This window comes from Aplidium turbinatum, chromosome 18, assembly GCF_918807975.1.
Source record: "Aplidium turbinatum chromosome 18, kaAplTurb1.1, whole genome shotgun sequence".
Taxonomy (NCBI): domain Eukaryota; kingdom Metazoa; phylum Chordata; class Ascidiacea; order Aplousobranchia; family Polyclinidae; genus Aplidium; species Aplidium turbinatum.
This window is the reverse complement of record NC_137489.1, coordinates 11,730,844-11,868,435: the sequence shown is the minus strand read 5'-3', so window position 1 is coordinate 11,868,435 and position 137,592 is coordinate 11,730,844. Positions and strand designations below refer to the sequence as shown.

The following is a 137,592-nucleotide window of genomic DNA, read 5'->3' as shown; positions in this document are numbered from 1 at the left end:
GGTCGAGCATTTTCAGGGGTTGTCGAACATTTTCAGGGGTTGTCAGGCATTGTAGAGTATAGCTACTTTCAGGCATTGTCGATAATTTCCAGGCATTGTCTAGGATTTCCAGGCATTGTCGCTCAATATCAGTGGTTGGCAGGTTTGGTAGTCATTATGGAACATTTTCAGGCATTGTCGAACATTTTCAGGGGTTGTGGAGCATTTTCAGGGGTTGTCAAGCATTGCAGAGTAGCTACTTTCAGGCATTGTCTAGGATTTCCAGGCATTGTCGATCATTATCAGTGGTTGACAGGTTTGTTAGGCATTATAGAACATTTTCAGGCATTGTCGAACATTTTCAGGGGTTGTCGAGCATTTTCAGGGGTTGTCAGGCATTGTGGAGTAGCTACTTTCAGGGATTGTTGGGAATTTCCAGGCATTGTCGATCATTATCAGTGGTTGACGGGTTTGTTAGGCATTATAGAAAATTTTCAGGCATTGTCGAACATTTTCAGGGGTTGTCGAGCATTTTCAGGGGTTGTCAGGCATTGTGGAGTAGCTACTTTCAGGGATTGTTGGGAATTTCCAGGCATTGTCCAGGATTTCCAGGCATTGTCGATCATTATCAGTGGTTGACGGGTTTGTTAGGCATTATGGAACATTATCAGGCATTGTCGAACATTTTCAGGGGATGTCGAGCATTTTCAGGGGTTGTCAGGCATTGTAGATCGAGCAGCTACTTTCAGGCATTGTCTAGGATTTCCAGGCATTGTCGATCATTATCAGTGGTTGACAGGTTTGTTAGGCATTATAGAACATTTTCAGGCATTGTCGAACATTTTCAGGGGATGTCGAGCATTTTCAGGGGTCGTCAGGCATTGTAGAGTAGCTACTTTCAGGCATTGTCTAGGATTTCCAGGCATTGTCAATCATTATCAGTGGTTGACAGGTTTGTTAGGCATTATAGAACATTTTCAGGCATTGTCGAACATTTTCAGGGGTTGCCGAGCATTTTCAGGGGTTGTCAGGCATTGTAGATCGAGTAGCTACTTTCAGGCATTGTTGGGAATTTCCAGGCATTGTCAATCATTATGAATAGTTGACAGGCTTGTTGTTAGGCATTGTCAGAAATTTTCAAGCATTGTCGAACATTTTTAAGTGTCAGGGGTTCTCAGACATTGTAAAGTACCTTAGATTCTTTCTGGCAGGCATTGTCGGCAGTGGCGTAGCTAGGGAATGTGCCGCCAGGGGCGAATTCAGGTTTTGCCGCCCCTTCAAGAAAAAGCATGCAAAACCAGCCCGGATTTAAGGGGGCAGAGGGTGCAGGTACCCTGGACCCCCCGAATTTTAAAGGGCCTCCATACGTGAAAAAAGTGTGATTTTGTGTTATTTTTTTTTTAGATTTGTAGTTTCTGAAAAATGCTGTGCAGTGGTGAATTAATGCTACTGTAGACGTCGAGGGGGTGTTTCGCGAAAATTTTTTTGAACGGGGCCCTCCGATCTAAAAGTGCCCCGGGCCCCCCATCAGCTAAATCCGGCCCTGTGTGGAAATGAAATGCGTTTTTTTATCAGATTATAATCAAAATCAAAAATCGTCGTCTGAAAGTGCCGCCCCCAGACGTGCCGCTGGGGCGGTCCGCCCTTCCCCCCCCCCTGAAAATGTTCGACCATCCCTGAAAATGTTCGACAATGCCTGAAAATGTTCTATAATGACTAAAAAATCTGTCAACCACTGATAATGATCGACAATGCCTGGAAATTCCCAACAATGCCTGAAAGTAGCTACTCTACAATGCCTGACAACCCCTGAAAATGCTCGACAACCCCTGAAAATGTTCGACAATGTCTGATAATGTTCTATAATGCCTAACAAACCTGTCAACCACTGATAATGATCGACAATGCCTGGAAATCCTAGACAATGCCTGAAAGTAGCTACTCTACAATGCCTGACAACCCCTGAAAATGCTCGACATCCCCTGAAAATGTTCGACAATGCCTGATAATGTTCCATAATGCCTAACAAACCCGTCAACCACTGATAATGATCGACAATGCCTGGAAATCCTAGACAATGCCTGAAAGTAGCTACTCTGCAATGCTTGACAACCCCTGAAAATGCTCCACAACCCCTGAAAATGTTCGACAATGCCTGAAAATGTTCCATAATGACTACCAAACCTGCCAACCACTGATATTGAGCGACAATGCCTGGAAATCCTAGACAATGCCTGGAAATTATCGACAATGCCTGAAAGTAGCTACTCTACAATGCCTGACAACCCCTCAAAATGCTCGACAACCCCTGAATATGTTTGATAATGCCTGAAAATGTTCGACAATGCCTCACAAGCCTGTCAACCACTGATAATGATCGACAATGCCTGGAAATCCTAGACAATGCCTGAAAGTAGCTACTCTGCAATGCTTGACAACCCCTGAAAATGCTCCACAACCCCTGAAAATGTTCGACAATGCCTGAAAATGTTCCATAATGACTACCAAACCTGCCAACCACTGATATTGAGCGACAATGCCTGGAAATCCTAGACAATGCCTGGAAATTATCGACAATGCCTGAAAGTAGCTACTCTACAATGCCTGACAACCCCTCAAAATGCTCGACAACCCCTGAATATGTTTGATAATGCCTGAAAATGTTCGACAATGCCTCACAAGCCTGTCAACCACTGATAATGATCGACAATGCCTGGAAATTCCCAACAATTCCTGAAAGTAGTTAGACTACTCTACAATACCTGACATCCCCTGAAAATGCTTGACAACCCCTGAAAATGCTCCACAACCCCCCAAAAAGCTGACAATGCCTGACAATACCTGATAATGCCCGACAATGCCTACAATGCCTGACAATGGGTATTTAGAGGTACCGGTTGAATAGGCTTTCACGATTGGTTGTGCTAACAAAGATGGCGGCGGGCAAACTCGAGTGGTGCCATCGCGGTGTTTGGAGCGTGAATGGGAATGAGCCTTCTATTCTAGACTCTAGATAGCCATGTCAAACATGGTATGGGCAACGGACATGCTGCAATTATGTAATTAAAAGGCAGCTTCGATGAAGATACGTTGATAGGATGACAAAACTCACCAAAATAATGTAGACATTGCAAGGACAATAAAATGGATTGGAAACCCAAGGACTAGGGTAAAGCCCTTTTCAAACCTATTAGAAAAATATTTGTTTTTAAAGAAATACTTAAGAATCATGCAGTATCACAGCAACCATATGGTCAAAATCTAAACATTGCATGACTAGCCGAAAACGTTCGCTTATTGTTTTTTGTAATGTTAACTGTAGTGTTGTTGCTGAGTTATGCCTGCTTATTGTTACAAAAAGAAGAAAACAAAAGACCTTTCTGAGAAAATATTTTTGTAACGTGTCGGACAAAACAACGAGCAAACACACTAGCAAATCGGACGCCCATTGCGCTTCTTTCATTTAATTTAAGTGAAGGAATATAATCAAACACAAAAGAATCGTTCGCTCAGACTTATTATATGGTAATTACTAGGGCAACCAAAAGTCAATAAAGTCAACATTTTTCAGCCGTGTTTAAAGTTTATAAGACGTCCATAAACTAAATTTCAGGCTGACACGAAGAGAGGTTTCGAAGTTATTAAGTAAAAAAAAGGTCGAATTTCATGGTTAGGTCAAAATTTTCTTTTAACATAGTTTTTCTTCTCTCTATTGATATTTTATTAAAGCTACACAGATACTGATTTTTTGTTGCAATTTCTGTTGCTATTCTGACGTAATGATCCATTCGTTGCAATTTCTGAGGTAATAATCTTGTTTCGCCCACTACTGACGATAGAATATTAAGTAGGCTAGGCGTGGAAGGCAGGTAACGTGGTCTTTGTTCTTGGTTAGATGAATGCTCAAACCACTATACATAGGCTATAGCAGTGCTACTCAAACGCCGGTACGCGTACCGGTGCCGGTACGCGAGCACTTGGCTGCTGGTACGCGGTCAGTTAGGAGAAATTGTAAATTGACTAATTTGTTTTGTGTTGATCAGAATGTCTATATAATAATTTTTAGGCAACGATAATGTTCAATCTGCTTTCCCAGCTATAGACTGTTTGGTGGCCCGCTACTACGATGATTTCCAGTTATGTCACAAAGAAATGTTATTTCGTAATTGTCATCCATTATTTCAACAAAGTATCGCAATGTTCGATGCGAGATGATGATCCTTTTTGTGTGTTTGTGCTGTGTCCACGTGCTTGACTATACCTGCAGCGTCCAGTAACGAGTAGAGAAGTGAGAGGCTCAACCGATCGGCCACACTCTGACTTCAAAATATCAGATGATTGGAGTGAGTTGAGCATGTTTTTACATAGATTTGTTAAAGCTATAAACCTTGTTCTTCTTTAGAAAGTGAGTTAGCTGTTAGCCCATATTAGCCTATAAAAAGTATGTAGGCCATAGTTTCAGCTAAGTTTTACAAATGGCAAAGCGTGGTCCTATGGACAAATATATGAAACGGAGACAATCAGTTTCAGACCTACATGATGATTCTGATTCAAACGAAAGTAATGCTGGAAGCACTGAGGTGTTGACTGTAAAAAGAAATCGTTCAACATTTGTTCGAAAGTATGATCCATCGTATTTTCGTTATTATGAATGGCCTTAACACTTCAATGCAAGGAAAGAATGTTTCACTTTTTGCAACAGCAGATAAAATTGACGGCATGCAACGAAAGCTGAAAGCATGGAAGATTCTAGTCTCTAACAATTGTTACGACATGTTTCCTAAGTTAGCTACTGTTATTGGCGATGCTGGAGACAATTTGGACGTAAAATGTGTTCAAGATACTGCCACAGAACATTTGTCAAATTTGGTGGAACGTATTCAACATTATTTTCCGGAACAAAAGATCCACGAAGACGAAATGAATGGATTCGAAACCCATTTGCACCAACTGTAAACGTAGAAGAGTTAAATATAAGTGTCGATTTAAAGATAAATTATTGATCTATCTGCTGACGAAGGTTTGCGAAAATCTTTTGAATCAAACTCCCTTGCAAGCTTCTGGGTCAAAATTAAAGCAGAATATCCGAGACTGTGTACCATAGCTATTAAAACACTGCTTTCATTCCCTTCTACATATCTATGTGAAGCCGGCTTTTTTACCATTAGCTGTAGGAAAAACACAGAAACGCGTTGGATATCCATGCTCCTCTTCGAGTAGCATTGTCTTCCATTGAACCGCAATTGGATAAGCTGGTTGCAAATAAGCAAGCGCACACTTCGCATCAAACTTCGAAAGACCATTAATAAAAGTGTTTTTACTTGTTTTTTTTTTGTGTATTTGTTACAAAAGTAACAATGGCTTTGCTCTTGTCTTTTTTTTGCAAATTGACCGGGACGCCAAGTGATGGAAGGTGCTCAGCCGGTACACGGCATAAAAAAGTTTGAGTAGCACTGGGCTATAGCATTGAGTTTTAGCTTCCTGATGTTCTCAAATTTGTCTTTAGCTAGCCTATAATTATGCCTAAGGTTAAATAATCAAATTCTTCTAAAGTTCGTAGTACACTGCTTGATTACACTTCTGAGTTTACCTCAACACCTAAAGGTGAATGACAAGACAGGAACTTCAAAGTGTCTTTGGCGATAATGTGAAACATTAAAAACACTCCATATTTATCTTTTGCAGTTTTTCGAGCCTACTTTCATTACCTGTTCGTTAGCTGTGGTGTCGTTGAGTCTTCCACATTTTTCTTTTATTTCATTAGAAAAAGAAGATATCCTTACCTAACGGTTTGATTTCTAATATGTTTTGTATTTCACATTTGTGTTGCAAACGCAAAAAGTTATTGGTCAAAATTTGTAAATTATAAAGTCAAACTTTCAAGTTTTTAGGGCCAAAAATTGGTTGCCCTAGTAATTAATGTACTGTAAGAAGCGATTTCTGAAGTCAAACTAAAAAATGCAACCAACCATCAAATAATTTACATTTCAAGTTGTGCCTTTAAGGAAATATTAAAATGTTTTCGACTTAATTCTGCATTTCCAAAAAATAGTAGGCTATCTGGATTTCGTGAAAATTTAATTGATTTTGATCTTGTGTGATTTTCGAGTTAGACGAGCCATGGCCCCCTTTAGTGTCTGGCCTGATTTGTCACATTTTCTTTGAAAACATTAACAGTCTGAGTTGCTGGCAAAACGTGGCAGTTTTCTTGAAAAGATAGCCATTGCTGAGGGAAAGTTAAAAGCAGTTGATTGATTAAGAGTTCATGTGTTATTGTAACTTTGAGTTAACTAAAGATGCTACAAACATGATTTATTTGTCACTGCCTGTTAACCAATACTCAACTGGCTATTTAGTAAGATTTTTCTTTAATGTAGCCCAGCCAAGTCCACAGTTTAAACCACTGAAAATGGGTCTGTTATCTTTTTGCAGCTGCTTAGTTGATAGTTAAAACTGAATAGGACCTAGGCAGTTGAACAGGCATGTGTCAGAATAGGTTAGGTCCATACCGCAGTTCAGTTTTTTTTTTTTTATTTCAATCTACAACCAAACAACAACTTGATCCTTGGCTATGTTTAACAGCACATTAGGCCTACAGCTGTTAGCAATCACACTTTAGATGAAGAATTTTGCTGTTATAATTAGGCTTTTAAAAACATTTTTGAAAGTTGTAGTTTTGTATTTAATTATTTGTGTCCTTTCTTGTAAAGCTTTATTCATCAAAAAAATATGGCAACATTATTGAAAAGATGGCTTGTGAAAAAAAGGTAGCCACTTTAACAAGTCGAAATTCTGCCACTGAAATTGACTACAATGCAACCGCCAACCAATCAGAACGTGTTATAAGAGGCTACCGTCCAATTGTGACCTTTCTAGCACTCATCCAGAGAGTTAATGCTTGTTTTGAACTTTATTTGGTAATTACAGAAGAAAAAGAGCAATAGCAGTAGTGAGAATCGAACACGCGTCAATGAAATGACTACTTTTTATCCCTAACCCTAACCCCTAAGCCAACCAGCTGACAAAAAATCCATCACTTAATTTGCTTTCTATGATCTTCTTTTCGCCATTTTTTACGTCACTTAAACCGTAGCTTATGATTGGTTGGCGATTGCATTTCTAATCAATTTCAGTGGCAGAATTTCGACTTGTTAAAGTGGCTATCTGAAAAAAAGTTATAGACAACTGATGTGTTGTTGTAACTTTGAGTTAACTGGACACACAACAAGCCCAATTTATTTACTCAACTGACTATTTGAAGAAAGCTTAGTTTAGTGTTACCTAGCCAAGTCTAGCAGTTGAATGGTAGGCTAGTGGGTGCACTTTCTCGATATCAGTTTCTAACTTAATGGTTCAAACTAAAAAGTAGCTAGGTAATTCAACAGGGATGCAACCTAGTTCGTACTCTGAACAGTTCGTACCCTGAAAATATCGAGAGAAAAAATTAAAAAAAGCGGAAGTCGCTGATCGCAGTTTCCGCAAACATTTTAAAATTTTTACCCTGAAAAGATCGAGAGAAAGATAGCACAAAGCCGAAGTCGCTGATCGCAGTTTCCGCTAACCCTAACCGTAATCCTTACCCTAACGCTAACCCTCGCTCATCGCAGTTTCCGCAAACATAATTCCGCAGTTTCCGCTAACTCTACCCTCGAGTTTGTTTGCGGAAACTCCGATCAGCGACTTCGGCTTTGTGCTATTAAGTTCCATGCTTAATACGTTTGTAATTTAACATGACCGGTAGTTTGAAATAACTCAGCAAAGAATAAGAATGGTTACCAAGTGTGTTGTTTTGGGATGAAAATCAGGGTATGATAATTAATCAGAACGAAAAAATATCTGGCTTCTCATTTCCATTTAATAAGCCTGATTTGTTGGAAAAGTGGGTGAAATTTGTTAACCGTGCAGACTGGAAACCATCTAAGTCTTCCATTATTTGTGTACAACATTTCAAAGAAGAACTTTTCACTCAAGGAGAGCGGAATACATTGAAGTGGAAAATACAACCAGTTCCAACAATACATACTCAAAGTATCCTGAAGAGACCTTCAACCATACCAAGTATCACTTTGCCACGAAAGGCCCCCAAAGTAAGAGTTTATCGAAATGATGAATTAGAAAAATTTCAGAATGTGGATATAATTAAAGGTTTTGCTGATTTGGGCCCAAAAAATGGCCCGGCTGGTTATCATTGTCATAAAGCCGATGATTACATTGTTTATTACAATTTGGTATTTCAAACAGAAAGTGGTTTTCCACCAATTAGAGAAGCCATCAGAGTTGACAATAACTTAAATGTGAAACTTCAAGTATGTAGTATGCCAGTGCCTCTGCCATCATGGTTTGTTAATGGAAGAAATGCTCAACTTACCAGGTATGTTGGCAAATTTTCCTGCGTATCTGGCTGACTGTTGTGAAAATGAAAATAAAATTATTTCGGAAATGAACAAATTGCAACACTATTCTGCGAAAAGACGTGCACCATACTCAGCTGAGATGATTCGATTTGCTCTTTTAATTCGATACACTTCCGGACAAGCATACAGATTGCTATCAGAAATTCTTCCATTACCATCGATGTCTTTGCTACGCAAGCTCAGAAAAGGCAATGTAGATTCCTTAAAAGCAGTCAAACTTCTGTTGGAAACTGAGCAGATTTCGAAAGATGTAGTAATGATGGTTGATGAAATGTACCTTCAAAAATGTGTGAGTTTTCTGGTGGAAATTGTGTTGGAAGTAATGATGATGGCGTTTTGTACAAAGGGATAATGGCTTTTATGATCCAAGGATTAAAACAATCTGTCCCGGTTGTAGTGAAAGCGTGTCCAGAGACCACTGTTAAGGGTGAATGACTTGCTAGAGAAATGGCAGATTGCATAGAACAACTTTCTTTGCAAGGTTTCAATGTTCGTGCGGTTGTCACTGACAACCATAGGCCTACTAGTAATGTTAGTGCATTTCGAATTTTACAAACTATGTATCATTCAAACGATGTCCATTTCATTGAACATCCACAAAGCAGTACCAAGACATATTTGTTTTTTGATAATGTGCATTTAGTAAAAAATATAAGGAACAACCTACTAAATGGTAGAAAATTTGTATTTCCTCCATTTTCGTTTGGTGTTGGTGATTTGGCAAAAACTACTTCAGATGGAGGATACGTTGCATGGTATGACTTGCATCACATTTATAAAGAAGACGAAAAACTATCATCCAACTTGAAAAAAGCCCACAGGGTGTCCTACAAAGTTTTAAATCCCTACAATAACAAGCAAAATGTTTCTCTAGCTCTTGCTGTATTTTCAGAAACAACAGTCGCTGCAACGAAGTGTTATTTGCCTGACAGAGATGATGCAGCTAGCTTTCTGAAACTCATTAATATGTGGTGGACCACAGTTAATTCTAAAACACGTTTTTGCCCGAATAAGCTGGGAAATGGAATGATTCCTGACGACGGAAAGATTGACTTTTAGTTTTCCTTATCTGATTGGCTGGAGGCTTGGATATCATCATCCCATTCTTTGTGCCTCTCCAAGCAGACCAGTGATGCTTTAATTTGCACATTGCGTGCACAAGGAAGCTTGTGTAGGGATCTTTTTGAAGTAGGTTATCAGTTCATTCTTACAGCAAAATTTCAATCCGATCGACTAGAACGACGTTTTTCACAGTATCGCCAGATGAGTGGAGGACATTTTCTTGTTAGCTTACGAGAAATTTTGCAGAGTGAAGACACTTTGTTATGTCGATCATTGTTGAAGCGAAGCATAAATTTTTGGAAAGAAGGTTTAATGAAAGATCCGCCTAATCCAGAGAAGTTTATGGAACTCTTGATTTGTGAAGATTGCGATGTGGACACTGTGGCACTTTCACCAGAGAGCGAGGATGTAGGATTTACCATTGCTGGATACATTGCAAAGAAGTTAAAGAAACGACTTTCCTGTGAGGAGTGTAATGAAAATGCAACAAGCGAATCAACTGATTGTCCATATTTTCTCCATTTATCACGTGGTGGGTTAACATCTCCCTCTTCTTCTTTCTCTGAATTTGTGTGCAAAGGTTTTGCTTTGTTGGACCTCCATGACAATTTCATTCATCGCCAACCTTTTATTTCTACTCGTGAGGCTGCTTTGTGTATGCTACGGTACCACTTGAATGATATTCAAGTTCTCTGCGACTCTCACCATCAGCAAGGTATAGAAATCACCTTGAAAATGCTGGTCAACATCTTCTATAACAACAAACAAAAGCTTGTTAACGACTCGGTTGTGAAAGATACTGTCACTGCGTTCAAGAGAAGGCAACGAGAAAAGCAGACTTAAACATTGTTGTTATAAGTACGAGTTTTTGTCACTGCGTTCAAGAGAAGGCAACGAGAAAAGCAGACTTAAACATTGTTGTTGTAAGTACGAGTTTTTTTAACTTGACTTGTGGTTTAACGGTAGTAGTTTAGCCTACTCATGTGCCATAGTAAAAAGTTATGCGGTAGCTGAAACATGAGGATTTAGTTTAAGTATTGATTTGATTTTTTACAGATTCGATGTCATTTGCACTCTCCAGAATATTGTGCTGCAGGCAGGTAGAATGTGGCTACTGGCGAAGGTCCTGCCGTAACAAAAAACCTAGTGACCGCATAAGGTTGCCTCTTGGCGCGGTTGGAAAACCTTGTAAGCTGCAAGAAGCTTTATTATTTACATTCTGATCTGTAACAGAAATGTTATAATACTCCAAACTGAGGTATTGTGCAGTTCTTCACAGAGGTAAGGCAAAACATTACCCAATCTGGCACTAGTTAGTGTCGAAACGGCATTATTTAGACAATTTGAGTCAGCCTGTTAATAAAATTCCTCAAAATGTGACAAATCTGGCCATATATCTACAGTGGGCTATGGACGAGCTCAAAGAACTGGGGTCGAACCGACTCAACCGTCTGCAAGTTAACCACAAAAACAGCTGACAAGAAATAGTTAAATATTTCTTAAACACAGGTCAAAAATGCTTACAGTAATTGTTTTGCGTTGACGTAACATTAACATGTCGAGCAATTTTGATTCTAAGATTGATTTTTTTACATTGTCAGCTTTGATAATGAGGATTTTCATGATGTTATTGTGCGTATGGTATCAAAAAAGAATACTACGCATGCAAATTGTTCTGTGATACTTGCTGATGTTATGATCAGGGCTGTGAGGTCGGCGAAAAATGTACGACTCTGACTTCTCTTTTCATATCTGGCCGACTCCGACTTCAGTGTTGCCAAATTTTTTTAATTTTTTTTTATGCATTTCTTTAAAATTTAGTTTTACTTTAAGTTGTGAGCGAAATTGAAATTGTTAAATATATGTGAAAGTTGTTTTTAATATACATATGAAAGCTGTTAGCTGTTAATGTTAAATATACAACTATTTAGCGATAAGTTGTTTCATTATACAATATGTGCTTGAGCAACGCATTTCAAGGACTGCTCTCCATTCATCGGCACCTAGTGGATGGAATAATTCCCCGGCAACAACACTTCAACAACAACAATCGGAAACTTCACTCTCTCAATCTTGGTAACCGACCCTGCGTCAAAAGCTTCTATAAGTATGCGAAACTACTAGGCATAACATATGAGAAGCTATGTCCGTCCGAGGTTAAAGATTGAACACCAACCAACTTACAGTGACATATTCAAACAGCTTCAAAAATATTAAAGCGTTGGAACTGTCTGCAGGACTATTGTATAACTAACTTTATAAATTAGTTATAAAGTGAGTTATTACTTAACCATAGTTTTCTGTTTTAATGACGTTGAAAAAGGCATCTAGTCTGTCGGCTCCTATGCTTTGTAAAACAACTTAAGATTACATTACAAAACACCTATCAGCGTCGCGTGTAATATAAGTTCTCATCTACAACGTTGCACATTAACATGTAAATAAGTACATAATCTTGGCTGCCATGGTGATTAGGCTTATATAATGGAAGGAATAGTTAAATAAACAGTGTGGTTCTTGTCTGCCTGGTTTGCAACCACATCAACACCCACGGTAAAGCTCATGTTTGAGCTTTTGAAGAACACTTCCGTTGTTCCAACATACATCTTGTTGAGCATTGCCAGCAGCTGCAGCCTGCAGCTTAGGTAGAATTGTTCAGTTCAGAGCTACATTAAGCAGAAGAGAAATTTTTCGTAATGTGGTCATGAGCTGGTTGTGAATTTCATTTACAGCTTGTCGTTATTGGAAACGTTTTTAAGTCGTTGTCGTCGTCGGAAGAGCCAAGGGGCTTGGTAAGGATGTGTTTTATTGTCTAAATTTTTGGTTCACATTCTAACATTGGATTGTGAGCCATCTTCCATTTGAACGGATTGTTTTACTTTTTTAACTTATAGCTTGCTCTGTTTAAGCAGCACCATTCTTTCCTTCCAATGGCGGAAGCTTGTTGAAGGCTTTCTAGCTCGCTACTGTACTGAAGACATTGAGAACGGTGAAAAGTATCGCATTAGACGTGGCAATCATTGTTTTAAGAAATGTTTTCGTTGGTAGAGCATGCCACGATGAATTAATGAGTCGTTTGAAGACAGTTTAATCTGGTGTGTATTATCGTATTGGGTGATTGTATTGCTTTGTATTGATTGCGTTGTTACATTGTTTGCAACAATATTCTAAAGGGGGGTATGTCACAATCAATATGCGTAGCTCCGCGGTAGACTCCATTATTGTTCTAAAATAGATTAACTATTTTGTTGTGTAATTCTTATTGAGTTGTTATTATCGAACTTTGTCCTGAAGTAACCTTTAGTTACGCAATCTTTTATTGCGAAAACTTGCTTCTAGAAGATTTTGTGTCGTGCGATTCTCGAAACGTCTTTAAGTTGTTGACCAAAAGAATAAGTTCTTATTATGTAATATTACCCTAGTCTCTGGAAGCTTCTGGTCAAGCATACCTGTTATAAACAGCCACGTGATTTGAGTTGTGTTTAGAGTTGTGTATTATAGGGATTAAAAGTTGTAACAAAAAATATGTTCAAGACGATTGTAGAGTTCTAGCCAATATTGAATAGATTGTGAAAGTGGTAGTTATTGCCACTTGTAAAGTAGTTGTTACAAGTAGTAGTATATATCTGTTTTTTTAAAATCGACGACGTTTGCTGTTCAAAATTTGATTTATTTACATGCTGGAACTGGCGAAACATTCGTCAGTTTAAGGATTTCATCTATCATCTCACAAATATAACTATTCGATCATTGATCGGACTGTTTAACGTTTGATATCCTAATAAACTACGACATCAATCTTTCCAAAGTCTCTTTACATGTAAAAGATAGAAACAATAGTGACAGTTAGCTATCATTTGCCAAGACCAAAAAAAAGCACGCAGCTCTACAATAACATAGCAGTTTACCAGTCTTAAAAAATCTTAATGCAAGCATTTCCGTGATGCTTCAAGCGAAATTCTTAGGCGTAAAACAATTTCGAACTGCACAGTTTTGAATAAAAGCTTGGCATGGACTTCTTTACGTTTAGCATCAAAAGAAGTAGTTATTCTCAGGAAAAAGTTAACTTACAAGAAACAAATATGTTAGTTTTAAGTTTGGTTTACTGGGTGAAAATAAACACCAGATTAATAATATTTTCTTCGATTGCATAGCCGAGTGGTGAGAGCTTTGATACAGCACTCGAAAGGACACCGGTTCGACACCGCTCAACAGTATGCTGCTTCGTCTTTAGCAGGACACTTAAAAGGCATGCCTGAAGGTGAATACGAAAATTGGTTTCTTTGCTTTTTTGTCTTCAATCTAAATCTTCAATTACCGGGCGTAAGACTAGACACAACATTTTTTTTAAATATGAATGATGAATGAAGTTTTTCACTTCACAATTAAAGTGACCGAAATGAAAAAAATTCCTAAGAATAGAGTAAGACAATTTAAGTATACAACTCAAAAATATGCACGGTTCTTTAAAATGAGCATATTAGTATTTTCTAAGACATTAAATGCTACTTGAAAATAAGCACAAATATAAGCAATAAAAATGGAATGGCAACCCTGCATATAATGCTGGAGTAGTATTTGTAAAATCGCTTTTAGGTCATTGTTCAGTTCAAACCGACCAAACGCAAGTTTATTCCAACCTTATTGCTGTAGATTGAGTAGAACTACGGTGCAAGTACAATTAGCAATGAGTGTGAAATCTTGATGTTTTGCATTAATGTATGGATGCCTTCGTACATGCCTCGTTGTTTATTACTTTTATTTTTTATAAAACAAGGGTAAAAGAAATATTTGTCAATCTTTTAGTTACTAAAACTCAATCTCCTGTCTCGGACAATATGAGACGTTGGTTTGTTTCTAAGATTTATGGCGCAAATAAAAGCTACTGGCAAGTTACATGCCCAAGAATGACACAGTTATAGAAACATCAACTTACCACTTTCTTCATCTTCGTGACTATTTCAATAATTAGTTTTTTAACCCTAACAGGCATGCCAAACTTTTTTTTTCGTGATTTACATAAGCTAAGTCACTAGTGACCCATCACATTCTTTTCCAATACAATACACAAAACTCAAATATCCTTCTTCTTCTTCAATTGCCTTGCCTGAACCAGGCATCGACGGCCTCAGATGAGTAATTATACCAAGTATTCCGATTATATGTTGCATGGATGATTGTTTCTGTCTTGTCGTTAAATTGTTTCAGATGTGTTTGTCTCTGTCTGCCAGGTGCTCGCTTTCCAAAAATTTTACCAGTTAAAAAGAGATGCTCCAGTTTTTGTTTTCTTATTACATGGCTGAGAAATTTATATTGTCTGGTTTTCATACTTTTTAACAGAGTTCTGGTTTGGTTCACTTGGTGTAAAACTTCTGTATTTGTTTTCTTTGCCAGCCATGAAATGCGTTGCATTCTGCGAAAACACCACATTTTAAAAGCATTAATTTTTTCACCCATTTTTGTTGAGATATTCCAGGTTTCAGAGTTGTAATGAAAAACAGGATTTTGAGCTCTGTTTCGTCTCTTGCATCCCAATTTACCATAGTACCGAGGTATTTGAATTTTTGAACCTGTTTAAGAATTGTTCCATTAACTGATAAATTACAAATAGGAGTTTCGGCTGCTTTTTTTTTTGTTATGACCGGTGTTTCTGTTTTCTTTTTATTTAATTCCATGCCAAATATCTTGCTTTTCGTACACACAATATCAAAGATGTTCTGCAGTTTTACGTCCGAGTCGGCTATCAGAACGGTGTCGTCAGCATATCGTATGTGGTTAATGTTGTTTCCTCCAATACTAATACCTCTTTCATCTTCAATATGTCTTAAAATTATTTCGCTGTATAATAAGAAAAGGTCGGGTGATAGCACACAACCTTGTCTTACTCCTTTTTGAATGGGCGTGTAGTCATTGCAGTCATCATTAATCCTGATAGCAGCTGATTGTTCGTAATATAAATTTTGAATGATTCTTAGATCTTTGTCGTCAATTCCAATTCGGTTGAGCATGCATAACATTTCATTGTGAAAATGTGACAAATATCCTACATGTTGCAAATATGCATATTGTTATGTATTCCTTTGACTGTAGTAAGCAGGAAAGTGTTAATCTCAAACGAAATTTTGGCACTCACAGATCAAACAAGCGTGGTTATCACAAAAATAAAAATAAGAAAACTAGCTTGCAACTATAGCTATTACACTTTTAGTAAATCAGTGCTTTTACACACTATCTCTGCAACTGTAACATTTGATCAGTGCTGCTGTGATCGCTGCAAACTCATTTGGAGCAATGTGTGCAGCAAAAGCTCACCCTATCTATTGACCAATCACAAAAGTAACATCTCTTCCTCTTGGAAAGCTTTTATATGGTCCTACAATGCAGACTCTGCAGGTGCAATATGATGCTGAAAGCGTAAACCACATTATTCCATTGCCTCCACGACTGGTCCAACCATGATTAACAGACTAACTAACGACAATAGTCTAACCACGACTAATAGAAGACTTGTTTTAGCTAGTAGCATATAACAGCTAAGCAGTATCTAACCGATATAGGCCTAAGCCAAGAAATGAATGTTTTCTCTCTGCAACAGCTGCAGTTTGAGACTGCTTTAAAACTGGAAGCTAAGCCGTGTACTGAAATACTGTAAGTCAAGATATAATGTAAAAAAAATATCATTCACATTTTTTTGAGTTCACTCAACTCCACACGCCACAACCACTTTGCTGGTCGAAAACAGCTAAGGCGCCAGTAGAGGAGTGTAGTAGTAGTAAGGAAAACGAAGACGAAGTAGGAAAACCTCAATAAAGTAAAAATTGTTATTTAATTTTTTTTTCGCGGAGACGGTGGTTTTCTATAGAGAAAAAACTACTTTTTCCGCGGAAAAAAAGAGCAACTTATACTTTATTGAGGTTGTAGGCTAACTCAGCATGCGGGGTTGAACTGAATGTGGAAAATAAAATGAAGAGATTGCTGTGGAATGTCCCTGTTGAAATTTTGTTGTAAAGCAATACAGTAGCGACGGAAACTTACGCTCGTGCTTTTTTGGAATAATGCTTTTGTATAATGCTTAATGCTTCACTTGTGTCTTTTGATGTGGGAAAATTTCAACCAGCATTACTTTTTAGGTCAAGCTTATTCTAATCGTAAAATCATCGTAATCCGAAGTAATACACATTGCTCTATCCAACTAGTCAAATTAAATTAACCTATTTTAGTCTTCATACAAATATGAGCTGATATGTCCCTTGTATACGCCTACTTTTCTTTGGTAAGGTGGAGTGGAGAAACCGCAGAAGGATTTTCGACATTTGTCTGAAAGACTATGTGGTGACACTTTACAAGACTAGACAAAACCTAAGTTAGTTGAACTCGGCACCATTACTCCGAGTAGGTCCATCACAAAGTAGAACGAATTCGGCACAATTAGCAAAGCGACAGTGCTGTATTTTTCGAGCAGAAAATGTGATATTTATCTTGCTTTAAATTTTTTTATCACTTACTTTCTATTTTGTGATCGCAGGCAGTAGCTGTTTTCTTAACGCATCCCGTAGCCAAAGCTAGTTTGTTTACAAATTGGTAAAGTTCAACATAATGTATACCATAGAAGACATAGTTAAGAAATTACAAAGATCCATAAAGCTTCCAGCTACCAAAATTCAACCTTCAGCTTGCAATCTGGAAGATGCTAATGACTTACAGCTGAGCGAAAAAGTTGCAAGATGTTTGGATAAGCTCAAAGCGTCAGGCAATAAGTTCTTGTTTAAAGAGTTTCATCTAGAAAGAGCATATGAAATAGGAAACATCACTGGAAACGAATTACTTCGGTCGATGATTGGAATTTTGAATAATCTCAATGATTGTGAGAAAGGCAAATATATCAAGTTCACAATTGAAAGGAATTCTATTGCGGCCATTATGAAATTTTCAAGTTCTCACATTGAAATAACGACCTTAATAGACCAACAAACCGATAGCGAGAGATTTCTTTTCTCTAAACTATTTGATGATGACAGCGTTAAAAAAAATCAAAATGACCCTACATGCAAATATCATCCTCACTTTATTAAACAAGATAAAATAGACGAACTCCGAACAGACTTGCTAAAGGTTTGGAAATGTTTTTTGAAAGAAAAAATATCCCAATTTCCTGATCCCAATTTTCGAAACGCATTTTTTGGAGCTTTATTTGAAATAGCTCGAACAAATGCAAACAGAGACTCCAAGTACGATTGCTTCCAGAAGGTTCCCGTTGCATCTTGCGTTCAGCTTGCTTTCAAAACGAACCAGTCTGGACGTTTGCAAAAAGTATTTGGAGAACACAATTTGGACGCCAAATCACAAAATCGGGAATTTTTTGAACAATTTCAAGCAGAGAACAACAGAGATCCAACCACAGATGAAATTTCTGAAAATTGTATTAAATGGAAAGCTAGTTTGCGAATGGCAGCAGTTAAAGATATCTTAACAAAGTACGTCTAGATTTAACTGAATGTGTTGTTGTAGAACAATTTTATGTTTTAGGGGTAGCTATTGAAAACAAGTTATTTAACTTTACTAATCAACGATCCTTGAAATCCGTATGTGTTTCAGCGCTATTCCAAAAGACGGTGAAAGACTGTGGGCAGAAGAAAAAGTCCACAAAATTATCAAGGAGATTCGACAAACTTATGAAATTGAAGATGATCAGTTACTCCACCAAGAAGTTGGATATTAGAACAATAATAATTAACCTACATTTGCGAGAATATTGGAGGAAAAATGAATATATGGAAAAATGAATATGTCTCTTGCTGGGCCTTAAATAATCTAGACGCTTCACTGGGACTAATATGATTGAGTAGCTTTGGTCTCCGGCTAAATATTATGTTGTTTAAATGTATTTTTATGAAAGCGTAGACCTATCAAGTTCAAAAATCCAAAAATTTCTGACTCAGACAATTGTTTATTTGTCGAAATACTGCTACAACTATGTAAGTCCAGACAATGCATTGTTTTTTTATTTTATTTGGTGTTAACGGCCTACTATATCTTGTGTAGGTCAGACCAGTACAAACATTGAGTCGCCAATTTAAAAAAAGAGGCTGCTCTTTTCATATCGTTCATAGTTAGTACACTGAAATCTGAATACAACAAATTTTACTGTCACTTGGCCTCACGCATAAAACCAAAAAAGTCTCAATTGGCCTTCAAACTTACTTGTGCTCAGAGCTCCTTAAAACTTTTTACGTCAGTAATGACTTTCTATGAATAATCTTTACAAAACATGACTTACTTTAAGATTTCACCACAAAAATAAAATTCTGATACTTCTCCAAAAAGTGAGATGCTGGTATTTGATTCGTTCATTGTCTGTTGCCATTATCCCAGACAGCAAAATCCGTCATTTTTGCATTGATTCAACGTCAGACGTTAAAAATGGCGGATTTTGTTGTCTGTAATAGCCCTGCAGGCTAAGCGATCGACTATGTGAATCAAGAAACTGCAGATCGAAGAACGACAGTTCGATTCTAGTGGCTCTCGAGCAATGCACTTATTCAATTATTATTGCACACAGCAAAGTATCCCAAGTGGGGGTACCTTGACAAAGATAACCACAAGGATTTTCAGTGCCTCCATTAAGTAGCTTCAATAAGAATACAAGCAATAGGTTGTAGTTTCTGCTACTGTACATTTTTCTGCTACTGTACATTGGAATGAATGTGGAGCTATGCAGAGATAAACTTGATTGATTGAGTTTTGATTTTCTTCATACAGTGGCACCTATAGTGAATGAAATTACTTACAGACAACAACGCTTCAACCACTTGTGGAAATTTAACTCTGTGCACACGTTTGTGATGCTTTGTTATGTTAGTGATGTATTATATTAGTGTAGTCTGTTTTAGCAATGTACTATAAACTATGTTTTGATACTCAGTCTAACTTGCATGCATTTTTATATAGCCTATTTTGAGAAGGAAATAGTGATGAAGGAAAAAAAATTCCCATTATCCAAACTTTGTAAAATTTTCCATTATATGACTAAAATCTTACGAGCTTACTTTTTGCTATAACCCTTTGTAAGTTTATCTTTTCCTGTCAAAACTTGTAACTTTATGAATTATAGATTGTTTAAACGTTATCTTGCACAATTCAAACGTGTATGATTTAAAATCATCAAAAATACATATAAAAATGAATCAATTGTAGCATAATCGTGAACAAGCAATTATATATTATTATATACTTATACATTGTATGCAAATAATGATATACATTTGAAAGCGTAGTAAATGTTTGCATAACGCTGTAATATAGACAACATTAATGTTCTAGATTCTAGAGTTAGAAAATCGAAATTGCTTACATGGTTGATTGATTTATAATTTTAACGTGAGTTGGTTATCTTGTTGCGTTTTATAGTGTTTTATTTTGACGCATTTATAGATGGTGTAAATGTATTCAATAAAGTTTTTAATCAAAAATTTCTTGATTTCCGTTTGGCAAGAGTAATATTATTTCCAGTAACTTAAAATGAAAACAAAAAACGATATACGCAGGAATTCGGGATGGAGTGGTTAAGAGGACTTTGCGTATCACGAATCATATTTATTATACAAAAAAGGAAAGTTTGAACTTTGAAGTAAAATTAATTTAATGCGCAGCTGTAGCCTACTTCATAACTTGGCTGAGTTGAAGGAAGTTGCAAGGAATCGAGAGTCATGAAAACAAATTGATCAAAGAGGGATCGAGGTTCGAGAGTCGGAACTGACAGAACGGATGAAAAGAAGTTTTTCAATAAAACAATCCTACTCTGGCACAATTTTACTCTGATATTGCATTTTGGAGATGTTGTTTTGAGTTTGATAATACTCATATAATTTGCAACTAATCTCGCATATGCATTCGTACCCTTATGGCCCGCGGGCAGCAGTGTGGCATGCCAGAGATTTTTGTGCGGCCCACTAGTCATTTTCACTTTGAAGGATATATTTGAACATGTTAATTTGGCATTAAAAAACTTTATTGTTGACTTTAATGTTGACAGAACAAAAATTAATTCAATTACAACAGATAGTGCTCTTAATCTAATTGGTAAGAATAATGGATTTATTGCTTTATTCAAACAATCTGTCGACCATAAAATACTAACCTACCATTGCTTGATTCATCAACAACAATTACGTGCCCAAAAATTAAATATGAAACATTTGACGACTGATATTGTTAAATTTAAAGTAGTTAATTTCATCAGATCGCGGGGTTTGTATCATCGAGAATTCAAAGCATACTTGGACCAAGTTGGCAGTGAATACGAAGACGTTGTGTACTTTTCTAAAGTCCTATGGCTCAGTAGAGCAGCCACGTTAAAAAGATTTCAATTATTGTTACCCGAAATAAAACAGTTCAAGGAGAAAAAGAAATAAAATGTGAACTTTATAGAAATTGAAGAATGGTTGAATGATTTGTCTTTCTTAGTTGACATCACAGAAATGCTAGCTGAGCTCAATTTGCATTTACAAGGGAAAGGTCAGTTGTGTAGTTCAATGTTCGAGCGAATAAGTAGCTTTACCAGGAAATTAAAACTTTTCATAGCACAACTGAAAGCTGGCGAAATTGTACATTTTCGTAGTCTATCTGAATGAGCTCAAGACTGTTCTGTAAACTATGAAAAGTTGCTAAGTTATGTCAAGATTTGCATGAAGAATTTACAGTCAGAATTTCTGACTTCAAAAAGATTGAAATTGAATTAGAATTATTCAGTGACCCATTTTCATTTCAGTGTAATAAAGTGCCACCCGAATTCCAACTTGAACTGATTGAACTGCAAAGTCGAGAAAGTTTGAAAATTTTCCACAGAGAACACACTCTTCCTTTATTTTATAAAGAATTATATTCATGTAATGAATTTAATAAATCAGTTAATTTGTCCAGAAAATTATTGTGCATGTGCTGGGGCAGCACATATTGTTGCGAGCAGTTATTTTTATCTATGAAAAACATCACAATTTTGGTAAAAAGGTTACTTTCTTCAACCACAGACATATACACTACAACCAAGCAACCACACGGCATTTAACATAATCCATTAAAATTGAACATAAACTATAAGCTACAAACGTTTTCGACCATACACACGTTAGCTCTTATCAAGTAACAAAAAAATAACTGCTTATCATATCTACAATGAAAATGAATAACTGATCTTGCTTGGTTGTACATGTCTGTGGTTAAAAACATCACAACTGCAAAAAGAAACAGACTGACCGACAAACACTTAGCAAACATCCTAAGAATCAAGACAACGTCCTTTAATGCAAATGTTGATAACCTCTTAGCTGGAAAACAATGCCAAAAATCTCATTGACTTTGTATTGCAGAAATAAATTTTTGTTTCTTTCTATGTGTGTTATTTATTCCTATTTTCAAAGATGAAATGGATGGTTTTTAATTGTTTTTTATGTACTAATTTTACTTGAAATTTAATAGGTTCTGCAACCTATTGAATTATTTCAAGTGACAATGCGGCCCACTATAATAAAAGGTTGGACATCCCTGGATTAATCAATTGAGATAATAAAAGGCAATCGCCGTCTAGCGGAAATCGATTGACTATAAAACGTAAAGAGGAGCATTGAAGAGCAGATAAAGTTTGAAATATGCTACGAGTGAGCTGATTTAATTTGTTTGACATATTGGAATCATCAGTACTTCCATATGGTCAATCCTGTTAGTTCTAATTGAAAATAATGCACCAAATGAAATACGTGGTATAGCAGCACTGGACGAAGCTACGTTGATCTGACATTCCACTACTTAGTTTAGTTTTGAACAATCTATTTCACACAAACGAAGGATTGCAGATACCAAAGCAGCTTCATTCCAACGATGGTAACAAATAATGTAATACTGTACATACTCGTTTTTTTAATATCTATAGACCGTGTCTCGTTCTAGCTAGAGTAAAGCAGGGATAATTTGCTTGCTAAGCAGCTGATTTCGAAATGGAACAAAATGTTTCCATTGTTTTTGTTTCTCACAGTCCGAGTGATCAGACCGAAAACTGCGACCGAAACGTACATTTTCTTCGCCGTTCTATGTTTCCGTCCATTTTGCTGTTGCTCATATTCCTCCACCGTAAGCTTTTGATTTTGATGAAATAAACACATTGACACCGTCAAACTGTGCGAAGCATAGCCTATAACCCTATACCAGTTGACAGAGGCAGACCAGATTTATTTACATTTTTTTTCATTTTTTGTTATGCAAGAAAAGATTTAGGTTATACATCAAAAAAGTGCTTCGATTTACTTTTTGTGCGATAAAAAAAAAATTCATACTAATAGCAAAATAATAAATTGCTATTTCAAGCAGTAATGGATGTAGAAAAAAAGTTTTGGCGGGTATGAAAATATCAACAGTGAAAAAATTTCAACCAAAATAATGAACAGTGTAAACCTATGTAAACCTCACACCGGCAAGAAAATTTCACCAATACCATTTTTAAAACTCTCCCATTTATTACACGCTTCCGCGCCGTTATATCATTGAAGGGTGCCTTAAAAAGTCTCCAATCGCTCTTCAGCTGGTATTTTCTTGGCAGAATTTGTTCAATATTTGTCCAACAATAACTGGCAACTTTCCCAATTGCATTTTTTCAATCGTCCGTAAAATTTCCCAAATTGGAAACAAAGTTGTCCATCTGACAACGCTATTCCAATAATAAATTGACGTCTTTTGCAATAAATCTAGACAAAGAAAACTAGATTTGATGCTGTTGTATATGGGATGGCGTAGCAAATAAGGCGTACGCTTTCCAATCATGTAATTCTGGTTCGACTCCCGGCTTAAGCTGGTTGTTCAAAAACACCGCTACCCAGGTTGTAATAAATTGGGTGCGCGACTGCGCGTAGTTGCTGAAGGAAAGGCGGCCGAGAGCAAGGATCTGGCCACTCTACTCCCATTAGTGCCCAAGGCTTAGTATATCGAAAACTTTATAATAATAACTTACTTTTGTTTTACATCATAATGGACGACCTTTATCTCGATGCCTATTGACATAGTGTTGCAATTGTGTTTCATGTTATGTGGCTGGTTACATGATCAGGCTGTTGAAGGAATCTCTTAGAAATCGAAGTTCCATGTCTCTTCCTAGCAACCATGTTATGATATCAGATAAAAATAAAACCGTTGTGCTGTTTTGACAAGCGACAGTGTTTTCAGTACACTCGTGAACTAAGGTTGTGGTTGTTACAGAAATATGTCATTTTATTAAAAATAAACAAAAATTCAATTCAATTCAATTTATTTTTCTTTGTCGGAAAACAACAGCAATGATAAAGTTACAAATAGTGAACGGGAACAAAACCAACAAAAGGAAAATTGTACGTACAAAAGGTGGCAAAACCACAGAAGTTTGAAACGTGCGTGCGATGTAGATTTAAAGGTTACGTACACGAAAGTAAATTAAGCACGGCCACCAAACCTAACAGTTTAAAGTAGATGAATTAGTTGGAAGAACCAGTTGGCTCCACATACCTAAAGCAACTGGAGGTGTGCCAGTTGATGAAACCATGCGGGGTCGACTGAACCTTACAACCAATATAAAAAAGAAAAACCAATAACACGAGCATTTAAGAATAAACAATGAACATACGGCATATTATTACATATCATGGCCACCTAAAGATACGGCCTGATTTGTCACATTTTGCAGAAATTTCCAGGTTTTTCTAACTTTGGGCGAACGTTTAAGTAAATTTTTCTAAAAATTATATTTTTACGCTTTCTTTATTCTTTTCCCCAGATGACACAATAGGTTTTAACATTCTCACATGTTGAAAAACAAAGAAATTTTGATTTTGTAAATTTTAGTCAGACTGTTAACTTTCAATAACAGTCTGATTTTGCGTTTTTCAACTTACTTTTTCTCATTTGCTACTGCTTCCCCAAGGCAACAAAAAAGTTTTATGTCATTAGGAAACCGCAAAAAGTAAAAACATCTCAAAAAATGTCAGTCAAGCACTTGCAGTAGCTGTAATCAAAATCTGCAAAGTGTGACAAATCAGGCCGCATCTCCAGGTGGCCATGTACATATTAAACATATTACATATTATATACATATTAAACATATTACATATTATATACATATTAAACATATTATTTACATATACAAAATACTATGTACAGTGCATCGTTTTAAGTAAAATGAAGTGTTCGCAGCAACGACAGTGGTGTGATGTTGAATAGGAATTAATAACTGATGGGTACAGGAATTTAGATTAATTAACTTATTATTTGAGCATGATATTAAACTGATGATCATGAATGATGAAAAATGTAGTGAAGATGATATGAAAATGGTCTAGATGGCATGCTGGTGACTTCGGTATCGGAGCGGGATGGAGTTTCTTTGGAGTTTTTTGAAATGAATTTCCAACCAAACTTCTGGAGAGTGATACAGCTTCATTGTTGAAGTACTCTTGTCAAACAAATCTACACAACAAAGTAACAGAGAGTTATAAGTTTCTGTGAACAAGTACTATAGCGAAATCGATTCTTATTTAATAAATAACACTAAGAGGTTAGATTGTTGTGCAAATGCCAGCATTTGATGAATGCAAAATAGCAGTAACAAGTATATTATACGTAGTTCGGCTAATTAAAGGCGTATTGCATTGGTAACATATTAGCATCTAATAGCAGTCTATTGAAATTGAACAGTTTTAGGTGGTGATGGCAGATGTACAACAGTGACAGCTGTAATAAGCTAAGCAGATACTAGGTGTCAAACAGTAGTACTTGAAAGATTAAATGTACAAAAGTGGTATCTATTACACAATGAACGTATGCTAATCGGTTTGATTTTTTGTTTGCAGATGGGTTTTCAGCTTGCTGCTGAATAATGAAAAGGTTTCGATTTCAGTAATGTGTTTAGGGAGATCGTTCCAGACTTTAACTCCACTAAATTGGATGGATTGTTGGGTTAACTTTTTCGAGTAATAGGGGAGAAAAAATCGATTGCTACTTCTAGTTGATATGTGATGCAAGTTGCTGTTAAGTTGAAATAGTGAGTTAAAGTTTTTAGGCAGTTGATTATGTTTCAGTTTAAACATAAATTTGCCAGTTTCGATGGTATAAAGGTTATCAATTGTGAAAAAACTGTCGACATTGTATTGTGGTTCATGCTTAGTGATCATTTTTATGACTTTGTTGCAAATTTTGTGCAGTTTGTTTACAATGGTAACATGACCATGCTTCCAAGCACTAATGCAATATCTTAGATTGCTTTCAATAAGTGAATGATAGAGAGAAATCAAGTTCGTGGTGTTTAAGTAAGGTTTAATCTTGCAGATTATTCCGAAATTTCGTCGCACTTTTTGTAGCAAGTGAATCATATGAGATTTCCATGACAAATTTTCATTCAGTAAAATGCCTAGGAAACTAACAGTGTTAAGACGTTCAATGGGTTGATTGTACACAGATGTATGGGTGAAGTTAAAACACTTTGTATTATTATTATATTAAAATGGAAAGTCAGCCCATGCAATATAGATTAGTGCTGAGCATATAAGCCTACAACATGTGTAACAAGACAATCATTTCAGAATTTAAAAATGTACATTGAAGTAAAACAAGCTATAGGAATACAAACTTAGCGCACAAAAACATATAAAGTTTATTTACAAACGCACAGATAATGTGCAAGTTTTTGCAGCTTCTTGAGTAAACAAACTTCGATTGAAGTCAAAGTAAAACATATGACGGATTTTAATCTGGAATATAATCCAACAACCAATAGCCTACACAATATTTTTGCAGTTTTTATACAGCGTAAAAATGATTTATTTTACTTTGTGCGAAATTGACGTATTTACAGCGTTGGACTTTTAAATTAATTTTTATTCATTTTCCTTGTTATTCGAAACGATTATGACGTAACAAGAAGATTGGTCCGTGTTTTTCAACTGCTCGAAACGAAAGCAAACTCCTACTTTGTAGCCCCACGCGTCCAACCCTGTCCAACCCACAAGGATAATATGATTAGATATCGCATTTGAATAACTTTAAGCGACGCCCACTTAAAAATATAACCTGATCGGTATTGTTGGTTATATTTGTAGCCTATGTTGATAACTTTCGCGGACCACCAGTTGGTGACCCCTATACCATATTGTGACATTGTTGTATAAATAGGACAATGCACTTTTCTTTTAATTCTACAAAGATTCTTTTTGTAAGTAGTTTATGTCATCATAGGTGGTTTTGTGTTTCTTGGAGTTTTCAAAGACTATTTTGTTTGAATCTGCATGCGCAAGAGTAATGTGTACCATTGAAGAAGTAATCACCAAACTTCAAGAGTCGATAAAGTTCACAGCAGCTCAAGTTAACTATTTACCTCAGCATCTTGAAGATGTTGACGACTCACTCAAACAAAAAATAACGACACGTTTCAACACGCTCAAAGAAAGAGGCAATAGATTTCCATTTAGAATGCTTCAGTTGATACAAGTTTATGAAATAGGAAACAAAACTGGAAATGAGTTACTTCAATTTATGATTGGAATTTTGAACAATGACCAAATCCGCCAAGTGGGAAAATATATTAGATTTACTGTTGACGAAAACCCAGTGGTAGGAATTACGGTTTTCTCACTTTCATGGACTGAAATAACAACTTTGAGCATTCAAGAAAACGAAAGCGACAGATATCTTTACAGTAAATTATTTGATGATGACATAGTTAATGACAAACGACACGATCCAGCAAACTACAATCACACCTATTGTTCCAAAGAACAAATATACAACCATCGAGCAAAGTTGCCAGATTTATGGAAACGTTTTTTGAAGGAAAAGATAAATCAATCTCCTGATCTCCATTTTCGAAACGCATTTTTGGGAGTTTTGTTTGAACTCGCTCGAACAAATGAAATCCAACATCCGAAGTATGCTAGTTTTTCTCCAATGCCTGTAGCGGCATGCGTTGAGCTTGCAATAAAGACGAATCAGTCTGGACGCTTGCAAAAGATTTTTGGAGAAGGCAGTGTGGACCTTGAGTCACGCAAGAAAGAATCCATTGAACAATTAAAAAAAGAAAACAACACGAACCCAAGCGAAAAAGACATTCTTGAAAATTTTCTTAAAAGGAAAGCTGCAACGCGGGTTATGGCTGTCAAAGAAATCATATCCAAGTAGGTTTTTATGTTTAAGTTCTGAAATTATCTAGAGGCAACAGTCGTTTTGCAGGCAATTGGCAAACACTTATGATTATCAATAGTTGTTCCGGCGGGTCAATTGCCCTCTTGATCAGAATTTAAATTGTGATGAAAATTTGTTGACATTGAATTTGCGTTGTTTCTGTGTTCTGCGTGACGTGGCTTGCCTGGCTGCAAAGAGATTTCACAACTGATTATCGCCTTTTGCTGCGTGCCGGGAGCCGTTGTTTCTGGACACAATTTGCCTGCCTTTGTGTTGAGTTTCATTTCATTATCGAAAAAAGCAAGCTAGAGAAATGAATGTGTATCACGGATTTAAGTTGTCGTGTTAAAGTAAAGCCAATGTAAGTTTATACAAAATCAAGTTTTTATCCCAACTCGCTAACTCAATAAATCAAAAAACAACAAGAAACAATTGCAAGTATGATTGAGGCAGACCGAGGAGGGATTGTAGGTAGGCAGTGAGCACCTACTCTTGTAACCAATAGTATTTAACAATTACATGTGGTAACCATGATTTGGCTTTATAAAACTTAAAATGAATAACAACACTACGGTACAATTCAAAGTTACCACCACACCAGCTAAACCAACACCTTCACTACACTCTGCACAAACTGAAACTGCGAACAGAAACGTAATTTTGCCTACAGCTAACAATAATGGAATTGACAAGTCGGCTTCAGGCACTGGCTTTTGGCATCAGAGCACTTGTTCTATTACAGCTCCTCCTCCCACACAAGTTGAACAACACCTTAAAGTGGAATAACAAAAAGAACATTTCGAAATAAAAATTATAATTGAAAACCGTCGCCATCGATGCAAGCCAGAACCTGCTTGGAAAGCGGTGTAAATATTAAAAAGATGCTGTGAGGTGTGGTCACACCAAGTAATTTAGAGCAGGGGTTCCCAACCGGGGGTACTTGTACCCTTTGGGTGTACGAGATTGAACATCAAGGGGTACAGAGATCCTTGGGCCACAGAGCAGCTTTTCATATAGATTTCACAGTACAGTTTTGTTTTAGAATTGTAAATGGTATTATCGTATGCCATTACGGTCTTTGCTTTGAAAAAAAACACACGATTATTTACAAATAATTGTTGTTATTTAGTAGGCTAAGAAGCCCTATTGTCCCATAACAATGTGTTTTTTCACTAGTTGCTGCTGAAAATGGAAACCTTGCTAATTTTCCTTGTCTTGATCAAATTGCAAATAACTCTTTGCTGCAAAATGTCAAAAATGAAATTATTTCCCATTTAAAGATGCTGGTTGATTCTTTCGATGGTTACTGTTTTGCTGGTGAATGGAATTATTTCCAGCATTGGATTATAATATAAATCCATTTCTTTTTGATTTAACAAAATTGAACATCATTGAAATGAAAAGCTGCCGAAAATTGAAACTGCTATTTGACAAATCAAAATTAGAAGATTTTTGGTGCGTTGCTATGAAGCCTTCCCAAGTCTTGCTATGGAAGCCATGACAGTGTTAATCTTCTCAACTTATTACTGTGAAAGTGGCTTTTTGACCATGATGTATATCAAGAATAAGTACAGAAATCGTCTGCAACTGGAAGATGATTTCGTGTTGCCTTGAGTAAAATCGAACCATCGTTTGAGCGAATTTTATCAATGAAGCAGCAACAAATATCTCACTGAGAAGTGACAAACAAATTGACTAACATTTAATTTCTTTTGGCAATTTTTGTGTGAAATATTGGTTTAACGTTTAATTGAGCTATAAAAGCAATTTAATTCAGCAACATACACCTGAAAAATTCAATCAAAAATTTTTGGGGGTACGAAGAATGTTCTGACCTGACAAAGGGGTACGAACAGCAAAAAAAGTTGGGAACCCTTGATTTAGAGGCTGCGTCAACGTATGATCGTGGTTTCTGGATAGTAAGATATCTATTCCCGCGATTGGTAAATGTTAATTGCGATGGATTTCCAAGAAAGCAAGCAAATGTAGGCTATTTGCCACTGTTGACTGGACAATAGTGACTTTTTCAGCATCTCGCTACATAATATTTACTCAAATATTATCTACATTAAATTAACGCAAATTAAGGTAAACGTTGCAGTTATTTATAGTTACTAATTTCACCAGGCAACCAGCAGTTATTTATCTTTAGTGATCAGTGATCCCTGGTATATGTATTTTAGCGCCATTCCACAAGACGATGAAGGAATGTTTGCTGAGGAAGAAGTCAACAAAACCATCCGCGAAATTCAACAAACTTACGAGATTTAAGATAATTGTTTACTCCAGGGGTGTGCAACGTGCGGCCCGCGGGCCAAATGCGGCCCGCGAAGAAAAATTTTGCGGCCCGCAAAGATGTGCCAATTTTGAATTGTGTGTGGCCCGCGAAATGTGTTTATAATTTAGTTTAGTCTGGTAGGCTACGGGTGAACAATTCATTGTGGAGTGGATTATTATAGATTTCTCACCTTCTGTTAACCATTTTAGAAATCTCCCACCAGCCACCGCTAATCCATTGTGGTTAACTATTTGGAACGTAAAAATGTATGGTCACATAAAAGGCTTTATGAACAAATTACGACTTTGGAAAGCTCACATACAGATAGGAAATCTTTTCCACTTTCCAACTTTGAGAGACTATGGAATGCATCTTGCGAAGAAAACTAAATTTGAAAAATTGTTGTATGAACTTTTGGCTCGATCGTTTCAAGGACTTCAAATTTCATGAATATTTGTTTGATATATTCTCTTCTCTATTCGACACAGACATAGACAAAGCACCAGCTGATATCCAACTTGAACTGATTGAACTTCAAGAGAAAACGGATTTGAAAGCAAAGTAGCCTATTTAGAAATGAATCTTGGCGAGTTTTACCGAAAACATCTCAACCAAGATGACTTTCCACATTTGAAAAAATCCATTTCTTCAAAAATGGCTCTTTTTGGCTCAACGTATTTGTGCGAATAATTTTTTTTCTAAAATGGGCGTCATGAAATCTTCCTAACGATCGGTTGTGACAGACGAACACTTGGAAAATGGACTTCAAATTGCGAGCACTTCCATTAACGTAAATTTGGAAAAAGCCGTCGGGAAAAGAAGCCAGCTGCAAACTTCTCACTGAACACGTTTAAAGTTAATGTGACAATAAATTTGAATAGCAGTTTTCTTCAGAAATTTATGCGTCTTAACCATGACTTAAATATTTCTGCAAGCAGATAAACCCTAATAATGCCATAAGAATAACATGAATAACAAACAAACTACTTCTTTGTGCCTGCAACTAAGCTTACTAGAAATCATATGTTAAATAAACGTGCGGCCCACGGTTTCACCCAGTTATTCATATTTAGCCCTCCTGTAATAAAGGTTGCACACCCCTGGTCTACTCTATCAAGAAGTTGGATAATAATTAAACAATAATAACCTACATTTGTGAGAATATTGGTCAGACAGAATTATTTACTTGCTTGATTCAAATTTGCATAATTGCACGGTTGTAAGTTTCCAGGATTTATCGACTAATGTTAACGCTAGAACTACCATACGGTCAATTGATCGGCAGAACATTCTTTTGCGATATTTTCCGCAAATGAGCATATATTCGGCTGATATTGCGGCTCATCCTCGAGTTAGATATGAACTATACGTGGCTCGTCTTTTTTGCTGTGTGCAATTTAAAATTGGTTTTTCGCACCTTGCCTATCTGTACATACCACATCGTGTGATCCTTTATAATTCTTAAATATGTTAAATCTGATTACGTTACTTGGCTTCGTATGCTTATGGTTTTATCTTTTGTAATTGTAAAATAAAAACGAAATTAGGCCACTCACGTTTAATTCCTTTGGTAACGTTGGATTGAAACGCGGAGAAGTAGGCTACTGTAAGATTGGTGCAGGCTGCAGCCCTATGGTTTTCTTTGTCATGTGCTAAAAATTAAAATACAACCCGTAAGACATTTTACTTAAGCATTTTAGATATTTTATTGACGTGTATTTTGTCAAAGAAATGTTAATGAACAACAAAAAATGTTCCATTATCTAAACTTTGTAAAAATTTTCTTTGTACTGTATTACCAAAATCTTATGAGCCTACTTTTTGCTATAACCCTTTGTGAGTTTAGCCTTTTCCTCTCAAAACTTGTAACTTTATGAATTATAGATTGTTTAAATTCCAATGTCTATGATTTAAAATCATCTAAAATACATATTAAACAAATGAATCAATTATAACATAATCGTAAACAATCAATCAAAAATTATGCAGATATGAAAGCGTAGTGATTGTTTGCATAACGCTGTTATATAGGCCTAGATAAAATTAATGTTCTAGAATTCGAAAATCGAAACTGCTTGCATGGTTGATTGATTTATAACTTCAACGTGAGTTGATTATCATACTGGGTTCTTTAGAGTTTTATTTTAAGAATGTGTAGATGAGGTAAATGTATTCAATAAAGTTTTTAATCATAAAGTTTCGTGATTTGCGTTTTGCAAGAGTAAAATTATTGCCAGTAATTTAAAATGAAAAAAAAAAACGATATACGCAGCAATTTGGGATGGAGTAGCTAAGAAGACTTTGCGTATCACGAATCATATTTTATTTATTATACAAAAAACAAAAGTTTGAGCTTTAAAGCAAAATTAATTTACTGCGCAGCTGTAGTCTACTTCATAGCTTGGCTGAGTTCAAGGAAGTTGCAAGGACTCGAAAGTCATGAAAACAAATTCATCAAAATAGAATCGAGATTCGAGAGTCGAAACTGACTGAACGGATGAAAAAAAGTTTCTCAATAAAACAATCCTACTCTGGCACAATTTTACTCTGATATTGCATTATTGAAACATTGTTTTGAGTTTGATAATACTCATCTACTTGGAAAGTGATCTCGCATGTACAATTTGTGCATTCATACCTTATGCCAGGTGAATAAATGGAGCAGTAGGATGATAACAAAATTAATAACCTTTTTACACCAATTGATCGCAAAAATTTGGCGCCACTTCGGTCAGTCATTTCCGTTATCTAAGTTCGTTTCGCACACACCCGTGATGGCTGACGTTCATACACGTCATAATAATAGTAAGGTGGCAAAGACGAACAGATCACCAATAGATGTAGTAAAGGTAAATATCGCCCTCCAGCGGAACCCTAATCACTACAAAACGTCAAAAGAAGAGCAGTAAAGAGCAGATAGAGTTGAAATATGTGACGAGTATTAAGCTGATGGATTGGCAAATTGACATATTGACATTGCCTATACTTTCGCTTGGTCAATCCTGTTAGTTCTAAGTCAAGTCGTCAATTTATTTTGGTTCAACAGCGCCATATATTAACTTAACAAACAAGCAGAGTAAATGTAATTGTCAAAACAATGCATTGTACAACATTGTACTAACTGAAAATAATCCACTAAATGAACTGCATGGTATAGCAGCACTGGCGAAGCTACTCCAATCTGACTTTCCACTACTTGTCTTAAGTTTTGAACAATTTGTTTCACACGAAAGAAGGATTGCAGATACCAAAGCAGCAGCGTCATTTCTGCGATGGTCACAAATGTATTGTACTACACATGAGAAACATGAGATTCCAAATTCTGCTGGTCAATGAAATGTGATTAAGTGAGCAAAGCGAGCAAGAATATTTTGCAAAAAGAGAAACGTGCCCCCTGGATGCACTACTGGTTTCAAAGGGTTGAGAACAATGCTGCCACAGCAATTTTGGAAAAAGCACAAGATTTAAGAAAAAAAAGCACAAGATTTGGATACAAAAGCACAAGATTGCAAAATTGAACCTTTGCGACCCATTTTGTGCCAATTTGAAGAATAACATGACTCTGAAATCAACAGTTTAGAGAAGATGCATGCTTACTAAATCACTGTTCTCTTTCAGTTCGTGATCTTTAATTCAATATCACACAGTGGCGTAGCCAAGGGGGGGTTTTGGGGGTTACAACCCCCCCTTTGGCACGCGTGTGACGTCACGATATTGAGAATGGTGCTTTCAGTCTAAAAAAATTGCCTAATTTTAAATAAAATTGCATTAAAAGAGCAATTTTTGCCAATACCAAACATCTCAGACAGGAATTAGTAACAAGAAAACATAGAGACTTAGCTTTATTTCCGAAAAATGCCGAAGAAAACATGATCTTATCATTTTGCTATGCCACCAGACACCACCATTTTACAGGAATATTCGTAACCACATTTGTGTTGAAAATGCTCTCAGAATGCACCAAATTCAAAGTAATTTTTCAAAATTTTCTGGGGGAGGCCCCCCAGACCCCCCGCCGCTGGGTCGTCAACCCCCCCCCCTTTCAAAATTCCTGGCTACGCTACTGAATCACACATCTTACAAAGGCGACACATCGATCAGCTTTGTCTTCTTGTATCGAACTTTTAAAATCAAGATCATTCAATCATTGACGATTAAAAGGCTGTTTATACCACTTTTTTGTTTTGGGACTTCACTTGATGAATGATTGTCATTATTTGATGCTGAATGCTGATGTACACTGTACAGTAGCCTACTCTTTTCGCTGCTCTTGTTATCTAGCAAGACAACCTCTGAGTCTGGCGACGAGCACATATCGTACTCTCTTCAGATCAAGATGTTCGCGCCAGCAATGAAAAATAAATTGAATTGAAATTGAATTTTAGCTAATCTTGTCAGGCTTGATAACTCAATATGTAAAATTGGTCAATATGCCTAAGTAAGGTACCAGAAACCTAGTTACCATACGGTAACCTTTTAGTGCCAGTCCTTAACTCTCTATCAAACTCAAACCATGGTAGCAACTGTTAATTTGACTTTGATTAAAAAACACAAGATTTAGCCAAAAATCGATCGGAAAGCACAAGAGCACAAGATCAAAAGTAAAAACACAAGATCTTGTGCTGAAACACAAGCTGTGGCACCACTGGTTGAGAAGCCGATCTCACTCCATTCCGGCGACGGTCACGTACACCGAAAAGAACTAGTGTGGTTGCTGAGGCATGACGTTTGGTTAGAGAGAGAGAGAAGTTCTTTTATTTGCATCAACAGCACATGTGGAAAAAAACAATACAAGATTACAATGTGAACTAGGTTGTTTTAATGTTTGCTGACGATGATGGGAGTGGCAGAAGGACCAAACTGGTCATCAAGTCTGCCACACCCGTGTGGTGTCATAGCTTATTTGACATGGAACGGTGTCGGAGTTGAACGCAAATATATATTGTATACATTACAAAATAAAAAACAATACACACACGAAATTTAACAGTACAATATAAAACAGGAATACAAGAAGCGATGCAGAAATACAAAATGGCATAGGCTATACATACAACACAGCATAGGATACTGGTAAGGAAAAAGCGAATATACAGTAATTAGCGAGATACGGTGAGAATAAGTAAAAACAGTTTGATGGCACTATATCAGTTACTTAATTTATACCCAGACATTAAGTGCAGTTTTAATTTTTTAGAAAACATACTAATTGTTTGAATTTTTCTTAGCTGTTCCGGTAATTTGTTCCAAGTGTTTGTTCCAAGAAATTTAATTGAGCGTTGACCAAGCTTTGTATGCATTCTTGGTTTAAAAAGTATATCTTTCTTAGCACCTCTGGTATTATAGTTATGAGTTTCATTACAAGGACGAAAGTACTCAGAAAAAATTGCTGGTAGATGTCCTTTATTGCTTTTATAAACAAACTTACATACTTCTATTAAAAACATGTCTTCGACTTGTAGCAAGTTGCTTTTATTGAACAGAGATTTGGTGGGAATTCTGTCCTTAATCTTGGTGAAGTTTAAACAGCGAATTATGCGATTGTGTACCAGATTTAAAGGATACAGTTCCGTTTTAGAAGCACGACCCCAACAGATGATACCATACATTAGGTAGGAGTGAACTAGAGCATAGTAAACTGCTTTTAATGTCTGGGAATTTACGCACTTTCTTTCGATATAGAGCACCACAGCTTTGAGAAAGTTTTGTTGAGATTATATTGATATGCTGTTTCCATGATAACGACTCATCAAATGTTATTCCTAAGTATTTGTAGGTGTTTGTGCGTTGCAAACTGGTATTTTGAAAATTTATTTCTAGATTTAAATAAGGTTAACCTGCTTGTGAAGGAAATTAGAATCGTTTGTAATCATTAAGCTCGCGCATCGCCCAGGTACAAGCGGGAATGTTGTTTGCAACAGGTTTGCAAAGCCGATGCTTTCGACTTGCTGCATTCCAGCCAGTCTTCAATTTCGAAATTTTGATTGCTGAAAAAACGAATTTGAAAATCAAGTATATAATATAGATACCGAAATTCGATGGCCGGTCTTGAGTGCTCTTAGAAGGTAGTTTCAAGTATATTGCGCTAGCGCGTTTACACAGTCTTGCTTTATAAAAACTTTTGTAAAACTTGCTCAGTTTCTTGTTCACTTCTAAAGCAAACAGAACATGTGTTTGCTTATAAGAACCGTCAGTGAGTCATGGTTGAGTCTATGCCATTGTTGTACTTGCAGGCGTTGCAGTAGGTAGAACATTCGATAGGTTAGCTTACAACAAACCATTTGAAAGAAATCACGTTTGGCAAAAATGAGTAAGTATGTAGGATAATAATTGTTGCTCAACTTTGTAGCAAACTATAGCCTACGAAAGAACATTGGGGTTGTTGTTTTTGGTAAACTTTTTGGTTTTGTGCCTTGTAGTGTAGCTTACCATGATGTGTTAATCAGCCAGTTATACTTTTGCAGCCTCTAGAGTTGAAACCATCTCAAAGCATTTGGAGGCATGCTGTTGCAAGGCAGCTACTGGGCCTGGCTACGCATCCCCACGTGATGCCATGAACGGGCCAAAGGAGAAACTGCTTTACATCCCTTGCATTTACAGGTAAGAAAAATCCAATCTGTCTGCAAATAAGATCATTAATTAATAGCGTATTATGGCTAACAATCGTTTTTGAAACTGGTTTCATTTCTCCAAACATATAGGATTACCGATTCTTTCAGAAAGAATGTTGGTAACTATCCCCTAGACTAGAGATTGTAGATCATAGGGATGCGAAACTACATCCGCTTTTGGCTTATCCGCAACACTAGAAGGGTTACGTTTTTTTTGTAATTTACAAAATAATGTACTTTTTATGGGTTATATAAGAAAATTGAGGTTGGTTTTAAAGTAATTTAAGGTTTTTAGTTGGAAGAAAGCCAGCAGCAAAGCTTTAAAAAAATGTCAAATTGGCAATTGACCCTTCTAATGTTGGCGGAACAACGGAGTTGCGCGTCCCGTAATGTACTGTCCCTACTATCCCCCCCAGTAATGATCCCCTTGGAAAAATAAATATTTTCCGGAAAAAATCCATCCTGATAGATATTTCCTCGAATAAAATACCTCAGGTAAATATCTCTTCTTCGATACAAATGTAAAATTATTTAGTGGGGGGATATTTTTCGAAGACATACCGGTATTTATACAGGGTTAACTTTTGAGAGAGATATTTACTGTACCAGAGGTATTTTGGGAGCATTCTTGCAGGGGGACTTTTACCGATTAGCCTACCTTCTTGTGGCGCATCTTCGCAAAATGCAATGTTCGCAAAATGCAACCGTCAAATCAACTTAAACAAGACAAATCTAAGTCACAAAAACGTACTGAAGGTTATGGAAGCAGTTGTGGCTTTGTTTCATCAGTAAACGTCTGATTAAAGTAGAATTCCACGTATTCTCTTTACCTTGATCAAGCAAGTAAACAGAATAACACAGAAATAATTGCCTAAGCTACATTCATCACTTTATGCAGGAAGTGTAGGGAAACAAACTAGCTAATTGACCTTACACACACACACGTGACTCAATACAGAGGAAGTTTTACTTCTGTCTTACAACCAACATGTTTGTTGAGTAACTGTCTACAGACTGTGGTCACCATCTATTTTTTTCAGAAAACGGACAATACCAATTTAAAACTACGAATTGCGGTTAGTTAAATGTGATTAAAGCAAGCGGGAAAATTTTGCTAAAACAAAGAACTGTTTTTTCTCGATTTTGAAAGGGCACTCGACCAAGTGCTCCTCTTAGATCTGCTACTGATGTGTAATACGTGCACTTTCAGAAACACGCCTATCAAGGAGCCAGATTACCTGGCTACGATAGACATGGACGAGAACTCACCTACGTTTTGCCAGGTAAGTGATGTGTTGATGGGTCGTCATTGAACGGTCTTCTGCAATATCTTCCAATACGGTAACACAGATTAAACAAAAAACAACATTACTGGTAATCGTCCTAAATGACCAAGTGGACGATTTGGATGTAAAAAACTACATTTTAGACAGAATAGAGCAAAGCAAACTCTTTTGACAAGCCATGTTTTCCGTACAATGTGTCAACAACTTAAACATCATCTTGTAGTTATAAACTTTTTCGTTAGATCATCGATAGATTGGAAGTACCCAATCTCAATGACGAGATCCATCATACTGGTTGGAATTCTTGCAGCAGTTGCTTCCACGACCCAACGAAAAAGCGAAGACTATTTATCATGCCTGGTCTTTATTCGTCTCGTCTATATGCAATTGACGTCAACACAGAGCCAAGAAAACCAAGAATAGAAAAAGTAACTAGGGCTTGCTTTTATTGTGCTATTGTTTAAGAATTGTTATTACGAAAATCAACAGCTTTGCTGTTATCAACTGCTTGCAGTAAAAAATAAAGTGTTCAGACTTACTGCTAATGTACTTAGAGCATTTTTGTATTTGAAAATTGGTGCTGATTAAAAAATGTGCTGTCCTTTACAAGAATGAAAGGTAAATAAGCCTAGTCAGTGGCCTACCTAATTTTACGTTGACTGCGTACATGCTGGAATGGTGTCGATTTGCGGAGTGGCGCCTCTTCGACTATAACCCTTGATTTCTCTCATGATATGAAGAGTACGCTGCTGTAGAGAAATTCTTACGTCTCTCCTCAGGGCTATGCCCTGCTGAACTGAACAGAGTATTAGCTTATTTAAAACTTTATTTGAGTCGACAACAGTGACGATCGGTGAGGGAAAGCAAGGAAAGCAGTGCTTACCTGAGCGAAAACTATGCAAAATATAATGACTGAATTCTAGGTTTAACTTCTTATTATTTTTATCAAGTCTATTTTAACTTGAAAATTACTGTGTTCGTGACTAGAATTACTCGTAACGCTTGTGAATAGTCTAAGTCCTCATCAAACCGCATTTCTTGCCTATAAATGCCAATTAACGCAAACGCTTTTGTCAGAAACCATCACTGAAGCTCCAGGGAAATCAACTTTCAAAGTTGCTTACCCTACATTGAAAAACGCCTTCGTTTTATCCAATCCTCAATCGTTTTGCAAAACGACACCAGCTGCTTAGCCAATCAGATGTGTTATCTGGTGTTGTGGTTAAAGTTGCTTTCCCAGTGACGTCATGCGTATCTCATAGTGGCTGCTTTTGGTTTCAGGCGAAAGGAATACAGCCTCTACGCATGAGTGATTTTCGGGCTTGTAACTATAGGCTACTGAGTACGCTGAAAATAAAGCTGGTTCTCTTACCAAAAAAAACATAGATTCTACAATAAGACATGCAATTCCAAAGGGTACATTAACCAACCAGTACTGAAACAGCACAAGTGGTTTTTAAATTCTTTGGGTCAATAGACTGACATCACAAGTTCAGAGCAAACATACTTGTGTTCTTCAAGAATGGACTAGCTTAATTTATAGGCTAATTATTTGCTCTTTACTAGTGCACCAGTCCAATGCATGTCGTAAATGCTTACAGATGACATTGACAATAAGTTTTTGTGCTCAGTCTAAAAAAGCAGCCAACATTCTAAACTAGTCCCAGTTTGATTGATTGATTGAATCTTTATCCTCGGACTGGGAAAGTCCGAAGATTTTGTTTTGGAAATGCTCTCAGAGCGCACCAAATTGGAAGTGTTTTTCAAAAATTTCTGGGGGAGGCCCCCCAGACCCCCCGCTGGAAGTGTTGCCTTCGGCAACACGCCTTCGGGCTTCGCCCGACGGTTACGCCCCTCGTGCCTACTACCTTGCTGCAACATATTTCCAAGTTGCTTTCCCAATGGTTTAAGCCACCGAACGTCACTGGTCGACAACGATTGTGTTTTTCTACAGATTGTTGAACCATCTGAAATATACCACATGACGAATCTTGCGAACCCTCATACGGTTCATTGCATTCCAGGAGGAAAGATTATGATCAGCACCATTGGAGATCCGGCTGGAAACGGAAAAGGTCATTTCAAATCTTTTTTTGTGTTTGTGTCAAATATTTATTTGTACAATAAGTGGCAGTCCTTGTGTTTGACATCCTTAGCAGATTGGTTAAATTTGAGACGGGCTTATCTTTCCTTCAGTGACTAGTCCTGACTTACTAGGCTACAAACCTTATTTTGGCTGATTACTGTCTAGCATCAATACTCACCCTTTGTCGAGAGTGAAATAATTTATAGAGCTAAAGAGGTAATTTTCTAAACTAAAAGCGGTCTAAAAAAAACCGGCCATCTAACTTTTTGTGGTTATGCATAACATAATAAGAATACTTCTTTACTTTTTCACAAGGTAAAGTATTGTGTCATTGCTTATATCTTTGTAACATCATCATATCTGGTTTTAAGACAAAACATAAGCGATATAAACTGATTAGTTACGTTTTGCAATTAATTAAAACTAGTCGAAAACTTCCGCATGTTCAGGGGGTTTTATCATTTTGGATTCGGAAACGTTTGAGTTAGAAGGCCAATGGGAGGCACCCGGCCACAACACCAAGTTTGGATACGACTTTTGGTACCAACCAAGGCATAATGTCATGATCAGCACAGAGTGGGGAACTCCAAAGAGGTTGTTTCATGGATTTAATCCAGATGATGTCACAGCAGGTATCAAGTTGTTCATTTTGAGCTATCGGTTGTGAAAAAACGATCAGCTAAATTTTTGCTTGGGGTTATTATATAGTACATGATTCATCATTGAAATTTTGTAATGTTTCAAGTGGTAGTAATGCAGCCGGTTCCTTTTGCATTGGAGGTTTTTCTGCTGCTGCATTATTTTTTGTATTTACTCATATGATGGGGTGTACTTTGAAAGCACTCCATCATGAAACATTAACTCGCAGCAATATATTATAGCCTACAATACAGGTTATTATTCCCTGCAAAAACATCTATTCTTTTGCGATATGTACAAAACGTTGACAATGTCATTGTGCATAGTCTTCTGCGCATGGTCGGTGGCTACAATGCTAATGTCACATATCGGCTTGAATTGTGAATTAATGAACCGTATTTAAAAAAAAAACATTAACAATTTTATGTTTTTATCAATGTAGTTTTAATAACTTATTAAAAGCATCAAGAGTATAAAGGCAAGTGTCTGGTCATTCCACTTTATAACCATTGGTTGCTACAACCAACAGTAACTCATCCAACAGAAACGGACCTTTTGGCCCTAAACGTTTTGCAAAGCATACTGTCCGTGTATACTTTGAGTGATCATTTCTTCACGCGTCTGACTTTCTGTAATATCAAAGCAAACATTGCAGTAGATGACGACAGCATTAAGCATTGTGCTAGTTAAGAAAAGTCTACATTACTGTGTAGTTTCAACAATGGGGGCCTGACTGTCCTTTATTTCGATTCATGATCTTGCTTTGCCCAGCTTTTGATCGAAAGAAACTGGGTGCTGCAATGATAAATTTGCAGTATAAACGCATCTTGAATGTTAGATAAAGCTATGATTGTGTTCGATCGTAGTTTACCTTTAAAATGATTGAATCTGTAAACAACTGTGCGTAATGTAGAGTTTAGGCTACCAGGTCATACGTTTTATGTTAAGCGAAAAAAGTACGAAAGCTCACTAAAAAATGACGTCTTTGTGGCCTACGATTTAAAGAATTTAATTTAACTGCACCCAAGCTAATTCGTTATATGTATTTGCTGAACAAAACATACAAAATAGGTTATAAGATATTTAAACCAACTTGAGATACTGTATTGTAAGTGTCAATAAACACTGCTTACCTATTATAAATAACAAATTATCTCGTATGACAAGATGATACGATTCAATCAATAGCCACTTCCATTACATAGATTCACCCGAATCTTTCTTGTGCAGTAGCGTAGCCAGTAGCTTACCTTATCTACTGTGGAGTCACCAGAGATTGGATAAAAAGAGAAACCTGGCATTTTATTCGGCACTCGGCAGCATTAATGAAAAACGTAGTTTCTCAACCATATGGCGCTAATGGGGCGTTTGTCCCATTTTCTCACCATAGTAATTTTTACATTGATAAGTAGGATATTTAACAATTTGTATTTGTCTTTGATAGAAAGTAGCGTGCCACGTACCTCTTACAATATATTGGATTTGGAATTTTTAAATCTTTCTGCGAATAGAGTACAGATGGGAAATTAAATTGTGTTGTGTTTAGTTCACCGCATTCAACAAATCGCTGATACGTGGCAAGATGCTTTCCTTCGTTAACAGCGTTTACACAATCGTTGTCATTATACCGCATGCTTTCTATGAAAGTTCTTGTCAGACGGTGAAATCTTTTCTTGCGCAGGGCACTACGGCAGCACAATTCATGTTTGGGACTGGGAAAAACATACATTGATCCAGGTAAATCGCTATAGGTTCACTTGACCTAACAACAAAAATTTTACACTCACTTTCACTTCACTTTCACTTATTTAAATCTATCTACATTCTACAATGACAATTGACTTCTCATGTTAACAGCTATAGCCTACATATACAAAGATGAGTAAAACATTTTGTGTTTCAAAAGGACATAGAGCTTGGCCCAGATGGACAAATTCCACTGGAGATTCGATTTCTACACGAACCTTCAGCAACCGAGGGTTACGTCGGATGTGCTTTTAGTAGTACGATATTTAGATTCTACAAAACTGTGGTAAGAATCAGATTGCTTTAATGCTTCAAGAAATAGCAGAGAGTACCATGGATCGAATAAAATTTATTGTATTTGTATTACCACCGTATGCTTAAATTTTGTGTTGATGCTTTACCTGCCGATGTTTCAGACGAAAGTTAGCATCACAGTGAACACTTTTTGACAAAAGTAGTTTTAAGTAATTGCATAGCAAAACTCATCATCACGAATGCATGCAAAGTGGTGCAAAATTCAAACCCTAGATTAGCCCAAGAGATTAATTAGACGTTAAGTATACTACAAAAAGAATGTCGAGAACTTGCACAAGCACTACAAATCGTCACACAAGAAGAACCTGTGTTTGTCTCATTTAAGTTAATTATTTTGTTTTCAGAGAGGCGACTGGGCAGCAGAAAAAGTGATCAGTGTTTTGCCAAAGAAAGTTGAAGGCTGGGCACTACCTGTTATGCCAGGTAAGTTACACAATTAGACGTGCTATCATAATGCAAGTGATTAAAAACGACTGCAGATTCTTTATTTAGGTCTTTTGTTACTCGGTTGGTAACCTTCCATCACTTTTACTTTGAAGGGGCATGTTTGTTACTTCAAAACAGGTTTTTCTGAAAAATTTGTTCACTTTTTAAGCAATATAAATCAAACATTTACCGATGCTACGTAGCAACAATGGTCTGGTAAGCGTTTGCAGCATTCATTCGTGCCTTAAAGCAAACAGATATTTTCCAATCTATTAATAGCTTTATCTTACATCCGTTGTGCTTAATATGAACTTGCAGATTATGTAACCTTGATAGTTGCGCAATCTAAAAACTTTTATGAATACGAGTATATTTCACCGTTGTTTCTACGTGTGCAATGGACCACTGTTTTCGAAAAATGTGACTAGCGACAAGACAGGCTATTTAGCCTTGCTATCATCATGCCAGCAGTGAATGTTTGATAGCGGACACTACATCTCGTGACATCCTTACACGCATATAACCTAACTCACTGGCAGTGGTGTCACAAATGACTTCACCTGCGTACCATGAGAAAAACATGAAATTGTCAAAATGGATAAACTTTAATACTAATAACATATGTTTGATGCAAGTGTAATAAAAGAGGAGGGTCCACTTTTACAGTTACCTTATCAGCGAAGACGGATTGAGCCTGTTAGTAAGGCTACATTTCTAGCCTACTTATGAACAGTCCTGGGCCGTTTTAATTGGACTGTTAGAAATAAGATGAAAATGGTTATGGTCTCCGTTTAATTTAAAAGCATGCTTATAAGAAACCTTTACAATTATTCAAAATCTCTCTGTACTAAATTTCGCGACCGCATAATTTTAACGATACCTCATGCATGCGTTGTGAAACCATTACTTGACTCTCTTTACAACGTCTTGGCGCCACTGAACAGTGTCAATAGCCTAACTTTTCGTAAATGCCAAAGAAAAATATAAGAAATATTGATCTCACCTACTTTATGATAATAAATTTTTCTAGCTTAATTTCTGTATGTTTTCAGGTTTGATCACCGACATTATTCTTTCGATGGACGACAAATATCTTTATTTTTCCAACTGGTTGCATGGAGACGTTCGCCAATATGATATCACAGACACTCGAAATCCCAAGTTGGTTGGACAAGTGTTCATTGGGGGATGCATTTGTGAAGGTGGCGATGTTAGAGTAAGTAGCCATCTTTCAATCTGTCTTTCAAAAGCAGTTCAGAAATTGTAACCTACCGTACTCTTCCGTTTAAGCAATAGTTTGAAACAAAAAGCATTTCAAACAGAACCAAATTTCGCTTTGACGTAAAGTTCTGTTGTCTTGCTTTTATTTTGCCTGAAACGAATGTCGTTTCAAAGAGTATGAGCAATCACACCAGTAGAGAAGTTCTGTTTACTCAAGCCACGCTGGCTGTCAATTTTAAAAAGCGGAAAGTGCGTGCTGACGTCATCTGAGAAGTCTTCACTGCTTTATTCGCTGCAGGTGACTGAAGATCAAGAATTGCGACGACAACCCCCAAAGACTGTCCTGGGCGGAAAAGTTCTTGAAGGTGGAGCGCAAATGCTGCAACTCAGTTTGGATGGCAAACGATTATACGTCACGACCTCCCTTTACAGCGGATGGGACAAGCAATTCTATCCCAAGATGATGAAGTAATTTTTTTTTTCAAACTTTGCAATCTAAAATTTTCAACAAATTTCTGTTCCTTGTTCTTTCTGTCTGTGCAAGCTTTGGTTTGTTTACAGCCGATCGCACTGGCAAGTAGTTCCAGACAGAAAACAATTTTCGGTTAAGAATTGTATTATTCTTCTAGCCAACAGCTGAATATAAACTATGTGCATCATAGTCATGTCAACGGACTATGAGTTTATTATCCGCTTATCTTACGTCATAACATTTTCCATCTTGACAGATGACATTTGTGTTGCTGGAAAGACTATAGCCTCAAAAATCGGTTTGGTTGCACCATGGCTACCTGGAGATGCAACCTGCATTACGACCATTTCTGTCTCACTGAAATTTTCTCAAACATAGATTTTTCACGTTTTGCTGACTCGTAATTATACTTTTTGTCTTGAGAAAACAGTAAAAAATGCGCAAAAGTAAGTTAAAAAACGTTTAATCGGACTGTTATTATTAAATCAAGCTGTCAATTTTTTTCTGAATCAAATTGCCTTGGGTTTTCAAAGTCCGGTGATGTTAAGTCCATGATGTCACCCGGGAAAGACAGTACAAAGGACGTTAAAATATTATTTTCATAAAATTTCATTCAGACAGATACCAAGCGTTGATAAAATTTTGAAAAGTCTGTAAAAGGCAAGAAATCAAACTGTATCTCTAGGTGGCCATGGTTGCACGTTTAATAAAAGTATAGAAAGACGTCTCGGTTTATCGGTTGAAGCAATCGCTGCAATGAGTTGAAAAAGCATTGTTCCATTGTTTCCGAGCTTTGCCAGCAAGTTGTTAAACAAATAACGCGTCTGACGAAGCATGGTTGCTCGAAGATTCAACGTTTTGTCTTTTGCAAAGGGAACGCTGTTTGACTAAGCTCTCGTGTGTACTTTACAGGGCAGGATCATTTCTGGTGCGTGTTGATATCGACACTGAGAATGGCGGTCTCACTCTGAACAAGAATGTCTTTGTCGACTTTGGAAATGAACCTAAAGGCCCAGTACTGGCTCACGAGATCCGATATCCTGGGGGAGACTGCACATCTGATATTTGGCTATAATTTCGTGCATGAATGTCAGATTAGGAAAGAACAACGCAACGGTTTTAAAAAATTCAAATATTGCATATCTTTTAATTACTAATTGTAATCTTAGTATGGTATTCTCTCGATAAAGGGTATTATTTACAAACTTACATCGATGCACTTTCATCCTTGTTTTAAGAGATTGCCAACTTTAATCTGTAATTAACATACCCTTCGTTGGTATCTTGGTTGTCAAATGCAATTCAATGACAAGCTTTGGCTTCTGTGTGCTTGGCTGCTTCGTATGGCTTTGCTTTATGATACTCTTCATAAACTACGTTCTGTCCAGATATGTGCCGTTTTTACCCGGAAAGATAACCTGAGCCAACCTATCAGGGGCGAACGCAGGGGAGTGAGGCAAAGGGGAAAATTTCCCCCGGAAATATTTTGAATAGAAATTTCTTACTCTATTACATCATCATTTGACAAAGTTTATTATTACTTTAGGCTGAAAGCACCCTCAGAATCCACAAGTCATTTTTTCAAAATTTTCTGGGGAAAGCCCCCAGACTTCTTTGTGGGTGCTCCGCCTTTGGTGACTCATTGCCGGACTCACTCAAATATGCAAAAATACTATAAGTTAAATACTAAAAGTACTAAAAGTTATTTGCCCCCCCCGCCGCACAAAATTTCGTGCTGGCTACGCCCCTGCTGCAACGTATCATGTCAAAAAGCTCTTAAACGGGAACAGATGCTAGACTGGAGCGTGTCAAAATGTTTTTAAAAAGTTAAACAGATACGCCGAACAACACTAATCGGATTGAACGGCATTTGAAAAAAATTGTGAAAAATCAGATCACTGGATGAAATGTACAAAAGTGGTTTGTCATCTTTCAAAAATTAAATACAAAAAACAAGTGTTAAAAACAATTTTCTTTTTTTTGTTAAGCTTATTTCATATCTATTTTTTCTGGGTTAGCGTTGTCTCATAAAGGCTTAGTAGGCTGCAAGGTTGTTGAAATGTATCGTTTAAATTTGAAGCTGGTGATTTTAGTTATCGGATTGGCCCAGATGCTGTGATCAAGGCCGTTATTGCGAGGACAGTTTGAGGCCTGGTACCAAACCATGGGCGCCGATCGCTCTCTAAGATTGGTGGGGACATTTACTAGGAAAGGTAGGAAGGGGCGACGAGCGAAGCGAGCTAAAAAGATCGGAGGTCTGTTCTGATAAACAAACAAATACAGCAGATACAAGTCTAATTCGATGTAGGCTATATATATTTTAATTGTCAGTGTCAACATTGGACAGCAGTCGTCCAAACACTGCAACTCGGCAACGAGTCTTCGACGAATTAAAAACGAAGTCCTGCACTCAGTGGCGTAGCCAGAAAATTTTTTTGGGGGGGGGGCAAATATTTGATGAATTGAAGAGAACGACGAAGTGTTTGATTTAAGACATTGCCACCTGATGTGCAGTGGCGCATCCTGGTTGGTTAAGCAAGGGAAGCAATAAAGCTGGTGGGGGTTAGAGCGTGCCGAAGGCACGCGTATTCTAGGGGGGTCCGGGGGCATGCTCCCCCGGAAAATTTTTGCAAAATTACACTTAAATAATGGATTATAGCGCTTTCTGGAAACACTTTTAGGGTAATATTTGTATGAAACTTATTAGCAGATAAACAGCTATTAACTTATTAAAGGTAGCTCTTATCTACACACAAACGGGCAAAAACTGCGGCTAAAATTAGAGAACACAAAAAACTCAGCTACACAAAAACTCTACAGAGTAAGCGATTCTGAAATTGCTTCCACAGATTAGTTAAAAGAAGCGTAAATCGCGTAAACTTTGCGCGATGTACGATTTGCAAAATTTATTGGTGTCTTTCTGTGTGTCTAAAACAAGTCCTGGGGGGTGTTAATAGCCAAATGTCTTGGAAAACAATATAAATTTATACAAATTATATTATATTTTCAACAAAGGGTTCAACTTCGGAATCCAAACTTTGAAAATTTGGGGGGGCCATGGCCCCGTTTGCCCCCCCTGGCTACGCCTATGCCTGCACTCCTTGGAGAGGTCATGGAGGTTAATCGAATTCAAAGCTTTGTTTTGCTCATGCCAGACCATTGCATGATTTGGTCGTTTCTGTGTCATGGTAGATCGTAACCAAGTTAAGACACGTCGCAAAGTTGAAAATGACCATTCAACTGAACACGAGCTGGCTGGTAAAATGAGAAAAAGTCACACAAAAAGTTCCAATTGCGGAAACGTTTGCCACCAAACAGCGGATTGTATCATTTTGAATATCATTCGAAAATCTTGAGCAAGAGACTCTGTGTGAGAGAACTCAGGATAACCATCTACCACATGTGATTGTAGCTTTCCACTAAAGAGTGATTCTAGTAGAATTTTGTAGTGCTCAAGATCGGTCGACTTGAAATAGTCAGTAACATTTTGCTGCGCGCTGTCCATGAGTGCAAAATACTCTGACCGATATTTCGTCTTTGGTGTTTGAAGTTAAGGATGATGACCATTGCCATACTGAATACGATTTGGGTTCTTTTTGGGACGTGACAAGTCTTTAAAAAAATTGGTAGGGTAAGAGTTTTTTTAATTGAAAAAAGCATAAAAGCTGCCTGCCAGCCTTCCAACTGCTGATTTGGCTTATATACATTTTTTTGCCAAACCGACAAAGACGTTTCAGCAGCCCTTAACTTCAATGTAATAATAACTCAAAAAAATCTATTTTTCTCACACAAAAGTAACACAAGCTAAGCCTACTGCACTACATGCTTGTACGACTCTTTCTAAGTAATTCTAACACTCTGCACTGTCTGGCTTTGGCGTAACCAAAACAGATACAATTTGCGAGTTGCACCTGAGTTTCTCCGCCTATATAAAACATTTGTACTACGGTTGAGGTTTACTCACATAAAACAAAAATGTTATCCCCTCCTTTCAATAGATTTTAAACGTCTGACGGGTAAAATTGCGACATTCGGTTAATATGTTTCCTTTACGATACAAAAATAATGTAAAAAGATGGTGGGGACGTATGAAAAGGTGGTGGGGACATGTCCCCGATGTTCACTAGGGATCGGCGCCCATGTACCAAACATCTGGTCACAAAACAAAACACTTCTGAGAAACACGCGTTATATCCAAGAAATACACTGTAGTTTCGTCAAATTCTCAGACCTCTTGGAAAGACTGTAGGCCCCTAAATCATCCTTGGTCTAAACGTACCTTCTGGACCTCCCTGTTAACGCTACTGGGTCTGATACGGTCTTAAATTCAGTCAAGTTAGGCTACTACGACAAGGTGAGCAGTTTCGAACAAGCGTTAGCGCTCGCGTCCGGCATATTTGCATTAAAATCATGTCGCTGGGGTTTGTTAGAGATGTCAAAAAAGTTAAGCTTTTTATTCATGCAAACTTTCCTGCCACAGTTAGGTCCATGTGGAAAATGAAAAAAGTAATTTCACTTTCCAAACAACAAAATAATGCACTTTACTCAACTCAGCACAGTCCCGCAACACAGAAATTAACAAACTATGAGATTCAAAGTCCGGACCAAAATGGCTCCGCAGCTAATGAAAATCAGGTATTTAACCCAACTCAGATAGCTTACAAAATATGCTTGATTAGCAAAAAAGCCTAACCAAAAATTAGAAATATAGCAATTAAAAAAAGTAAACATCTCAAGATAAATCGTTACTTCAGAACTAATTTTGATACATCAATAATTATGAAAAAATATAAAGTTTAATGTTGTAATCACCTGAGGTAGTGAAAACAAATTATGTTTACGTGTCATAACTGGTCATACTTGGCCAAACAGTCTTATCTCGAACAAAAACCTCTACAAAATATGCACCAGTGAACCATTGTCTTGCAAGATCTCCACCATGAGATGGAACATGTTTGGACACATTCTGAGACTTCACCAGGACTCACCTCCCCAGAAAGCTCTTGAATTTGCAATAATTGGCAGCAAAAAGTACCAAGGCCGAACCGGACGTCACCGTACCAACTTATTACAACTTCTGAGATCTGACATCAGAAAAGCTGGCCTGGGATCCCTGCTCAGCACACCACATCTCCATCGATTGCAAAACATCGCAAAGGACAAAACTGAATGGAGATCCTATCAACCTTGTTGAAAGACTGATCGAAGCCAGCGGATGCCAAACGATTTGGCTACACTGGCGGCGGAGACAGTTACAATAATAATAATAACAAAACTTATTGACTACAACTCTTCAAGAGTAACTTTTTTTAATCTAAACCTATAACCTATTGTCACTCACAATGTTCTTATTAAATTTATTATTAACAAAAATAGTTTTCTATTCAATATATTTTCTATTTTATGAGATGGGAGTTTCCTTAACTAAAAATTTTCCTGAATGTGAATTTCAGTTGCTACATATTTTGCTTTAAAAACAGAGAGAGACTGTTCACCAGGCATTTTATAATAAAAGTAATTTGCGTTCTTCTGGTGACTATTTACTAGGTTACCTCCTGATGTTAAAGATGATAACTAGCTTTTGTATTTCCGACGTTTCGTCAGTCAGCACGACTGACTTTATCAAGGTGGCTAAAACAGGTTAACACAACCTGTTCAGCAACGATGGCACAACACAAAAACGTACTGATAAAATGAATAAAGTAAGCAGCAAGAATCAGAATTAAAACACGCAACAAGACACCTAGAGGTTAAACTGAATGCAGTGAATGCCTAAAACCAGTAGGCTGCTTTCCAACAGCGTAAATTTATCTATCTATTGGGCCACCGTCAAGAAACATTGAAAAGTCATCAGACAAGACAGAAACCAAGGGAATTGGCAATAACAATGATAGAGAAGACGCACTGAGAATGGAAAAGGTGAAGTTAAAGTTAAAGTAATTTTTTGTACACAGAGGGAAAATTCTGACCATCTTTCTGGTTGAGAGCATGTTGTGCTTTCTGGTTTATGTACCACTTTTCTGTAAATAATCTTTTTGTGTAATCCTTTTCAGTTTTAAGAATGGTAGCGTTGGTCCAAGTAATTTTATGGTCTGAATTTATAGAATGTTTGCAAAGAGCGGAATGCTCCGGACGTTGAAATTTAATAGCTCTTTGGTGCTCGTTGATTCTAGATTTAAGGTCACGTTTTGTCTGTCCAATGTAGATTAAATCACAGTCATGACACGGAACTTGGTAGATCAATCCAGAAACTTCACCTTCTTTCATGGGGTCTTTAGCCGAGGGAAGGTATTTACCTATTGTCAGATAGGGTTTCATCGCAACTTTGATTCCTATGCCATAAAGGATACGCTGAATTTTGTCGGTTACCCCCCTTATGTAAGGAAGACAAGTAAAAGATTTATAAGGAGGAAGCGAAGGTTTCGGTTTGGGTCGCTGTATGCAAGCAAGTTTTCGTGGAAATCCGTTGAGCATTAAAGTATTGTGAATGTTTTTCTTGTGGTGTGAACGTTCAGAATCATCCGTTATGTGAGTGTCCAGTCTGTTGTACAATGTTTTGGCCACTGTGAGTTTTTGATGCTTGGGGTGATGTGAGTTGAACTGCAGGTATCTGTCTGTATGTGTTGGTTTTTTGTGTATGGTAGTGGTTAGTTTTTTGTTGTTGCTATGGCGAACCACTTTAACATCCAAAAATGAAATTTTGCCGTTGACCTCATGTTCTATGGTAAATTGAATGGATGATGAAATGCTGTTAAGGTGCTTGTGAAAATCATTAACTGCAGTTTTTTTGATGATGCAAAACGTGTCGTCAACATATCTAACCCATAATTGTGGAGGAGTGTGAAAGGTGCTGATGGCTTTGCGTTCAACAAATTCCATGAAGATGTTAGCAACAACTGGAGAGATGCAGGAGCCCATCGGCGTACCATAAATTTGGCGATACAACACATCTTTATAACAAAAAACAGTAGATTGAAAACACACTTTTAAAGCTTGAATCACGTCATCTGCACATAATTTTGTACGACTTTCAAGTGAATCGTCTGCCGATAACAGGTTAGATATTAGGTCCAAGGCTTCTGTCAGAGGGACAGAAGTGAAGAGGCTTACAACATCAAACGAAACGAGACAGTCTTCCTGGCTAACGTCAATATCTTTAATTATTTTGACAAACTCCGTGGAATTTTTTATGCAATATTGATGATCGAAGAGTGGAGATAAGATAAGATAAGATAAGATACAAAAGCTAGTTATCATCTTTAACATCAGGAGGTAACCTAGTAAATAGTCACCAGAAGAACGCAAATTACTTTTATTATTTTGCTTTACTTAAAAAGCTCACTTAAAAACCGGTTTCTAGCATTTAAACCTTGATCTTTCACAAAGTAGTTGCATACAGCGTCAAATTTATCAAACACACGAAAATGTAAACTGCCGTAATGTTGAGCTGGCTTCGCTTGTTAAGATACCAAAGGTTATCAGTAGGCTACGTTTTGATGATGCGTTTATACCACGAAGTTTAATTATGATGCTGTGATTACAGTCTCTTTCAGTTACTGCAGCAGTTTTCAGCAGCCTAATTTTACATTTTGTTGAGCAGTTGGAGATCCAGGTGTTGTTATCACAAAGTTTGCATGTCAGAGAATGGCAAAATAAACGAAGCTTATCTTGCTAAATACAGTTTCAATATTATATAGCTATTGAAAAATAAAGGAAAATGAAAGGGCAGACCACCAAGAATTTTAACTAATGATATTGAAGACTGGTCAGGACTTGATTATAAAACTGCTATTAAAAAATCTCATAACAGAAAATACTTGGCGCTTCATTCAAGGATTCATAAGGTATATTATGAGTCTCTGCAATAAACTAATATAACATATTAAACTCGAACGTTTTTGGTAAAACTCTCTGCCCTCATCAGGAAATAATCAATACATCTAAAAAAAATAACTGTTTTAATAATAATAATTTAATATAATTTCAATGTGTTAATCACAAAGAGAAACTGCGCTTTTGCTAAAAGAATACTAACCTTGCAAGGAATGCTTGTTTTTTGTTTAAATCGACAAACGCTGAAGTTGTAAAAAATAAATCGATTTTAGTGCTTTAGGAATAGTAACTATCAAAAAGACCATAAGTTCCGGTAGCTTGTTTTCATTTCACCTATTAAAACTGGCTTTGCAGAAACACAGAAATGTAAATACAAAACATAGAAAGTTTTTGGTTGTAGGCTATTCTACAAAGATTAGGAACTCCCAAACAAACGTAGCCTACAGTAAACTTAATACAAAGTTTGCCTCAGGCTCAGGAGGCGCAGACGTCGTGCTCTTTTGACGTCACAATAAAAGAAATGTTTTTCTGATTCAGATTACAAATAATTCCGCATAAATAACAGCAAAATGTTGCAAAGGTTGCCCTTCAGCAACAGTGGAGATTCAGGTTCCATCATTTATGCTTTCTTAAGTGGACTTATAAAAGGTTATATTTTGTTGACCAAAACTTGAATACTGTCTTTGTCAGCAAGATAGTCTGGATCTGTGATGATAAGAAACCTCTGTAAATGCGGTTATATAATTGCTGATAAGATTTTGTAATGAGGAAAGTTAAAAGTAAGCAGCAAAAAAGTCAGTAAAAATTGTAGCGTTCCACATTTGATGCATGTAGCAGGCTAAAATCGGACAAAAATGAATAGGCCGCAATGAAGTTTCGTTGTTAGGATGTGGCAAGAGTTAGTACATAGCAACAATAAGGCTTCAGTAAGCTCCTTGTATAGGCTACTATTGTTTTGATAGTTTACTAAACTAAGTGTAGCCCACGGTGTGACCCGATATATTGTGTTCTTGTATTTTGTACCACAGCAAACGTGCCAGCTGAAAAAATGAATAAAAATCGAACACACTTTCAACAGCTCGTCAACGATTTTAAAATAATTGAAAACAAAATTTTTATTTAACGTTTGGTCGACAAAGACCAAACTTTTCAACAAACAAAGCTTCCAAGAAAGCATTAGGAAAGTTTTCTTTCAAAACTTAATCGTTTTTGCATAGCACGTTGCAATGACTAACAATCATACAGACATTTGGGTATTTCCAAATTAGCAAGATAAGTTTTTGAAGGGATGTTTGTACGATACATTCTACGAAAGTTAAAAATGAATATGAATTTGAACCGTGTAATAACCTACAAGTTACAATGACACTGTTATACAGTAAAAAAGGAAGAGTCTACTGAAAAAACATAAACCTGCAAATTTATAGTTTATTGTCAGGCTACTTTTTTAAATCAAAATAGTCAAGACCAGTTTTTAGACATAAAGTTTTTTTTTAAATGTGCAGTGATTTTATGTAGTAAAGTATTATGGTCATTATGGTCACAACCGTTATAAGCGCGGATTAAATGTGCCGTATCCGGACACCATTGGAAAACACTTGAATGCAAATTTTGTGAAAATACTATCTCCAATTAAAACATTATCCTCATTTAGACAAAAAATATCGTTTTTAGCACCAGTAAGCGTGGCACAAAATAGAAAAACATGGACTACATCATCATTGTTCAAATTACAGCATAATTGGACACAAGTTCTTTCTTTAACATTTCATTTATGAAAAAGCAGATGGCTATAAACATATTTCGCCACATGTTAATGACAAAAACAAACTATAACATGTTTTCTAGCACTGCATTCATCGCAGATATTTGTTTCTCTCTGCGCTTTATACAATGAACAGTTTCATGATGACGTGAGCTGCTCAAATGGATGGTAATTTGAAGTTTGAGCAAGAACTGAACAAGCTTTTGACAATCATATGATCTATCGCAAGGGTTGAAAAATTTTAAGATTGCTTGTTAAGTTGTATTGATGCAATCAAGCGTTAAATTGCGTCTTGCTGAAGACTACCTCAAACAGCAAAATCCCTTGTTGTTACATTGATTCAACGTTTGCAGACGTTAAATTAATGTAATAATGACTGGTTTTGCTGTCTAGGACAGTAGCCCATCACCATATTAAAAAAACGTTTTTTGTGTAAAAAACTACTCCTTTCAATTTGTAAGGTTATTGTTTTTTAATATCGCATTAACGTCGCGATACATTCAAATAACGTATGTTGTCTACAATATGTAGGATGAACAGCATATGTGCAATACGTCAACTCGCCGGGTTATTATGATTCCAATACAACTAAATTACGTGACCTGATGCCGATATTAACACGCACGATATGTTCAAACATCATCTAGCAATTGATCAGCTGATGGGTAATAGTATTTTGGCAACGTAAATTGATCACGTTTTACAACCCGGCTCGCCTAGTTTAACGAAATGCACGGTCTGTTTGCTGCTTCTCACTGTTTTAGCCTACATTTTAATTTTACGTATGTCCAGACCAGGAGAAGGTTTTAGCAGACGTTTACGGGAATTTATTCCGAAACTTAAGTTTTTGAATCAGGAAATTCAGATATTATTTCCGGATGTTGTCAGAACACGGAGGAAAAGAGATTCAAGACCGGTCCAAGAGTTCTATATTTAGTAATTAATCGTGCCCGGACAAAAACTTGAGTTTTAGCATGATTGTATGGTTAGATTACATATAAATATCCAAACCAGAATCGCAGCTACCAAGGGATAAGCAATCTCTCATGGGAAGCTAAATGTATGAAATCGGCCTATTTCGGTCTAACTTTGTGTCAATAATAGATTCAAGTGCGTTTGCCCACCTTATAAAAACTTCAAGTTACGCCACCCAAATAGATAAAACACTCAAACAATGCATTGATTATAAATGTGAGACTGTAGGCCTTATTTGAATATTTTTTGTTGCATTGATGTAATTTTAAGTAACTGATCAACCGCCCCCTTAGCTCGGTGGTTACGCATCGGTTTCAAGATCAAGCGGAACTGGTTTGCTCTTGAGCAACGCACTTCAGGACTGCTCTCAATTTATCGTCACCTAGTGGGTGAAATAATTCCCCAGCAACAACACTTCAACAACACTGGAAACTTCACTCTGTCAATCTCGGTGACCGGGCCTTCATCAGAGGTTTAAAGCCTCTACAAGTATGCGAAACCTGCCAGGATCATGTTCTCAAAGAAGCTTTCCAGTCCGAGGACTACGATCAAATCAATCAATATTGTCCATGCACTTAAACTCACACAATCAGATAATATTATACACTATACAGCACAGTTGGCAACATAAAGTAATTCATTCTTACGTGGATGGTCTCGTTTGTTTCGAAACAAAATTTTAGTGACTTTGTTATTTTTTTTCTTTTCTTTTTTCTTTTCTCTCTTTGCTCAAATAATTTTTCGTATGGTTTAAGTCTTCCCCTTTCTTCGAGTCTGGTAAAACAAAAACATTAGCAAAGAACCAAAATGATTCATTGCCATCAGTAGGCTATCTATTAGTTATTTCCGCTGCCGCCGCGTGAACAAAAAAAAACTTGGCAAATTAGATCATGACATTACATTTCACAGAAACTATGTGGCACAGATTATCATCATGGTGCAAACATATCAAATGGCTTTAGATAAAATCTTATAAAAGCAGAGTAAGTTTAATACCAGCTACAGTACTACAAGTTTAATACCAGCTACAGTACTACAAGTTTAATTTCAGCTTAGAACCAAAGCAGTAGTAACCCATGGAAACAATATCTCAATAAATTAGTGACTTACCATTGAAGTCTAATTAAAACCCAACCAGAAAGATGTAATCCACGTTGGAAATATATCTATTAATCAAGTTAGCATAAAACCACCCTTTAATTAAGCTCGTCAATATGTGTAGCATACGTTGCGAAATATTCGTTCGTTTAGTTTCACGTACATATAAAGTGTCTAAGAAGACGTTTGACTGAATGGTATCTGGTAGGCTATCTATTTCGTACACAAAATATTTCGCTTATAGCTGGCAATAACCGCTTGTAAAAGATACACTGTGCGTGACATAATGCTGTAATTGCTCCTGTTCCAAAGATTTTTACATAAGAAGTTAGGAGTCAGCTTACCTTGTTTTCACAATAGTTACTTAGTCTACTTTGTTTTTTCATTATTTGCAGGTATTCTAGGTGAAATAAAAAGTAAATTTGCTTTCACAATGAAGTTGATGCTTTTGGTCTTCATTAGTTATTTTACCTCCGGTTTTAGTATTCCAACTCTTACTGGAAAGCTTCTGTCTCTGAGGTGAACATATTTGTCCAGAATTTACCTTGCTATTTCTTCAGTTAGTTTGCAAGCTAACTGGGACCGAGAAATGGGTTGAAAGAGCTTGTTCAGATTCAAAAATATTTTTGTGATATCTTCTGCTGCAATTGAAGACCTGAGTTGAAGAACTACTTCAGTCAAAAATACGGCTTTTGAGATAAAGCAAGTTAAAGTTCTTTCAAACATCTTTAATCTTTTATATCACAGCAGACACAAGCGTGTGTTATAGCAAACTTAAGCCGTTTTTAAATCAAATTTCGCAGGGAGACAGGTATTGACTATCATACAACATAATTTTTGATGATAACTCAATTTCCACAAAAAGTGATTTACTGTAAGTAGTTCTACAACTCCGGTCTTCAATTTGTGAAATAATAATAAGAAAAAAGATGAATAAACTGAATAATGATAATTATGAAGTAAGTAAATTTGAAACGAACAGCAAACGGCCAATTGCCGTGTTATATGCATTTAGGGCTAGAAATCTGTTCATTTGGTAATTTCACTATTTTTAATGTCCTTTTGACCTCGATATAAATTTCAAATGCTTCTTCGGAGTATTAGATTTAATATAACAGTTTTCTGTTCTATTGATTTGTGTAAGTTTTTAAGGATCCTTTGTTTTGCTGATGCTTTTAAAGAAATGCCTCCACTTCTCAATTAATTGAAGCTTGCAGCTAATAAAGTTAATAAAGTCAACAATCATGCATTTTGTGACAAAAATTTACTGACAGAAAAGCGATGGATTGCAAATACGTTCCAAACCTTCAAAGAAATAGAAATTGCTCACTTTTTATTTTGATTTTACAGAAACTTACGTCACAAACGCCAAGCCAGCTTGGGTGTGTGTGACCGAGAAGAAACGTATCCATGTACGCAAATGGTTGCCGGGGGAACTCCAATATACGGATATTGCTCCTTTGGCCCATGCATAATAGGGTAAGATAGAAAACAAAGGCCCAGACGTCTTCTTTATTTGAATGTGTCGTTGTAGAACAGTTGTGGATCGTGTCTTCAACGACCATGCAATATTTTGTTCTCCTAATCAAGCAGAGATCAGCGCGTCCTTCTTTTAAATATTCTTATTTTTAATTATTCAGACAGCCACTTTATCTGGTCCAGATTTTTACCAGATCCTATACGTATCAGATTAGATCTTTACTAGATCTGGGCCAGATAAAGTGACTGTCTGGGTACCTTATTCTTAAGTACCCTATACACATCGCCAACCTGGAATAGAATGTTAGATCATCATCTACAAAGGCTTAAACGACGACGACCGAATACAAAACTTGGTGTTTTTAAAGTAATATTAAAATTGCACTACTTGAGCATTACCATAATTTACTTTTTATTTTGCTTCACTCGACGTAATAAATTATATAGTGACAACAGCTCATCCATTGGGTGATGATCGAGATACAACTTACAATTGGTTGCCTAATAAGATTTTGTGTCTATGAAAAACTTTTTGTTGCCAATAATTTTGTAACTTATAAAACACACTTAAAAGAACTACAAGAATTGGCTAAAAATCATCAATTTTGAAGTCTTAACATTGGCCATATTTTACAACCAACTGGTGTAAAGTGGATTGTTATTATGATATCATTATTCTTATACGAAACCTTTTTGTTGCGACTTGTGAATTATTCTTTGGTAATTTAACATTTTGAACTCTACCGTCGTTTCTAACATGTATACGTACAGCAGTGATGTACGCGCATACAAAACATATTGACGCCGTCAGCGTAAACGCAAACGTTCGAAAAACCATACGCCGTATGCGTCAACGTAACTTGTAAAAAAAGTTGGCGGCGTCAGCGTCAGCGCATACAGTAGCGTAAACTCATTTTGTTTGCTAGGTGCCAAACATTCACACGGTATAAACCACTCGAAACAAACAAGTTTTATTTTGAATTTCCACGAAGAAACACAAGCATCTGAAAGCGTTCATCTGACATTTTGCTGCGTTTTGGTTTCAATATGTCTTTGCCCATTGAAAACATTCTTTCAACTGCAGCGCTGGAAGGTATTGGCGTGTTGTAGCGAAAAAATGACATTGAAAAGTATGCGTTGACGCTATGCGCTAAAAAACCGCGAAAACTTTATGGCGTAGCCTCAAGCGACAACTATCCAAAAAAATGTGGCCGCAAGCGTTAGCGTAAACAAAAAGTCTGCGCCGCAAGTCTACGGCGAAGAATTTGCGGCGTATACGTACATCTCTGACGTACAGTAATATGTTAGCAATTTGAGCTGTCGTTTACAAGTTAGCAACAATTTTGCATTATACACCTACAATGAAAAACCTAACAACATTACTCTTTTAAATGCAGCTTGGTTATAAAGTCTCAGTTTTTGATGTTTGTAAGGTTTTCTGTCACAGATATCGACCAAGACTTATTTCTACAATCTGTACAAGACGCATAAGACAATGCTGTGTTGGATATACTGATGTAAGAGGGTCTTGCGTCTTAGTAGGTAAGTGACGCAATGACTAGACCAGTGACGTATCACCCGTAAATTATGCAAAAGTGTTTCCATTATATTATAAACAATTTTATCCTTACCTTGTAGTACAAACAAATGTACTGTAAATTAAATAAATGTGTTATATCAAATTAAGTTTCTTGTATGTAGAATTATAAAAATAGTTTTATGGTGATTTTTTTCTATATGTGTAAAAGCTTCTTTAAAGAATAACGAATTAACATCATTTCGAAACACTGCATGCAAAATTTGATCTGTATGACTTTTCACGTTCTTACAAATTACAGTTGAAATTGGTTTTGACTTCGTCATAGGTAGCAGCTACGCATGCAATTTTGAAATTACGTAGGCTACAGTTACCCACAAGAGGAAAGCCATTTCTTCAGAAGAAAGCCATTTCAAAATTTTATTTGTTTCTTTTTGAACAAAGGGTCTTGGTTAGTAGTATTTGATCAAGTTTTTAGATTTTAATTGATGCGTTTCTGGTGATATTTAAATATTTTTTCCAACTGATACTATTCAAGAATCAGTAAAATCATTTGTGTAAAACTTAGTGGTCTGAAAAAAAAAAAAAAATTAAAGGAGCTCATGGCTGAACGAACCCCCCTCCCACCTGTGTACGCCACTGGATCTGATTGTATTTTTATCATGCACTATTAGGCTATACTAGGCTAGCTTAGAAGTACAACCAGACATTTCATATAATTAGGACAACTATAAGTGATTGTATGAGCTGTTGATTTCCGGTTGCTGGCTTTGTTGTAGGAATCTGTAATTTTCGTATGTTGCCCGGGTAAGCAATGGGTTGAAAAGATAATTCAGCAAAAAAATACTAACACACCAAGACTGATGTTATACTGTAGATAAGTAGGATAGAAGATCTAACTCATTCAGTTTCAATGGAAAAACTAGGCTACAGTAACGACACGAATTAGCCTGCTGTTTGTATTTGCATCAGGTCGGCACTGTCGTTGTTGAACCGCATGCCAGTGGCCTAGATGTCACTGAGAATATTAATTCTAAAATGTTACCATTTTGTTTGACTCACAAAAATTAATGCCAACGTGCTGTCTACTGATTTTGCAAAATAGTTGTACCAAGTCTTTCTAGCGATGTCCAGGCCCGGATTTAGGGGGGGGCAGAGGGGGCAGTTGCCCCGGGCCCCCCGACTTTTGAAGGGCCCCCCTATGTGGAAAAAATGTGATTTTGTGTTATTTGTTTCCTTTTGACCTTTAAAGCTTCTCCAAAATGCTATGCAGTACTGGAATGATGCTACTGTAAACGTAGAGATGGTATTTCGCGCCGAAGGCGCGAAAAATTTTTTTGCACGGGGGCCCCCCGCTCTAAAAGTGCCCCGGGCCCCCCATCAGCTAAATCCGGCCCTGGCGATGTCTAGTCCCCAGAAGAAAAAATAGAACTAAAACGTTGAATAAAAACAGCTTCAAAAACCATATAACAGTTGAAAAAGTTAAAACAGAATGCAACCTACAGGATAAATATGGCAAGGAAGAAATGTAATTTGTAGGGTGAAAGTTTGGCATTTTGATGTTGTTTGTGTAAAGTTAAACGTAAAGGAAATTTGGACCTCTAAGAAAGGCCATCCAAAGTTTTTTCCAAGATGGCTAAGATGTGCAGTACAAGAAAGCTTTTTGCAAGTTACAAAAAAAGTCTTGGAACCTTACATGCAATCCATGACGGTAAGTCTATATGCAAAGTTACTTTTGACAATAAGTTGATATTTTGTTTTCAGTTCAAACTCCTAAATGCGGTAGTCAAACAAATCCAGCCATCTTGAGCCAAGAAAGTGGAGAAATAGCGTCAGTCAACTACCCCTTCAATTATGACAACAACATTAATTGTAACTGGCAGATCGTAATTCCAGCTGGAGCTACATTGAATCTGCAAGTTACATCACTGCATTTAGAAAACCCTCGGCAAGTCAGCTTTTTCATACCGTTTGAGTATTTTTTTTATTTGGCATTTAGCTAGTTGTTAGTGTAAATATTTATAATGAACTTAACAGACAACATTGCTTTCTTATAAAAACTTCTTTATTTTTGCATAGGTCTCCCTGCTTCTATTGCAATCCTATGTGTATTGCTGACAGGCTTGTCATCCAAGATCGCTTTCAAAGTGTAACTCATTGCGGGCTCAAACGCAACATTCCTGTCTTTTTCTCTGATGACAGAGCTGTAACAATACAATTCATAACAAATTCCTTTTACGCTTTTCCTGGTTTTAGATTGCGTTATACGATAGAAAACAGATTTACAACTACAGAAACCATTGCAGTGATAACTACTACACCCACCATAACTACGACTTACATTCCACCTACCACGACCACAACCGAATATATTCTACCTATCACAACTACCACAGAATATGTTCCACCAATCACAACTACCACAGAGTATATTCCACCTATCACAACTACCACAGAATATGTTCCACCTATCACAACCACCACAGAGTATATTCCACCTATCACAACTACCACAGAATATGTTCCACCAATCACAACTACCACAGAATATGTTCCACCTATCACAACTACCACAGAGTATATTCCACCTATCACAACTACCACAGAATATGTTCCACCTATCACAACTACCACAGAGTATGTTCCACCTATCACAACTACCACAGAATATGTTCCACCCACCACAACTACCAGAGAATATATTCCACGAACTACAACACCAGAAACCAACCCTGTGTATTCAGCTGAAAGTACCTTTGAAGCTTCGACCAATTCAGTGGTTTACACATCACCTGCAGATACTACAACCACCACGCGGCCCTATGTTAGAAGTAAGGTTATTGAAGCGAAGTATTGAAAAATACGTTCATGCATGCTATGAAGCCCTGTAGGCTGTTTTATTTATTATTTAGTAGATCTTTTGTGACATACAAAGGGCTGCTTCATGTGGCATAATAATTTGTATCTTGAAGACAAGCGTAGCTTCAACAGTAGCGGATCCAGAAAAAAGGGAATTGGGGAAATCAGATTGAGATTTAAAAGCGTAAAAATTTTAAGAAAACATCGACAGTGAAACAGCGGAATGTGAAAGAAGCAACTAGATTATTATGGGTCTGGGGACTTGTTTTCAGCAAATTTTGGCAATTTTTACCTTGTTTTAGTCGCTATATTTGTGCATTTTATGGCCTCTTAATGGTTTATTGTTTAAAACTCACTTTGAAGGTGTACACTCAATATAGTCAACTAATCTTTGGTGTTTTAAATTGTTCGTATTGTCAAATGGCTCCGCTATATTTTACAACACATTGTATTCTATGCAGTTTCAAACAGGACATGCCCAGGAGATCAAACCTTCACGGAGACTGCACCTTACTGCAAAGAAAGATGCGACAATGGCACAATAACAAGAATAGACTGCAATCCTGTTTTTGAATCTCTTCCGCAACGTCCCGGATGTGTTTGTCCACAAGATAGGCCAGTTATGTTTGGCAGAGTATGCATACCTCGGCCCCTGTGCGCTGCATTTTTACGTACGTGGGAACATTAATTCTATGCGGCTTGCCTAAACTGCAAGGTTTCGCCAAGTGGTTAAGTTATAAAAATGCATCGATGTGTTCATACCGGCTAAGCTTGCTGCCTGCTGCGATAAAGCTGCTACAAATACTAAGCATATAGCAGTGATGAAGCCTATTCAGGATTGATTTGAGAATGCATGCGGTTTAGCGAATACCAAACTGGCGCAAATACTGTACAAACAGCAGTTAAAGCCTTTGGCTTACCTGGACTACATAAGAAAATTGCAGTTGTGTGAAAAGAAATTTAGCAGTTACAAAAAAAGCTCACACAATCACCTTTAGACGTTCCTATTACAAGAGTTTGCAAACGACACTTCAACATCTGTTTTAACCTAATAAAATATTGAAAAAAGAAATTACATCAAATAAAGTTACTACTTTTTAAAACCTCTACAGCCTGTTTCACCTTAAAAGAAGGTCATCAGAAGGTCCTTATTAAAAAGAAAAAATAAGTTATGAAAATGTATTGAAAACATATTGACGTAACGTTAAATATTTACTTGATCTTGTCTTACAATATGAGAATCTAACATCCACTTATATATTAGCCTGAACACGTTTTACAAGCTTTAAACAAAGAACCAAAGGTTACTTTGATGGACTATACTGTAGGTTGCTCTATTTATTGGAAATGAAACAAATTTTAAGGCAAAATAAAGTAAAACTGTGCAAAGAATATTTTGTAGAAAAAACATTATGATTTAACTTCTTACGAAATTTAATTGACATCAAGAATGAGTTTTTAATTAACAAAAGTTAATATTAGTTCAATTTTATTTCAATACATTGCATACTAAGTTAATGCATAGTTTTATCGGAAATGAAGTAAAAATATAACTTCACGAATTCCAGCTCCTTCCTTTGCATGCCCAAGCGGTCGAGTTCCTACAAATTGTTTACCAACATGTACTTTGACGTGTGAAAACTACGACACAAGCAGAGAACGGTGCTCTCGACTTCCTTCAAGCTTCGCGTGCGTTTCTGGATGCATGTGCCCACGATCAGCGCCCATTGTAAATCGTGAAGGTTCCTGTGCTGCTATTGAAGCGTGTTCTGTTCCGCCTAAACGTAAGTACTCTTCATTTGTCTTTGTCATATCCTGGCTTACGCCGGTGGTGAAAGATTTAAATTAAGTGGACGGGAATTGGTGAATTGAGTGGACGAAGATTGGCAAGAGCCAAAGGTATGCCTGTCGAGTAATGGGTAGTACCAAATTGAAGTCATAAGTAGAGTAGACAACCGGAAACAGACATTGCTGTCGGCTGCAGCGTGGGTCAGGTGTATGTCGGAAGGCGTACACCGATGCATAGCGCTCAAGTCCGCTTTCCCGCAATGCAGGATAAAGATAAACAAACAAACAAACAAACTGTCTTGCCAAAGACACAGCAGCGGTTGAGCGGTATCGAACCGGCGCCCTTTGCCGTTTCAGGGCTCTCACCACTCGGCTATGTAGCCGACAGTAATCTTGATTGAGTAACAACAACCAGTGACAATCAGCAGCTGTAGAGAGTGCACTCACACTTGCTCAACCACTCTCCATCTGGCCGATTGCTTGTGCTTTACTACTTATCTCAGCGGTGTGCATCTAAAGCTTAATAAAAATCTAGGCTGTAATAACTTTATATTCAAGGAAAACGTAGCCTACGACGAGTCCATGGGCACGCAGTTGTTCTCTTATGTTATATTGTCTATCTTATAATTTTTACCTAATAATTTTCAAGGTGTTCTAATAAAATAGACCTCATGAAATTTCTGATCAGTTTTATTATAACGGTGAATACCTGAAGCAAAAACAATTAAAATTTTATTTAATTTTACTATTTAGATCTGTAGCTCCCGTGGGTTCTCTGCTGGTCATTTGTGCTGTTTTGCGGTTCGTCCATAGGCGACATATCAAAAACAATGCATTATAAGCTACCTTGCGCTGTAACGCCACTAGGTTTTCACAACTTGCAAGGCATTGTTCTACGATAACTATTATTTATACTTTTGTAGAGTACAATCTTTGGTTTACTTTTAGCAAAAGTGACTACATGCGGTTTACAACACTACAAACCTAACTTCAGAATAGTTGGTAAGTGAAGATTGATTTTGTTTTTAGAAGTACAACAAAACAGTGTAAAAGTTATCGAGGAGGTCTTGCCATTATAATTTGTTGCTTCTGGTTATAGTTTAACTTAGGTTTACACATGAGCTAATACGTTATCCAAACTAAATTACCCTTTCATACAAAGTTAGGGCTACCATATGTCCTCTTTTAAGAGGATTTGTCCTCTTTTTTCAAGAAAAATGAATTGTCCTCCGAGGACACTAAAAAATGCTCAAATGTCCTCTTTTTTGACAATTTGGGTTTTCATGCTTATATTTTCAACGGAATTACATTGCTGGGTGACGTTTCAACGACGGCTTGTAGGCTATTTGTTTTCTAAACATTTTGTATACCAATGTAACATGCTGATTTATAAATTCTACAAGAAATTGGCGCCTTTTATGGAACCGTTGTTGAACATTCATTGCCTGGTTCACTGTAAGATATAAAATGACATTTCAAAAGCCATGCTCACGCTTTCACAAAGAATTATTCTTTTACCTACATACGTTTTATGTAGTACACTGTTAAAAATTTTCGTAATTTTACTGTCAAAAGAGCAGTAGAATATTACTATCTTGTTACAGTACTTGAAATTACTGGCCATTTTGTGGTATATATACTAGACAAAGACGTTTTTTTACTCCAAATATAGTAGAATCACTGATTGAGCAGTTTTAAATTTTACTTCTTTTCGTAGTAGATGATTTCACTTATTTTTTGGAAGTAAATTTACTGGTCTGTGAAAGTGTTTTGCAATTTTACTGACAAAAATAGTAAAATTTCACTGACTTTTTATAGTTTTTGTTTAACTTGCATTGGCAGTAATTGTACTATAGGTACGGTAGGCTACATGGGCAGCAACATTTTATTAACACCGTTACTTTAGTCCGATTAGGCTACGGTACTATACTCCTGTGCAGCAATATATTTAGCACTTCTACGAAACGTCAACCTTTTTTTCAGTCAACATATTTACGGTCACACCAGCACATTCTCGAAACAGTGGGCTGCTACGTTGTGTCATGCCTTTCTGTTTTGATATCTGATATACCTTGGCCGGCAATATAGAGTTCATGGGTTAATTGAAATTTGAAACAATCATGACTGGAAGGGAAGTTTGCTAGAGATCCGAACTCACGGCCTCCGACAAAAATGTTTTAATTGTTTGTAATATTGGTTCCTTAAAAATGCCCTGAAAGTACCAGAGAATCGAACCGAACCCGAGTTTTATAGTCAAACGGTTCGACTCTATGACTAAAACCCGAGAATTATTATCACTTATCAGTCGTCAGCCAATCGGCTGGCGAATGTTATCCTGGTCCTTGCTCAATTTCCCGCCTTCCCGCTCAGAATTTGCAGAGCCTGATTGGCGTTGCCAGATGGGGAAAATGAGATACCAAATTAAAAAAAATTCTGGTGAAATTCAATTTTAGAAGTCTTTGATGCCAAATTTTTTGACTTTGGGACCAGAAAACTTTTTGGTGAAATCTAGTGAAATTTTCCCCCAATCAATTTTTTTCAAGAAAGTTTTTTTCAATTTTTTTAAACTTTTAAGCGAAAAATCCCCGCTCGTATAGAAAACGTTTTGCAAGAGGTTTGCGCATGCGTGACGGCAGTGTCTTATGTCTTAAAATCTATTTGTATTTTTAGGTGAAATTGTTTTATTTAGGGTGTTTTTTATATCTGGTGAAGTTGTATGCAATCTGGTGAAATTTTGTTTACTTTTTGGTGCTAAGCATCTGGCAACACTGAGTCTGACAACTGAGCATGTGCAAGGCTGCAAGCATGGTTGCAGGAATAGTGCAGTAACTTAGTTACAGCTAGCTTTGTTGCAGTCATAGGTTTCAGATGGACAGAGGAAGCGTGTCAATAGCAAAAGTAGCATTGTTAAACCTGTATCACTGAACAGGTAACAAGTTTAATCCTACAAATGGTATCTTCGCTGATTTTTTTATGTTTACCATGGACAAATGAGAACAATAGCGTACCATTGAAATTAATTTATTTCGATGCTTTTAAGTTAGTTAACTGCATTAAACTGCTACGAAATTACATAGTTATGCAATATGCACTGAACAACAATGACTTAGATCAGGCAGGTCGGTCTGTCAGTCAATGCTGTGAGGCCCTGCCCCCTCCCTACAATTTTCTAACCACTGCACCCCTGAGTCAATGTGAAGAACTACCTAACACATCTTCCCGGTACACCAGTATTGTAGCCTACTGAACACACAACGTTAAAGTAGTCGAGCTCTGTTATAGTAGCTTCTAGCATTCGGACTCTGGATTGAAAGATCCAGTGTTGGATTTTGGAATCGTACTATAAAAAGATTAGGCAGTGGCTATTTGACCGGCGCCGGTTTTTGAATCTGAAACACTATTTGACCGGTCATGACATCACTATACAGGCACCTTTTTCTCTTTCAAAGCAAAAGACGAGAAGCGCGTAGGCTATATATATAAGTTCTAAATTCGACAATTTTATTCAACTCGATTTGTGGCGCATGCGATACTTTGCCGACTCCTATTCTAGAGGGAATGAGTTTGATACTACCCGGAAGCGTTTTTTTTCTTTAACTAAATTTTGACCTGAAGTGCATTTTTGTAGTCAATTTTTAATTTGAGTTGCCTACAGCCCAATTTCTTATGTCTTTTCAAATGTGAGTAATAAAGTTAGAGTTTTTTTAATTTGCTGAAATTTGAGAATTTCTCTGCGTAATTTTCCGTTTGTGGCCGTGCTAACTACTGATATATAGCCTACCCTACTACATAATTTTTCATTCAGGCACGTTTTAAACCTTTCAAGGTATTGCCACCTTTTCCCGTTCATTAACGTGGTGGCAGGTCTATATCGATTTTTGTAGCTAGTATTTTTTTCGTCCCGGACGCGTTAACGACAAAAAATAAAATGATTGATTGATCATTACATTTTTGCTCTCAACAAGTTAGTTATATACAATGCTTCTTTTAAAAAAATGGTAATGGTATGTAAATGTAATGCAACTCAAATTAAAAATTGACTACAAAAATGCACTTCGGGTCAAAATCTAGTTAAAAAAAAAGAATGCTTCCAGGTAGTATCAAACTCATTCCCTCTAGAATAGGAGTCGGCGAAGTATCGCACGTGCCACGGATCGAGTTGAATAAAATTGTCGAATTTAGAACTTATATACGCGCTTCTCGTCTTTTGCTTTGTAAGAGAAAAAGAAAAAGGTGCCTGTATAGTGACGTCATGACCAGTCAAATAGTGTTTCAGATTCAAAGACCGGCGCCGGTCAAATAGCCACTGCCAAAAGATTACTAGGCATCGCTGCTTCGACTGTCTTCAAAATGAGAAAATATTAGGTAGCCCACACAGATTTTAAAAAACAAGCTGTGACCCTAGCTAAAGAGTATATCTGCCTTGTCTGGTGCTACGCCTTGCCCATGAGTAGCCAGGGAGTAACGACATTTGAGATGCAACTCCATTTTACCTCAGAGTGAAACCTTTGCCGTCAGTTGCAGTTTATAGGCCTAGTCAATGCCCAGGACTGTTAAAAAGTGAGAACTAAATGATTGAATGGTTTATCCAGCTGTGGTGATAAAACTTGTGGTAGGCTGATCTTTCGTGTGTGACCAGCGTGAATAATTTGAGCAGCAGGTCCAGGGTGGTAAACGATAGACCCTCAGCCCTGGCCAAAGATCGAGAAGGAAAAATTCCCATTAGGCTACAGGAAGAGGACCGGTACTTATTACCGGTATTATTTGTGACAATGTCTTATAATACATGTTTTAAACCAATTTAGGTTTTGTTATGCTTTTCTGAGCATGTGTTGTATTTCATTTCATTGAATAACTTGATACTTGGATATTATCCTTGTGCATTTATGATGTGCCGGGAGACAACTGGCGGCTGGGAGACAACTTGCCCATCTCAGTGGGATTAGTGGAACTGATTACAACATATTTTAAAGAAGATTGCTCAGCAATTTATCATTGCTTTGAGGTAACGTACATTTATTATTATTTACTTGCCAACACAGATTTTTTAATACCCAACCTTTCCATTCCCGGAAGAACATCCGACACATACTTTGCAAATTTATATATAGCTTGTATATAACTTGTGTGATATGAACACCATGCTACTACTGCTAATAAATTCTATTTCATTGCCTTCTTAGCGATAAGAGTGCGGCTATATGAGTGTTTGACAATGTTTGTTGTATTATTTTCAATATCTTAAAAATGTTGAATTCAATTTGTAGGATTCAGCTATCTCCCAGTTTGAGGAAACTCGTTTACCAGCATCCTATAATTGTGTGTTTTGGTAAGTTGTGAATGAGCGTTTGTACAATTTTGACTGATGTACAAGTGAACTTTTGAATTGCTCACCTAAATATGAAGTTGGTAAATGTAAATATGCACTAATTTCAGTTGTCGTAGTTTTCTTTTGTGCCTCATTGCATCTGCAGGGCCCACTCTTGCCAGTGCAGTGAAGTTTCTCGTATTCATCGAAGGCAACCTTGCAATGGAAACCAAGTCGTTTTTTTGTAGCGCTGGCTTACTTCTTCTGCTCATATTACGTCTTTGCAATGTCATATCCAGATAGTGCAGCTGCAAGTCTGGAGTTTATACAGAGGTATGTAAACCTGTAATGTGTTTAATTGTTTATGTATGAGCTAAGGAATAACAATAATGGAACTCTCTCCTTCACAAAGTCATTCATACCAGTGACATGCTGGTCTGGAGTGGGATTCAAATCCACGAAGTTCTTGACAGTGTCTCTGTACTGCAGCTAGTAAGAACTGCACCCATTACCGGAGGGATTGCGTCTTAGACCACTCGGCCATCCAGACTGATTATTAGAGGTGTTAAACTGTTAATACTAGTTATGTACGCAAGTTCCAAGCCACAACTCCAGAGGATGACGATTATTCTAAGGTTTGTGGAAGTGACAACGCATTCTGATCAATTTGAAGGTTTCACCACACGATGGTTATTTGGTATAGTTACAAACATTGCTAAATATCACGGTCAAATTTGAAAAGATCCACTGATATAACTTGTGTTGTTTCCTCAGATACTTTGCTCGCATTGGGGTCATCCGTCATGACAAGAAAAAGAAAAAGTGGGATGTGCACCCTAAAGTACTCCGACTGTGCAACGAGGTCATGCTTCGGCAGTGATGTTTGTTATGAAGATTGAAGCAAGTCAAGAAATTCACTGTTCAGTCGCTGCTGCTTCATGCTTAGCCGAAATATAGCCTCGGCTGAACTCTGCAGTTAAAAAAGCGAATCCACGTGTTCGTGAAACATCAAACAAATAGCTATACTTGTAACATCTTGAGAAATATATTGTGAAACATTGTCGCCAGTGAGGTCTGCTGTACACAATAAATTTATATCTGCAAATGCACGTGTGTAATATTTACTTGTAGAGAAAGTCATTTTACTCTCATAATGCCGTTTGTCACAAAAACTATTGGGGAAGTCATTTTGCTGCCTGTCCAGAGCAGTAATTTTACTGATCAAAAACATTTAAAAAATGACTATCCAGAGCAGTAATTCTACTGATCAGAAACATTTATAAAATGACTATCCAGACCAGTAATTTTACTGATCAGAAACATTAAAAATATGACTATTCAGAGCAGTAATTTTACTGATCAGAAACATTAAAAATATGACTATCCAGAGCAGTAATTTTACTGATCAGAAACATTAAAAATATGACCGTCAACGGAAGTAAAAATACTTCCATTACAGTAAATAAAATTACTACTTAGGAAGTTATTTTGCTGCCTGTCCAAAGGACAGTAAAATTTTTTAACAGTGTACCGTACAACGCTGGTAGAGCAGGGGTGCATTCCTAAAATTTTTTGGGGGGGCTCTAACACTTAGCTGTGTTGTTATATAGACAAAGTATGTATAAGTAATCGGTGTAGGTTAGCCAACAATGTTTACCTTTTTTAAAAGGAAACACTGTTCAGTATGTTTTTACTTCTGAACATCATATCGAAAAACAACCCACGCTAAAACATAGCTTGAAGTACAGAAAAGGTAGAAGCAACAAAACGTGGTTGAATCCGATATAAAATTATAAGTTTGAAATTTGGCTTGGTTGCTATTACACTACCATCTCCTTTGTTTTTTTTTACTGCGTAGGCCTACACTTGAAACTCGATTTGCATGAGCTAATTCCAATCTCTTTACTCAATTGTAAACTTATTTGTATGAGCCAATCCTAAGCACACTTGCAAAAACATTGACTGTAGGAAAGTGAGGAAATGCAATTCTTGAAATGAGCGCTTGTGGTTGCAGATTTGCTATATAAGAACCAATAAGCTGCCAATGTGACAGTTACACTAAGAGAAGTTCTTTTATTTGCATCAACAGCACATGTGGAAAAAACAATACAAGATTACAATGTGAACTAGGTTGTTTTAATGTTTGCTGACGATGATGGGAGTGGCAAAAGGACCGAACTGGTCATCAAGTCTGCCACACCCGTGTGGTGTCATAGCTTATTTGACATGGAACGGTGTCGGAGTTGAACGCAAATATATATTGTATACATTACAAAATAAAGCAGGGACTAAAATCTCATTTAGTTGTTAACGAACAGTTTAAAAACTCCAATTACAACAAAAGCATATTCCAAGTTAGTGCAAACGAGATTACACAAAACAAATAGCCTGTCTGCCAGGTCTGTGGTTTTATGGGCTAAGTTATAAGCACCACGACAGTCCTTGATTTTAGCCAGCAAACAGTTTTTGCAGAGATCTGAGTTCATTCAATGTGGGCAGCTTAGAATGCTTAACTTGAATATCCATAGCTGACCGATGAGTCTGCAACCACTTCTGAGTTGCCGCAGTGCCATTCCATAAATGAAGAGGTGGTCCATTGATGCTGATGAACAACAATGTTGAAACAAGTGATATGGTCAGCCGTGATCGTAGCGGTGTGATGACCAAGTTCATTTGTGAAAATCCACGTTCGGCTTCAGCAGAACTTATAGCAATCATGTTTAGTACTACGTTCTTGAGCAACTTTATCGTATCTGGTATATGACAAGGATTGTCAGCATACAATCGAAAATCGGAGTGATGACATGAAATCTCTCCTCTATTTTTCGTAATCTCTGCTCCCCTACTTGCCATAGAACTTCGACTGCAGCAGGCCATAACTCTGGTACAATAATTTCCAAGCTCTTCACAGAATTTTCATTGTTGGTGTCTACCATTCTGCTTCCAATGTTGTCAATCAAAGCTTGAATAAACCGATTACGATCAAAAGAAGGGTAGTCTCTACGTCGAGCTTTGAACTGGTCCAATGTTGTGCCTTTAAAGGAGTAGTTTTTTGTACTTTCGGGACTCAAGTTAACAACTTCATCAAACGAATACTTTCCTTCTTGAATAGCTTTTTTTATTTGAAGTAGAGAATTAACAGTCCATTTGACATGACGATTAGCTACTACAAAGTTGATATTCCCAGTCTGGAGAGTTTCTGACAAAAGTGATAATTGGCGATTGCTATCAACTTATGTTCGTGTTTTTTTGCAGTTCTGTTGTGAGAAAGCTGTTAAAGTGTTACTTGTTCAGTCGAGAAGTTGTTGTTCAGCCAGAAAAGCTGAAAAATGGAAGCTTGAACTAGCCCCCCCTTGAGCCCCCTCTACATCAAGCCTTTTCGTATTTCGGGGAGCTGAGCCCCCCCGAACCCCCCAGCAGGGCCGAATTTAGATCATGAGAGGCTCTAGGCTATTCCATTTGTGAGGCCCCTCCCTATTTTTGAACTCAGAATTTCTTTCTAAAGACCATCACATGTCATCGCTTAATGTTAAAAATATATGATTGCATTAAACTCTTCGTTCTTTTCATTTTCCACATTCATGGGTGAAAATTTTTAATTAAAAGAGTAAAAATTTAGTTAGGCTACCGGTAAGGCAGTTTTGCTTTTAATTTTAATTTCTTTGATCAAACAACCGTTACAATAATTGTAAAGTTTATTTACGAGGAATAGTTACATTATAAGAAATAGTTACAGCCATCAAATAAAGTAAGACTATAGGCTACCAATTTTTTTTTCTAGCTTTCGTCAAAGCAAAATCATGCAAAAGTTCATCAAAATTTATCTGTTTAAGTTTGTCACTCTCAATGCACACAATGCTCAGTGTGGACAACCTTTCTTGAGACATTGTCGATCTCAGTTTATTTTTGATGCTTGTGAGCCTTGAGAAAGATTTCTCTCCTGAGCAGTTAGTGACCATTAAGCTTAGAAACAGTCTTAATATTGCTTCCACATTAGGAAAGACAGCGTTAATTTTTTCCTTGCACATAATTTCATAAAGGTCTCCATGAGACAAGGAAATAGATTGCTCTTCTATACAGGTAAGCCCTTGGTTTTGTGTTTGTCTCACGTACAAATGAAAATGTAGAAGTTCATCAGTAAGTTTCGGGTCAACATCTTCCGGATACGCTTCCTTTAAAAGTTCTACGCCTCGTACAATTTCTACGTTAGTTACTTTCATATTATCAAGAAAGAGGAACATTTCTGCAATGTCACTGTACACATTAGCTCTTCTTCTTAAACTGGCTTCAAGTGCGTCGAACATATAGGGATAAAGGAATTTAGTTTAAACCTTTCTTTTGAAGAGAGTTCACTTAAAGCGTCAGGTGCATTTCTTTGTCTCCCTGACAGCTCTGTAGTTGATATTCGGCAAGGTTGCTTTTGCTTGCTGATCAAACTCGTCAAATTCATCTCTAATTTCGCTTAGAAAGTCTGTCAAACCAGTTGTATATAGAATTTTCTACTCTTGAAAAGCTTGATATATGCTTTAGGTAGGGTTTAAACTTGCCAAGTTTTAAAAAAAATTACAAACTTTGAAACCGAATTTCGAGGCCCCTGGACGTTGAGGCCCTAGGCTTCAGTCTGCCTAGCCTATTGGTAAATCCGGCCCGGCCCCCCCAGGAATGCAACCCTGGACGTAACGTTGTTGATTATCAACTCAGTTTGGTACTTGAACAAATCGAAACGAATGTCTAAAAGTGCAATGTGTATAAGACCTAACCTACGGCAAAAGAAATCGTGGCATGGATAGGCCGACAGCTTTGCAAGGAAAGAAACAGCTTTTTAGTTCGCGCCGTTTTTAGCATTTTAACGGTAATGTGCAGCCTACTGTTTAAGTCATATTTCTTGCAAATATTTTAACAATTTCGTTAAAAAAGTTAAGGCTTGACCTGGAGGTCGTGCCTGATTTGTCACATTTTGCAGATTTTTGCGATCATTGCTGTCTGCCGGAAACTGTCTAAAAATTAGGTATTTTTTAACTTTTTGCTTACTCTTAAAAATATAAAATCATTTGTTGTCTTAAGGAAGCACTAGAAATGAGAACAAATAAGTTAAACGTTCAGTCAATCTGTTTTCTCATTTTTTTTTGATAACTTTTGCTGCGTAGGGCAATATTGTAATGAATGATCTAAAAACATGTAAAAGATTCTTCAAGCGTAAAATTTACTTGCAGGCAAAACCTGTCCTTTTTTTAGGCGATGAAAATATGGTAGGCCTATGCAAAGTACTGTTTTTACTTTTTAACAGGAGGGAGAAGAGCTTTACGTGGGTCATGGCCCTGGGCTGTGCAGATATTTAAAAGTGCTGGCTTTGGGCCTGAAAAAAGACTCCAGTGTGGAGGAACAGTAATCTGTCAAAATTGGATTTTAACAGCTGCTCATTGCTTCCAAAGGGACACCTCGTTTGGGTTCGAGTAAGTCTTGCATATTTCTAATACATCAATTTTATACTCAATATCATACTGATGCAGACTTTTCTGAACTATTGTCCCAGTGGTCAGTGACGGCTACACAGATGGTCCATGATGACCTAATAAAAACTTGTAACGCATGTAGACAGTAGGTTACGAGGATCCTGCTGTCAAAGACTAATGCCAATATGAAGAAAAAATACAGGTTCAGACTTATTAGACCAGATCGTAGACTCTGACTTACATAAATTGCTCAGAAAGTTGATAAATTATGCGATAAGACACATCCCAATTGGTCTCATTAATGTTGCCAATTTTGTTGAATAAATACGATTTTTTTAAAAATATGTATACCGAAGGTGAAACTCATTTTCAAATACTTCCCTTCAGTGATATTAAAGGATGTATTTAAGTGTTGGAAAAAGGCTTTCTCCATCCGCAAAAGGATTTTTTCTCAATCAGTAAATTGCATTCTGTAAATATGCTATTTCATTAAATAGAATATTTTTGCTAATATAAGCCAGAAGCCTGTGTTGTACAATATGTTGCCAATTAAGATGTCGGTTGATTCGCGGTTTAAATTGTTTTTTATAGCTATTAGTTTTGGTCCGACACAAACCGAGAGGTTTTCTTTTTCAACTTATATACCCAGACAGAAAAATCCGTCGTTTCACATTAATTCAACGTCTGCAGACGTCAAATTAATGTAAAAATTATTGATTGTGCTGTCTGGGTAAACATTTCATGAAGTTCTTGACATTTCAATTGTATCGTGTGCAGCCTCAACCCGGTCATTTACACAATACATATCGGAAAGCACAAACGACAGTTGGACGAAACATCAAACCAAGTCATAGTAAGCGGTACCGTTATAACTCTAATAGGATTAGATCTCTTAAATAATGTTGATTGAATTTAAAATAAATCTTGTTTGTTAATCCGATATTAAAACTTCTTATATCTGGTTAAAGCCAATATAATAGCCTAATAATAATGTGTGTTTTAATATAACTATCTAGGCCTATCCATCGCTGATAAGCGTTGCTCCTCATTGAGTAGCGCTTTACAAAACAGACAGTGTCACCGCAGCCTTATAGAGGAGCAGCTGAGTACATTGCTATCCTAAGTCTATTCCTTCTGATGAGTGCGAAACAGAAACAAGATTTAGTGCCACTTTTAAAAAGTCTTTGGTATGACCCGACAGGGCATCAAACCCATGACTTCTAATTCAGAGACGGACACACTGACCACTAAACCAACCTGTTTCAAATGTCCTCCTAGACCTAAAGTGAGGAAAAGATTACAGGATACAGTATCATCATATCTGTGTCAGTAACAACAGTCATTTAAAAAAAAATTCAGGTGCAAAATCCTCAGCAAATCATTCCCCATCCGGCGTACAACAGCGCAAAAACTATCAATGATATTGCTTTGGTACGTCTAAGGCAGCCACTGAGTATAACCAATACAATCCGTCCAGCTTGCATTCCGCCATTTGTAAATTTCAACCGTCCGAATTCTAACTCTCATGATCTACCGGCCGGTTCTTCTTGCTACGCTGTGGGATGGGGAAGTACAAAAGGTAGGTGTTTTTAAAATTTAATATTTTCCCTTATTTCGTCGCAGAGCCCTTAAATTTTTGTTTTGTAAACTAAGCAGGAATCCAAGATTATTTCCATTAAAGATTATCAGACTTAAAATATGTAGAAAATATTTAAATCTCGTCATTTGGTATAAAGTCATTAGTCACATGCTCTCACTGTGCGTCGAATTGACATTGTTTCAATTGTCGTTAGAATGCTTTCTAAACCAGTTAATCACATTGCACGCCTATTTACAAATTTGTTATTTATTTTTTTTACCAGCAACCAACTTAGGCTACTTCCAAAACAACTGCCATGCTCGTGCCAAACCACTCAAGATTTTGTCTTTTTTCCTGCTAGTTGAACTGTCGGTATACCTATGTCGCATACTGACACATTGCTAGTAGCCTACTTTTTTGGTCTCAGACCCATGAACGGAAAAAATAAAATTAGGCGAAATATCAGTTGAAAAACCGTTGGTGATCTTTTTCAGGCAAGGGTGTGTCAAACTTGGAGCTTAAACAGGTCCGATTGAGAATACAACCACGTACAACGTGCGAAGGCTTTTATAGAAATTTTATTGGAAGCACTTCGTTTTGTGTCGGAGGGGTTGGCAATGACGACACTTGTCAGGTAAAGGCTGCTTGACGTTTTAAAGCGCAATGTAGTAATGCGCATCTTTTTCAGACCACTTTTTGGCGACTAAACAAACAAGTTTATTTTACATCACATAGCCCAGGTGTTTTAATAAGCTAAAGTAGGCTATATCTTAGCTGTTTACCAGTGTTAAACGGAGTATGATTATTGAAACTTCGACTCCACTCTTATTCCGAGAAACATACTCCTCCAATCCCATCTCGAAATTTTTCATCATCTTAGACTCCAAATTCACTCTCCAAAACCTAATTATGAGTTAAACTGACAACACGAAATAATTCAGGGGTGCAAAAATTTCTGTCAACTTCAGTAGCACGAAAATGGTTTTTGCGTCGCAAACTTATAAGCATTACCGCTACGTCGAAAATCGTGCGGGTAGTTTTTTTTTCTTTCTTCTACAAATATAACTTATTTGGTTTTACTAAAATGCAAAGTCGCTGAACCAAACTCCGAATCCACTCCACAACTTTTGTGAAAAATGAAACTCTGAATGAACTCCATTTTCTGAAAATCGGGCGAAGTCCGGCTCCTCTCCATGCTCAACTCCATTGTCTGTTATGTACAAAACCACAAACTTACTGGTTGCTTACACTACGGTACTCAAACTGTGGTATGCGTACTGGTGTCGGTAGCCTACGCAAGCACTTGACTGCCTGTAGCCTACGCGATTAGTTTAAAAATAATGTATTGAGTATTATTTTGATCAGAATGTGTTTTTCACCATGCTCAGGTTTTTTTTCTTTCTATGAATAATTTCCTGCTTTCTTATGCTGACAAAACGTTATAACCGTATAACTTTAAGTTTTTAAATGCTAAAGTGTGGTAGTAGCCTATGGACATGTAAACCAACAAGAGACAATCATTTTAAGACCCAATTGATTACAATTATGATTCGGGCAAAAGTGATATTGGAAATGTCAAAGTGTTGGCGGTAAAAAAATCGTTCAAGTTTTGTTCGGCAATACGATACATCATCGTTAGAAATTGGCTTTATAGCAACAGATGATGTTGGTATGCCAAAAAAAAACAAAAAAACGTGACATGTCGTTTGTAGCCAGTGCTGTATTCGTAAAAAAAGCACAGGGTATACTGTCTCAGATTTGATAAAATGATAATTACACAACTTGCAAAATACTAATCTTTATTCTACCATAACATGAATTATCAAAATTGGACGAGAGGTACAAAATGGTTTTTTTTTTATAAATAGGCCTACATTCCAAACAGCCTGCCGGGAGGAATCTACATCTTTATCCTGTTTATAAATTTGGGATTTAGTATCCTTAGCTGATCGGTGGTTTGGCAGCCAGGATCTTACACATTTTTTAGCAGTAAATTGAGCCACAGGTGGTCCATTGCAATTAAGTTTAGTAAACATCGAACAGCCCACATTATCAATATGCAAAGATGCTCTTGAACTTGTGATAATATCGTTCAATAAACTGAAACCACGTTCACATTCTGCTGTAGAACAAGGAAAGTTGAAATAGCTGTCAAGAGAGGCTTCAAATTATTGGGCACAATTTCAACTTTTTCACTAAAATCTCTTAACCCTTGGATTGACTGTATTTCATCAATGTCAAAGCGTCTACAAATTCTTCTCACTTCTGCTTCTCCATGACACAAATTTCCTTCTATCATTTTTTCAGATTGCAAAGTTAGCAATATCAACCAGTAGCTGACCATTGTTAGTGTCGGCATTAGTACAAAGTCTCATTTTCATTCGGCTAACAATGCTCTGAATGAATTGATTGAATGATAAAACTCTCAGAACGGCTTCATGGTACACCCATGTACCATTGTACACCCGTATACCATAGGTCCTCAAATTATGTAGTTAGTTAGTAGTTGTCAAGAATCAGTAGTCTAAGGATAGCATAGGCAGTAGGCACTCTATTTGGAAAACCAGAGGGTATACTATAATTGCTCGAAAAAGCAGAGAGTATACTGCGTATACCGCCGTATACCCTACGAATACAACACTGTTTGTAGCGTTGTGATAAGCAATCAGCAAAGAAACCTTCAGATCTAAAGATACTTCTATTTAAAACACAGAAAATTTAGAACTAGGGCAAGGAATTTTTTGAGAGGAAACAAAACAAATTAAAAGCAGCGCAAAAACATATCCACACTGTACAGACACTCTCATGTAAATATAAAACATTATGTAGCCAACATCGTATGAAGTAACGCTAAGGATTGTAAAAGCTGGAAAATCACACACCGTTGGTGAAATGTTAGTGAAAGGAAGTTTGTGAATTTGCACATTGTAGACTTGTAAAGCCAATGCTGGACTTGTAATTGTCAGTTCTTTTTGTTGTTTTTTTATTCGCTTGAGGGTCTGGTACGCGGTGTGACAATAAGACCTTTTGCTGGTACGATGTATTGTAAAATTTGAGTAGCACTAGCTTATAATACTTTTGCTTGAGAGCAAAGTTTGAAATGGCTTATGTATAAATTTACATGCACATTATGCCAAGCAACAGTTAGGTTTCTTATTCTCTGCTCTGGAAATAAATTTTAATCAAACTGGATGTTTTCCTTCTCTGCCAAGCCAAATGTTCACATAAAGCGGCCTAAATTTTTTCGTCAAACGTTCGGTTTGATTAAACTTTATTTTTGGAAAAAGCAGTTTGGTGTTTCAAAATAGCTCTTTGATAGAATAAATTATTTCAACCAATTGTGTTGTTCAAGCAACTTCTAGTCCAAGCTAGTAGCTCTCTCACCACGGAACATGGCCGAAACCCGAAAGAAATGCTTTGTAAATGTTCACACCTAGCATCAAACAAACTATAGCCTACGATTAGGTACTATCAAACTTTTTTATCAAACTTTTGCAGGGTGATAGTGGAGGCCCACTCTTGTGCAGACACGGCAACAGGTGGTACGTTGATGGCATAACCAGTCATGGGAAAAAATGTGGTGTTCCTGGCCAGCCAAGTGTGTACACACGTGTGTCAGCGTTCAGCGACTGGGTGAAACGGCACACAGGAAACGATTGTGGAAATCCTATCACTGAGTTTCTTTTGACGACATAAATAGACTTTCAACAGTTTTAGCCATTTGTGTATTTACTAAAAACTATGACCCAAAAAGCATTTATTTTGAATAGGCGCGCCATGTAGTGTTTGAAAATGCTTGCTAATAGGCTGCAAAACTTTGTGCAACAACCATTTCATACAATATGTTACAACCAATATGCAAATAAAATACAACTTGCCTGCTAACATTTTTATTGAAGCCATATACTCATGTAGTGACAAGCTTGTTTGAACCTAGACACAGTGTTATTAAAATCTTACTTAGTTTGTAAGTTAGGTAAAATCTTACTAGACCACCGAACGTTTGTAATGTTAACTTAATTATGCGCAAGGAACTACTTTCGCTAGGTAGGACAGTCGGCTACCTTGTCAAAATAAAAAAGGACGAAATGGAAATGTTTACTGCACAATCAGCATTTGTTTAAGTTTTATTCGAGCAAGTTAAACGTTATCTGCATCTTTTGCTGTTACTACAGCAACACAGTATTTAGCCCCAGTCGATTTTTAGACTTGGTCAGGCCTTCCACATTCAAGTGCTGCAAGATAATGCCTTCCAGAACAAAGTTGCCCACTTTGAACAGTTATACTGTACATATAAAGGGCGCATGCGTTGAGTCGGCATCACTCTGTACAGGATGGAGTCGCATAGAGCTCTGTGAGCTATAATTGCTGTCTCGATTTGTCGTCATTTGCTTAATTGGTTGCAAGAATCAATCACCAGGTTAACAACTTGAGCCCCAGACCCGGTTGCTTGCCTTAACATTTGTCTAAAGTCTAAACTCTAAGTGTAGAGCGGTAGACTATTTCAACTTACATGTTAAAGCGGCTGTGCTGTGATTGCGTTTACGAAAATGTTGACCGTGGCCATGGTTGACTGTTTGACATCAAATGTAAAACAATTCTCTTGTGTCAACGTTCTATATTTTTAAAACTTTCCATTTTGCTACACACAAAATTAAAACTGATAAAAAATCGCCGAACCCAAAATTGATGGGAACTAAATAACGAGACGTGGAATTTGAAATTCGATGGGATTAGCGGCCTTGAAATAAAATATGACCTTATAATCGTGGCATCTCGCAGTAGACTACCGAGATACAATGCCAAACTGATATTCAAAACAATCAAGTTTGATAATTAAATAAAAAGAAATTATTGAGCTTTCGCAGCCTTAAAGGAGGCTTCGTCAGTACTCTTATTCAAACAGAAATTTCCATAATAATGTATTTTCTAATTTTATTTGAAAAGGAATAGCCCACTGATGAAGCCGATTTTAATAATAATAATAATTTATTTGCATCAGACAAAGCTGTCCATATCCAAAACAAAACAACAAAATAATACACAAACTGCAAATGCACAAATAACGAACAACAACAACGAAATAACATCAAAAAATAACAAAATAATACACAAACTGCAAATGCACAAAATCTCAATAAATAGGCTATCTACTGTTACAAGTTTACAGACAATGGTACGGTAGCGTTACAAGTTAGAAGAACTGAAAGTATTGAGAACGATAAAAACAATCAGATGACATGGCAGCCATCAAAACTAGTTAATAGCATACATAGAATTATTATAATGAAGACGGTAATTTGATATACGATGGCAATCAGACCTCATCAGGGAGGCAACAATAGAGTTAGACGATACTTCGCATCTTCCAACAAAAGAAAAAACATATTTACGAAGTAATGCATCAAATGTTATGATGTTACACAAGACTTGATGTTCACGTACGCTATAGTGTTTAGGCAAATTATGTATAATTCTAAACGCATTATTGAAGGCAACACGCAGACGATTAATGTCACGTTGATGATAATTTTCCCACAGATGACATGCATACATTGGAGTACAATAAGAACGGAATAGAACATTTTTAATATCACTGGAGCACTTGTAAAATTTGGATTTTAATTTGTTGGCAGAACAGTAGATTGATCGCACTTGTCGATTTATATCCTTGTCGTCACACATTGCCGTGTCAAGAAAAACACCCAAATATTTGACACTGTCTACGAATTTGATCTCACTTCCATTGAGCCGTACAATTGGATTCATATTTAACTTTAAGTGTTTTGTTTGGAAGTACATAGCAAATGACTTTTTGCAGTTAAAAATGACATCGTTAGAAAGCGCATAATCTTCACACACATTCAAGATACTCTGCAGACCATGAACACTTGGAGAAATACAACAAATATCATCAGCAAACATGAGATGATTAACAAGTGTATTACCTATGTAACAGCCTGCCTTGGTTTTGCTTAACACAGTCGATAGATCATCCATATACACGGCAAATAACTAATAACTAATAAAGCCTGCAAAGGCTCTACAAAAAATGTTATTTAGTTACCAAACCGGATTGTTGTTTATTTACCGATTTTTTTCGTTTGGTTGCATCTTACAGTCCATGGATCCTAATAAAATTTACATTTGGTGGACTCAATTCATGCTGTATTAGTCTGTACTGGGCGTAGCTTATATGGTTTAAAATCTAAAAGAGATCACCCAGGATCTCATGCAGAGGATTTACAATTAATTTGTTCAATCACTTTATTTGCAGTAAAACTAAGACTATAGACTACCAAATGTTTTTCCAATCTCGGTATCGAAAACGTACCATGGTTTAAAATCTAAAAGAGATCACCCAGGGTCTCATGCAGAGGATTTACAATTAATTTGTTCAATCATTTTATTTGCAGTAAAACTAAGACTATAAAATACCAAATGTTTTTCCAATCTCGGTATCGAAAACGTACCATGGTTTAAAATCTAAAAGAGATCACCCAGGATCTCATGCAGAGGATTTACAATTAATTTGTTCAATCATTTTATTTGCAGTAAAACTAAGACTATAGAATACCAAATGTTTTTCCAATCTCGGTATCGAAAACGTACCACCACTGATGAAAAAGGTTAATCAAAATATAAAAGCAAACTCAATAATGGACCATTTTTGTGTTGAAAAAGCATTCTTTAAATTATACAATAAAACAAAAATACGAAGCTACAGTAGGCTCAAGCCCGGATTTAGGGGGGGGGGGGGCAGATGGTGCAGGTGCCCCGGGCTCCCTGACTTTTGAAGGGCCCCCCTAGGTGGCAAAAATGTGATTTTGTGTTGTTTTTTGGTTTTTTTCAGTCTTTGAAGTTTCTGCAAAATGCTTTGCAGTGCTGGATTAATGCTACCGTAGACGTAGAGTTGGCTTTTCGCGCCGCAGGCGCAACATTTTTTTTGCACTGGAGCCCCCCGATCTAAAAGTGCCCCGGGCCCCCCATCAGCTAAATCCGGCCCTGCGTAGGCTACTTGGTTGAAGTTGTTTTCACAATCGCAATCTTTACAGTTTCCACACATTTCAAAAACGGGTTGTTTCTAGCCAACCAGCCAATATACTTGTTGCCAGCAGCCGTCCACTTGACAACTTCAGTAACTTCCTCATTGGCGTCAGTGTTGTTTTAATGTTGATGCTTGATCAGTGAGATGCGCAACACCTCCGTTGGCAATGTTGCCAAGGACCACTTAATGCACACAATACGACGTGTGACTGGCAGTAGCTGTAGACTTTGAGCATTTTAGATCAAAGTTTTGATTCAAACTAGACAAGAAGACAAGTCAGTTTTAGTTTCTACCAACAGTTAATTGGAAGTAACATTTAGCTTTTAATAAGCACTGTATCATGGATACAATAATAGCCTCAGAAAGAGTTTGTTATTGCTAAATTCAATACAAAAGTAGGTCTAAATAAAACTACCGTGCCACGGCCCGGTGGCGAAATTTTTTTTCCCACGAGATTTCTGTATCATTGATTCTAGTCACTCTAAAAGTAAGATTTTCCGAAAGTGTTAAGAGATTGGTTGATTCAGATTGCGAAATAACTATTTACCAATCAAATTCTGCAAGGATAATAAAATATAAGCTTTCCCTAACCCTACTTTTTTTGAAAAGCTCTTGTGCACCGCAAAATTAATTTAAAGAAGAAAAAAAGTTTGACTTCGTCGGGCGTCGAACCTTCGTTCCCACGATCACTAGGCGAGGATGAAACCACTGAACCAACCGTGCCAACAAAAAATGTTGCATTCACACGGTTTTAATGCAAACTTTTACCAACATATGTAAATGAGACAGAAATCTCGTGGGAAAAAATTTTTCGCGGCCCGGTGCCGGTCCCAGAAGAATTTGTAACCGGGCAGCGTAGAGCCAAAGCCAAATTGATTCAAAAAGTGCAATTTGTTTTGATAAGCCGGGTTAGTGCTAAAATATAAATTTCACTTTTAAGAATTAGTAAACGTTTGCTGAGAAAAATATTCAAACAAAAAAAGCAAGAATTTTATATAGTTTCCTTCAAAAACGGCAAACAAGAGTAAACATGACAAAATTACGAAGTAGGGGCTGTACCTAACCAACACACTGCGGATGTCATCGACTACTATAATCCCTAGGTGGGAGCAGCTTATTGCTGCAAAACAAGCTCAGGGTTTTCAGCGTTACAGTGACTGAGTTATAATATATGTGCATGACCATACATAGTGTGTTTTATTGAAGGCCGGTCCGCAAAATAATGCCTGCGTCAAACCTATCCGTAGTGTGAAAAAGATTGCCGACCCCTAATAAGTTATAGACCAGTGATTTTCAACCGTTTCGCGAAAGATCGTCAAGTGTTCCGCAAGAAACTCGTCAGTTTGACTAGTATTCCATGGAACTCCGAAGAAGGTGACATTTTTAATTGGGACAACAAGGAAAGGGAAGGCAAGCGCTTTTGTTATTTGAGCTACACATAAGAATGATGTGTTTTATCAAACTTTTTCCTCATAAAACTAATAGCTGAAAAATTGTTTAGACTTAGCCTACAGCAAACTTTAAGAGTAGCCGATCTTATGCAAACTCGCAGTAGATGTTCATATTGATGGTTGTCAACCAAAGCGCAAGAGTGTTTGATCTACTAAAATTGACGTTGATGTGATGTTATCGAGCTACTCTGGGCAAAAATGGCGTTCAATACAAGGAACAAAGTCCAGTTTTTACCGAGAGAATACAAGGAAGTTACAATGGACAAAAGTGGAGTGACTCCTGGATCAAAAAGATCGGTAAGCAGTGTCAATACGTATCAAATAATTTGTAATTGACGTCAAATCGCTTCATCAAAATCTTGAGGCTGCTGTTATCATGAATACCGTGTGTTGAGTTTGTGTGCTGTCAGGCGTGATTAGCCTACTGTAATTTGTCGAATCAGTTGATTAGCAGATTGAGTGTCGCATTTCTTCCCCTTACCTCTCCCTAGCAACCTCAAGCCCAGTGTTTTTCAACCTTTAAAACAACCGTTTGTGCTTTTTTATTTCGACAAAAGTTTATCGCACATCCAACCACAGTTAGTTTGCGGTTATTTGTTTTCCTTATTTGTGGAATAACAATGGAAGGGTTAATTTAATAAAATCTTGCAACTAAGCCGATTTTGAAATCGATACCGGTAGCTTTAGTTGTAATGGACTAATCTGAATTCAACTCTAATTACGTGTTGTAAAACAGCCAAACGCTTTTTTCTTGTGTAAGCTTGAGCAAGTAGCACACTTCAAAATTATAGGCTAAACCAAAAATGCGCAACCACAAAGCCAAAATTTGCCCTAAAACCAGCGATTGCTAAATTTTTCCTCCGATGTTGAATCAAAACTAGCCTAATTCCGCCGAAATACCATGAAACTGGCAACCCTTTAACAAAGCCAATCAGAAGAAAAGAATGAACTGGCATGAGGGAACTATTGCTTTCAATACGGCTTATTAGCTTGTCTGAATCGCCGAATAATCTGAATTACTGCACACAACGAAAAGTAAAAATCATAGACGAATTTCATCCTCCTCACGTTTGTCATCCGCATTACCGTACGCTTTTCAACCCGTGGGGCGTGGGTGGGTAGCAGGGGCGCCGGAAGCGGGGGGGCAGGGAGGGCGGATGCCGCCCTAACGACACTCGCACGACACTAGCCGCCCTAACGACACTTGCCGCCCTAACGACACTCACACGACACTAACGACACTCGCACGAGTGTCTCCAATGTGGCTGATTTTAAAGAAGTTCGCCACTTCCCTAGAATTCTTTTTAGCAACGAAAAACAACGTTCGACATGATTGTGTTGACGATGACGGCAAGGTAATAAAATAAGTATTTCAATGATGTGAAGGACATTACTAAAAGAAGCATAATTTTTGCAAAATAACTTATAATCAAAAAAGTTTCCCATCGGATGTCAACTACCGTAACCTAGTTCTCCTTTTTATCAACGATTCAATGTCCGACAACATCGAATCGACATAAAAACTACAATATTGCCAGCCGATGTAAATTAGCACTTCGGATTAAAACTTTGTTAAAATAAACGTCAGGAATCACAAACAAGACTTACAGCGCTGGTGATCACAGAAGACACAGATGAATATATTTCATCAATAACAAATATTCCCGCACAATGCAACAGTGGCGATTATAACGCGCTGACCTAATTTTGCGTCACTCTTTGATACTAGTACTACATATTTTCGACAGTTAATCCACGATCATTCTATTGCGAAATTAAATAATTGGCTAGAAGAGACCGGCGGCCAAACTTGGCCGATTGAGGAAGTAGCACCGGCGGTCATTCAAGCACTACTTAGCGGCCATGGCCGCAGGCTGCTTTAAGGCTTAACGGTAGGTTACATCATTATAACATAGCATGATGCCCTTCTTTGTAGGCCTATACCGGACACTTGTAGACTATCATTACTCAATAGCCTACATAGTGAGCTGATAGATTAGCATTATCGCTGTATCTTATCTTAAAAATTGAAAAAAAAATGGCCTTTTAGTAAACAAAAGTGCCCTTTTTTGTAATTTTGCCCCCCCCCCCAGTCAAAAATCGTTCCGGCGCCCCTGGTGGGTAGGCTACGCACTGGTGTGGATAATAGTTCAGTTTGTTTTTATTTCTGACCATCACAACAACAACAAAAAAAATTATGCCAAACATAGCAGAGGTCTAGAAAAAGGTAGACAACAATACTTTGACTCAAAGCTTCACGTTATTGCACCAGCTCATTGGTCAAGTGGTGATCGCTTTCGGCTCTGGTGCTGATTGATCTGGCATCACTTCCAAGTCGGGTCAAACCAAAAGCTTTAAAAATGGTACCGATTGTATTATTATTGCCTGACACAGGGAGAATAAGCCTGGTAGGCTAATAATGTGATGACGTTGTAAATCTGATAGCTTACAAAATTGAAAATGATCCCTGTCGCTAAAAGACCTTAGCAGTTGTAAAGCAACAACAAATAAAACCATAAGCTGTCATTGCACATGACTTGAAAATTGTGTCCGGAAAGCTCGTAACAAACCGCTATTACTACAGCGAACATCCGATAGACATCCCAAAGCGTTCGCCCCGATATCTCAGTTGGATAGCGCGTAACTTTGTGAACAAAGATGCTTCAAGATCAAGCGGCGCAGGTTCGACTCTCGGGGTGTGCGCTCAAGAGCGTTGACAGGGGGGTCTAGGTGGTACTTTTGGACCAGGGCCCGGAATATTTAAGGGGCCCGGATTTAAAAAATTCCCGCGACTTCAAACATTGTGAAGATCTTAATATAATCAGATCTAAAGGAATTGCCATCAGAGGTTAAAACAGCCATTTCAGCCGTCAGATGGTAAAGTACCTGTTGATATATTGGATGTTGCCCCTTTGCATCTGCAACACACGAACTGGTGTGTGTATTGTCACGTGTCATTCAAGTGTCCTTGTTGCGCAATCTGTGTTACGTTTTGTTCTGTCAGTTCAGTTGCTATTTGTCTCGCCAGGTGAACGTTGTTTTAGCCCGCATCAAACCCAATAAATCCCTGATTGTGTCTTTCAATAAATAGAGACGACAGCAATCAACATGGTGGCAGCGGTGGGATTCGAACCCACGCCATCGAAATGACTGGTGCTCACTTCAGCTGGTGCTCACTTTCAGCTGGTGCCACTTCAGCTCTCTGGTGGTAAAATAGCCAATTCAACCACCAAACAGTAAAATAAGAATATAGTCTAGTACTAGTAGGCTATAGTGATTTCCCTAACCACAAATTTCAAAATAAACAGGCTAATATTTGTTCAAACTCAAAAACTAAAATGGCACAGGTAAGAAGATTGCTATCCCTATTTCTGCACTAAAAATTAGACCAAAACCGCTTTTCAGATTGCAGCAATCAGAAAATGTTTGAACGAGGACAAACACTTTTCCCAAATCAAATTGAAACTTTCTGACTGTCTGCACTACAACCTTTGCTATGAATTCTCTTGTGGTGAGCGTAGAATAACCGGTGAAACATCAATGGAATCCGGAAGTAATACTCTAGTCTCTAGCGCCATGTGACAAATAAAAGTTCAAAAAAGCAACCTAAGTTTTGCGGTTCAAGAAACTTTAAGATTGCGCAAGATTTGTTAAATCACCATGCTTAAATGACATCAATAAAAGTTTGTACACAACCTTTATATTCATAACATTGTTGATGAAGGGGGCCCGACAATAAATTGCTACCGGGCCCGAGAAATCCTGTGCGCTTGAACAACGCTCTCTTTTCAGCGGCGCTTAATGGCTGAAATAATTCCCGGCATCAACACTTCTTCAACAATCGGAAATTTTATTCTGTTAATCTGAGTGACCGGGCATGCGTCAGTCAGCAGTAGTTCAAAACTTCAACAAGTAGGCCTATACGAAACTGCCGGGATTAAGTTTTCAAAAAAGCTTTCTCAGTCCGAGGATAAAAATTCAATCAATCAATCAACACGCAGCATTAGGCTGAAACAGATCGTTCTATCTACACTTAAAAAAAAAACAGGCTATTATTTATATGTTTAAACCTTGTAGATTAATTTTGCCTTTCAATATTATTTAAAGAATTGTTTGAATAACACATGACAATGATGACATCATTCTATACTTTTTTTATTTTTACCCAAAACGGTTTGCATGATATTTGAAGTTGAACCACATTTAGCTGTCCTAGTTAGCCAACTCTTATACACTTTTTTAGAAATATTTGATGCTAGGTTAAATCGAGGATAGCCCACATTCTATATTTGTTCTTGCTCTTCTTTGCTATGAGCTAAACGCATCAAGACGTGTTCCCCTTATGACCATCAGCACTCTTGATAACGCACCATGGCCGATCTTCATAGCAACTGTCCATACAAATCTTAAATATATCAGCTAAAGCTATGTGGGCTAATAAAGCTATAGCCTGAATATATGTTGTTTTCGTAACATTTGGTGGTGGGATGGCGCAGCGGATAAGGCGTTGGCTTTCCAATTATGCAAACCTGGTTCGACTCCCGGCTTACGCTGGTTGTTGACAAACACCGCTCACCTCTACCCAGGGTGTAATAAATTGGGTGGGCGTAGTTGCTGAAGGAAAGGCGGCCGAGAGAAAGGAACTGGCCACCCTACTCTCGTTAGTGCCGAAGGCTTAGTACAATGAGAACCTTATCTTCTCATCCCCCAAAGCTTGAATCAAGTATGGGACCCACCTTTACCTTTACGTAACATTTTATTTTTTTTTATTTTCCCTTTATATCTTAAATTTTTCTGAAGGTGTTGCGACCGTGCCAAATTTCTTTCAACTCAATAACTTACTTCGGTCTCAAGCACGTTTTAACGTTCGCGTTTTGTCGCTTCTACCTTTTTCTCGACCTTTGCTATGTTGACGTGTATTGTTTTGATATGATGGTCAGAAATAAAAACAACTGAACTGAACTGTTCGCCTACCTGCGCAAACATGATAAAAATATTTCATAGAAAGTTTGGCTCATCAGAAAAACATTAGGCTACAAACTTTTGAAATAAAAATTCTGAAAAATTGATAAATTTTTTTAAATCTTGAGGGTGGCTTCTGCATCATCTTCAAATTTTGATAAAAGCTACCGCAGACAATTTATTGATTGCTATTTTTTTGCTGATTTTTCTAAAACTTTTGGAAACATAAAAAACTACATTTTTTAACGTGGCAACATGTGTTGTAAGTTTCCGTCGCCAACCTACAGAAGACGCAGGACGCAGCGCTTTTAGTTTTTAGGGTATAAAGACGATCAATCCACAAGAAATAGTTGTAGACAATTGGATTTTATAAAATACTATGTTTTGCTTGCTGATGAATTTGATTTCATCATATTCTATTCGACGAATAAAACAGAGTTTACGCAAATAAAATTGCTTAGATTTTATTGTAGTTGACTCATATAGCTGAATATTTGGCCAGACAGCCCTATGTTACTGTAAGTAATTAAATAGCCACTCTCAATTAAAGGATAAATCCCAGTAGAGTTTTCATTTACCTATCAGAGGATGTAAATAGGTTAGCTAGATAGGTTAACTTATTAAGCTTAATGCTGTATTTTGCAATCAATGCACCGGCATGTAAATATTTGACAAAAGCCTATAATTTAAAGCACAGTTTTAAAACTATCCATAAAACAATTTTTAGGCCTACCTACCCAGACTGCAAACTATGTCACTAATTATGATATCCATAAAATTATGAAAACAACAATACCGATATCTTACAACGAAGCGTCGAAGCATGCTTTTTATGTTTGGTTCTCAAATTGAGTTTGTTTGCTGAGCATTTCAGAAGCAGACGTACACACCAAGATTTTGTCATAGCCTAGTCTTTATTGGGCGATTGTAGGCCTATATAGGTATAGTTAAACTTGTCTTTGGACCAGCTTTCATTTATACTATAGACTAAACAACATTGCCTTGTTTTAGGTAGGATAATATGTTGCTGGTTTGGAAGCATGCTATGTATTAGTTTCATTTCAACAACAAACATTGTGTGGCTGTAATTAATGTTTTAAATTTTCAAGATGGATAACGGTAAAATTGTTTGGGGACCCCACCCTGAACATGGATTTATATTGGGGACGATTGTTGACATCGGGCATAACACAATTACTGTGAAACCAACAGCTGCTGGAACAAAGGTGAAGATGTTTTTAATTGTTTTTAAGTGAAAATTTGTATAGCATTGTAATCAGGGCTGTGGAGTTGGGTGAAAAATGCATGACTCTGACTCCTTGGTTTATAACTGGCCAAATCCGGACATGCCAAGATCTCTCTGACTCCACAGTCCTGGTTATAATACAAAACTCTGCTCATGTCATTAATCTGTATGAACAAAAAATTGTGTTCATATTGGTGATACAAATGCAAAGTAACTGAATATATGCATGTAAACTTCTATAATTTGGAAGTACTTGAAGGAAGTGTCTAATAAAATTTCGTCCCCTTGACATAGTTAAAGTGCATTTTTGCAATTAAAGTTTAAGGTTGAAATTGTCTAATATATTTTAGTCCAATATTGCCAACATGTTATAATATTCTTTATTTTTATGCTTCGACTTTGCTGTTATGATCATATTTTAAGTGCTATCAACAAAGCATATTTGCACATAAGTTGTTTTTGCTGAATAATTTGTGTGAAAGTAGCCTACCATCATCATCATAATCCATCGTCGGTTTGTTCCCCATTAGTGGGGGTGGCCGATTGTTTCCGCGCAGCAATTGTCTTAATCCCTTTTCTCCATTTCACCCTGTCCCTTGCATCTTCCTCCTTCAGTCCGACTTTTTTAAACTCATCCTTCACTTGTTGTTTCCACGTTCTTCTTGGACGACCGCGTTTCCTCTTCCCATCCACCTTTAGATCTAGTGCCTTTCTAAGAAAACTTCCTTCCTCCCTCCTTATCACATGTCCATACCATCTTACTCCATTTGCCCTTGCCAGTTGGTCTATGGTCTCTCTCATCTCTAGCATATCCAACAATTCTTCAGTCCTTTTTTCCCTTCTCGTTTTCACCCCACACATTGCTCTCACCATTGACCATATTTTATCATAATGTGTTGACCATTGAACCACCACCTGGTTCAATGAACAGAACTCACCATTGAACCATATTTTATCATAATGTGGATTGGTATATTTTGTTACTTGAATGTAAAAAAGTAAACAATTTTTAACGACACCTATAAATTCCGATACTACACATATATACTTGTTATTTTTAACTGGCAACAGAGATAACATGTGCAACTGCAATCTTAATACTTTTGTTTTAAAACACATCTTATGAGTAGCAAATTGTATGTGTTTCTCACCAAACCCAGTGGCACAAAGTTTTTGTTTTATTTCTACTTTCATTTTACTGAGAGTTAATCTGTGGTTTTAATAATTTGTTTGATAAAAACCTGGCCATAGAAACCGGAGCAACATCAAGTAAAGATATTTCAACTGTTGTCATGTGTAGCTGATTTGTACATGTCCAATAGTCAATGACATCTCACCAATCCATGGCATTTTTTGTATAAAGTAGTTTGGAGGTCACAAGTAATCAACCACAAGTGGAAACTTCAAATGGTTAGCTTCCATTACAAGGTCCACACCAGACTTAATGCCTAGCGTATGTAAAGCTGACATTGTTATACTTCAACAGAGCCTTTCTCAGTTCAAAAAGAAATATTATCCCAAAGTTTGTTTCATGAAGCATTTTTTTTCAAGCTGTATGAGAACTGTTAGGTCTACCATGGCTGGGTCTACACATAATAAAGTTTAACATTTATAAAGCTTTGTAATCTTTCAAAAAAAGTCTCTTGGTCTTCTGTATCTTATGTATTGAGGTTATATTTTATTTATTTTGTATTACAGCCCATCACAGCACCATACAATCAAGTATTTCCTGCTGAAAATGACTGCAATAAAGACACTGATGATAACTGTGCTTTGATGTACCTGAATGAAGCTACCTTGCTTCATAACCTGAGATTGCGCTACAAGAAAGATGTGATTTACGTAAGTAAAATATACATGTTATGCATATTGTAAAATGATAGATCCCTTCTCTGTGGTACCGATATCTTCACCCCGATAGCTCAGTTGGTTAAGCACCTGACTTTGTGAATAAAGAAGCAGCAAAACCAAACGGTGTTGGTTCTACTCTTGTAGTGTGCACTTGAACAACACGTTTCTAAAACAGCTCTTAATTCAGTGGCACCTACTGGATGGAATATCACAGACAACACTTCAAGTATGCAAAACTGCCTGTGATTAAGCTCTCGAAGAAGCTTTCTCAGTCCGAGATTAAATTTTCCACAATCAAGCAACTAATCATCGCAAATTTCTAACTGAGAAAAGAGACAATGTTTCTAGTTCACTCTTTTTTCATTTATTATGAATTTTGCATATGGTTCAAAATCAGCTACATGCCGTTGTTTCTTTATATGTTTCATGTTGCTTGTGTCTTATTTTGTCCCAGAACTTGGTTAATTTTTCATGTTTTTCAGACGTACGTTGCAAACATCTTAATTGCGGTCAACCCTTATCGAGGCATTCCATCACTGTATGGCACAGACCAAATCAAAAGATACAAAGGAAAATCCCTTGGCGTGTTACCTCCACATTGTTATGCTATAGGTATGCTGTGAAGAGACTTTTTTGTGCGGTTCTGATTCTGTAGCCTATATGTTTTATTTCTATTTCACCAACCATGTAGGCTACAGAACGGGTTTAGAAAAGAGTTTCTTTTGTTACAATAAAGCCAATTAATTATATTTACTGTTTGATTGAACACATTATATGTGAAAGTCAATGAAATTATAACTGATATCATATAAATTGAAGGAATTGAATGCATTTTAACGTTCACAAAAGCACGGATGATGATTAACTGAAGAATTAACAGCAATCAACTGAAGACCAACAAATGGGGAAAAACAGAATTTTATGCACAATAAATGTGCTTAATTGCGTAATGTGTTGAGGGACATACTTCATGCAAGTGCGATAAAACATAAATTTGGACTTTCGATACCTACTGACGTAATGGACGCGTTCTTTATGCACATTGTCAATGAGCCCGGTAGAGTTGAGTCATGTTTAATGTGTCTCCGACCAACGTACAGTTAATCATTAATATATACCGACTTTTTTGTGTTTGTTCTATACTGCTGAGAACAGCCGACTCTACTTTCAAATCCGTTAGCAGCTACCCCACACTGTTTACTTTGCCAGACTTCGAAAAACCTTCAGCGTTTATCAATTTTTGTTGTTGATAAATTACGCCCATCGCATACTCAATTGTTGGTTTTTATTGATACAATTTAACAGATGCGTCACCTGAAACGTGCCTACTTTAATTTTATTGCATTCGTCACTTCGGTTTAATTTACTGGGTTTTGTTCAAAACTCTGAAGCCTAAACTAATGACGTCATTTTTAGATAAGAACCATTTTTGCTTATATATGAATAGCATGTTCTGGTGCTTATGTGGAAATGCACTTGCTGGAATTAAAATGAAACTTATCAGTAAGAAAAGTGATGCTTTAGAAAAGGTTGCTTTCAAGTAGGCCTTGTTTACAATGGCATCATTGCCTTTTTTCAATTTTTTAAGTACTAATCTTGTTTTTGTTTTAGCCGACAAAGCATACCGTGATATGAAGGTCAATGATCTTTCTCAGTCGATTATTGTTTCCGGAGAAAGCGGAGCGGGAAAAACGGAAAACACTAAATTTGTCCTCCGCTACCTCGCTGACACGTACGGATCTGGCGATGACATTGACAAGCGGATTGTTCAAGGTTGCTTCTTTTTCACTTTACTTAGCTCCTATCCAGCAACCGTTATCATCTTTTAAAGGATGTAAAATCAGAACTTTACTGAATTAATGTTGAATACTACGAAATAGGATCCCTAGAAAGCGATCATTGTTTCTCTTCATGATTGATACCAGTTGATTTGCATAATTAGTTTCCAACATGGCCATAAAAATTTTTGTTTTATTTCCCAGCGAATCCGTTGCTGGAGGCGTTTGGAAACGCGAAGACGATGAGAAACAACAACAGCAGTCGATTTGGAAAATTCGTGGAAATTCACTTCCAGAAGGTTAGAGACGTTGCATTGAGGAAACTCCGCTTTTTCGCCCTCTCGAGGAGGGTCAATTCTTAAGTCGACAATTTTTTGCCTTGTCACAAGCAGACTTTAGCAAGAATAGCTGCTTGAAAACTAACTTCACTACTAGGAATTACTACAATACTTCATCGCCTAAAAAAATACAACATTTTGTAAGTTCAAAAAATCCTTATAAGACAGGCAACAGGCAAGACACAACAATACCACAGGGTTGAGCATTACAAAAGTATATTTTACATATTTACAAATAGTTTAACAGTCAAATAATCCAAACCGGATGTAGTCTTGCGTCCTTTTATCTAAAATTCCCTTGCAAGTACAGAATCACCACACTAACAAACACAGTAGCATTTCCTGTTGTTTATACGCTGCGTTGGAACATTTTCATAGTTTTATATGTGCTTGATGGAAAAGCAACTTTCAATTTTCACGCAGGGAAAAGTAGTTGGTGGCTTTGTTTCTCATTACTTGTTGGAAAAGTCTCGAATTGTTACACAAAGTTCAAAGGAGCGAAACTACCACATTTTCTATCGTTTGTGTTGCGGCTCCCCGGATGACGTTCAAGCAAAGCTTCACTTGTCGTCCCCTGACAACTTCAGGGTGAGTTGAAAGCTCCCTTTTTGAACAGATTTTCATTTCTTGGTCGTAGACTGTTTAAACAGGGTTACATTCTAAATAAAACTTTATTGATCACTGTCGTTGAGAGCAACGCATATCTACGATGGATGGGCTGTTACGCTGCATAAGATTACAAGTTATGTTATCATCATTATTGTTGTGAGACAGTGTTCATTGTTCATGCGACATATGACGACTTAGCTTAGACATACTGTACACTAGATGACAAAGTTAAATGACTAAATATGGAACATCGCTCTTATGTGGCAAGAACTAGTGGTGCGGTACTGATGAGCCCAGCCTCATGGGCGAAACACGTGCCCATCGCTGAGTTCTTGCGACACTCGACTGCCGAGAAACGCATCGTTCTTCTGTTGCGTAAACAATCCAAACATGCCATATTTTAGTCTGCGTGGTCTCTTTCAGTGAGAATTACACATGATACTGTTAGTGTATATCAATCAACACACTTTGTTATTCATCTATTTATATGAAGTATTTCAATCAGCCAACTGTTTTTCTATCAGTACTTGAAGAACGGGTGCACTCAATACTTCCTTGAGAAGGGGAACAAAGTGAAACAAGATCGATTGTCACAAACTGTGAGTAGTCCACCGGCAGTTCTTACATGCAGAGATGCTTTAAAATGTGATTAGCTCTTGCGGCTTATTGAGTTACTCTGATGCGGTATGTTGTAAGGACTTTAGGAAATATTTGTAATATTTTCTGCAGGGTTGTTAAAAATCAAATTCATTAAATTAATTCTCTTCACTCCTGATACAATTGAACGTTCACTGAACGCGAAGGGCATGAAATTTATGAGCAACGACAGTTTCTAATCTTATTTGCGATGTTTGTCAATGGCCATAGCACACTGTAAGAAGTTCGCCTTTGAAAAGTTATTACTCTGTCCAAACACTGCGTATCATTTCGCGAGTGCTCTGTCCTAGCTGGTAAAATTGGTTCTTTTTTACATTGATTCAACGTCGACAGACCTTAAATCCATGTAAAAGGACCAATTTTTTTTCAGCTAGAGTGGTATAGTGCGTTATGACGCGTTGTGTCTTAATTGTTTATTGCGGCATACCAACTTTCCCTATCATTAGGTAGCGCTGAATTCTTGGGTAAATTGTTCAGCACAGATCTGATATTTTGCAAACACCAGCTCTGAGAGAATTATTTCAAAAAATCTTCTTTTGACCTCATACAATAATAACAGCTTTGTTCGTTCTGAGAAGGAATAGAATGAAGAACTTCTGAGAATGGACATCTATTAAAAACCTCTGATTAGTCTGAAATGTAATAATTTTGGTACTTCACTAAGGTCGAGTGTGATGATTGATCGAAATTTTATAAGTTTTAGAAACTGTATCTACTCTAGCAAGCTTTTTTTAAACGCTAATTGGTATGCTTGAAAAAACAAAACATTTTCACCTTATATTTTGCCAAGTGCACTGCACACATATCAATTATGTAGTCAAAATTATTCTTTTTTGTTTCTGCAGCATCAGAAAAATGGTCACTTGAGTGACATCTTGCTAAACGACCAAAGGGATTATGGAAGAATGATAGATGCTATGAAGCAAATGGGCATATCCGACCAGGAAATGATGGAAATTTTTAAGGTTGTGTCTGGGGTCCTCCATCTTGGCAACGTCACTTTTGAAGACGCTGGTGGATCGTCAGGTGATTGGAGTTGACGAATTTTTAATGTCCCTAAAAAATAAGACCAACTCCTGTTAAAGCTAGTGCACTGGTTTGGTAGATGAGAGTGACCTTACTGAAGTAACTGATGTGGATATTATATCAAAATCATCACATGAGGACTCTTTCAGCGTTCTCTTTGTTTAACTAAAATATGATTTATAGCAAATCATTTTATCCACTCAAGTATTTCCATTACAGTCATCCCCGCTTAATCGGACCACATCGAGACCAAGCCAAACTGGTCCGATTAAGCGGGGATGACTGTATTACCGAAATCTTGTTTCGCTTTGAATTACGGAAACGGCTTCTTTACTTAAACCAAAGCTTTATTTTTAATAATTTCAGTATGTCAATGTGTTAAGTTCGGTTTATTTAGCGTATTTCATGTTTGTTCGCTTACGTCTGTTGCTATCTTCAGTTGCTTCAGCCTGCCGGTACCTATCCTACCAATGGTTGACCAATCTTTAAATATTAGCTTAAATTGCAACCAATGTTCGTTTCTGTTTTACGCCCAGGTGGCTGCATGGTGAGCACCGAAAGTAAGAAATCCATCCAAGTAACTTCGGAATTACTCGGCTTGGAGGCAAACGCCCTCACAGAAGCTTTGACGACTCGTTCTATGCAATCTGCCGGTGAAAAATCAACAATCAAGTACGGTTTTGTAGCAAATGCTTTTGGCCTGATATAGTGGTTTAAAAAGTGTTCCACAATCGTTTTTGCTAAATCCTTTCATAAAGTTAAAAAGGTTTTTCAGTCGTGTATCAAATGAAGATGTTACTGTGGAAAATATTATTGATACTTTTTTATGGCCTACTTCTTTCTTTGCTCGGAAGATCACATTAATGTATTTGCTCAGCGAGAACTTATTGAACAAAAACAATTTTAAAAAAAGATATTTCAAGAATATTTTGAACATGCTTATAAAGTAGATATTCTTCATTTATGAAAACCCTTTTTGTGGCAATGAGCGAAAATATTCACATTCATTAAAAACAACTTGAAAAATTTCCAGTACGTTGCTTTTTTTGGTAGGGTTCCTTTAAAAAAGGACCAATCATCAAACGCAAGAGAAGCATTGGCAAAAGCAGTCTATTCTCGATTGTTCGACCACGTTGTGTACAGAATCAACCAGTGTTTCCCTTTCAAATCTTCGTCTGGTTACATCGGAATTCTTGACATTGCCGGCTTTGGTGAGAATCAAAAAATGTATTGCTTGAGTGAGGGTTACACTGGAAGGTTATGTTTTTTTATTCACAAAATATTGTATTTTTATGGGTATACAGAAGCAGTGGAGTTGACTTTTTAGTAATTTAAGGTTTTTTGTTCAATGCAAGCTTATAGTCAAGCTCAAAAACATTGTCAATTGACCCTTTTAATGTGGCTAGAAAAGCGAAGTTGCGCGCCCCGTAATGTTGTGAACCTAGTAAGAAAGAACAGTCTGTGTTCCGCCGAGTCAGCATGTATTGTCGGAAGTCAGCTTCGAATGCAGGTGACAGGTCAGCTATGCAGACACTGCTGTCGCTCATGTTTCTGTTGCTTCGGCCAAACTGCTAATTTCTTGTTTCGGTTAATATCATTTCTACTAAAGATTTACTTTCTATTTTGAATAGGTTTAAGTCCACGTTTCTTAATGTGAATGAATGCCACCATTAACTTTTGAATACATTTTATTGGCAGCATTTGTCCTTTCTTAGTGTGTTTACCAAATTCTAGCTCACGTTGAATATCTTCTGTTCAATAAAATCATCTGTGTTCAAACAGAATACTTTGAAGAAAACAGCTTCGAACAGTTTTGCATCAACTATTGCAACGAGAAACTCCAGCAGTTCTTTAACGAGAGAGTGTTGCGCGAAGAACAAGAGCTGTACGCCAAAGAAGGTCTTGGCGTCCACGAAGTCACTTATGCCGACAATCAAGACTGCATTGGCAAGTAGAACAGTGCTTTTAATTTCTTTTTATCATTTTTTTTTTTATTGACAACAATGCACAAATGTTGGCTTGTAGAGGCTACAAAACAACTTCAGCACTACAGCGGTGGTCTAAAGTCTCAACAACGGATTACAGCAAATAAATGTCTAATCGCGTACAGCTGCAAACGTGTCTTCGCAAAGCAAGTTAATATTTGAACGTTGCTCTTCAAGAAGGACTTGGAAAAGCAGCGAAGCAGCCCTATGGCGTGTCGAGGCAAAGTCTTATATGTATAGGCTGAACTTGCTTTTCAAACCTGAACTCGTGATTCAGCAAACATTGTGAAGACAAAATTTCTTTTGTCTTCATTCACCAACATTATTAAAGTATTTTCAAAAATGGAATACAATTAAAAGTCAGGGTGTGTGTTGTTACTAGTGGTACAGAAATATCTTGTTAATTAAAGTTGCTTATTTGGTTCTAGGTCTTTCTAGTTCTTAAATTCATACACCAGTCAACCGTTATATTACTTGCAAAACCAGTGTCAAAGCTTATATGGTGGACGTGGTTTGTTTGGAAGTTTTGCATAATTCGATTGACATGCTTCTCCTGCTTCTCTTAGATCTCATCGAAGCTCCCAAGGTTGGCATCCTTGATGTCCTTGATGAAGAGAACAAGCTACCACGATCTGCTGACACCCACTTTACATCAGTTGTGCACTCGAAGCACAAAAACCATTTTCGAATATCTGTGAGTTGTTCTCCTACTGAAAAAGGTTATATAATGACGTCATCATAAAAAATAACGTCACCGTGACGTCATTTATTTCATTTTTGAGAACTTTGATGTTAACTGCATAGTGTTAGCAATGTGGTTATAAATGCTAATTTTCAATATATATCATTTTAGTAGCTTTGACCATCATCTGCTGTTAATGTCTTACATATGGTATACGTATTAGTAATCTGTAGGTCCGCAACAGTCGTGCAACAGATGAGGTGTTTTGACCGGTTGATACTTTAGCATAGAACAATTTTCCCTGTGAACCAGCTGACTGCAGTCATTGTGACCCTTCTAGCACTCAGCCAGAGAGTTGATTCTTGCTTTGAACTTTGTTTGGTGATTACAGAAGAAAAAGGAGTAAAGGCAAGGATGGAAATCGAATCCACGCGGAATCCACGCCATTGAAATGACTGTTCCACAGCCCAAACCCTCTAGGCCACGCTGGCGACGGCGAAACGTTCAATTAATTTACTTTCTAGAGTTCATGAATCACATGACTGCAATTGGCTGATTTAAATCTTGGCGTCTGGTTGGTTAATAAACCTCATATGCTGCAGCGACTTGTAGGTTACAAATGCGCATACGGTACAGTATGTAGTTGAGTTGGTTGTGCCACGCTTGCTTTTTGAAAGTGCTTTTAACACTTCAGTGAATTCCACAGGTACCAAGAAAATCTCAATTGGCCATGCACCGGAACATTCGGGACGATGAGGGCTTTCTCATACGTCATTTTGCTGGGGCTGTTTGTTATCAGACTGTAAGTGCATTAAAAAGTTGCGTTACGACGCATAAAAAGTTGCGTCATGACGAATTAAAAAGTTGCGTCATGACGCATTAAAAAGTTGCGTCATGAGTCGCTTGGTTGCTTGAGCTGTTGGCTATTTTCTAATTTGCTCTAAAAATAATACACTGAGCTTTGCATAAGAATCTAAAGCTATCGTAGGGTTGAAAAGACGATTTTATTTGTACAGTTATCTGTGGAGCAGTTTTCAGTTACATTTAACTGTGAATATTTGAAATAACCTTGTTCTGAGTCAATACGTTAAACCTTTTCTCTCATGAAAAAAAGTGTTATGTTGTTGCTTTTAAAAAAGACGATTGCCATTTTAGTGACATTTGAAATTGCTATGAAAGTTAACTGTATAAACCAAAGGCTAAATCAATAATAGTTAATGATTTAGTACGACAGAAGGCTATGTTTTATTGTAAAGCCAGGTCGAAACATGTAGTTTACTATTAACCGCTATCACACAAAATAAATCTTATGTTTGCCTCAGAGCTGTGTCTTTCGTGTTCAGGGTTTCCACTTTAAATTTGGCTTTTTTTCCTATCAGGTGAAATTTGTCGAGAAAAACAACGATGCCCTTCACAATTCATTGGAGCAGCTTGTAAGCAAGAGTAAGCATGATCTGGTGAGATTGATCTTTGAAAGGCAAAGCACAAAGTCCAGCAAGGGAAAGCTGGCTTTTATTAGCGTCGGGAATAAGTTCAAGGTGAGATAGAATATGGCAATTCTTTTAAGTGAAAGGTTGGATACACCAACGGTGGATTATTCATCGATTTAGCAAATCTGCCGATTAAACACTTTAATAATAGATCCTTTTCTTCATCCATCAAGTCTAATCCAATGAATAGAATCTCCAAGTGCAGATCCACAAAGGAATTTCGTGTAAACTTATTTTCTGTTTACTAGTCACCCGATTAGCTTAATCGGGTAATTTAATTTTTCGTTGCTGCATTCAACTCTACTTCTTTACGACTCAGTTTACGCGAAAGTGAATGAAAACACCAAATACTCCATCAGCAAGAATCTATCCAAACCTTGTACTGTAATAATTTAAATTTTTGTACGTAACTTTTGCGTTAAAACATGGACAAATTTTGCGTTTATCCCTTATTGATCCAATAGAACAAGTTCTCAGACAGCAAAATCCGTCATTTTGACATTGATTTAACATCCGCAGACGTTGAATCAATGTAAACATAACGGATTTTGATGTCTGGTTTACAACATTGTTACCTTTCCCAGCGAATCATCCTTACGCACGGTTACACATTTCTGGTTGGAAGTAAGTAGGCGATGCTCATGCTGCATGTCGACTTTTTCTTTTGCAATTGGTCTGTTTGTTAAGTTATTTACTTAAACTTTGTTTTTTTTTCATTCTTTTCTTTGTTGATATCTAACACTTTGTGTTTGCCTGAAAACTTTTCAACTAACGCTAGTTGCTTTTTATCAGCAGCCAACAGGTTTATTTATATATAGTTTGTATGTTGATAGAAAAAAAGTTGTTTCTTGCTTACTAACATTTCATGCAATCCCCCATGTGTTTTTTCTGTTTGCTGATGCTGAAGCAGCTGTTGGTAATAATCGGGAATATAGATTCAGTATTTTTGTAAAACTCTTTTTGTTGACTTAACATATCACTTGTGTCGTTTTGTTGTTTTAAATTTTTGCCAACTTATTTCTTTTTATTTTAAATTTCTGTACAACAGCTTTATAATCTTGCTTCTTTCTGACCAGCACAGACTAGTTTGAACCAGTTCGAACCGCTATTAACATCTCGCTGCATGTTTTGGCGTTCAACTTATGCCCGATTTTCTACAAAACCGAATGCAGTTCAAACCCAGGCTGGAAGGCAGGCATTTTCTACATTGATCCCAAGTTTGCAGACGTTGAATTAATGTAAAAAAATGACTGATTTGGTGATTAACAATGAAAATAAGACTTATGTTGATTTCGTTTGTCGATAAAACAAACTTAAATTTCAGACCCAACTTGGTCAGTTGTTGGAAAAGCTTTCAGCCACCGGGTCTAGCTTCATCCGCTGCATCAAACCCAACTTGTCCATGAGAGACAAGTTGTTTGAGGGCGGTCAGATTCTCAGTCAACTGCAGTGCTCAGGTAGGCCTTCTTAATAGGTGTACTGCAGCAAAGCCAACAATAAACTAACGTGAATGTCTGAAAACGTGTTGGTGAAGTTGTACGAAGTGTAAACGTTTACGTTTGTGGTGTAACAATTAAAATATATACAGCACTTTCTCTTTCCGTTATTTTATGTTGGTTATTGAGATGCTTACTTCGGAGGACTTCGGTGTTTTCCAGTCGATGGCCACCGACATGTGCCATTTATTTTTTTAAGCATCTTTCAATTTATTTCAAATCAAAGTCATTAGATATTAAAAATGACTAATATTATATTCAATCGCCATCTCCACTTGCAGCAGATTACACATCAACATGGATTATCTGTTTCTATGAGTCACGGTTTTTAGCTAGCTCGTCTAGTATCGTCAAATGATATTCACCACCTAAAAATAGATTTAAACTTTTAGCTGGTAAATAATACAACGAACCTTATTCTTCTTCACTTCACACAGGCATGATCTCTGTGCTTGACCTGATGCAAGGGGGTTTCCCCTCCAGAGCCCAGTTTTCTGACGTTTACGCCATGTACAAAGCTATCATGCCGGACCGCCTGAAACGGTTGGACGCAAGATTATTTTGCAAGGTGGATTTTTGAAAAGTTTTTGAGCACATTACATCCAGTTAATTTCATAATCTCAAATACTGTTTCTCTCATTTTGCGAAACAACAAAGTATAGTTGAAGAACTAATAGAAAGAACTAAACTTGTTTCTACTAGTTGTCATTCTTTTGCGCTGTTAACTGGCAGCACTGCCTAACGTAAAGTCATATTTAAGATTGTCTATTATAATCTTTCAGCAAGATGAAGTTTTCTAAAATTAAAGTACCGCTTTTGCGCATGTAAGTTGATTTGTTGCAAAGATAAAACATAAACGAGAAAGTGCCTTACTATGTTTTGGTACCTGCCTATGGCGTCTGCAGATGTTTAGCTTAAGCCACCAGCAGATGTCACGCAGCATTGTTACTGTGTTGTGATTTGCAGTGCTAGTTTAGTTATCATAAACTTGCGACTCAGCTTCTACACTTTGTGGAATGTGGAAATGAGATTTCTATACCAGTAAGTCACAGCACCGGGTCACCAATGAAACAGAGCAACCAGTTATTTCTTGCTACAACCCATTATTCAGCCACGCTCGCCCAAGCCATCACATTGGATCCAATTTAGCTCAGCAGGCGTTTTATAAAGCCCCAGAATATTGCTTAATTTTTAATCTTTATTTTATTTTTTGCGCAGGCTCTCTTCAAAGCGCTTGGTCTCGACGATAAGGATTTTAAATTTGGTTTGACCAAGATCTTTTTCCGGCCTGGAAAGGTAATCTTTCAATATAAAAGCATCAGTTTTTATCCAATAGTGATGTAAAGGCATCTGAAAACGTTTTTTCAACGTTTCGTTTTGTTATTTGCTATGTCATCATTGAATTCCGATACATCAGCACTTTGCCTTGTTTACTCTAGGCGTATCCAGGGCAATAAAAGTTTGTTTTTTTCATTAGCATTTATTTGCTCTCTTTGAACTAATTCACAAACAAACACTTTTTTAATATTTATTATTAAGTTGTTAGCTTTGCCGTGTTCATCCCAGACAACGAACCAGTCGTTTTTTACATTGATTCAACGTCTGATTTGCTGTGTCCAAGTGAAGAAGTTATTCTTTTGTCAACACATCATTTTTTGTACATTGCATTGAATAAACGTAATTTATTGTTCAATTTTTCTTCACAGTTTGCAGAATTTGACCAGCTGATGCGGTCCGACCCAGACAATCTCCGTGTTCTGATAAAGAAGGTTGAGAAGTGGTTGCTTAGAGCTCGATGGAGGAAAGCAATCTGGTGCGCCTACTCAGTGATCAAAAGTAAGTTTCCTTTACATCGAACAACGCCTGACGTCCAAATATAAAACATTGTGACCGGACATCCAGCAAAAGTAATCGTTTTTACTTTTTTTTAATGTCGTTACTCGTTAGACGTTGAAACGAAGTAAAAAAGCAACTTTGCTGACTGGATTACAACCCAAATAACTTGTACGAGGATTTTACCTTAAAAATATATTTTCGATGTGTCTTGCTTTAGCTGGTGCTTTGGTACATTTACAACACAAAATGAAAATTCTAAAATCTTTCCACTTCCTCACGATGTCGCCGGTCGCTCTGAATATTGCCATTATGACGTTTGCGTGGTGACGTAGTGCACGTCACTCTGTCAACAGCTGATCGTAGTCTGCTTGAAACCTTCGTACCACAAATTTATCTTTTTTAGTCTATTTACGTTTTTGTGGACAAAACAAGAGTAGCTGTTTATGTTTCCAAGCCAGAATGAACATTGGTGCTTAATGTTTAATTTGTTTATGTTTCGTCTTTAGTGAAAAACAAGATTTCATGGCGACGACAACATTACGTTCGTATTCAGAAGCACATCCGGGGTTATTTGGCAAGGAAGAAGCACAGGCCTCGGTAAGTGAAGAACCTTTAAAATTCCGTAACAAGCTTCAACTTTTTCTCATAGTTTTCAACTTGACACTGCGTTTGCTGTCTCTTACAGCTTGAAAAGCCAGGATATGATAATAGCGGTTGAAAGTTGTTTTTTTTTTCAGCTACTCATTATTCCTTTTTTACTTCAACTTGAAAATACCGTAGTGGTTGCAACATTTGTCTTCTCCGCTGGAGATTTGAGTTCGATTCCGCATCAAGTCATCTTATTGTAATAACTCATTGATCTTTACCTCCTTAAAAGAAAAATTTCTTTAAAAATTGGAGTCAGAAGATTGTTATTCTTTGTTCCTCCCTGCAGCATCCGGGCTCTTGCTAAGGTCCTCCCGTTACTCCGTCAACTTCCGAAGATGCTAGAGATGGCTGGAGTCCTCAAAGATAACAAGAAGGAGATGAAAGCCAAGGTGGCAGCACACGAAAAAGAGATTAGAGCTCTTATAAAGAAGATAAAGGTGAAGAGTTGATAACTTGCTTCGTTTCTGCCATAATACACAAATTTTATGTCAATCTGATATTGAACTACGTTGCATTAATCTCAAATCGTAGATTTTTATTTTGTCGAAGATTATATTAGTGATACAATTCTACCTCATTTCGCTGATCCAACGTTATTTCATCGAAAGGGAATTGCATTTTAGAAGTTACACATTACGTTGTTGTTGCTACGTAATACCTTCTTTACTGAAGTTAACCTTTAAATAGCTTAAGAACTAGTGATGTAAGCATCATGGATCAAAACTGATGGCTACTACACTACGCCCAGTGCTGCATATTTCCTGGATACAAATAATACTTCGAGTACAAATCGTTCGTCTGCAGACGTTCCATCAATGTAAAAATGACGGATTTTTCTTTTTGGATTCTTGTGACGAGGTCGATTTGAAGGTTGAGAGTTCAAGTTGTACAGTACTCAACACAGACTGCTAATTGGCGTAAATTAAACTTGCGTGGTGACTCAATGGTTGTGGTACGCTTGCAACTTTAAAGACTCTTCTTTACCCCTTCTATTGACTGCTTTGCAAAAACAAGCACACCAAATTCTAAGCAAATTTAAAACAAAGAATACTTTTTAGTTTTTTTGTCGCTTGTCAGATTTTTTGATAAAGCTGTCATTGTAAAGAAGTACTTCAGTTTTTGGTTTGCAATCAGCTTTTGTTAGGAAACCACCAGGCCAACTTGTCATAAGTAAAAAAGGATAAACTTGTTTGCTAGGTAAATACCGTAATTGTTGAATCTCATTGGACGATAAATTGTCTTATTTTCGTTTTACAAACCATTGTAGCAATGTTTAGAGGTGTGGACAACGCCCAAGCAGAGGAACCTTTATAAGTGAAAGATTCTACAATCTACATGCTTTGTATTTTTAATATGCGTTAAAATATGTACATAAAGAAAATGATTTGAAAGTTATTTGCCAAGCTCGTTGTTGGGGTAGTCCAATAAACTAATCTCAACATCTAGCGTCTGCAACAACACTCAACATCAACTGTCAGCAACCACACTGAACATCAACTGTCAGCAACAACACTCAAAATCAACTGTCAACAACAAAACTCAAAATCAATTGTCAGCAACAAAACTCAACATTAACTGTCAGCAACAACACTCAACATCAACTGTCAGCAACAATACTCAACATCAACTGTCAGCAACAACACTCAAAATCAACTGTTAGCAACAACACTCAACATCAACTGTCAGCAACAACACTCAACGTGAAGTGTTTTTATAACTTAACGTGTTGATGAAGTTTTCAGTCGTGTCTGATTGACGGAACGTCGGAATAAAGGCAGATTATTATCACCTTGCACATCTTGTAATTAGCTTAGTTTACACCAGAATAACACATCGTGTTATTAAACTACAGTAAATGCCTAGTGAACAGCCTCGTTTAACTTTTAGTATCCAACTCGTGTTTTGTGTTTTTTTTAGACTTCCATTGTTAATGTTGCTTCCATGGAGACATCCTACAAGACTCTTGTGAAGCAAGAGGAAGCTCTTCTCAAAGATCTGCAATCTAGGAAGCTTGCTGAAGAAGAGGCCGAACGAGCAAGAAAGATCCGAGTAATGAAACTGATCTTGAGTTTCTTTTGAAAGTTTGTCCTCGGTGTTTCTATTTTGAGAACTCGAGAGGCAGGGTAGTGTCAAAAAATATGGTTTGCTTTTAACTTATTTTATCAAGCGATTTCTAATTGTTAACATCAACACAAACAATCAGTGAACAACCTGGCTCAACGCTGCCAAGTTTGTAATGAACTAGATTTGCAACATGCTATTTTGGGCGATGAAGACGACGCTTTTGGGTGGAGGCTTTACTGACTCAAAAAATACCAGTGTAGGCTACCCACTGCACTGATGCCGGAAGGCCGAAACGGTGTGCACTGTCTGCAGTTATCAAGATTGCTATGTTATTGTGATGAGTCAGTTGGTGATTGTGTTTCGTCATTGAATATCAGGAAGAGCTGGCACGAGAAAAGAAAAGGAGAGAGGAGGAAGAACTTCGTAAAAAGAAAGAAGAAGAGGAAAGAGAACGAAAGAGAAAGGCTGAAGAAGCGGAGAGACGAGTGTACGTATAATGCCTATTTTCGCATTAAATCTCATGCCAGGCGGTTGAAGATCAATATGAACTGGGAGGAAACCTCCTGTTCACATTAGGCCTATCATTAAATATCTTCATTTAAGAAGTCATTAAAGATCACTTGCCAAGGCGAAGGTAGTTTCCTCGGTTGTCGAACTGACATCCTCGCAATCTTAGTGTTCTCATCACCTGACTACGTAGGTGACATAAACACCACCGTTTCCAAAATTGATCAGTGATAGGCTAGCAAGTAAAACTTCGTTTTTAGTGATTTTTAAACTGTTGTACACAATCAGCTGTCTTGATATCATGAAGTTGAATATTTCATAAAGCAGAAGTACACTCCATATTCACGATATTTATAAGTTTGTGTTGTTTGCCTTTACCAGCATCTTTTTATAACTCCTTGTTTCTTTCTACTTGGTTTGGATCATTTTCGTTGCAACCATTATTTTGAACACAGCAAAGCAGAAATGGAAGCAAAACGAAGAAAAGAGGAAGAGGAGCGAAAAAAGAAAGAAGAGAAAGAGAAAGAGATTCAAGTAAGTTTCGTTTAAAATGAAGCGACTCTCCACAATCTACTTCCTTTTTTTTACTGCAACGATATATCAGGGATTGGTGGCTAAATGAACAGGATGAATCTTCATGAAAAAGGAGGCAAACCAATAGACCGTTTTGCTTAAAAATTCTTATGAGCCCAGTCATGAAGCTTGTAATTCCAGTACTCAACTTCATATTAGATAGGCTGTGTTTGACTTCAATAAGTGTTCCAATTATTTTGACCAACCCCTGCACATTTAACTTTTTCATTCTCTCAGCAACTAGGATAAGCAAAGGCCATTTTTTTTGCTAATAAGAAAGCAATTGATGCAACTGTTGCAAGTAATGTAGAAATTTTAGGCAATCAGTAACGGACTTTCCGCAGGTAAACGTTTGCATCGAAGGCTCGTTGGTATCAACTCGCCATGTCACAAATCCTAGCTCGTTTGTTCATTTTGATTAAATTGTTTTTTTTAACAAATTTGTTTTCACTTGCAGGAGCGAATTGAAGCTGAACTGGCTGTCCAAAGAGCTGAAGAAGAGAAAAGGTTAATATTTTTATTGCCGAATTAAGATATTCCTCTTGTTCTAAAAGAAAACTAGAGAATAGAAACATTCACAGTAAAAATTTGGAAACAAGTTTTTATTCATTTTTAAAAACTGCATACTTTCTCACACAATACTTTTCCTCACGCATTTACCTTCAACAACCAGGTCTTTGTAATCAACGGATGTTGAAACTTTGTATTTCTTACTTCCAACATATGAAACTTCGCCTTAGGAAAGCTGTCGAAGAGCAACAACGACGCGACAGGGAGCTGGCGATGCGATTGGCTCAAGACAACCAATCAGAACTAGTCGATGACCTACCGGTCTCGCAAGCTGTCGTCCAACAGCAACAGAGGTATCTTTCATTTACTGAAAATAATTACCCTTAACGTTAAGTTATCATATGTGTGCTGTACTTACGGATATTTTAAATTGTATATAAATGTACGTGCAAAGTAGTCAAATATAGCCATTGAGTAAACCTGGCAGCTTCGCGTACTTGTAGTGGGTTTGAACCACTGATGCGGAACCAACCATCGAGATTGACACAATAAAGCTCCAGTGTATAATCGAAGAGTTGTTGACTAAGCGGAACGTTCACCTGATGCCGTTCAATGAAGAGAAAGAGCTGACCTTTAAGGGAGCTGCTTACTGGACGACGCCGAGCATTGAACCATCCATGCTTGGTCTTCCTTCACGGAAGCGATGTTTATCAGTTAAGTTGTGGGGCAAACAGAGACACCAATGATTGTCTGAACAGATCTGATAACCGCTGATTTGCGATCTTGACACAAATCAAACAACCAGTATTCAAAGCAGTTTCATTACAGGGCATCAATGGCTACCACAGCTGCTGGGAAGAAGACTCATGATCTGACAAAGTGGAAATACGCCGAACTCAGAGACGCTATCAATACTTCCACTGGTGAACGTTTGCTGGCGTTATTAGTCTGACTTTAAATACCGTTGAGAAAAAATGATGCAGTTACCATTGTGGAAAACTTCTATCAGAGTTTTTTTACATTAATTCAACATCTGTAAACGTTGTATCATGAAAAATGACGAGTTTTGCTATCTGAAATACACAGCAATGTCATCAGAGCTGCCTGACAAATAGCCCCTTTCACTTTTTCAATAAACTATGTTTTTGTATCCTCAGACATCGATTTGCTTGAAGAATGTCGAGAAGAGTTCCATCGACGTTTGAAGGTATACCACATGTGGAAGGCAAAGAACAAGGCCAGGAACCAAGTGCAGGAGCAGAGGGCACCGAAGGCGGTCGCGCAGTACGGTTCGTACGCCACTTGATTTTATAAGATATTTGTTTGCTAAGACAGTATTAAACTCACTGTACTATTGGATAGACAATTTTGTCTTAGGATAGGAGAAGTGCATTTCACACAGTAAGGTAGGTAGGCTAGAAAACTCAGTGGTTGTGTTCTATTTAATTTTTATCTTGAGGCATTGGGTTATGCTCCTTAAAAAGAGTTTGGTCTGAAGATGAAATATAATCACTTATGTAATTATTTTATATTCATAGCAAATACGTGTCTAAGAGAATTTCGAAAACTTCGCCAAAATTTGTAATAAATATGCTGAAGTTTATCTCTCCATTGACTTCTGCGTTCAACTTCTATCTTAAGAATATACTGGACTTTGTGTTTCAGCTTCTGCCCACTCTGCAATGCAGAAGGCCGCACCCCCTCAGATGAAAGTTCTTACCGTTGCTGCCACCACCCCCGCGGCCCCCAGCAACCCACAGATGCGAATCCCTGGCCGCGATCAACGCTTTTTCAGGATTCCGTTTGTTAGAAACAATGAGCAGAACGCGGACCCACAATCCCGTGCGAAAGGTTGGTGGTATGCTCACTTCGATGGCCACTACATTGCCAGGCAAATCGAGCTTCATCCAGACAAGGCTCCTCTTTTGTTGGTCGCAGGTGAGAATACAGAATGTTTTAAACCAAACATTGTCGCAGAAAATATAGTAAAAATATATTTAAAAAGATATAAATAAATTACCATCTTATCTCAACACTGTCTTTGTGTTGTGACTCGATAGTTTTATTAAGTTTTGGTGCAGTATCTGGGTATGTTGAATGTTTCGAAATTGATCTTTTCTTCACCAGGTAAGGATGATATGCAGATATGCGAATTGAGCCTGGAAGATACCGGGTTAGCCCGGAGAAAAGGGGCTGAAATTTTACCAAGAGAATTCGAGCAAGTACGTGACAATATAGTGCTGTGCTTTAGTTTCTGAATTTCTATGGCCCACTGAAGTAGTTGTTGATGTATATTGTATAGCTATGAGTTTGTTTTATATTTAGGCCTACTTTATGTGAAAGCGTGTTACTGTTTTCTGCCTAAAAAAAGTAGCCTTACAGAGGTAAGATTTGAACCTGTGACCTATGGAGCGTCAGACCGACGCAGTACAAGTGTGTCATTGAAACAGCAAACTAAAATTAAAAACTTCTCTTCAGGTATGGAATGCCAACAAAGGCCGAGAATACCTTCTAGCTGCCATCAATGCGAAACAGGCTCGGCCAACTTATGCAACTGCTGCTTTGCAAGCTGGCCGCTGAAAAAGCGATTAAAAATGTCAACCTTAAAATTTAAGTGAGACTGCTTAGTGCTTACTGGGCGTCTGATCTGATTTAAGCGTGACACGTTTTTAAGGTTGGCTATGCAATGTGCCATGCGTTAAATTTAGAAACAGATTATTTTGTAGACATACAACATATATCGCATCTTATTCACTTGACATGTGAAACATCAAGGCTATAGTGATTCTGGCGGTGGTGCCTTTAGTTTAATATTAGATGACAATGTGTTTCTAATTATTGTAATGAAAGAGTTATGATTACTTTGTGCAATTAATTTTTTTAAAGTTCTGTTTCGACTCAACTGAAACTAGGCAGATAATAAATTGTGATATTTCTGTGCTTTTGTGTCATGCAATAATTGTAGGTTATACGACATGGTGCAATTTTCATGCTCTATAAACTTGTACCGTCTCATCTTTTAAGATTCGTCTAGCTTAATTTTAGAAATTAATTTTCTCGAAACCAGTCAAATACGTGTTTAATTAAATTAATTTTGCCTCAAATTCAATTTTCTTCACAAATCTTCCCGTTTAATGCGACCAATTTGGCTTGGTTCGTGTAGGCCTATGGTCTGATTCGACTCCAATTTTAGCGATGCTGCTCATTTTGGATTTGACCATGTAGGCTAAACTTAATCATGAAAGACATGCTTGAAATCACGTAACAACTTCGCATCAAGATATGTTTAAAGTTTGATGGTGGCGTACGACTTTATAGTTTTTGATGTAGCCTACCGTAGCTTCATAAACTTAACAAGTGCTTTACTCATGTCTTTTTGTTCAGAGTCATTTCAATCAATACACTTCTTGATTATACTGAGAACGTGTTTGTTACATTTTGTCTGTGGTCACGAAATCTTGCCCTGTTTTCAAAAACTGAACACTCGAACACGGATGATAGGTTGAGGGAATCTTTAACCGCGAACTATGAAAGCCTCTTCAGAAGCTTTGTCATGGCAGTTTTGCATAGGCTACTTGTAGGTGTGTAGACGCAGTCACTGAGCTTGACAAAATAAAGTTGTCGCTTGAAGTGTTGTCTGAAATATTCATGCACTGGGTGCTGCTGAATGGAAATCTGCTCTTGCTCAAGCGCCCAATAGTTGATCAGTGGACGTGGTAAAGAAGCCAACTTATTTTCGTATCTACTATCAAGCCCATTGTTCTTGCTTTGCGTGACAAAACCCAACGCTTTTGGGGGTCGCTGATGTCACCTGACGAGTGTCAGTCAGACGATGTTGCAGCTTGGTGTAGATCGAACGTCTTCATGGAACAACATAGAAGGGAGAGATCACATTAGAAGCGTTCACGTCGCGATCCCTGTCAACAGGTAAGCACTTTAACAGCAAAGTTTCAGTAACTCAAGAAAACACGAGCCAATCAGAAGCTTTTGTCGTATCCAGACTTACGCCCGGTGGTTGAAGATTTAGATTAAGTGAACGGGAAGGCATATACAATACATTATACAACCATACGCTCGTTTCTGAGCACCAAGAAGTTTTGTTGCTGTTTTCTCTACGTAGACTTCATGCCATCTTCCACAGAAGTGAACCACTACAAGTTTACAACAATAATAATTGTAAGCGCTGACAAGTAGCCTAGGCTAAACACAGTGAAACCATACGCCATGTAGCTGACAAAACAAGTACTTAGGCTAAATTATTGAACTCTAAAGTACATCACCACTTTTTGTTAAAATATATACTCTAAGATCTAAATCAAATATAAGCACTTTTTGTAGTAATTATTGTTTACTCTTAATAGATCTAACTCAACTGAACAAACCTTACCTGAATTTTACGTTCTTACGTCACAAACAACGCAGCTTCTGATTGGCTGGTGTTTTCTTGACAGTTACTGAAACTTTGCTGTTAAAGTGCTTACCCTATCAACACACTAGTAGCCTAGTTGCGAATTCTACTAAAACTTCTAAAGATAATACGCTATTTTTTTTTCGCGCAACGCTCAGAGCTCAAGATGGATACCATTACATCTTGCAGGTTTACAATTTTCCATATGAAATGGATTTGTTTCTATCGGTTGAGTGGTGAGAACGTCTGCGTGACGTTCGAAAGGACATGGGTTCGACACCGCTCCAGAGCACGCGTCTGTGTCTCGGCAGGGCACTTAATGGCATGCCAAAATAAAGGAAGCAGTTGACTCGAAGACCATGGACTTCTAAATAGTAGAATCTGGACTGGAAACGCAGTGTACAACAGTTGGCCAACAGCCAAGTTTAGGGTTAGTTACTAAGGTATCCAAAAACCTCCCTTAGCGAATAACCCTAACTCGTACAGTGCTGGTACTGTACGAGAAGGGGTGGGGCAGCAACTGAAAAAGCACTAAAATAAGAACTGGTAGCTTTTTGGCCAACTGTTGTACACTGCGTAAAGTCGGTTTCCAGTCCAGATTCTACTATTTAGAAGTCCATGTCGAAGACTATATGTCACTTCGCTGCTTCCTGTCGTCCGTTGTATCGCATCTGTGATCGCAGTGTACTGTATGTTATCGCAATGGGCGCAAATAAAAACACGATAATTATTATTATTATTGCTCCGTCTCATCATTAGTGAGACAGGATACGCTATATAGTTTCTTACTCGGACCACAACCAGAGAAGATCTTCGTGTCCATCTTCAAGCATGACACATTCATATGGTCTTGCTGAGTGTTCCGACTGAAAATTGACTCCATAATGCCACGATAACGCTATTGCTGAAAGCATCGCCATTTAATATCAAGCATAATTGAGTGATCACAAAGAATTAACTTCACTTGTACGAGAACGATCGGAGGAACTTCAGTTCAAATACTTTTCAAACATGTGAAAAATACAAAACAATACCTTGAAATAGTTCAGGAAGTTTTTTGTCAGTGGTGGGATTCACCCGATTTGTGCAAACTGGGTCTTAAAGTGACCAACGGTAAATCGGACAGTTAGTGGGTAAGAACAGCTTATTATTTATTAGCCTAGTAGATATTTTTCGACGAAACAGGCCAGGATTGCAAACTGGGTGAATCACACTACTAAAGTAAATGCATGTTGTCACATATTGTTTTTTCGTTGTGATAGTCAGAAATAAAAACAAACTGAACTGAAAGTTTACAGATCACAAATAGAACGCGAGGATCGAAAATCTCAAAAGAACGGGAAAATAGAAAACACGGATTTTCGACAAAATTGAAAAAGCATCGAAAACTTAAAACTACCGTGGTTTAATGGTGTTGAGTAAACAGGAAAAAATAAACGAGTAATTTTACACATTGCAATAAAACTGTACAAGCTGTTTCAATTGGTCAGGTGAAACTCATTTGCATAACTGGATGTACAACGTGTAACTTTAAACACTATGCAATAGACAAAAATGATCGTTCCCCGCACAGAAATATCTCTGAAGATCACATCAGAGAAAATGTTTTAAAGTGCATTGTGAAGCAATTACAAAGAATGTCACTTGTTAGTAGCTGCGGTCTACAATTACCCGCAAGAACCAGGTTTCAAGAAAAAGAAGCATTGAACACGTAGCTACACAGCAGTACAAAGAACGAGCGTGATTTAAACACGTTACAAAGAGAGAGGTAGGCCTACTACAAAAATGTTTCGCGTTAGAATAAAAAATGATAGTTTCAAATCAAATTGATTCAGGAAAGTTTTGTGTAAGTGGGCCTAATAAGCTTATTCGTGTCAAAAGGTAGGTAGGTTTGCATTGACGGAAAATAATTAAAGTGAATTAAGAAAACTAAAATTTATAACTAAATAATCTCTTAACTTACATGATCAACTAACTACTCTAATAAACTCTTTATAACATAAATGGGTAGATTTGTAGGCTATCACATAGCAATCACTATTAACAACACTATTGTGCAAGAAAAACACGAGACCAGCCACTTATATACAACATCAAAACTAAGTTAAAGATTACGCAGTCAATCATTGTGCTACTAGACCAGCATCTTTCGCCATGGAGTAGAATATCCCTTTCGCCTCAAGCAGATTGTTGGGGGTGTCGTACTCAGCCACCTTGCCAGCATCCATGACAAGAACTCTACAGGATAGAAAAAGTAACTGTGAGGTTGGAATATGCAGCAAGCAGTTAATTTATTTGCAAGTGAGCCTGGTATTGTCATTTGAACATTTCTGCCCATGTTAACCGCTCAGAGACCTGGTGCCCGCCGGTAGAACGGGGTACTCACCTTGTGCTGTCCATGATGGTGTTCAGACGGTGCGCGATGGTGAAGGTTGTGCAATCTGCAAACTGCTTACGTATGGTCGCCTGAAGATAAGAACCAAATCAATGCAATGCAACACGTTCTGCCAACTCACGTCCACACATGTGATTACTTCGATATCGGCTATTTGGTCGAGTGATGTCTAATTGGGTATCGGGAGATCGTGAGTTCGAATCTGACCAATGGCAATAACACACAACTATGCCTTGGAGACACTTATGATGACACGTTTAAAGATGGACACGAATATTGGCTTCCTTTTCTTTCTTCCACATAATTGAAATCTTTACTGACGAGTATAAGCCGATAGGACAAAAAAAAACTTTTAAGGTTTGGAAGAATATATAAATAAAAACACTTTGTCGAAGTGATTGGAGAAGAAATGATTGCAAAACAAGTGATATAGATTGTGGATACGATCTTTTTACGCTACGCACAATTCCTCAACAGCTTCTGTCACCTGAATGAGGTTATCCGTTTCCAAATCAATGGCAGCGGTAGCTTCGTCAAGAACAAGGATTTTTGACTTCCGAAGAAGAGCTCTTGCTAAGCAAACGAGCTGTCGCTGGCCAACGCTGAAAAACCATAACATAATATAAAAAATAGCAACAATTCATGTCACACGTTTGTAAAGACTGTGGAGCTTGAAATTACCTCAAATTTTCTCCTCCTTCGGCAATTTCGTGTTCTAACTTCTTCGGGACGTTGGAGACAAAGTTCTTCAAGTGAGAATGCTCCAGAGCGTTCCAGAGTTGCTCATCGGTATAAGAATCAAATGGATCAAGGTTCATCCTCAATGTTCCTGAGAAGAGGACTGGATCCTGGAGTAAAATTGAGGAGCTACATTGTTGGTTCGAATTGAAGTTTTTTATGAAGTTGTCAACTCTTTCTCATGGGAACATATAACTTAGTCTACAACCTAATATAGTCTCAGATTCAATCTACTATGGTTGGTTAATGGTTATGTAAGGCGTTGGTAAAATCATTCGGAATAAGTATTCATACAGTTGAGTATGAATCTGCAAATGTCATGTGCTTCGGTTTGCTCGCAAGACAATAACGTGATGGGTAAATTAGACTCGCTCAAATATATTAATGAACCTCAATGCTACGGACACGTTAGTATACTGTTACCACAAATGTAACAATCCATGATGCATGAGCAGTGAGCACCTTTCCAAAATATCTCAATCAAACACGAACATTTCACATCAGTTGCTTAAACAAGATCATTGGTAATTAAACTATAACTTCAAGAAGTTAAGCGAGACCTGCGGAATGATTGACAGCTTCGATCTTAGCGCGTGCAGTCCCATCTTGCTGATGTCAAGACCATCTATCCTGATCTCTCCCTCCGCGGCTTCTATGATACGGAACAAAGCTAAAGTCAAGGATGATTTTCCAGCTCCAGTCCGTCCAACAACGCCGATCTAGATCAGACATGAAAACATATTGAAATATGGCTACAGCAGTAACCATCCAGTCTGTGGGATTGAGTACAAGTTACGGATAAGAAACTAAAAGGTGTACTTTTCTTAGCATAAAAGTATGTCCATTGTCCACCTTAAGGCGTAGTGGAAATACACAGATAATTACAGTAGAACTCGGCTGTGGTGACATTTCGCTATAATGACATTTGTTCGAAGGTCTCTTCAGTTGTCACTGTAGGCGCGCTTACTTCAACTACCAATACAACTTGATTGATGACATCATTAATCTTAAGGGTGCAATGCATTTAGCTATGGCGTTGCCATGTGACGAACATGATGAGGCAGAGGATTTCAACTTCACCTTCTCTCCGTTATTCATTTGCACATCGATCTTCTTCACAACCAAGTCCAGGCCTTCTCTGTATCTGGTGCTGTAATTCTGAAACTTAATCTCCCCGAACTCTGGCCACGGACGAGGGGGTTTGTACTGATCAACAAACAAAGGCGCCTGCAGATGAAAGAAAAAAGATGTGATAGTCATGTTTTGTGGAATAAAGATGTGATGAAAATCGTATTAATACGTTGCTTCAACGTCTGGAAAGCGTTGAGTTTTGTTTACCTCTTGTTTGACGTTGGCGTACTCTTCGACTCTCTCCACGGCGACAATGTTGGTTTCGGCTTCACTGGCGTTCCGTACAATCCAGTTCAGTATCATTGTGATCTGAGGTTGGAAGCAAAAACCAAACTGACAAAAGTTGTCTTTTTTACATCGCTTCAACGTCGTCAGACGTATAAAAGCGACAAAGTTTGTTAGCCAGACAAAGACTACACAGTGAAAGTACACAGTGAATATTTTTGAAATGACAATCAGAAAGTATGCTGAGTTACCTGCATAGCGTAGGAAATGGACAGGCCTACTTTGCCTGGGTCGATACCACCTTTATCTCGGTCCACCACAACAAAAATGGCAGCGAACAAGACAATCAAGTTACCGACGACTTCCATACGAACGCCTAACCACCTACAAAATCATTATTCACTTATCTGCTAAAAACGAGAAAACAATTTTCGTGACTTTATTTAATGCGCAGTGGTTTTGTTGCGTGTGATCTTTTGACAGGTCTAGTGCTCATCACGCTGTGGTTGGCTGATACTTTATTATTTCATAGCAAAGATTATATGAAAAGTAAAACAGAGTAACCTTAGCGGGTTTAACATACTTTTTTACACTTTTTTACACATAAAAATATAACACAATTAAAATGAACTCAAACGTTTAATTATGTTATATTTTTGTGTGTAAAAACAGTATGTTAAACCCGCTAAGGTTACTCTGTTTTATTTCTCTATGGTTCAACAAAGCAAACTCTCTACAAAAGCTTTATTATATGAAATAGCACACCAAGTTTAGTTTTCACATCGCACTCGATCGTTTTAAAAATTAAGTTTTGCATGATGTGTTCAGCGGTTGCTGTACACGATAGCAACGGACGTGTCTGTACTGTGCAAGTGTGCAACGCAAAGAGAAACCCATTTCCAACATGGCTATAATTGCTAGCAATAGACATAGACTACATGACACATAAAGGCAAAAGTAAAGTATCTCCAATTGTTTAAGACTTGGGAAATTCCTTCGTCAGCGGGGCCTAGTCACCCTCAACGATGTATTGTGATATAGTAGCCAGTTGAAATCTACGTAGGTTAAAAGTCACTAATCCAACTATGCAATGAAGAAAGTAGCAACTAATAGACACGGGAATCGAATCCCATACTCTAGCATAGAAGATGACCACGTTAACCACAACGCCATCTCAGCACATAGACATCAAACCTGTTGGAGGTGACGTTCGGGAAGTAAGCTCTTTGGTTTGTGTCCAGTTTCGTTTCGTTTTGTTTGATGAAGCTCCTCTGCAGCCGGTACGCCCGGATGGTGCTCGCACCTGAGAAAAATCGGAACCAGATTTGTATCGGGTCGGAACCAGATTGGTATCGGGTCAGAACCAGATTTGGATCAGGTTGGAACCAGATGTCCGGTCGGAACCAGATTTGCATCGGGTTGGAACCAGATTTGTATCGGGTCGGAATCAGATTTGTATCGGGTCGGAACCAGATGTTAATAGGATCTGAATCTCGGCATCACAAAATATTTTGAGATATTTTTTTTCTAACTCCTGATGTTTATTGCTGCAGAAGTGTAGTTTTTTGCAAACTAAAAGTATAGTTTGGAATATACGGTATTTACAACTGTATTATTGATATGCTAAAAAGGCCATTTTGGTTCCTTAAAACACTTTGAAAAAATGCAAACTGCAGCTGTAACAATTACAATTGTTGTGTATTTCAAAATAGATAAGACTGGTGATGGATTCATGAGATGGAAGTCGCAGAAAAACATGTTTTTGGCGATACATTGGTTAGTCGTTGCGCTTTCATCACACCTGCCAGGGTTTCACTGAAATGCGAGTATATTGGAGATCGGCTGATCGATTCCAACCTCTTCAATTGACGAGATGTGCGGACATAGAATCTCTGCAAATATAAAATGTGGAAAATTTTATTATTGTTGTCAAATTTGAACAAATTTTTGAAAATTTCTGAAAATTTTGAGAACTGTTTCCATTTTTTTTTTTAGAAATTTTGAGATTTTGAAAAATGTTTACAGTCACAAAATATAAAACGAATGTAAACGGTGTTTCGCGGTTTGAAGTACGTGAAGGCAAAAAAGGGGGAATTGTGATGGATAAAATAATTTGAGAACTTCAATTGTATTTCAACTGGTAAGACCAAGAATGCTTTAAAATAAAAATTTTGGGGTTACAATTTTCCCGAACAACAAATTTCATTCACAATGTGAATCTTTGCCCAACACAAAACTGACCAACATCTAGTCACAAAGCAATCAATGCTGTAAAAAATAATAATTTATCACCAGCAAGACACCATCGACCATTCTCCCACCTGGACAAAGTAGTACATGATCATGACCGGCACAATGACCGCGGCGAATATGGGGGTGCTGTAGATGATCACGACTATGGTGGATATGGCCATGAAGAGAGTCTGCAGGAACCCTGCTATGCTCCTTGGAATGACTTCATCGATGAGGTAAATATCCTTGCTGGTAGGACATAAAAACAAAACATAGTTGATTTTTGCAACATTTAGGCTTATTTTGGTTGGGTAATGTTTTAAGTCAGGGGTGGGGAACCTGCGGCCCGCGGGCCAAATGCGGCCCGCGTGACTGTTCCATGTGGCCCGCGTTAAAATTGGGCTCCTTGTTTGCAAAAGTGAAATCATTTGAAGCTAAACTACATCTGTAGAAAGTACAACTTGAAACCAATAATACCGCACATTTCCCTACCTTGCAAGAGCAAAAGCCTTTTACAACAACCAAATATGCCCATGTGTGTGTCAATCTTATGGAGACATTTAATGCAGGATTTTTAGACATAAAGAGTAAAGAAATGGAGTTAGATATTTTTGCCTCTTCTTTCAATGTGATTGCAACTGATGTTCCTAGTAACTTCCAACATGAAATAGTAGAGCTCCAGAATGACTGTACGTTGAAAGCGATGTACCAAAACGTTTCACTGCTCAACTTTTATCAACGCTACATAAATGCTGATGATTTTCCAGTCATGCGGAAATATGCTTTGAAATATGTGTCTCTGTTTGGAAGCACCTACCGTTGCGAGCATTTTTTTTCCAAATTGAATCTAACAAAAGTCGGCTTCGCTCCAGATTGACTGATAAAAACCTGGAGATGCAGTTAAGAGTTGCAACATCTTCCGTGTCAGCAGACATCACACGACTCACCAAAAATAAAAGCTTTCAGCCCTTCCACTAGCTGTGAAAGTGAAATAAATCATTGTCTACTTCGCTACATTTTTTATCTGTAAATAAAATTTCGAATTTTTTAGTGGCCCGCCAATGTTATTTCTCATTTTATGTGGCCCGCAATACTAAAAAGGTTCCCCACCCCTGTTTTAAGTGGACGAAAGGCGAGGAAGTATATCATCGTGTCTACCTTGCAGGCCAAGATCAATATCAAAGTACAGTCGCTTTAAAGAAGCGTCCTTTAAGTGAATGCTCAACTGCGCACACAAAGATTTGAACCACCGTCTATCGACCTAGAAAACCCGCTGTTTAAAAGCAACATTGATCTATTTGGGTATAGCTAAAAAAACGTTTTACATTTAAAACAAATTTCTTGAGCACCAAGATTAACCCAACAGGTCCACACTGCACTTCTCACCTGAACCTGTTCACAATCCTTCCTAGGGGAGTTGTGTCGAAGAAAGACATTGGCGCTTTGAGGAGGTTTTCAAGCATTTTGTTGTGCAGAAATCTGGACGCGAAAATAGCTCCGATGGCAAAACTCAATGCAGTTACCATCACGAAAAAGGCTGAAACATAAACAAAAAAGTAATCAATCAAGCGGAACATAAAAATAATCACGTGGTCTCTACGCTCCGCATGACCAATAGCAGTTGACCATCAAAAAACGAAAATGGTTTTCAATAAAAAAAAAAAAAAGCGTAGGTCATTAAACAATCAAAATTTCTGGCGTTAAAAAGGCAATGCAAAAGGGTTGGTAAAGAAAGCAGGTGAAAACATTTCTTTAAAGATAACCATTTATGACGTTAATATTGGTTATATAAATCTACGAAGCATACGTTTAACGTTTCTAATCCAAAACCAACATAACAGAAATTAAACTTTAAATAAAAACAATGCACAAATCAAGGCGCTAATGTGCAGAGTTACCATACCGTTCGATATTCCTAAAACTCCATAGATGGTAAGTCGGAACGTGGTGTTGGTTTGCGAACCGTTGATAACCGGATCGTTGGTCCACTCTGAAAGATAAGATGGCAGTTGGCATTGTTATTTTCAAGTTCAATTCAACAAGTCAACCGCCTGGACTACAACGTACAAAATAACGTAACAGAATCATACGGACTTGAAGTGGAGCACACTGTAATAATATTGTTCTTATATTTCGCAGTATTCTAAATTGCAATGATGGACGATAGCAAACGTAGAAAAATGTTATAAAAATATCTTTGTTTGAACGTTGTGAAAACATCTAAAACTTGTGGTTGTAGTGGGAAGCCAAAGCGAATAAAAGATTAAAGAGCTTGATTGGAAATGAGGCGACGAAATGCTAAATTACCACTTACCAGAGAGCCATATGCTAGAATACACGGTGGAAGCATTTTGCAAGGTGTAGCCAAGAACTGTGATGAAGGTTAGGATCAGACCGATTGACTTCATGTAAGAATATACGACAGCTGCTTTCACCTATATGAAGACACATAACATTGCACGACACGAAATCGACAGTTACTATTAGTTTTTAAGGAAAACTTACCCAACATAGTGGGCGGTAATGTGCCGGAAGATGATTAGACAATTAAGCGTGCCCCAAACGTGGTGCGTGGTCTGCACGAACTGGGTGGCTAAACTCAACGGCTGCCCAATACTTTTCTTGGTGTTTAGTTTTAAGCAACAGCCAACGTATCGATAGGAGTAAAAGAGAGGGCCTCTCGACCATTGGACTCACAAACCAAGTCGTTTTTCACGTTGCTTCAACGTTAACAGATGTTAACGCAAAAGAAAAAAACACTTCATGAGCAATGAAAGTCTTGAACAATATTATTGGCTCACATTTCCGATTTCAGCGGTTTCTTCGGTCATCAACTTATTTTCGGCTCCTTTCTTTTTGTCGGGTAGTTTGCAAACACGATCTCGATTTCGTTCGCTTTTCTTGCGGGATCTTTTACGCCTTGAGTCGTGATGAGGCTTCTCCGTTATTGAGGTACGACTTAACGCCCTGTACATAAAAACAACGTCATACCACTACCGTAGTTAACTAGATATGTTGTATTTACTTAAAACTTGAACACCATTGGCTGCACCTACTGCAACGACAACAGGTAATGGAATACAGATATATAGACCTGGTTTTGAACAAGCATTTCTAATGTAACTCTGTAAAGTAGAGCCTTGGTAGGTAGAAGAGTTTTGATAAAAAAAAAAAAAATTCAATAACAAGCGAGGAGATGTTTAGGCTGCCACTACGAATGGTTTGTTGTGTGTCAGTGGTTGAAGGTGTTATGAAATCAAAAACTGTTCATACCAAGCCACATAAGCTTTCTCAGTCAAAAGATGATATAACTTTATAAACCTTAACTAGAGTTTTAAACAGGCAAAGTTTCGGAGTAGAAACCACACTGCAACCTGCTATGACGTATAACTTTCTCTTTAAGCACAGCAATGAAAAATGACAAGCACTAAGTCCACTCAATCACCTTTCAAATGTTTTCCTAGCCGCGCCTGGGTCTGTGCCTACGGAACCAAAAGGTGGCGAACTGGACAGATCATCCTCTGCAAGCATGGCAGCGGTGGGACTACCAGACAGGTAGCTGGTGTCTGCTCAAGCAAGGCATGAATAACCAACTCAGTAGGTTAAGGGTAAGCGTTTCCGCCATTGTTTTTTTGATAGGGTTGGTTTTAATTTTAGGTCAGTGATGTCAAAAGTCTTGGAAAATTTTGACTGCATGGCCGAGTGGTGAGAGACCTGGTACGACTTTCGAAATGTCGCCAGTTCGACACCGCTCAAAAGCACGTGGCTGTGTCTTAGGCAAGACACTTAAAGGCATGCCTGAAGGTGGACACGAAGATTGGCTTCCATGCCTTCCCGTCCACTTAATCTAAATCTTCAACTACCGAGCATAAAGCCTGGATACGACAAAATAAGAATGTGCTTGCACTGCAAACAAAATACAAAGCATGGAGAAACGTAACGATTCTTGTATAGATATGTGTTTAAGATATTCGAAACTGTGTCCAATACATGCGCGGAAACAATCGGCCACCCCCACTAGTGGGGAACAAACCGACGATGGATTATGATGATGATAACCCAAATTAAAAACTGAATTGTTCATCTCAGTTGACTGACCGTTTTCTTCTTCCTCCTCAGTTTCTTCGTCACCGTTGTCCTCTTCATTCGCATAATTTTTCAAAAATTCAGCAAACTGGCCATTTTTCTTCAATAGTTCGTTGTAATTTCCAACCTAAGAGTTAAATAACATACAGCAAAATAAACCAGATTAAACCGGAATAAACCGACCAAACGTAAGCAAGGTTTCCTAATTTTAACTAAAGCCTTGGCCTACCTCTGACACGCGGCCGCCCACAAGCACGTATATGTTGTCCACTTGAGGAAGGAAGGATACGCTATGAGTCACCAACACCCTTGTCTAAAACATGAAAGTAAAAAATAAAAAACACACGATCATTCTAAAAGGGAAACGGATAACCTTGGAAAAAATAAGGTTAAAATTGAAGCGGACAAAGAATTTAAGAGTTTATTCACTTCTCGTATGAAATGCTTTGATTTTGGAAGTCTGCTTACGTATGTTTTTCTATTCGTGTGTTATTTCATCAAGCAAAATAGGCTGCAAGCTCTTTGACGTTCTTTGGTTTTACATCTTTAAACCTAACCAAAGTCACGTTTCTAAATTATATGATCATAAACCGGGTTGTGAAATTGGAATGCAAATTCGATTGTTTTGAAAATACAAAATACCATCGAAAAAACAAACAGGCTAAGGTCAAAAGAATATTTTGGAAGCAGCTACCTTTGACTGCAAGCATCCATTGGGTCCAAGCACGTTATCGAAGAGATGCTTCCCAACATGAGCGTCCACAGCGCTCAGCGGGTCGTCAAACAGGTAGACCTGAGGGGAAAGCAATTTGTATGATAAACAGTGGTAGAAATGAAATAAAGTTATTTATCGTTGCACGACTTGCGAGAGAATCGAACTCGCTTCTTACGCATTCAAATAGATCACTGATTCAAATAACAACATTTGAGAAAAAGGCGTGTTTTATTTTTTCCAAAATTTCATTTATCTCATAAAATTATGATCAAAGATTACATAGCAAAAATATGTCATTAACTGGTGAACAAATGAATGGCTGAATCAGACTATAAGAGCAAAAGTTAGCAAAGCAGCGAACCATTGCCGCTTGATTTTCGTTACGAAAACACTCACGTCACTGTCGTGATAGACTGCCCGTGCTATTGCTACCCGTTGCTTCTGTCCGCCCGACAAATTGATTCCCTAAAAGGAAAAAAAAGTGGTGTCAGTCGGTTGATTATACCAGTTAGTTTTGTATTGATTCAATATTTGTGAATGCTGTTAGTTTAGCAATCAAGATACCATTTTCACGGCGATCCAGTAAACACAATTTCCACTGTTCATATTTTATAATGAAAAAAAAATTACTCTTTCTCCGATCTCAGTTAATCCTCCGGCGGGCAACATCTCAAAGTCTTCTTTCAGGTCGCAGGCGTCCACAGTGTCCACATATTTACAAGAGTCCATTTCTTTTCCAAACAGAATGTTGTCACGGACTGTTAGGTTCTGTATCCAGGCCTGCTGGGCAACGTAGGCCACAGAGCCCTGCGCGACAAAAACAATTACTTTTCAAAACCTACCGTACTTTTTAACGCCTATGCGTCTTAGTTGCTTTTCAATAATTGGGAATAATAATTGTTGAACTGTATCATCTTTACATAAAAAAACGCTATAAAAAAACTTGATTGTTGTGAAAAAAAACTTTTTCACAAAAGATTGCACAGTTTCAAAATTTATTAATCAAAAGTTTCAGAACTTTAATTTTTTCATTACAAATAAAATGCACAAAAATCATAATTTTGAAACTCTGTCACGATACAAAACTAAACAGTAATGAAGTGAAAGGTTACCATGATCATGAATGCAAGTCATAACTGTACTGCTGCTTTATCAACCACGTCATAATACCTTGACGGTGACTTGTCCATCTATCTTCGCCATGTCTCCTAGCAAGCTGGACAGGAGCGATGACTTCCCACTCCCGACCTGTCCAACGATGGCGACCAGGCTGCCTTTTGGGACTTCCATGGTGATGCTGCCAATGCAAAAGACACATGATCTGAATTGAGAGCATGAGAGGAAGAGCAGATATGTTGTTCGAATGGGAAACATGAATACTTGTGGAAAGAAATGGCTATGAACACGAATTATTAACAAAGATTTTGCATTTAAATGGACTACAAGACACAAGATGAGAAGCAGAGGCGGATCAACGAGAGGATGGCGGGATGAGATGGAAGAACAAAGGAATAGCATTCGAATGAGAAAAGCAAACGTTTGCGTGACAAAGAAAAGTTCACAAAGGGACATCTGCCAACAGTGACATAATCGATTGACGATGATAACGAAGTTAAAACTGGACAAACACAAGGGATTGCTTTTGAATGAGTACAAGACGAAAAACGTAAACAATTTTTCTTGTGTGGTACGTACAATGAGGTATAGTCAGGGCCGGATTTACCAATAGGCTAGGCAGGCTGAAGCCTAGGGCCTCAACGTCCAGGGACCTCGAAATTCGGTTTCGAAGTTTGTAATTTTTTTTAAAACTTGATAAGTTTAAACCCTACCTAAAGTATATAAATATCAAGCTTTTCAGAGTAGAAAATTCCATACACAACTGATTTCAACCACGTTGTAGCCTAAACAGTCATTATTACGTCGTTTGCATCATAATAAACGCAATTATTACGCGCATTCGGCTGGAAGCTTCTATGTTAAAGTACAGTAGTCTTCTCTGCAAAGAACAGTATCGGTAGTTGACAATTCAGGGCTGCCACTCCTAGTGGTTTTCCACTACATCTAGTGGTTTTTGAAATAATCTAGTGGCCTTGTGGTTTTCTAGGAGAATCTAGTGTTTTTTTTTAATTTTGAGAGTGGAAGCATCAACTTTCCTTCTGTTGTTAACGAAGAAGATTTAGATGATTTGCAAGAAGAATAGGGAGCTTTGCCTCAAGCGTGCAATGCTCTCCATCATAGTGATAACCTTAGCCCACCAGAGTTTTGGCTAAAACTGAAATATTAACTACAGAGCTGTCACTAGGAGACAAAAAAATGCACCTGACGCTTTAAGAGAACTCTCTTCAAAGGAAAGGTTTAAAATAAATTCCTTTATCCCTATGCTCGACGAACTTGAAGACAATTTAAGAAGAAGAGCTAATGTAACTGCAGAAATGTTCATCTTTCTTGCTAATCTGAAAGCAACTAAGGTAGAAACTGTACGCGGCGTAGAACTTTTAAAGGAAGCATATTCGGAAGATGTTGACCCGAAACTTACTGATGAACTTCTACATTTTCATTTGTACGTGAGACAAACACAAAACCAAGGGCTTACCGGTACAGAAGAGCAATCTATTTTCTTGTCTCATGGAGATTGGAGACCATTACGAAATTATGTGCAAGAAAAAAATTAACACTGCCTTTCCTAATGTGGAAGCAATATTAAGACTGTTTTTAAGCTTAATGGTCACTAAGTGCTCAGGAGAGAGATCTTTCTCAAAGCTCAAAAGCATCAAAAATAAACTGAGATCGACAATGTCTCAAGAAAGGTTGTCCGAATGTCCGCAATGAGCATTCTGTGCATTGAGAGTGACAAATTTAAACAGATAAATTTTGATGAACTTTTGCATGATTGTGCTTAGACGAAAGCTAGAATAAAAAAATTGGTAGCCTACTCTTACTCTATTTGATGGCTATAACTATTTCTCATGTCCCCGTAAATAAACTTCACAATTATTGTAACGGTTGTTTGATCAAAGCAATTAAAATTAAAAGCAAAACTGCCTTAACTAAATTTTTATTCTTTTAATTAAAAATTTGCACCCATAAATGTGGAAAATGAAAAGAATGAAGAGTTTAATGCACTCATATTTTTAACATTAAGCAATGACATGTGATGTTGTTTAAAGAGAAATTCTAAGCTCAAAAATAGGGAGTGGCCTCACAAATGGAATAGCCTAGGGCCTTTCATGGTCTAAATCCGGCCCTGGGCATAGTCAATAAGCGCCTACACAGCACTGCTTTCAAAATTTAACAATTCCTCAGCCAACAAAACAATGGTATGCCCAACTAAATGATATAAATTAAATTCTTCCACTACCAACAAGTAAGCTCTATGCCTATGCCGACGATCTGACTACAGTTTTAATACAAAAAGTCAAAAGAAGAAAAGTCATTCAATCTTCTTCGAAGCCCAGTCTTACTTTTGCAAGGTAGGTTCTTCATCCTTGTCCCACGTGAAGGTCCCGTTTTCAACGGAAATGGCTGGTCCTGAGTCGGATGACCTATCAACGCTGTTTTTATCCAATTCCTCGGCGTTCGCAAATTTCTGAAGACGCTTCAAGCTCACGGCAGCCTGAGATCAAACTCATCATAGAAATGTACAATTCGAAGGCTTTATTGTAGTAAAAAAGGCAAGATATCTCTAATTTAGACTTTAAAAAGCTCCTGTTAGCGCAGGATTGAACAGAGCAACAAACAAAGAAGACCACCCTTTTAAAATGATTTGCACAGTCAATGTGAAACTTTAAGCCACGCGATTATTACTCACATCGCACTAACCTGGATTATGGAAGAGATGATAATGGGAAGCAGGATCAGAGGAAACTGGAGGATGTTGAAAAGAGAAATCGATACAAACACAGTTTGGGCGTCCAGTACATGGCTTCTGTCCACCAGCGCGTAGACGGCAAAAGAAACGAGGGACACCTGGAAAGATGCAATTGCATGAGGTGGGTTTTTTCATGCCCTTAAAATACTTGGTTTCAGTTAAATTTTGTTCATTAGAAATAGAATGTCAACGTTCCTGTGATAAAATCAATGTTTCAAAGTCTGTTAGAGATTTTGAGATGGATCGAAGGGTAAATTTAAAGCCAAGCAGCCTACAAATCAAAAGCAACAACAACGCAGTTCTATCGTGAAGCAACACCAGAGACGTTTGAATTCTAATATTTCTTACTCTACTTGTCGTGGAAAGGATTTCCTATTCTGGCACTTTTGTCCTTTATCACAGAAATAGAACAATCCATAATCATTAAGTCAAATACCATCCACAAGCTGATCCTGGTCACTTAAAACTGTCACTGTGGCCGCCAATTATTCTACAGTTTACTTACTAGAAAGGGAGCGCATGTCCAAGTGAAAGTAATGACTGCATTTAAGAAGGCATTATTCCTTAGCAATCTCAGCTCCTTGTTTCGAATACAGGTTACTTTTTCCTGTAACAATGCAAAGAAAAAAATGTATGTTTGATTTAACAAAAGCAATAACTTTCTGTTAAGATTTTGGTTCAACATAAACTTGTTCACTTCACAAATGTAGATACAAACGACCGGTTTAGGTCTGATGCTGCGTGTTCGCTGTGATCGTAGCGATTTGCGCTAGCTTTCGGAACACAGCTCCCTAGTCATATGCTATAACGAATTGCTTTGACACTGACTTTCGTCATAACACGTGACTAGGGAACTGTGTTTCGAAAGTTAGTGCAAACCACTAGCACAGCAAACTTGCAGCATCAGGCAAAACAGGTCGTTTGTATCTGCATTTGTGAAGTGAACAACGATCATGCTGCTAAAAGCGTAACTCAATCTATTGCATAAACTGGTTCATTTGAAGCAAGATTTGTTTCCAAAATACTAAATTGCAAACTATTTGTCTGCTCAGTGTGCTAACGATTGTTTTACATTCAACCACACAAACACATGATTATGATTTAGTCAGGACACTAGAACAGGGTTGGATGTTCTCTCACTTATATAATGAACGCCTTACCATGAATGATAATTCCCATGCGTACATCTTGAGGACTTTAATTCCATTCAAGATCTCGTTCATAAGTTTTATCCGATCGTCTTTGAGGGTCATTTGAGCAGTCTAACCAATCACAATGTTTGTTAATAATAAGAATCGGATGAAACTGTCTGATGTTATTCTTAATGCAGCCTGACACTACAATAAGCATAATTATCGGCAGGCGTTATCAAAGCGATATTTATTATCGGCAGGCGTTATCATAGCGATATATTGCTTTAGGTAAAGGATTTTTTTCACTTAAAAAGTTAAAATTAAAAAGGAAACTTAACACAAAAACCTACAACCAGAAGCGAAACAAATAAGCAAAGGAGCGAAACCTAATTTGAATTATGTCACCGTTATGTCACAACAATAAAGGACGTTTGATATGTCACAGGATCATGAAAACAGCAAGCACTTTCAATTTCATCGTTTTAAGCCATAAGAACGTTTTGACATACCTGTAGCTTGTGCGTGTAACTCCCCACAATGGCATTGATAGGCATCAGCAGTACCATGACGCCCACCCCAGCCAGTGTGGACGCCCCCAGAATATTCCAAAGGAAGTACATAGCAACGATGATCATGAACGGAGCTATAAATTACATAACGAAGTTTAACCTAAGTAGGAAAGAAGTTCATATAAGCTCTTCAATATCATTACAGGAACCAGCATTAAATCTGTCTACAGATAGACTAGGCTTCGGTAAGCGATAGAATCGGGCTAAACTGCACAGTTTCACATACCGTAAATAAGTAGGGTTTTTAGTGTGGGGCTGAGGCTGTGATAATCTTCGTGTAACATGATACGTGATTGGGGTAAAGAGTCAATTGGAATAGCAAAACAATTGTTGAAATAAACCGGGAATATCTTTACTGAGTGGTGCAAGCAGAGAGTTTTTGAAGTTTTTATTTCTAAACTTGAAATTTAAAATCACAAATCCACTACGAATTGAAAATCTCAAGTCAAAACCAATATGGCGATCGTGACGGCGCCTTAACTTGGAATTGTGACGTGGAAAAAGCGCCAAAGTAAAAGATTGTTTACCAAAATGTTTATTTACTGTATGTCAAACTTACAAGACACGACGGCGTATAGGTAAGGCACAAGATCCATGAGCCTCTGGGCGTCCACAGACATCAGGTTTGCAATTTCTCCAACCGTGCTTTGTTTTCTTGACGAATTTGAAAGAATCAACGACTGAAAAGAAGATTTTCGATCGTTACAGCGAAATCGTTGCGTTTACCGAAAAAAAAAGCGACGTCAATTTTCACATTAGTTGACGTGAAGACAAATTAGGTAACTCGTACAACAAAAGTATTGAAATTTGAAAAAGTGTTCAAAGGAGCGCATGACTCAGCTAAACATATTCTTCAATACAGCTCAAACAATCCACTACCAACGTTTTGGTACCGACTGGATTCTTTAGGTGCTAAGCGTAGATATTTTTTGAAACAACAGATATGTAGATTGTAGACCACTCACTGTAGCACAGCAACCAGGGAAATAAGTTTCTCACCTTTCGATACACAAGAGCAACGATGGCCGATCGCACTCTCAAGCCAATGCGGAAAGTGATATGGAAATGATACTGGAACACTATGCTTTGTAGAACAGCCGCAACGAACAACAAGACAGAGAGAACGTAGCCCTGCCACTGTGGAGAGTTGCTGGATACAAACGCGATCAGCAAACTGAAAGAGTGTGGAAAACTCGTTGAATTATAAAAGGGTATGTTCGCTCTGTGTGTATTGAACGAGAACAGGGATTAAGGAAAGAGCACAAGTTCATAAAATTGTGAGCTAAGATTATTTTTCTAAGAATGCCCATGGGATAACTTTGGAAGAAAAACCTTAAAAATGTGTTAATAAGGCAAGTAAGATCAACAAAGTGAAGCTTTATTTTTAGCAACTTATTACGTTGTGATTTTAAGTAAGAGTTCTAGACACAAGGAGTAGATTTCAAAATCTTAGTTTGATAGGTCAATAAAAAATCAACTTCTATCGTTTGGTCAAATTTTCAATTTTAGGTCGATTGTAGAAGAAAACCAATCATTTTTGACTTCGTTTGAGCATCTGGGAGGGAGGGTATATCCTTTTACCATCCCAGATTGGTAATAGTTCCTGGACTACAGAATAAGGATGCTAGGAAGCAGCCAATCCGTGGTCTCATGGTTCCATACATCCAGACCTTTCGCTCTATTTGTTGGACGAAGGATGATAGAGGATGAAGAGTTTATGGCATGATCTTCGGTCTGGACCACAGCACCCTACTTACAGGAAGGGTAAAATGCCTGTGGTGCACGGTTGAGCATCGGCATTTACAGTCAAAATTGATGTATAAAGATATTGAACAAAAAAGTTACCCACTTTAGGATTTGAGGGCTCACGAACGTCAAACTGTCGCTGACAAGCTTTAGCAAAGTGCTGAAGACCAGACTTGGTCCAAACGTTTTGAGCAAGGCTTTGAACAGAGATGGGCCGTTTTTCTTTTCTGAAATTGTTAACGATTTCACAAAAACGCAGTGGTTCGAATTTACATTGATTACATCCTTCCAAAGTCTGCTGACGTTAAATCAATGTTAAAAAGCACTGTCTTGCTGACTGAGATAATGGCAGGTTTTAAAAGTTTTTATTTTCGATTAATTTATTTTCATACATACAAACAAAAGCCACTTCTACTTAACCTACACCATGTGAAAAAGATGTCAACTTCATAGAGCAACTTGCATTCGCTCTAGTTGTTAACATAAGTCGTGAAGAAAACACATAAACCATTGTGAAGGTTCTGTTTACTAACACACTTACTCGATGGTTGTTCAATGAGGACTTCTGTATCTGGATTGACGGAGTGAGACGTGTTTGAAAAAGTCTCTTCCGGCAACACGCTTTTCCTGTCAATAACATTTTAATAATAAAGGATGCAAATCGACTAACTTCATAAGCTGGCAAACATCATTTCAACGTCGCCAGACGTCGTCGCTGGCTTGGTCAATGCTCAGGTAGAGCCTGATGACTCTGTGTTGGCCGATTTGCTATCTCACATATGAAAATAACAAAAAAGCAAATCAATACAACACTCTTAGTTCTAACTCGGCGCAACTGCCCGGGACTTATAACCTTAAAATAGATGCGGACCACAGTAATTTGGGATTGAGGTAATGATGAGTGATACCTGTATCTTTCCTTTTCTTTTTCCCAAATATGTAGAAAATGCCTGGAAACCCTCCCGGCTTTGTCTTCTCGATGAAGATCCCACAAGTCTTCAGTCACAATTGGGCGCTTGTAGCCGGTCATGATCATTCTAGAAAGTTCGCAATTTCACTGTTGTCATCAATCAAAGCTCATCACGAACGGATAAAAGAAGTTGCATTTAAATCACTCTAACCAAGACGATACGAAAAGTAGCAGAATTTGCACCGAAGTCGTCAGAATTGACTTCTATGCAAAACTGCGGTGAAAAACAAGGGTAGGGATGGGAGAGATCCCAGCTAGCAAACCAGGCCTAGTTTCAATGACTCAACATCTGCAAACCTTGAATCAACGTAATAAAGAATTGGTTTGTTGCCTGAAATCAGACAAGCGGTAGTATTTCTTACGCACAACTTCTTGTTGAGACTGCGTCCTATTATCTGTTAAGCTTTGTGAATTTTCGTTTTAAACTCTGATTGGCAACTTCACGCGATTTTCCATGCACTCATTGCGGCTTGAGTATTTTACAAAGATGTTTACTTGTTGTTTATAACCACAAAAACGCATTAATTGTTATCATAAAGGTAAGTGATGGGGACATAAAAGCATCTACTGTAAAATTTATTTTTTCAATCACAGTATTTGTTTATCTTTTATAACCTCTAGAACGATATAGTGGCAAAATGGATTTGAGTGTCGTGTAAACCAATTTGACGATTCAAAATCTACATCGGTTAACATTTAAGTTACATCAATCTAAGTGGACCCACTTGTTGAACCAGTCGTATGTGATCTGTGAAAGAAACGACGCCGATGCCTCGGGGAGGGGTTGCAGCTTCGTTTCGATGATGTCACGCGCCTGCTCGTCATCTGCTAAAGTCAGTGGCTTCTCAGCGAAGGGGTCCTAAAGACAAGATGCACCATAAAGCAATCAAACAAAATTATCAAAAAAAGCTTACTGAGGAACCGTTCTGTGACTTTAAACCTGAGAAATTCAATTGATGGCTCTCCCCCATCTTGGAGGATGATGGTCTTCGCATAAACGGTAACGATGAGTTTTTAAAGAAGAAAGAAATTCAATTAACATAATGGACATTAAGGTTGGCTTTTTGTCTTCTTGTCTACTTAATCTAAAAAACTGTTTACCCACAGATATAACCTTAGTTGCGCAAAAAAAAAAAAAAAAACTTTTGAACATGTAAAGTATAGCACGCATAAAATGTAATTTCTAACATATTCATTATCTTCAAACTAGCTATCGCAGCTACGGATCATAGGATATTTGTTTGAAATTATTGAATAAATTGAGAAACACTTACATTGGGAGGCAGAGCATTTGGTTTGTCTACAATGAAGCACATGACTACTTGAGCCAGGACACAAACGTAAGACAAGAAGACAGTGACGCACCTCCATAACTGTCTGTCAGGTATAGGCTGCAACAGAAAGAAAGTTTCGTGAAGGCGAACTTTAATGAAGGTAGGCTTTGTTGCTCTGTAAGAGTGATTTTTTCAATTACAGGTCATAGAAAAATGAATTAAAACTAATTAAAACCGTTGATTGAAGTAAAACTTATGATGCTTTCATCATACAATGAGAAACGAGAGTAGTCCATGTAAAGTTTTTATTTCTTCAACTTGGTGTACAAATAGAAATCAGTACAAAAAAGTTACAATTCCGCAATCAATGTTTAGAAACAAATTGCAAAGCATACCTTTGGCCCCAGCAAAACATCGACTTTCATTTTGACTTCAAAAGCCCACAGGATCAAGTACAAAATCCAGAAGCAAGTCAATATCCCGGAAGAACGGGTCCCTTTCAACCGATCGTAATGGATGATAAAAACTGCCTTTGCCTAAAATGTGAACACGGAAGAAAAGTTATCTTACAAAAAATTGAATGAAATCATCTTCCATTTATAACAACAGTCAGCATTGACAGCTGGACTATTCAGCTGGAAAACTTGCAAAATTTCTTTAGAAGGTGATATAATATATTTTTCAGCAATCCACATAAGTTTCTATAAAAAACTCTAACGTTCTTACCATTCCAAGACCAACAACGAGAGGAGATACAAGATCAACAAAAGGCATGTCAATCTGGTGGACCCAGTTCCACATTCCACGTGCAAAGTCGACCCATGTCAGAAGCCACAAAAGAATGGCAAAAGTCTGAAAGCGATCAAAAACCAAAAAGAGAAAATGAAATTTTACCAGTCATGTATCTCTACAGTATGATTGCAATAAGTACGGTATCAAGTTCTGCAGTCGCTATTGTTACTATCATTTATTCGCATCAGGCAAGTTTGTCAATATTCAACAAAAAACACACAAAAGTAAAAGACATACAGAAGTAGACAAAAAGTACTGTGGCACAAAAGTACCCAGAAGACAATTTAACACAATCACCAGTAGATTTACCCAGGGCCCTGGATTTACCCCATCATTGTGGAAGCTCATTGAGCTCAGGTTACTTTAAAAATGGGGCTAACAAATTCTCAATGGTGAAAATTATAATACAATCCATTAAAAAGTTACAATTGATTACATACAGAGAAGGTACCTTTTTGCTGGTAGCAGGTTAATCAAACTACGGTTAATCAGCATAATGTTAAGAAATTAGTAAAAAACTCCGCATTGATTTGTCCTCTATCAAAAATACTTCGATGATACGTCACACCAAAGTACACGTCATAATTGAATCTACTTACGTATTTCATGACTTACAAGTTTAGCAATGAAAAGTCCAGATATTGGGATGTAAGAGTCGTATGATTTTCGCTTGATGCAAATATATGGCATCCCAGCAACAATCAAAAACAGACACGGGGTTAAGTCCAGCACGATCCGCTGAAAGCAGTTACTGAGCTTTGGGTTGGTGGTGTTGAAATCATCATTTAAGTTCTGGAAAAGAAACGAAATGAGTTGAATTTGTTGTTGCAAAAATCAACTAGGCAACGTATTAATTCTCTCTACCACGCCAAGACCACGTTTAGCTGTAAAACAATTTGAAAACACACTTTAAGCATGCGTTAGATTTTGTAAGTCTATGCAACAAAAATAAGCGTCCGCTCATCCCAAATTATCAAAAAACAGTATGATTGGGGCCTTTTCATCTATAAACTTTACAAGGCCAAGCTTTGAATGACAACAGAAGGGAACAATTAATCAAAACGAAAGCTTTACAAAGTATTAATGCACAAATCACTTGTTAGTTCTAATGTCATCCTATGATTAAAAATTTGACCACAATTCCTGGCTATTAAGGTTTGTTTGCTGCAACAACGAGTTTTCACAAGTCCCCTCAATTATGTGATACTATCACAAGGCTATTAACTAAACATTGACCAATGAAACTATGGCAAACTTACGAAGAATTCTTCACTTCCACAATAGGTTTGAAGATCCATGTTGAAATAGTTACCAATTTGATCAACGAAATACTATATATTGGCCATCTCTGGTGAGAAATTAAGTTTATTATTAAAATACTGTGAAGAGTAGGCTTTCCCACACCATCTATCAGTAGCCTATGGTATTTTGAATATTCTGCCTAGCTCATGGAGTTTCCTGCTTTGAAACTACACAACCAGTGCTAGTCACAGCTCGTGTGTGAAATACATTAGGACAGGTTTGCTATACTACAACCCAATCAGCAAACCATTCCTTACTTACATCCATTTAACGTCCATAGACGTCAAATCAACACACAAAAACAAATTTTCTTGCTGGAAAGTGTAATGTTCCTTCCGGAATACTTCTAGTCGAGAGAGTTAACTGACAACATGCTGCAAACTTTGACCAAAACATAAACAAAGCATGTCCTCAAATCATTATTTTTACATCGATGCAATTTCTGCAGACGTTGAATCAATCAATGTTAGGAACAATTTGCACACTGGAAGGTATTGCTGTCTGGCTTACAAATGCTGCAACTAAATTCACATGCATCGCCATGTTTAACTTTTTTTGTTGCAAAATAGAAAACTTTACAATAGATTTTTTGTGACGTTTTCAGGTACAACTCACTGGCGAGTGACCATCATTCTAAGTTCTTGCAAGAACTCCAGCTTAGATAGCCTACTACAGTCTAGCTAGTTAATAACTGTGAGATGTGGCTACAAAAATGCTGCATCATCGTCTGGCAACTGCGTAGAAGAGATGAAACAAGTAGCCTAAAATTTGTGCGTTCGGCTTGCTTGCAAAGAGGATTTGTGCGTGAGCATTAAGATGACACAGGAAATTGGCGTTTGCGGCAGCGACAATAAGG

The 137,592-nt window shown here is 37.4% G+C and overlaps 6 protein-coding genes and 1 long non-coding RNA gene across 7 annotated transcripts; 5 read left to right on the top strand and 2 right to left on the bottom strand.

Annotated features, from left to right (window-relative positions):
* The first annotated feature begins 26,693 nt into the window (after positions 1-26,693).
* LOC145787979 (uncharacterized) lies at positions 26,694-29,948 on the top strand. Its single transcript, XM_082599818.1, has 2 exons — positions 26,694-27,634; positions 29,825-29,948. The coding sequence occupies exons 1-2, from the start codon at positions 26,763-26,765 to the stop codon at positions 29,910-29,912; spliced, it is 960 nt and encodes a 319-aa protein (XP_082455944.1). The 5' UTR covers positions 26,694-26,762; the 3' UTR covers positions 29,913-29,948.
* A 6,159-nt stretch (positions 29,949-36,107) lies between these two features.
* Positions 36,108-46,108, top strand: LOC145787372 (methanethiol oxidase-like). The gene is made up of 12 exons (XM_082599103.1): positions 36,108-36,229; positions 36,384-36,519; positions 37,741-37,813; positions 38,059-38,244; positions 39,771-39,891; positions 40,352-40,534; positions 42,223-42,278; positions 42,448-42,573; positions 42,947-43,025; positions 44,081-44,244; positions 44,548-44,717; positions 45,634-46,108. Exons 1-12 carry the CDS (start codon positions 36,226-36,228, stop codon positions 45,794-45,796), a joined length of 1,461 nt encoding a protein of 486 aa, XP_082455229.1. The 5' UTR covers positions 36,108-36,225; the 3' UTR covers positions 45,797-46,108.
* Positions 46,109-50,423: 4,315 nt separating this feature from the next.
* Positions 50,424-51,886, bottom strand: LOC145787763 (uncharacterized). The gene has a single exon (XM_082599584.1). The coding sequence runs from the start codon at positions 51,637-51,639 to the stop codon at positions 50,653-50,655; it is 987 nt and encodes a 328-aa protein (XP_082455710.1). The 5' UTR covers positions 51,640-51,886; the 3' UTR covers positions 50,424-50,652.
* Positions 51,887-56,791: 4,905 nt separating this feature from the next.
* Positions 56,792-80,269, top strand: LOC145787723 (uncharacterized). Its single transcript, XM_082599527.1, has 13 exons — positions 56,792-56,911; positions 57,743-57,871; positions 59,319-59,413; positions 61,173-61,356; positions 61,488-62,239; positions 62,729-62,938; positions 63,836-64,051; positions 65,004-65,057; positions 74,651-74,816; positions 75,594-75,669; positions 76,176-76,395; positions 76,890-77,029; positions 79,894-80,269. Exons 1-13 carry the CDS (start codon positions 56,826-56,828, stop codon positions 80,089-80,091), a joined length of 2,526 nt encoding a protein of 841 aa, XP_082455653.1. The 5' UTR covers positions 56,792-56,825; the 3' UTR covers positions 80,092-80,269.
* Positions 68,867-70,433, top strand: LOC145787985 (uncharacterized). Its single transcript, XR_014291464.1, has 3 exons — positions 68,867-69,060; positions 69,323-69,696; positions 70,138-70,433. It is a non-coding gene; the product is annotated as an uncharacterized LOC145787985 (long non-coding RNA).
* Positions 80,270-85,137: 4,868 nt separating the features above from the next.
* LOC145787777 (unconventional myosin-VI-like) lies at positions 85,138-112,569 on the top strand. Its single transcript, XM_082599604.1, has 31 exons — positions 85,138-85,191; positions 90,966-91,082; positions 92,801-92,944; positions 93,436-93,565; positions 94,565-94,726; positions 94,936-95,030; positions 95,493-95,657; positions 96,203-96,277; positions 97,181-97,361; positions 97,898-98,033; positions 98,415-98,572; positions 99,144-99,308; positions 99,913-100,040; positions 100,735-100,830; positions 101,408-101,566; positions 102,843-102,975; positions 103,452-103,582; positions 104,233-104,310; positions 104,721-104,850; positions 105,357-105,447; positions 105,785-105,935; positions 107,416-107,547; positions 107,940-108,049; positions 108,525-108,603; positions 109,100-109,149; positions 109,383-109,505; positions 109,981-110,075; positions 110,310-110,441; positions 110,818-111,090; positions 111,280-111,374; positions 111,631-112,569. Exons 1-31 carry the CDS (start codon positions 85,153-85,155, stop codon positions 111,730-111,732), a joined length of 3,855 nt encoding a protein of 1,284 aa, XP_082455730.1. The 5' UTR covers positions 85,138-85,152; the 3' UTR covers positions 111,733-112,569.
* A 1,898-nt stretch (positions 112,570-114,467) lies between these two features.
* Positions 114,468-136,778, bottom strand: LOC145787130 (multidrug resistance-associated protein 1-like). The gene is made up of 38 exons (XM_082598856.1): positions 136,694-136,778; positions 136,050-136,226; positions 135,369-135,494; positions 135,038-135,178; positions 134,643-134,759; positions 134,094-134,227; positions 133,307-133,435; positions 132,940-133,025; positions 132,502-132,625; positions 131,652-131,826; positions 131,212-131,332; positions 130,593-130,726; positions 130,111-130,212; positions 129,456-129,557; positions 128,902-129,048; positions 128,544-128,695; positions 126,253-126,379; positions 125,713-125,889; positions 125,479-125,547; positions 125,062-125,160; positions 124,597-124,680; positions 124,380-124,494; positions 123,727-123,847; positions 123,083-123,248; positions 122,596-122,716; positions 122,185-122,271; positions 121,668-121,818; positions 120,371-120,530; positions 119,851-119,941; positions 119,244-119,352; positions 118,301-118,433; positions 118,032-118,133; positions 117,774-117,920; positions 117,254-117,412; positions 116,637-116,803; positions 116,443-116,557; positions 115,947-116,026; positions 114,468-115,798 (listed from the first exon to the last, which is right to left on the bottom strand). The coding sequence occupies exons 1-38, from the start codon at positions 136,730-136,732 to the stop codon at positions 115,684-115,686; spliced, it is 4,701 nt and encodes a 1,566-aa protein (XP_082454982.1). The 5' UTR covers positions 136,733-136,778; the 3' UTR covers positions 114,468-115,683.
* Positions 136,779-137,592: the final 814 nt, after the last annotated feature.

Bases quoted from the DNA above. Each gene is read 5' to 3' on its own strand.
- LOC145787979 (XM_082599818.1), top strand. From the start codon at position 26,763: ATGTGTACCATTGAAGAAGTAATCACCAAACTTCAAGAGTCGATAAAG. The intron at 27,635-29,824 runs GTAGGTTTTTAT...TATGTATTTTAG, and splicing joins GTCAAAGAAATCATATCCAA to CGCCATTCCACAAGACGATG.
- LOC145787372 (XM_082599103.1), top strand. The intron at 42,279-42,447 runs GTAAATCGCTAT...GTGTTTCAAAAG, and splicing joins AAAAACATACATTGATCCAG to GACATAGAGCTTGGCCCAGA. The intron at 44,718-45,633 runs GTAATTTTTTTT...TGTACTTTACAG, and splicing joins TTCTATCCCAAGATGATGAA to GGCAGGATCATTTCTGGTGC.
- LOC145787763 (XM_082599584.1), bottom strand. From the start codon at position 51,639: ATGGGCTCCTGCATCTCTCCAGTTGTTGCTAACATCTTCATGGAATTT.
- LOC145787723 (XM_082599527.1), top strand. From the start codon at position 56,826: ATGAAGTTGATGCTTTTGGTCTTCATTAGTTATTTTACCTCCGGTTTT. The intron at 57,872-59,318 runs GTAAGATAGAAA...TTTCTGTCACAG, and splicing joins TTTGGCCCATGCATAATAGG to ATATCGACCAAGACTTATTT. The intron at 59,414-61,172 runs GTAAGTGACGCA...TTTTGTTTTCAG, and splicing joins AGGGTCTTGCGTCTTAGTAG to TTCAAACTCCTAAATGCGGT.
- LOC145787777 (XM_082599604.1), top strand. From the start codon at position 85,153: ATGGACAAAAGTGGAGTGACTCCTGGATCAAAAAGATCG. The intron at 96,278-97,180 runs GTGAGTAGTCCA...TTGTTTCTGCAG, and splicing joins AAGATCGATTGTCACAAACT to CATCAGAAAAATGGTCACTT. The intron at 104,311-104,720 runs GTAATCTTTCAA...TTTTCTTCACAG, and splicing joins TCTTTTTCCGGCCTGGAAAG to TTTGCAGAATTTGACCAGCT.
- LOC145787130 (XM_082598856.1), bottom strand. From the start codon at position 136,732: ATGGATCTTCAAACCTATTGTGGAAGTGAAGAATTCTTC. The intron at 123,249-123,726 runs GTGATTGAGTGG...TTTTATGTACAG, and splicing joins GCTAGGAAAACATTTGAAAG to GGCGTTAAGTCGTACCTCAA. The intron at 119,353-119,850 runs GTGTGATGAAAG...GATTTTTCTCAG, and splicing joins TTTCAGTGAAACCCTGGCAG to GTGCGAGCACCATCCGGGCG.